Raw genomic sequence first — 144,179 nt, 5'->3', positions numbered from 1 at the left:
TATGCTTCACACTTAAAAAAATGAATTCATCTCATGCCTAATATACTTAAAAAAAACGTCACTTTTTATATAGGACATTATGTTAGTTTAATTCATTTAGGAAGACCATTATGCCCTTCTATCGCGTTTCCTATACGAGCACCGATTTAATTCTAATTTCTTGCTCAATCTTACTCACATTACACTTATTTTGATCTCTAGATTCCATATAAATTATTTTCCAATGGAAATTCCTAATATTTCTCGGCAAATTCGTCGAAAAACCCTAATCGACGACTTTTCTCAAAAACGTACTAAAACTCATTAAAACTCAATTCTTTGCTCACATATCCTTTCTAACACTTATTTAAGACTTATATTTCAGTATTCCATGATTTATTGAATTATCAAAATTTATTTTGTTATTTATTTCGAATTATTCGCCGAAAACCCTAATTTCGGCGATTTACTGCACCAAAAATTAACTTTTCCGTCTAAGGTGGATTTTGGGGCATTACAATATTTGTCCAAGATCAACACAATATGATTTATTTGGTATAACATTTAATTGTACGTTTTACTTTGAATACCGTTTATGGAAATTACAATATACTAAATCGTGAAGACTGAAGAATTGTGTAAGAAATACTCTTGTAATTGTGACGCTTACATATATATTGGATTCAATCGGGAGTCATCCTTCACAATCTAATTAGGAGTTCATATCTCTCATCTTTTTTCCATTAATCGATTTTATTTGGGATCACTTATTGAGCCAAAGGCGGAGGTGGTGAAGAACACCAATTCACGGCGGAGCTCGTCATCGGAAACCACCATGGGCAGCCGCAGGAGCAGCTCCGTTTATCGTGACATTGTGTCTCTCATTATTTTTTCTCTTCTCATGGCCAGCAATGCTGAAGATCATAATGGTGAAGTTGGTAAGTTATCAAATTCTTATTATGAAATGTAAATTGTAGAGTATCATGATATCAATCACTCATCTGTTTATTTTAAAACTCATTAGTAAATCCATAAATAATATAAGACGATGAACACGAATTTACGTATATGAAGAATTCCTCAAAGGGACCAGAACACTGGGGAAGTCTCAAAGAAGAATGGAAATTGTGTTAAGTTGGAAAGTTCCAATCCCCAATCAATATTGTTGAGGAAAAAGTTTTGGTTTCGTCTAAAATCGGGACATTGAGAAGAAACTATAAACCGGCCCACGCTGTATTAAGGAATAGGGGACATGACATTATGGTATGACAACGTTCAATTTGCGTTGTGTGTAGGTTGTGGGTCGACAAACATTTTAAATATGATTTTATTTGATATTTCTACGGTAAGGTTGAACGAAATGGAGACACTAAGGGCACGAACCTCACTTACAATCTGCTACAATGTCACTGGCACATGCCCTCCGAACATACAATTAATGGAAGGAGGTTTGTATCTCTATTGTATCAATTCGTATTTGTATTAGTACTATTCCATCACAATATTATACCTTCATTGTAGGTATGACTTGGAACTGCATATGGTCCATAGGAACTCTGTTAAGAGTCTCCTACTCCTAACGTGAAGATTCTGTCCAACTCACCAAAGTAACACACAATTCCGGCGCCTTCGTCGATGAAGGTCGGCGGCTAACTTTCGTTCTGGCGCGAAGATCGTTCTTCGTCGGGAGAGATTTGGGTTTCAAGAGTATTACGCAAGATAGTTGGGCAAATAATTCTTCATTGATTAAAAAGACGGAACAATGAATAGTTCTATTTATAATCTATGGACCCTAGGGTTGGTTCGACCTATCCTAAACCACATCGGGAAAGAACCAACAAAGAAAACCCGACGGAAATAATAGAAAATAAATAAATTCCATAATGACTAAAAAAACTACAAAAATAATTAAATAACAAAAAAAGACTCTAATTAACTAAGGAGTCGGTTGGGAGGCTTCAACCGATCCCTCAGCCTCAGCTTCCTGTCCGTCGTTGCTGCCGTCGCCGGAGCCGGTGTGTCTGCCTCCGTGTCTTCCTCAGCCTCTGCTGTCGTGTCTGCCTCCGTGTCTTCCTCAGCCTCTGTTGTTGCTGCTGTTGTTTGATCGGCAGCCACCCCCTCTACTACGTTCTCCATCGACGACGGGGCTGGCGCATTCGTAACAACCCCCTCCCCTTTGCTACGCCCTTGTCCTCAAGGGGAAGATCTGGAAATCGCTTGCGAACTGCCATCAATGGTTCCCACGAGGGTGAGTCCGTGCCGTCCGACCAATGCACCAATACGTGCTCTACCGTCTCCCCGTCATGCCACATTGTCTGTGACTCCAAAATGCTCACCGGGTGAGCAATGGGTCTGCTTCCGCTGAAACCGGTCGGGAGGGGTACCACCTCGTCCCCTTGCACGAATGCCCACAATAAACTGACATGAAAAACGTTATGCACGCGACTGCCCTCAGGAAGACGCAGCTTGTATGCTACTGGACCTATCCTTTCCAAAATCTCAAAAGGTCCGTAAAATCGCTTGGCCAATTTAGCAGAAATCGGTTTTGCGACCGAGTACTGTCGATAAGGCTGCAGCTTCAACCACACAAAGTCCCCCACCTCGAATTCAATGTGACGGCGGTGTTTATTCGCCGTAGCGCTCATTTGCTGTTGTGCCTTCCGAAGATTGCGGCGGAGCTCCACCAAGAGCGCGCCACGCTCCCTAATCAAATCTGCTACGTTGGGAGGGGTCCTGGCTGACGGCGGCGCTGCTACCAAAGTTGGAGGTTCCCAGCCATACAAGGCACGAAATGGTGATGTCCTGAGACCCGCATGGTGAAAACAATTCAATGCTAATTCCGCCCACGACAGAAAGTTAGACCAAATAGACGGTCGGTCTGCCGTGAAGGCCCGGAGGTACTGCTCTAATCCCTTATTCCGAATCTCCGTCTGCCCGTCAGACTGCGGGTGATAGGCCATGGAAACATTTAGCTTCGTGCCACTAAGGCGCAAGATCTCCTCCCATACGGCATTCAAGAAAACCGGGTCACGATCCGAAACCAATGTCTTAGGAAACCCGTGATGGCGGACCACAATATTGACGAAGAGGTGCGCCACGCGCAATGCGTCGAAACGGGTGGGTAAGGCTGCAAAATGTGCGTATTTGGACAATCTATCCACGACTACCATGATAGTAGTATACCCGCGGGACTGTGGCAACCCCGTGATGAAGTCCATCGAGACGTCTTCCCAAACCTGAGCTGGAACGGGCAGAGGTTGAAGGAGACCGGCCGGTTTCTGTGTCAAGTACTTAGTAGATTGACATACGACACAAGCATCCACGAAGTCCCGCACTTCCTTCCGTATTTTGGGCCAATAAAATCCTGCTGCTAACAAACGGAATGTGCGCTCGTGGCCGGGATGACCGGCTAGCGGCGTGCAATGATGTTCCTCCAAAAGTAGCTTCTTCATGGTCGACGATGGGCTGACAAGCACTCTCCGGTCAAAATAAATCAGGCCATCCGCCCAAGATAGGTGCGCCGGAGCCGCCCCGGACCTGATCTTCACGGTCAGCTCCACCAATTTGGGAAACATCGCTGCCTCCGTGCGCAGGACATCCAGTAGGCGCGGGAGTGGGTGAGCCACTGCTGCCAACAAAGCCACCCCGGAGGTGGCCTCGTCCACTGCCGAAGACGTCTCGTCAGCTGATAACGAGTCAGGTTCCTCACGATGTGAAAGGGCGTCAGCTGCTTTATTCGATATCCCCTTCTTGTACTCAATTCTGAACTTGTACCCCATTAACTTTCGGACGTACATTTGCTGATCCGGGGTATGAAAAATCTGTTGGAACAATTCCTTTAAGCTCTTTTGATCTGAACGAATCACAAACTCCCTTCCCAACAAGTATTGGCGCCACTTTTGAACTGCCTCCACAATGGCAAACAATTCCTTATGATAGGTGGACGCGGCCTTCCGACGGGGACCCAATTTCTTGCTAAAGAACGCGATGGGGTGTGCGTTCTGAATGAGCACTGCCCCGATGCCAACGTCCGAAGCATCCGTCTCAATGCAAAACGGTTTAGAGAAGTCTGGAAGGCTTAAAACCGGTGCCGAGGTCATCGCCATTTTGAGGGCGGCGAAGGCGTCCCCTGCTGTGTCATCCCACTCAAAGGAATCCTTCTTAAGTAAATCAGTAAGAGGAGCTGCAATCATAGCGTAGTTAGCGACGAAGCGGCGATAATACCCGGTCAGCCCCAAAAATCCCCTTAACTGCTTCACTGTCCGCGGTGTAGGCCAAGCTATCATAGCTTCTATCTTTGTCGGATCTGCTTTCAAAGGGTCATCCGTAATGAGATGGCCTAAGTATTTGACTGTGGTGCTGCAGAATGAGCACTTCGTCAACTTCACAAAAAACTGGTGGGACTATAATATTGTCAAAACCTCCGTCAAGTGCTCGCAATGGGCCTCGAGGGAAGGACTATACACCAAAATATCATCGAAGAACACGATGACAAATTTTTGAAGTAGGGGTTGAAATATTCCGTTCATTGCTGCCTGGAATGTGGATGGCTCGTTAGTCAGACCGAAAGGCATGACCAGAAATTCAAAATGACCATCATGAGTGCGGAATGCGGTGTTAAAAATATCCTCCCCGTGCATCCGAATTTGGTGATATCCCGAACGTAAGTCCAACTTGGTAAAGAACTTGGCCGCACCTAGCTCATCGAATAGTTCATCCGCGGTTGGGATCGGAAAGTGGTCCGGGACAGTCGCCAAATTTAGTGCATGATAATCTATGCAAAACCTGAAGGATCCATCCTTCTTCCGAATCAACAGTACTGGAGATGAGAAAGGGCACTGGCTGCGCTGTATTATCCCTTGTTCCAACATTTCTTGCACCTGGCGCTCGATCTCGTTCTTCTGAAAGTAAGGGTAACGATATGGCCGCACGTTAATTGGTTTGGTGTTCGGGAGCAAATGGATTTTATGATCGAAAGCTCGCTTAGGCGGCATCCCTACTGGCAATGCGAACACCTGCTGATGAGCCTCCAACACTTCCCTGATCTGCGGCGGCAGTTCAGATGGAAAACATGGCTCGACGGATAATAACTCTCCCGGCTCCGGTAATGATTCTAAAGGCACAATTTCATAGAATTCGTGTGACGGAGAGTGAGCTGCCAGCAGCATCAACGAGCTTAAGGAAAGCTGCTGCGGTCCCGGCATATCCCCCTTCAACACGATCGATTTCTCTCCCTGCCGGAACTCCAAGGTTTTCCCCACAAAATCCGCCGAGATCTTGCCAAGTGATTCTAGCCAGTCCATCCCCAAAATCACCTCCGCCCCATGCACTTCTAGAATGTGCAAATCCACCAGAAACTGAACACCCTGCATAGTTAACTTCGTGCGACAAGACACGTGTGCGCATAATAACGAGGCCCCGTTTCCGACATAAACCCGAAAGGGTCGAATAGGCGTCAAAGCGAGCTGGAGGCGCTCCGCAATCCGTGGGTGTAGGAAGTCGTGGGTGCTCCCTGTATCAATAAGGACGCCCACCTCCGTGGCCCCAATTTTTCCCGTCACCCGAAACGGCCTAGACCGGATGTTCCCGTTCAAAGAATGCAGTTGAGATAGGTCCGCCGTGATAACATGATCATCCTGCAATTGACACTCGGCCTCTGGTTGTGTATCCTCCTCGTCATCCTCGTTCATATTTGACATTTTCGCAAATAAAGACTCGTTATATTTTATGTAGATTTGACACACATTATTTCAGCATGATTTAAATCTAGGAAATGTCTTTTCCTTTTTCCCTTATTTTAGCTTTCTCCTCCATTCCTCATTTCTTCTTTGTGATAACAAATCATTAGGTGATAAGAAATTTTTTCTCAACAAATGTTGCTTAAAAAAGATAGTTTCTAGTTTTAATAAAGTGTGAATAAATATATTTTTTAGATGTATTTAGAAAACCTCAAAACAAAAAATTGCGAGCAAAAATTCCAATATACAAATATGAAGGTCAAAAGACCGACAAAGAAAACAAAAAGCAAAATACAAAACTAAGCTAACATCCAAAGATTGACGAGCTTAAGGCCGCACAAAACCTATCAAGTAGATGGCCTCAAGAACCACCAAATCAGCACCGAAACAACAAAATATCCCAAGTAAACTCACATTTGGACTTCACCAAGCGACATGGAGTATGAGTTACATTTTTAGTGTGCATTCCAACCTTCTGATAACCCTCAAAACTTCTGTTTATGAGGTGACTGAGAGTGGAAATCTGGGGCACAAACTTCTAATCTACGAATAAAGGCGCAAAATTAACATTTTCTTCTCCAAGTCCCAATTTCATTCTAACCGTTACAAGACCATTTTATTTTGCTAATCGACCATGGTATAACACAAAACAAAGAGGTCTTCAGCTCCTCGCAGCAAAAAATGCACTAATCATCTCCAATACCGGAAACGCCAAATCTGTGTAGTATGTCTGTTCGTTGTCTTGAACCTCCCTTGCATAACGAACCAAACATGCAACTGTGCCCTTGGAGCCAGTCCAAACAACGAGTTTAGACTTTAGATGGAATGAACGTATGTAGTTCATTTTTACTTTATTTACCAAAATGGGCTTTAGATTTGTAGTAGAAATTTTTCTAACCCGCATTTTGACTTCCAGTATAGGGACCAAGATGTCTTTGAAAACCCTTTAGTCGGGTGAAAGACTTCATTCGGATTTGGTCCATTCATTTATCTCATTCTCATTATTCTTCTAGGGTTTTCTCTCTCTGTCCTCTTTTTCTTCTTCTTAGTCTTCTTTCTCAGAAAAAGACTGTGTGTTGTGAGTAAAGGTCCTTGTGGTGATAACCGAAAGGTTAATGGAACAACTTTGAATATGAATTCACCTTTGACGATTGTTTTTAAGTGAACTTGTTTGGGTTGTTATAGTGGTGGTAATAGTGTTCCAACGAAGGCTAGTCTTTTATGTTCTCATTTTGAAATTCTCTATAAAACTAGTGCTCTTGATAGATACATGGTTATGTTGCTTTGAACTTATCTATATTATGTTGTATATTTGTAGATCTAAACGATTCTTACTAATACTCTCTCCGTCCCATAAGAGATGTCACACTTTCCTTTTTAGTTTGTCCCACGAAAGATATCACATTTCTTTTTTAGAAAAAGTTATCTCTCACATTAATATAAATATATTATTTTCTCTCTCCACTTAACACACAAAACAACATCTCCTAATATCTTGTACCATTTTCCGAGTATGTCATCTATTAGGGACGGAGGGAGTATTATTTTAGATTATTATATTCATTTATTGTTGTGATCAACCTTTTGATCGTGTGGCTGATCAACTCACACTGAATTAAAAAAGGTCTCGGTCAGACTGTGAACCCCAACAAATTTGATCTTTAGCGATATCAAAGCTATGAGTTCCACTATCCATTACACAAATTCAACATTTTTTTCTCATTTTCTTTTACTTTACCCATTACACATTAAAATTCGTGTCAATCCTGATCTATTTATACGGGAGAGGAAGCATGAAACGTGAATTATAACACAGGATTTATTTATACGGGAGAGGAAGCATGAAACGTGAATTATAACAGTGTTTTACAATATTCCGACTATGCCCTTATTAAAAGTGTCGAATAATTACATTTTTATTAGGGATAAAAAATTTCCTGATGCAGAGTGGAGATTAAGAAGAAGATAGAAAAAGGCTCATTGTAGCGAGGCGCGCACGTTAACCGACCCCCATCCCACCGGCTCATTTTAGCAAGGACCAATGCACAACTCCACCAATGTCCCCGCTTCCTCTCTTCTTCTCCTTATCTTTCTCCTCCGTTACTCTCCCCCCTCTCTCTCTAGGGTTAGGGTTTGTCTCGCGCCTTCTCCATCTCCTCTTCCACTCCCGCCCCCAGCCACGAAGCTTCTTCTTCTCGTAATTTTCTCCGCCAATGCTCGTCGCCGGATTCTGGTTTCTTCGCCATAAATTCAGTAGCAGAGCTCATGGACTCCAAGAGGAAGTATACATACGGAAATCTCTTCAATCTTGAGGTAATTTTGGAGGAGTCACTGCTCTATAAAATTAGGTTTTCTATCTCGTTACAATCTTTTGCTTGTGAATTTTGTTGTGGCGATTTGATTTTGATAGAAAAAGGGGGAATTTGTGAATAATTATGTGAAATTTTTTCTATTTTGGGTTTTCTATTGCTATGATGCGTGGTTAGTGTAATTTGCTTGGGTTCATAGGCACGTTAGTGTGGCTTTTTGGTTTTTGAATAAATTGAATCGTTATGCTCTATATTAATTTTTTTCCCAATTTTTTTAGCCTTTGATGAACTTTCAACTGCCGAAACAAGATGAAGATTTTGATTATTATGGGAATAGTAGTCAGGATGAGAGCAGAGGTAGCCAAGGTAGGCAATTCGGTTTTGTCAGAAAATCTGTATATGTATATTTCTTGTTTTTGTTGTGTTTTTTTCTTTCTGGGTTGAATTTGAACATGGAAATCAGATTAATAGCAAGTTTTCTCTCGGTTATTATTATTTTTACCATTGCATGTATGGCGTGCAGTTGAATAAGTTGATGCGTTCTGGAGTTGTTTTAGGCTCTATTCGTAAATTTGAGAGCTAGTTGTTTTTTTGTTGACTAGGGGGAGCGTTAGGCGACATGAATGGAACAATGTCGGAGAGGGGATCAAAAATGAAGAGGCGGAGTGCTTATAGTAGTGACGAGGAAGGAACAGGCAGTTACAGTTCATATATTTCAGAGGAGCGATATCGTGCAATGCTTGGAGATCATATTCAGAAGTACAAAAGGAGGCTCAACTATGCCCCCCAAAATCCAGGACAGACAAGAACTGGGACTATGGCAATCAAAAGTAATGTGGCCCTTAAAGATCAGAAACCAATGAATGATAACAGGGGGGGATTTCCCAAGTTTGAATCGACTTCGGATTTTCTAAACAGTAGTAGTTCTCAAAAACTAGGAAATTATCCTGAATCAGATTTTGGGCAGCAATACGGTGCTTCCAGGTTTGCCTCTTGCCTCATGTATTACACGTGATGGATTGTTCTTGTTATTAGTGTAAACTAATTGTTTTAGGGAAATTTTTAGTTTTGACTTAAATAGTAGCAGTACTCTGGATACTAGAATATCTCGTTTTCGGAGATTGTAACTTGTAAGGTTATTTCATACGTCCTTGAAAAATATGAACTTTTGAAGGGACACGGGGTTTAATGGATAATTGGTAAAGTAAGAGAGAGATAGAAAGAAAAAGTGATTGGGGTTGAGATTATGAAAACTTTTAGAAATAATATAAGCCTGAAATGACTCTCCATCTATGTCAAGTACTCCCTCCGTCCACCAATACAAGGCCAATTTGACCGGGCACGGGTTTTAAGAAATGTAGCAGAATGTGAGTAAAAAATGTTAGTGGAAGGTGGTCCTACTTTTATATACTCTGTATTAGTTTTATAGTGAAATGTGAGTGAAATAAAATTAGTGAAATGTGGGGTCCATTACCAAAAGTAGTAAAAATCCAAATGAGACATTTATTGGTGGACGGAGGGAGTATATTTTTCTGGATACTTTGCTATTATTCACAGACCAGATAAGGTTAGCTTGTTGGGCACTAGCACAGCAGTCACTAAAATCAGATGAAATATATCATTTGTAAAAAGCAAATACATCCACTAGACCACTACAATGGTTATGTGAGCCAATTACCATAGATATCAGGACTTTTGCCAAGCTTTTTATTATCAAGATTCTGGAAGGAGAGACCAAGGAGTTAACCTTTCTATTTAGTTGGTTTCTGTTCAATTTTGAAGTATCATACAAGTAATTTATGAGAGGTATCACTACGTGTTTGCTCTGTTGTAACCGATATAACAGAATCTTTGATTAATTTTGGCTAATCCTTGGTGCATCGTTTCAAAATTTCAGACCAAATCTTGAACCAGCTTTTCTGGATATAGGGGATGCCATTACATATAGGATTCCTCTTCCCTTTGAAAAGCTGTCATCGTCACTAAGTTTGCCAAGTATGTCAGATATCCAAGTGGAGGAATTTTACCTAAAGGGCACCCTTGACTTGGGTTCATTAGCTGCAATGATGGCTTCTGATAACAAGTTTCAGCATGGAAGCAGGGCAGGGATGGGTGACCAACGGCCTCAGTACGAATCACTTCAGGCTAGATTGAGAGCCCAGCAGACCAATAATTATGCTGAGAATTTCTGTCTAAGCATCAGTGAAACAGCATTGGGAAGTGATGGCATTCCCGAAGGGGCAGCTGGAAGGATTAGGCGATCTATATTGTCAGAAGGTGGTATATTGCAGGTGTATTATGTAAAAGTTTTGGAGAAGGGGGATACTTATGAGGTTAGGAAAATTTCTTGCTCGACCTTTATTTTGTTTTTGTAATTTTATGTATCTGATTATCAGTCATGTTATTAATTGAGATGGTGCAGATCATTGAACGTGGTTTACCCAAGAAGGCAAAGGTGAAGAAAGACCCTTCTGCAATTGAGAGGGAAGAAATGGAAAAGTTCAGTAAATATTGGGTTAATATAGCAAGAAAAGAAATTCCAAAACATCACAGGATTTTCACTAATTTCCACAGAAAGCAAATTATTGATGCTAAGAGAGTTTCTGAAACCTGTCAAAGAGAGGTTTGTGCTACTGTGACATATGTTGTTTTCCCATAATAATCCATCATGATCAACTCAACACCCTTATCCAGTATTCTGTCTTAAACCGATCTTGATTCTTTTCCAGGTGAAAATGAAAGTCAGCAGGTCTCTCAAATTGATGAGGGGTGCTGGAATCAGGACAAGGAAACTGGCTAGAGACATGCTAGTGTTTTGGAAGAGAGTTGACAAGGAGATGGTACTTTCTTACTATTAATTCTATTTTCAGCAAGAAGAAACCTTCTTAAACACATCACATAGTTACATAATTGAAAGACTGTCAAATAAAATACTATAGCACTATTATAAAAGTTGCTCAAAAGCTTAAGAATTATGATGTTTTTGATAGAGCTTGATTCGATATGGTTCATACTTTGGTGACAAATTTACATAAAGCCAGTGATACGGAGTTTCTACTTTCTAATCTATGAAATCATTCACTTGAAGGCGGAAGTGAGGAAAAGAGAAGAAAAAGAAGCTGCTGAAGCTCTGAAGCGTGAACAAGAACTTCGTGAAGCTAAGAGGCAGCAGCAGAGGCTCAATTTTCTGTTGTCACAGACAGAACTTTACAGTCACTTCATGCAGAATAAGGCCTCAGAACCCTCGGGAGCATTAGCAGTGGGTGATGAAAAATCTGATGACCAAGAAATTCTTTCAGATCAGCTGCCGGAGGAAGAGGATCCTGAAGCTGCTGAATTAAGAAGGGAAGCTCTCAGAGCAGCTCATGATGCAGTTTCAAAGCAGAAGAAAATGACAAGTGCATTTGATAACGAATGCTTAAAGCTACGTCTAGCTGGAGAAGCTGAGGTCCCTCTCCAAGATGGCTTGGTCACCGAGTCTAGCAATATTGATTTGCTGCACCCGTGGGTTTCTTTTTTACTTCTGACATTACTTCCTAATCCCCACTCTCGATTTTCAGTTGATAAAAGTATTCCATCCTTGATCATTAATGTACTAGTAAGTAATTGTTTATGGTTCTCTCAGGTCAACCATGCCTGTAGGATCAACAGTTCAGACGCCTGTGATGTTCAAGGGTTCCCTTAAAGAATATCAACTGAAAGGCCTTCAGTGGCTTGTAAATTGTTACGAGCAGGTAACTAGTGTCTGCTCCCACTTTAGAAGGCTGCCCCGGTGGATCTGACTCACATCTTTTCTTACCAGGGATTAAATGGTATTCTCGCTGATGAAATGGGTCTGGGAAAGACAATTCAAGCTATGGCATTCTTGGCTCATTTGGCCGAGGTAATTAATTATTCTATCAAGTTTCTGGCTGGAAGTCATTCTGTCTAACTGGTTCTGATGCATAGGAAAAAAATATATGGGGGCCTTTTCTGGTGGTTGCACCTGCTTCTGTCTTGAACAATTGGGCTGATGAAATCAGCCGTTTCTGTCCTGACTTGAAGACTCTTCCATATTGGGGTGGTCTTCAGGAGCGTACAGTGCTTAGGAAGAACATCAACCCAAAGCATCTTTATCGAAGGTGAGTCACCAGTTCTAACCTCCATGTGCTTCTTTTAGCTGCTTGTTCCATGAAGAATACACTGATACTTCTGTTATATCTCATTTATATGTTACCATAGTCAGTGTTATTAAATATCGGCTATGGCGCCGCCGTGGCGCCATTGCATGGCGGGTTTCAAGAAAAACCCCATAGCGTTACGCTGCCATGAAACTTTTTAATGGCAACTGCCATTTGCCGCCACGAATGAGGCGCCATGGCAGGTATGGCGTCAGTTTTGATTGGGCTGCCCCCAATCCTCAGCCCAATTAGCAAATAAGACGGTCCAAATTTATTTTACCCTCAAACCCGGCCCAAACCCGACCCAATTAATAAATTTTGTTTTGTTTTTAGAATCAGATTCTCTCCCAAATAAACCCTAGCTGCGCCAACCTCCAAAAAAAACCCTAGCTACACCAAACGACGCCGGTCAGTGGCCCCCGCTCGCCAGTCAGCGCCTGCCCCCCGTCGCCAGTCAAATATAACCAAAAATTGTATGAGAGGTACGAACAAAGAAATGAACTCGATCCTCTTTCAGTCGATTACCTTGATCACAGTAACGAGTGGTTGGTTGGAGAGTACGACGGTGGTGAAGGTGAAGGCAATGATATGGTTTTTGATGGAGATTCGCTTGATTGGGATACCGTGTACGAGGCGTCGGGCATTGGAGAGCCTATCACTTATACTAGGTGTTGGTCTAAGAAAAGAAAAGAAACTTCTACCTCATCAAGTTCTAGGAAAGCCTCAAGAACCACATCCATATCTAGAAAAGGGAAGGGCCAAATAGGGAAAGGGAAAGGGAAAGGGAAAGGCAGATTGGAGACAGTGGTTGAAGAAAGAGAGCTTGTGGATGAAGAATCGGAAGATGAAGAAGTTGGTGATGAAGAAGAAGGATCTACTTCTTTGGAGCCGGAGGACCCGGAGGACGATGATATTGATGAGGATGAGGATGGCTATGTTGGGGAGGATGATGATTGAGGATGGTTTTAATTTAGATTTTATATATATTATAATGATGACTTTATATTTTAATGGTTGAACTAAGACTTATTATTATAGGCATAATATATAATTGCTTATGACTTTACGCTTTATTAACTGTTTTAGTAGTTGATATTTACATGTTTTTATTATTTTTTTAATTTTTTGAATTTATCTATACATATATTACTAATATTTTATTAATTAATTCATCGACCGCCATATCCCTGTGGCGGTTTTTTGGCTTACTGCCGTAAGCCGCCATACGCCATCCATAACATTGTACTATAGCGAGTGGTCTGATTCTTTGCATATATGTTGTTAGGTGTAACTGATATAAAACTCTGCTGTTATGGTAATATGTCATCTGAATGAGAATTAGATGATATGTAAATTCTGGGAAATTACACAACTCTAGGCTAGGTTGTTAAGACATTGTTTTCTTGGAATTGAAATAAGCCTAGTAATGATAAATCAAATTTTCAACAAAGCAGCTTTAACATTTTATGTGCAGTAAAGTATCATGAATGGTTGAGCAATGGGGACACTAATAGCAATAATATGCATTTTTTATTAGTTAACTGCTTGAGAAGAGGCACTACATTATGCATAATTTACTAGTGCCCATATGTATACAGCGCAACCATTTCCATGCATATATTATCGATATAGTGAAGGTTGCTTAAATTCAAGAGTGAATGTGAGAGGCTGAAATTAGGAATGAAGATGCCATTGACTGTGTTATTGCTTGCTTCACATGGAAATTGGGAAATGGGTATTGAAAGTGTCACACTTCCGTTGCTGGAGCTTTTGTGGAAGCACAAATAGATACCATGCTTTGGCTTTTTTTCTCTTTTCATTGTGCATTGGACTAATTAGCTCTTGATTTGTTTGGCTCTCTTTGACTTTTTTACTTTTCTGAAAATTTCAAGTTTATTCTTTTGTTTCACTGAGTCAAGCCTGCCCAATTTGTCAGGGAGGCTGGATTTCACATTCTCATCACCAGTTACCAGCTGCTGGTTTCTGACGAGAAGTACTTTCGCCGTGTGAAATGGCAATACATGGTGTTGGATGAAGCCCAGGCAATCAAAAGTTCCAACAGGTCCGAGTCTTCGACAGTCATCTTACTCCAATTATGTATGCTACATAATTGCAATTTTCTGTATATACATATCTGCATTTATGTGTTCTAGACCCAGCATAGACACAAATATGCCAAAAAAGCTCTTCAAAACTAGCTTTTTACCCAACTTTTGTTTCCCCTTTAATGTGTGTACACAATCCCTCCGCGTTCACTTCTAGGATTCACATTTTTACTCTGTAGTTAAACTACTTGCAGTTCGCAGTTTTATCTATTTCTCAAATTATTTAGTCACACACACATGTGATATATAGGTAAATATCTTATATATGCTACTATTGACAATGTTGAATGTTGGAATGGCAGTATAAGATGGAAAACACTGCTCAGCTTTAATTGCCGAAACCGCTTGCTTCTGACTGGAACTCCTATTCAAAATAACATGGCTGAACTGTGGGCACTCTTACATTTTATTATGCCAACTTTATTTGATAGCCATGAACAATTCAATGAATGGTTTTCAAAAGGGTATGTTTCTTCTCTACACTGTTGGTTACCGTCATCTATATGAGCTAAAAGTTTTTTTTCCTTATTCTCCTTAACTTTATCAGAATTGAGAGTCATGCAGAACATGGTGGGACATTAAACGAGCACCAGCTTAATCGATTGGTAAGCATCACATTCATTACTTTAGAGCTCAAAGCATGGTTTTAATGTGTTGGTGTTAGTTTGAGTTGGTAGCAAATCATATGTTCTAGGTCAAAGAGTATGATCTTGTTTAAATGTACATCAGATGATCAGACTTTATAGTTGCTTGTGTGGCTGGAATTCTGTCTGGGTATGCCCCGGCTGATCAATGATGTTGATGCCAAATAATTGCTTTAAAGCTTTAGTTTATCATAAAAAAGTTGTCCTATGATATGCTGGATTCTGTTGCTTATGTTTTGGATCTATGATTCATTATATTTTGCTTCTCACTCTCTTTCTCAAACTCACTGATAACAGCATGCCATTCTGAAACCTTTCATGCTGAGGAGAGTTAAGAAGGATGTGGTCTCTGAGTTGACAGGAAAAACCGAAGTTACCGTACACTGTAAATTAAGTTCTCGGCAGCAAGCTTTTTACCAAGCTATAAAGAACAAGATATCCCTTGCAGAGTTGTTTGACGGAAACCGTGGACATCTTAGTGAGAAAAAGATTCTGAACCTGATGAACATTGTCATCCAGCTCAGAAAGGTAGAATTTCGCTTGATTAGTGGGATTCTATAGATTTATCCAGTTGTGATGAACTACAACTACATTTTATGTTTCAAATTTACCATGAACAATTTCTGAGAAGATATTATCAAGTCACATGATGTAATTGAACAAAGCATACTTAGAATTTTTAATTCACTTGTAAAGGGTGGGTAACTTGTAGGCTTCCCCATCTTTTGATTCCTAGATTGATATAATCGTGGGTTCCCCTCTGCAATCCAGGTATGCAATCATCCAGAATTGTTTGAGAGAAACGAAGGAAGCACGTATTTTCATTTTGGAGATGTTCCGAATTCTCTTCCCCCTCCCCCCTTCGGCGAGCTGGAAGATGTCTTTTACTCTGGTGGCAGAAGCCCTATTACTTACGAGGTAATTGGAATGGCTAATCCCCCTACCCGCCACCCCTAACAGCACATACTTTTTTCCTTATGGTGACTTCCCTATTTATTCAGTGTATGTAGCTTCTTTATGTTAATTGTTGAATGTCAATATATTAGCCAAACACTTGGTGATGTAATCTTCACAGTTTGGAAACTGAATAGCTTCTGTTAGCTCACTTGACTTTGTCGAGGTTTCATGTCCTTGAAGAATTTCTGTAAAGCTATCAAGCAAGAAATTTTTGGAATAAATACATCCCTATACATATATTTATTTTTTATGCCTCGCCCACCATTTTCTCTACCTGTGCTTCAATCGTAAGGAAATTATGTAATGTTGTTAGACTAAATAATCTAACTGTCCAATATAAGGCAATGTCTCTTCTAGATTATTATTCTGATGATCTTGTTTACTACCTGATTAATGATTTTTCTTATGCAGTCCACTTCACTTAATAATTTTTCTTTGAATTTTACTCTGATAGATACCAAAACTAGTCTACCAAGAGACTGTTGGTGGTTTCAAGGCTCACAACTCAGAAGCTGGTCAGTGTTTAAGCAGGGAGTCAATTCAGAAGTTATTTAACACATTCTCACCAGAAAATATCTCCAGTTCTTCACTCCAAAAGGATTGTGGACGAAGTGGAACATTTGAATTCTCCCGCTTTATTGATCTATCACCAGCAGAATTGTCATTCTTGGCAACTGGTTCTTTTATGGAGAGGTTATTATTCTCCATTATGAGATCAGATCGGCAATATTTAGATGAAATTTTGGACCTGTTGATGGAAAGTGATAATGGCGATGTCCATGATATCCAGCATGCTCATATTGGCAAGGAAAAAGCGAGAGCTGTCATGCGAATGTTGCTACTGCCTAGTAGGTCGGAAAAAAGTGTTCTTAGAAGAAAGCTTGCAACAGGTCCTTTGGATGCTCCATTCGAGGCTCTAATCATTCCTTACCAGGACAGACTTCTATCTGATATCAAGCTTGTGCATTCAGTATACTCGTTCATCCCTAGAACTAGAGCACCTCCAGTAAGTAGTGAAGAAATTTTTTCTTATACATAGATGCACGCACACACACAAATATATGTGGTTTTGATGACTTGTTCCTCAACTGAGATCTTATGGCCATGCTTTTGGCTCCAGATAAATGTCCGCTGTTCTGATAGAAACTTTGCATACAAGATGGTTCAAGAGTGGCACGACCCCTGGTTAAAGAGGTTGTTAACTGGATTTGCACGAACATCTGATTATAATGGCCCAAGGAAACCAATTGGCACTCACCCTTTAATACAAGAGATTGATGCTGAATTACCAATCACTCAACCTGCACTTCAGCTTACTTACAAGATCTTCGGGTCCTGTCCACCCATGCAACCATTTGACCCTGCAAAAATGTTGACAGTACGCCCTTCCTCCCTTCTCCCATGTACTTCTTACTGGCCACATGTATCAAGTGGATTTTCATTATGATACCTTGTACTTATTCCAGGATTCTGGCAAGCTTCAAACGCTTGATATGCTTTTAAAGCGTCTACGGGCTCAAAATCATCGTGTTCTTCTTTTTGCACAAATGACAAAAATGCTGAATATCCTTGAGGTAAATCTAACTCATTTTTGGTGATCATGGTATTTCCTCTAGACCATAGATCATTAGGACATGGTCGCATCTTTGTTTTGCTTTTCTAAACTGATCATTATAGATGGCTTACAGCACCGTATGTCCTACCGTAAGTAGCTCCACTTGATATATGGGTATTTTGTGCTCAGTTGTTGAAGGGACTAGAGTTCATTCCATGTGAGAACCATTAATTAAGGTCCTGCGTGTTTGACTTAATATGTCTGTTTATTTGAGGAGATATTAATATGTTGGAGATGGTAGATGCTCCGTGTACTGCTATAATTTCCCCACGATATTATTTAAACTGTGTGCAAGATTGAGTTCAAATTATTGCTGTAGGAGAGTGGTTTCTAAGGTTGACACAATGGCTTTTCAGGATTATATGAACTATAGAAAATACCGGTATTTGAGGCTTGATGGTTCATCCACAATAATGGATCGCCGTGACATGGTGAAAGATTTCCAGCACCGGTATATGCTTTGCTGACTCTCTCTCTCTCTCTCTCTCTCTCTCTCTCTCTCTCTCTCTCCCTCTCCCTCTCCCTCTCATGAATATATCTGAGCTTCATACCAATTATTTTTAGGAGTGATATCTTTGTGTTCTTGCTGAGCACAAGAGCTGGTGGGCTTGGAATCAACTTGACAGCTGCTGACACTGTCATATTTTATGAAAGTGACTGGAATCCAACATTGGATCTGCAGGCAATGGATCGGGCTCATCGTCTGGGTCAAACTAAGGATGTTAGTATCTTTATCTCCATCTATTTTTTATCTGAAATATTTGCTTAATAGTTCTGGTGCCAGTCTCTTTATGTCCTTTTTCTTTGCTATAAATCTTAAAAATTGCACAATATTGGAAGCTCTAGTGCTTTCGGACTTACATATTTGCAAGTTTAAGTCTTGTGTTCTCTTCTAAGCAGTGTAGCACATTTTAGTTTAATGATCAACAGCTTATGCACTTTGACTTGGAATTTTTTCCCTGCATTCCTACTGCAACAGATGAACAGGGCCCTAAATTGGAAGTTTGGTATTGTTATTAGATTAATTTTTCTAGTCGACATTAGATATTGCTTACTTTTTTCACTGTAAGGACGTCTGCATGTGGTTTTTCTTTCAATGATTTATCTATGCATCTTTGGTCTTGATATTTGATGGCTTTGAGTTCTGATATTAATAATCGTCTCGCTAAAACATGTCCTTTTCATTGCCAGGTAACTGTTTACCGCTTAATCTGTAAAGAGACGGTAGAGGAAAAAATTCTTCAGAGAGCGAGTCAGAAAAACACAGTCCAGCAGCTTGTGATGACGGGTGGTCATGTCCAAGGAGACCTTTTGGCTCCTGAAGACGTCGTATCATTATTGATCGATGATGCTCAACTGGAGCATAAACTAAAAGAAGTTTCACAACAGGTGTGCTTTTTCTTTCATACACTGAATCATCATTATAATACCCTTTTCAAGATATTGAAAAAAAAAGAGTTCTGCTCCGGTAACAGGCAAAAGATAGGCAGAAGAAGAAAAGTGGTGCTAAGGGCATCAGAATCGATGCAGAAGGAGCTGTGTCTTTAGAGGATTTTGCTAACGCGGAGTTACAGGACAATGACTTTGAACCTCCAGATCCCGAAAAAACAAAATCCAGCAGCAAAAAGGTGATAATCTACATGGCTCCCTACCTCCGTCCACTACCGATAGTCTTGGACCGCATGGGTTTTAATGAAAAATTGGTAAAGTAGGGGGGGGGGAGAGAGAGAGAGGGAGTTGAAGTATGGTTAGTGGAGAATGTGGTCCACTCTATTAGAGAGAGAAACTTGCCAAAACTAGGTGGCTAATTTTTGTGGACGGCCCAAAGTAGAAAAACATACTATTGGCTGTGGAAGAACTCAGTATTATATTTATATGGATTGATAACTGGATTTTATAATTGCCTTTAGGAGTTCATCGTTTTGGAGTAGGTTAGTAATGTATTTGTTGCCTTTGCAGAGGAAACCTGCCGGGGACAAGCAAACACAGCCGAAAGCAAGGGCTCAGAAGAGCTCAAAACAGGTGGATTCATCATCACCAAATCAAACAATAGCAGACTACGAACATGAGGATCCCTCGCTGCTTGCTGACTCCAGACAGCAAAGACCAAAGAGATTGAAAAGGCCAACAAAGAGTGTGAATGAGAACATTGAACCTGCGTTCACAGCTATCCAACACCAGAGCTCAGAACTGTAGGCCTGTAGCTGCTGAAGAAACGGTGCTGTTGAATGGGATGATGCCGTCATCTTTGCTAGGTGTTTGGGCATTGTTGGATCTGCTGATCTTCCCTAGGGTGTAAGCAGTGGCTGTGCTGCTGCTGAGGAGTCGTGTCATTTCCAGCATTGGAGGATGGGACAAACTCGTGGGAATGAGTGAAAGGTAGGAAAACTCGTATAGTAGTATTGTACAGATAAATCTTTTTAGGGTGGAGCTTGGCAGCTTCTATTGTTTACTGTACGAGAAATTTAGTGGGTAATGTATAGTCAGGATTATAGTTCCCATTTACCAAAGAACTTTATGTTTTAGAATTCGTATTAAGTTAAAATATCTGCAGCCGAAATATGTGAAAGTCTCTTGAAAAACACAGGCTCAATTTGTAATGTGGAATAGGGATTTATTAATAGAAAGGAACTACAGGTAGAAGAATACTTATATAGATCAACGCAGACAGGAGAGAGAGAGATTATGAGAGATCTAAACATTGTGGCAGCCAGCAAATGAAGTGGAATCCCCAAAAACAGCAAACAATTCACAACACTTGAGCTGTCTCATGATTCAAGCATTCTCGGGGCCGCTGGGGAGCCTCTCATAACCGTCGGTTCTTGCACTATCACGCTTCCCTTTAACCGGAATGCACTTCAATACAACAGCAATGGGCATGCTCAAGGCTCCCAACAATGCGCTGAGCAACCATAGTTGCCAATTTAATGGCACAGTGCTCGCGAATGTTCCCAAGAACTCAACTATTATTACTTGGAATACAACCGTGGAGACTATGATTCCTGAGAATATCCAATTCCCAGGTATGCCTCTAAAGATGTTTTTCTTCTCGATGTCACGGCTGTTTATCTCATTGAAGACCTGGATCAAGACAGGGAAATAAGAAGTTTTCAAGAAAATGTTGTGTAGTTGAAGATTTGATGAAAACATAGTGAGTTACCTGGCAAAACACAAATACGTTGAATATCAAAGTGTTGAGCACAACAGTTGCGTCAGGGCCATTGAGTCCCAGGATTTGCTTCCCAGCAAAATTGAGGACTAGCAAAAGAGTGAGTTGGTATATGCTCTGACCAATGATGTTCCTCCACATGGCCATGGTGATGAGGCTCTCCGACCTCCCCACAGGTGGCTGCTTCATCAGGCCTTGGTGCGGTGGTTCGGTGGCAAGAGCAAGTGCTCCGAGAGTGTCCATGATTAGGTTCACCCACAGCAACTGCACAGCGGTGAGGGGCGTAGATCCTAGAGTTTCAGAAACAAACGAAACGAGTCACATCTGCAACTCATTGATTTCAAGAGATTTATGTCTCTCCCCTTATAATAATGATGAGAAAAGAAACACTCAAGTACCTGAGGCACAAGCAGATATGAAGTTGATCATGAGAGCAACAATGTTAACAGTCAACTGAAATTGCACAAATTTCTGTATGTTGATGTACACTGCACGCCCCCATTTTGCAACAGTCACAATTGTTGAGAAATTGTCATCCATCACAATCACGTCAGCGCTTTCTTTTGCAACCTGAATTTATTTCAAACTGTTTTTGAGAACATAATACAAATGAACTACTTAACTTTGCATAAAAGAAGGCTGCTAACCAACCTCTGTCCCAGCGATGCCCATAGCTAGTCCAATATCTGCCTCATGCAAAGCCGGTGCATCATTAGTCCCGTCACCAGTAACTGCAGCAACCTCTCTAAGCAAACCTCTGCAGGTCTTCACCAAGACATGTTTGTCAGTGGGCGATGCGCGAGCCATTACCTGCACATTCAAGAACTCAGCACTCTAAACAGACATTAAGATCATTAGTGTGCGCCTGTATATTTATCGATCACCTTAATTCTTGGTATGTCTAGGCTCATCTCGTGGGGCGTCTTGTGACGAAAAGCTGGACCTTCAACTGCAAGATCGTCATCTTTGAGAATCCCACATTCTCTAGCTATTGCCTTCGCTGTATTGATGTTATCACCTGTGACCATGCGTACGGTGATACTTGCTTCTAGACAAATCTGAACTGCTTCCTTCACCCCTGGTCGAACGGGGTCCTTGATTCCGACTACAGCAATAAGCGTATATCCATGACCAGGGATGCTGTTTCCATCATTAATGTCCTTGAAAGCTAAGCAGAGAGTTCGTAGAGCTTCATTGGCAAAACCATTGATCACATCCAACACATTTCTCTCTTGTGCTTCCCCCAATGGAACAACTTCCCCTTCGGCATTGATGCTCTTGTCACACATCTTGAGTACAATCTCAGACGCGCCTTTGCAGAAAGCTCGGAGCTTGCCATCTGGCAGAGCCACTAGAGCGGACATCTTCTTCTTCTCCGAGTTGAAAGGCTCCAGTTTCAGCAGCTTGCACATGCGGCGCTGCTCATCAAAATCACCACCAAGGTTCAGTCCCAACTCTAGTATTGCAGCCTCTGTAGGTGTGCCTAAAATGGAAACTTTCCCATCTTTGTTCTTCACCACCTCAGACCCTGTATTGTTGAATATTGCCTGCAACAGAATTTTCAACACAGCTCCTGATATACTAGAATTCAATGCACCGATGCTGCTACTGGCATCTACTTCTTTGATTTCTCCACAAATCCATGTCTTACTCACTACCATGTGGTTCGTTGTCAACGTTCCTGTTTTATCAGTACAAATGCATGTAGCAGAACCCATCGTCTCACAGGCATCGAGATGCCTAACCAGTGCGCTCTCGCTCATCAGCTTCTTCATTGCAAAAGCAAGACTCAGTGTCACTGCAAGAGGCAGCCCCTCTGGCACTGCGACCACAATTATAGTCACTGCAGTTGCGAAGTAGTTCAAAAGTGTCACAGCATCACTCGAGCCCCATATACTAAGCTTGTGATTTAGCCATTTCTTGACAAGAAACCTTGCTGTCAAGACGAGGAAGGTTAAAGAAGCAAAAGCCAGCCCGATTTTCCCAATGATGGTTGCTACACCATTCAGCTTCACCTGCAGCGGGGTCTCATCATCTCCTCCCTCGCTGAGAGTTTCCATCAGCTTCCCCCATTCAGTTCTCATGCCAACAGTAGTCACCAACATCTTGGCTGTTCCATCTTGTACCTTGGTTCCTGCCAAAAGAAAAGGCCGTTTCTCATATATATTTACTGGAACACTTTCTCCTGTGAGACTTGACTGATCAATGAGCAAATTGTATCCTTCTACAAAAATCCCATCTGCTGGAACTTGATCTCCAATTGATAGATGAACAATGTCTCCAACCACCAATTCATATATTGAGATCTTCTGTCTACTTCCATCTCTTGTGACTTGGATAAATATCTTCTTCTTCTCCTTGTCCAACTCCTTGAACTGCAATGACTGCCTGTAGTCACTAACTGCAGTGACCATAACGACCAAGAGTATGCTCAGTATGATCCCAAGCCCATCATACATCCCCTTCGGCCACCCTTCAGTGGCGAGGCCGACTCCAACAGAGACAAGGGCGCAGACTATAAGTACCACGAGTGTCACGTCGTGAAAAGCCTCCCATAGAAACATCCAGAAGCTCTTGGATGGTTTCTCAGTGTACAGATTGGGACCAAAAACACTTTTTCTCGTGGGCACATCCTCGGACTTAACTCCTTCATCTACAGATACATTCAATCTCTCAGCAAGCCCTTCAGTTCCTTTGAGTTTAGTTAATGTCCTGATATCATAGGAAGATACTATAGTTGCAAGTTTATCTGGATCAATCCGAAATCCTGCAAATCTAGCCTCTTCTTGTAGCCCATTCACCAACTCCAATTCAATATCTTGCTCACTGGATTTGCTGGAGCCACTGTCTACTTCTGAGGGAAGTTTGATGCCTTGTCCAGCTATTAGACAAAGGCGAAATGCACAAGATGGATCAGACATGCTCTTACATTAATAACCGAGTATATAAGCATTAAGCATGACTAGAATATACCTTCTATAAACCTGAGTGCTGCAGTGTAAGCAACAAAAGATACTCGAATGTTTTCCTGGTAAACGGAAGGAATATGATCAGATTCCGGAAAAAATAAAATGGTGACAGCTGCATAATTCTGAATGAAAAGATTTGAGATAAAGTAAGCACATTTCTCACATCAAGAACTCGAAATTGCAGCAAATCAGTTCTAAAAACAGAACCAAATCAAGAGGGGCAGATGTTTCTCTCTTGATGAACCACTGCTTGTGGAATGAAATTGCTTTTAACAATCAAATTAATTACTATGTGTCGGATGTTTCATAGTTAATTACAAATACAAACTTTTGGAAATGCTACTTGTGGCCTCCCCAGTTTGGCTGCTAAAGTAAAGACTCCATTCCATAATTTCAGCAGGTAGATTGCTTTCATGATTGAAATGAAAGAGTTTTACAGGTAGATTGTGATTTAAAAAGAAGTGATAATTCACATTCCATGCTGAGGTAAAACAACATCAGCAAAGAAATTGACTGAAATAAATTACTCCTCATTTTGTGGCTTACTTAATGTTCATGGACTTGTATTGGCCAGTCACAATAATCAAGAATTTCATTTTTCTTTATTGATTGGGAAAAACAACTTTACCTAACTCCCCCTTCCCCTCCCCAACCGAATTTAGCATATTTATTGGCACTTCGCTAAACATTGGAATCTCATATACCATAGTACTTTCATTATGTATCAATTTGTCGAAACCAAGTTTATCCTTCAGACGCGCAACACTCAAGATGGCCGTAAGTTTCTGGGAAATTTCCTCTTATTAATTGCCCACTAAAAATAGCCAAAATGTCCATCTCACACTATCTTTAATATTGTTTGTATTATTTTGTACTTGCATGTCCTTTTAGTAAGGCTATTTACATATCAAGATGGTCGTAAGTTTCTGGGAAATTTCCTCGATTGCCTTTTCTAAGAAGCTACAGCTACAAGTCAGAAAAGTAGCAATCTTTAATTATAGTAGTATCTCGTTTGCTGATTATCAACCACATGATAGACTCTAGCAATTCTGATCAAGCCCCATAGAGACAATATTCCTTTTCCTTTGTTTCAACTTTTTTTTATTCAAAATGAAAAACAAATCAACTTTTTATCAAGTTAATGAGAAAAGAAGAGACAGAGAATAGGATTCGCAAGTCCTTTTTAGATTTTACTTTCAAAATGCCTAATTATGGTGGTTTAGATTAACTTACAATTAAAATTTGGATCCTAGACTGAGAAAAATTTCTAAGAATTCAATATAAGTACAAAACAAATATAGAATAATTTCATTATGGAGGCAGTAAAGGTTGATTCCATAAATTTTGTTTTTGTTCCCAACTTTAAACGAAAAATGTACTCAAAACTTACGTTCTCTTTAAAATTTTGGAAGAAAAAACTTAAAATTAGGGCATAGCACATTTGGAAAATTTTATGCTACCTTGATATTAAATACGAACCACCCTAATTATCATATGTGTAGTGTCCAACAACTACCTATAACCTATATCACATTTAGCCTTAATTGAGAGCTCAAATGTATGAACAAGATTTTTTTAACGGTTCCAATCAACATAGATTAATTTCCTGTATCATTATCAAACCACATTGTAAATGGTCCTACTTACGACGAAAAGGCTCATGATTTCACTAAAATTCATATAAGAAAGTTATTGTAAATTAGAAGGTCAATAATTATATTTGATGAAAGTTGTGGCTGATATGGCTTTCATAGTCAACATTTATGCAATTATAGTTTACCGTCCCATAGAAAATGTCAACTGCAGATATTTGTAGGAAATGTTTTAAAAATCGGACCGGACCGGCCGGTCAGACCGGAAACCGGTTTTCTATTTTTTTTCAAAATTTTTTAAAATTTGTTGTTGGTAGAAGTTAAACTCATGACCTATCTTCTAGTTAACAAGACCTCTACCACTCCACCACATGGGCTCATTGAATAATTTGAACATTAAATATTTCTATACATTAACCATTAATTTTATCTACAAAAACTAATAACTCATTTTAATTTTATTATTCTTTAATATAATTGTTAATTATAATATATATAATTATCATCCTTTATATTTTAATGATGCTCTACTTACCACCTATATTATTATTAGTACCATATAAGATTCATTATTTACTATAAATAAATTTTTTATATTACATACTTAATTTATATACCCTAGCTATTGACATTAATGAATAATCTTATCTAAACTAATTAATAAGTATTTAATTCGTATTTAATTATATATTATTTTACGAAATAATTTTTCTTAAATTAATATAAACATTATCTATTTTAATACATGAAATATTAAATTTTTTATCTAGACTAACTAATATTATATATATATCTGAATATATTTACTAAATTTTAATATTATTTATATTTATACATCACTAATTATCTATAAGGTTTAATGTTTTGTAATATATTATTAATTGTAAATCATTTACTAAATTTAATATATTTTTATATATATTTGCAACAGTAAAACGGTTAGACCGGTGGTTCGACCGGTTGTACTAGTTGAACCGTGAACCTGTAACGTCGCCGGTTCGCTTGCCGGTCCGGTTTTTAAAACATTAAATTGTAGGTATATATTGTTGTAGAATCATACTTTACCACCTTAATCATACTTTCAAAGAAATAACTATGTAACAACAGATTAGATCAAAAATCGCGCTTCTCTTTAAAATCTAAAGTTTTAGATGAAATCATTTTTATACCTTTAATTTATTGCTATTTTTGGTCTTAAAATGAGCAAGGAGAATGGAATGAAATGAAAAAGGAAGAAATCACAAATGATTTGAATTTTCAAGTAAGATTCACGATTATTGCTAAACAGAAGTGATAATCTACGTGATTACAAGCGTAATTAGGATTCAGTGTCAAAATGAACAAGAGATTGATTGGGAGGAAAATTTAAAAATGTCAATAATTTTGAATTTTTAAGTATGACACAATTACTGCAAAATAAAAGTGAAAATGGAAACTCACGAACATCGCGTGTATTATAACTATACGATCATAAAAAACACAAGAGAGCGAGAGAGAGAGAGAGAGAAAGTTAATCGGAGACGAAAGTAGTATGCTTACCCTTAGTCTTCTCAGCTGCTCCTTCGCTTCTGAGCGTTTCTCGAGATCGGCGGCATACCGGAAGCGGCGGCGGCGATTCTTCACTAGTTTCCCCACGGCGTTGCGCCACCTCTTCTGCGCCTCCTCCGAGTTGCAGCCTTTGTGGTTTAAGTCGAATTCCGGCGGAATGAACCGTTCCATTTGTTTTGCTACCGTAGGGTCACTCCGCGTCCATTTTAGAGTGCAAAATGGAAAGTGATTTGCTTCGGTAACGAGAGAGAAGTGAAAACCTTTTATACAAGCTGTTCTGCTGTACGGTTATATCGTACACGCTGCGGCAGTGGAACGAGGCTCCACGCGCTTCTCATTTATGGCCACGAATTTTCTTAGTTACTTCTGCGTGACATCACACGGTATTGTGAGTTAAGTTTAGGGTGTCCACTATAAGGCGGACACCCCCAATAGCTCCGCCCCAGTTTTTATCTATAGCCCCAGTTTTTTATCTATAACCCAAAATTTTGTTTATGCCACTATGGTGGACACTTCCAATAGCCCCAAATTTTATAATCAATTTTCATTTTAGTTTCAATCAAGTATAATTAAATTTATCGCAATATAAATAATTAGAAAACGAGGTAATTGGACCCGAATATTCGTTGTATTGCAAAAGAGAAAAATTATACAATGAATATTTAAAATAAAATACAACTAGATCAAAGTAATATCTCGGGTGGATAACGGAGGTTATCCACAAAGTAATCAGCCATTAGACGCTGGTGCGCACCGACGTGGTCTCGTGGGATGGTCCGCCGATGAGTAATCGCACGAGGGATCGCAGCCTCCGCCTTCTCCGCCAAGCGCGCCGCATCCTCCTGGGCGGCCTGGTGTTGCACCTGTTGAATCAGAGCATTACACGTGTCTCTCCACAAATTGTCCATTTCTGACCACAAATTCTAGTGAGAGAAATTTTGAGTGATGAAGAGTTGGAATTGTGTGAAAATAATGAATGGAATTGGGTGTATTTATAGGTGAATTAAATTGAATAATAAAAAAAAATTGGGGTTATAGCCGAGCCGGACACCGCGCTACTATAGGAGCCCCGCCTATCCGCCGCGTCCGCCCCGGAGTCAGCTCGTCCTCGTCCCGGAGTCGCCGCATGCCCGTCCGCCGCCTACCGCGCCCACACTCCTCATCCGCCCCGGGGGCGGACGTCACCTCCACTATAACCGCCCCGAGATCGCCCCGACGGGGGCTATAGCCGCGCCTCAACCATAGTGGATACTCTTATACTCAGTCCTCGTATATTTATTTAATAAGTAAAACTTTTGGTCCATATTAGTTTTTTTTAAATAATATGTTATGGTTCATGTTTATCAAATTTGTAAAAAATTACAATTTTATCATATTTTAAAGTTCAAAATTGGTTTCATATATTTTTGGTCATAGACAATATAGTTTGATACTTCCTTCGTCTTTGAAGAATACTTCATCCGTCCTAATAAATATGAAGCATTTGATTTCCGGCACGACATTTTATGTATGAGTTAATGAAGAGAGAAAGAGATGAAAATGTATAGATAGTGTTGTTTCCATTTTAGGAAACATTTCATTTTTAATGAGACAACAAAAAAGGAAAATCTTTAATTTTTAATGAGATAGAGGGAGTAGAAACTATTGAAACGATATAAATTTTAATGCACAATTGGTAAAATAAGAGAAATTAATTGGTAATGTAAAAGAGAGTGAGAGAAAATTGAATAAAGTAAGAGAGGGTGAAAGAAAATATAGTAAAAGTACTGTTAGTGGATCATGTGATCCACTCCCTAAAATAGAAAGTTTTCATTTTTGAAAAAATGAAAACCGAACCAAAATAAAAATAATTTCTACTCCCTTCGTCCCACTTTAGGAGTCCCGGTCACTTTTGCACACCCGTTTTGTAAAAATCATAATAAATAGTTAAAGTGGAGAAATGGTAAAGTAAGAAAGAAAATAATATAGCGAAGAGTCTTGTCTACATTATTATCTCTCTTACTTTACCATTTCTCCACTACTATTTATTATGATTATTACAAAATGGGTGTGCAAAAGTGATCGGGACTCCTAACGTGGGACGGAGTGAGTATATTTTAAGGAGATACTCCCTCCGTCCCACAAGAATATACACTATTTCCTTTTTAGCCCGTCTCACAAGAATATATACTTTCCAATTTAAGAAACTCTTTTATCTCTAATGAGGTGAGACTCATTCTCCACTAACAATACTTTAATAATGTTGAGTGGGAATCATGATCGAACAAGAACTAAGCTAAGGCTTTTTGAGTTTGAAGAATGTACACTAGAATTACCGAAGGTAAAGAGAGAGATCTTATTGATGATCAAGAGTATTGTTACAAATCTTAACTAATCACAAAGCTACTCAAGAACTATATATCAAGCTAAGATGAGTGAATGATGATTCACCTCATCGGTTGTAACCGAAAGAGAAACTGCCACAAACAGCTAGTTTCCTAACTAACATTCAAACTCTCTCTTATCCACTGCATGCATCCTCACCATACGCTTGCATGTGCTCCATGCTCATTGCTATGCTCAACCATGTATCCTCAACAATCTCCACCTTGGCTAATATAGCAAAGACTAAAAATTTATCACATGCAAACCCACAAGTCTGCAGCAGTACTCGAACTTTTCCTTGCTTAATGGTTTAGTGAGCATGTCAGCCGAGTTGTGTGCAGTGTCAATCTTCACTACCTTAACCCTGCCACTCTCCACCTCGTCTCTTATAAAATGTAGTCTGACATCTATATGTTTGCAGCGTTCGTGAAACATTTGATGTCTTGCCAAACACAATGCTCCATTTTTTTATCACAGTGGACTATTACTGCACCTTGCTAGATTCCAAACTCTGAGATCAAACCCATCAGCCACTTGCTTTCCTTCACAGCCAATGTCAGAGCAATGTACTCTGCTTCTGTTGTTGAAAGTGCTACCACATCTTGCAAATTTGACTTCCAACACACAGCTGAACCAAACAAAGTGAACACATATCCAGTTTGAGACCTTCTTGTATCTAGATTGACCGCATAATCTGAGTCACAGAAACCAATCAGTGGTTCTTGCTCATCTCCACCTTTATCAGTGAATAAAATAGCCTGTTTACTAGCCCCTTTCATATACCCCATGGTCCATTTCAGTGTATTCCAGTGCTGCTTTCCAAAATCTGGCATATACCTACTTGTTGTACTTATAGCATGAGCTATATCTGGCCTAGTACATATCATGAGGTACATTATACTCCCAACTATATTAGAATAAGGGATTAGCTCCATCTCATTTCTTTTTATCTAATTTTCTGCCTTCTGCTCCTTTGACAACTTAAAATACACTGCCAATGGTATTGTTGTACTCATTATGTTTTCAACCTTGAATTTCTTCAAAATCTTCTGAATGTAGTCAGTTTGAAATAACCATAATTTTTTCTGGCTTCTATCTCTAACTATATTCATCTCACGTATCCTCTTTGCAACTCCAAGATTCTTCATTTCAAAAGCTGCCATTAACTGAGTCTTCACTTTGTTGATATCAGTAGCATCTGATGCTGATATTAGCATATCATCCACATAAAGCAGTAGATATACATGAGCCTTGTTCCCTTGTCTCTTTATGAACACACAGCTGTCATAAAGTGATCTACAGAATCCCAGCTTAGCTAGACTTTCACCAAATTTCAAGTAACATTGCCTGCTACTTTGTTTGAGGCCATAGATGCTCTTCTTGAGCATACAAACTTTCTGCTCTGAGCCAGGGACTTCAAAGCCTTGAGGTTGAGTCATATATATAGTTTCTTCCAAATCTCCATTTAAAAATGTTGTCTTTACATCCAGTTGATCCAACTCCCAATATTTCTTTGCAGCCACTGCCAACAAGACTCTAATGGAATTGTGCTTCACTACTGGAGAAAAAAAACCTCGTTGAAATCTATTCCCTCTTCTCGGTTAAAACCTTTTTCCACAAGCCTTGCCTTAAATCTTATATTCTGAGCCTGAGTGGATTCAATTTTTTTCTTGAAAACCCATTTACAACCATAATCTTTCTGGACTCATCCTTTTTTACCAGAATTCATGTTTTGTTGCTAATCAGTGACTCCAATTCCTCTTTCATTGCTTGAATTCACTATTCCCTCTCTGGACTCCCCATAGCTTCCTCATAAGACATAGGTTTAGAAAATTCCAGCTGCTCAGCTATGTGCAGAGCATAAAAAAGCATATGATAATAACATAATCTTGCTGGAGGCTGCACATTCTGTCTCATTGGTCTGTCTCTTGCCAACCGATAGCTTTGAGGTGTTGACGGCCCTTGCTCAATGTTAATTTCTGGCTGCTGACTCTCCTCAACTTCAATAAGATCACCATCAGTCTCCACCTCAAACTGAGCTTCAACTGCTCTATCTGTAGAACTGTTCCCAGCTTCAGCTTCTTTATGAAGAAGAGGCATTTCATCTTCCATAAAGACTACATCTCTGCTCAGAATTATTTTTTTATTATTAGGCTCTATGCACCAAAGCCTATAACCTTTAACACCTCTGGGGTAGCCAAGCATTATGCACTTTACAGCTCTTGCACTGAGTTTTCCCTGCTTCTTGTGTGCACATGCTTTACACCCAAAGGGCTTCAAATTCACATATTCTGGCTTCCCTCCGTACCACCTCTCATCTGGAATGTCACCACCTATCCCTGAGGCCGGGCATTTGTTTATCAAATAAGCTACAGTAGTTACACCCTCAACCCAGAAATGCTTCTCCACCCCAGATGAAGACAACATGCAACTAACCCTCTCCATAAGTGTCCTATTCATTCTCTCTGCCACTCCATTCTGTTATGGATAGGCAGAGACTGTCTTGAGCCTCTTGATTCCCTTCTCATGACAGAAATGATCAAAATCCTTTGACAAATATTCAAGGTCATTATCAGTTTTCAAAGTCTTTGGAGAAATACCTTTCTCAGTTTCCATTTCTTTGCACCAAATCTTGAAAGTATTAAATTCATCAGACTTTTCTTTCAGCACATAGACCCATACTTTTATAGAATAGTCATATATAATCGACATGTAATACTTTCCACCTCACATACTCTTCACTGATGCAGGCCCCCAAAGATCTGAGTGTATAATCAAGAGGTGAGTTTGAGGTATGTTTACCTGTAGGAAATGAGAGCTTCTTGGTTTTCCCTAGCAAGCAATCCTCACATGGCTGGAGTTTTTCATCTAAATTTGCATCAATGGCCCCTCTCTTTATGAGTGCCTTCAATGTTCCCTCAGCTGCATGGCCTAACCTCAGATACCAGCTTCTGAGATCAGAGCTAACTGCAACATTAGACTCTCCAGTTATCACAATTGCTTGAAGATAGTAGAGGCTTCCCATTCTATGAGCAAGCATCTTCACCTCTGAGCCTTTACAAACTTTCATTTCCCCATTTTCCGAAGTGAACAAATAACCCTTCATCTCAAGAGTTCCAAGTGAGATTAAATTCTTTTTCACATCTGGAATAAATCTGACCCCTGACAAAATCCTCACCGAACCATCAAACATCCTCATCTTGATGCTGCCGATTCCTTTGATGTTACAAGAGATATTATTACCAAGAAGAACAGATCCATCGCAGCTCCTCAGATCCTGAAACCAATCTGCATTCGGGCACATATGAAAAGAGCAACCAGAATCCATAATCCAAGAAACTCCTTCCCTTTTATCCATAACATTCATCACCTCAGAGGGTTCATCACCATCACTGCTAATAACGTTGTTGTTTAGCTGACTTTCTACAGCCTGCTTTCGCTTCCACGCGAGGCAATCCCTCTTCAAGTGTCCTAGATTTTTACACCAGTGACATGAGCATTTTTCCTTGGCTCCATTTGCATCAGTCTTCGGCTCATCAAACTTTTTCTTGAACTTTTTCTTGTTGAACTTCTTTATGTTGAGAGACTCAGCCTTTGAATCTGGGCGCCTAACTGCTCCCTTCTGCAACTCCTTAGCCATAAGAGCGGCATGAACTTCGGCCAGCGTGATGGACTTGTCTCGGCCATAGAGGATCGCATCCCTCATTTGATTGTACGAACTCGGCAATGCATTGAGAACCAGAATTGCCTTATCTTCGTCGCTGATCTTGACATCAATTGCCTCAAGATCATTAATGGATTTACTAAAATCCTCCATCTGCTCAACAATAGACTTATCTTCGGCAAAACAATAGGAATAAAGCCTCATTTTCATGTAGAGACGATTGGCTAAAGATTTGGCCATATAAACTTCATCAAGTTTATTCAAGATCGCAGCGCGGTCTTCTCACCCTGTACTTCACGCAGTACCTTATCTCCAAGGCACAGAATCACAGCGCTGTGAGCTTTCAGCTGCATCTCCTCGAGCTTCGCATGCGCCTTCTCATCAAGCGCATGTCCCTTCCCATTTTCCTCTGCTTCTGCCTAGATAGAACCGCAGCCAAACCTTGCTGCACTAGCACCGCTCTCATCTTCATCTTCCACAAGCCTAATCATTCTTCCCCGTGAATTTTTCTGCCTCTAGACGTGCTGCCATCACAGCAATGAATGATCAATAACACAATTCCCACCGGACGACACCAATTGTTGATTGTGAATCAAGATCGAACAAGAACTAAGCTAAGGCTTTTTGAGTTTGAAGAATGTACACTAGAATTACCGAAGGTAAATAGAGAGATCTTATTGATGATCAAGAGTATTGTTACAAATCTTAACTAATCACAAAGCTACTCAAGAACTATATATCAAGCTAAGATGAGTGAATGATGATTCACCTCATCGCTTGTAACCGAAAGAGAAACTGCCCCAAACGGCTAGTTTCCTAACTAACATTCAAACTCTCTCTTATCCACTGCATGCATCCTCACCATACGCTTGCATGTGCTCCATGCTCGTTGCTATGCTCAGCCATGTATCCTCAATAAATAACATTTTCTCTCTACCTCTCTTTTACTTTACCAATTTTGTATTAAAACTCATGCCGAACTTAAAGTGCATATTCTTTGGGATGGAGGGAGTATTAATTTAACTCTTCGATCAAATCAAAATACGGTTGTCCCTTATTTTTTGCAAAACTATTGAATAGAGTACCATTATATATGGATATATGGATGTATGGATGTGAATCCTTATTTTTATAATTATGCCCATATGTTCTGATCATCAAAAAGTGGTTTTAAAGTAGCCTAAAGGTTGTTAAGATGAAACTTATATATGTCGTCCCCTGTTAATTGTCAATTTTTGCTATTATTTTATGTCTACCATTAATAGTTCATTTTCACATTTTTATCATAAATGCTAATTAGGTCTCACATTCCACACACATTTTATTATAAAATTAATATATAAAAGTGGAACTCATGTTCCATTAACTTTTTAAACTCACTTTATTTTATATTTCTTAATATTCGTACCTGAATTAAAATGAATTATTAGGGGAGGGAGGGAGCATGTCTTTTAAGGTGTGATAGTGCTGAAATGAAAAAAGTAATCGCGACGATTGGAAAACGAGGTAGAGCTTTTCTTATTGTGCATTTTGAATGCTTGATAAAAAAATGGTCAACCTGGCTAAAGTGAGGGGTCAATTGTAGAAATTTAGTTTTTGTTTGGTGGGAGTATTTAATAAAATATGAGTGAAATGTGAGGCTCACTTATCACTTATGGTAAAATTGATATATAAAAGTAGGACTCATATTCTACTAACTTTTTCCAATCACTTTCCACTACATTTCTTAAACTCGTATCACGTCAAACGGTGCCGATTAATGGGGGACGGAGTGAGTAATTAATAATAATGTGCTGAAGTGAAAAAAGTTATCGCGTCGATTGGAAAACGAAGTTAAAGCTTTTCTTATTGTGCATTGTGAATGCTTGATAAAAAAATGGTCAACCTGGCTAAAGTGAGGGGTCAATTGTAGAAATTTAGTTTTTGTTTGGTGGGAGTATTTAATAAAATATGAGTGAAATGTGAGGCTCACTTATCATTTATGGTAAAATTGATATATAAAAGTAGGACTCACATTCTACTAACTTTTTCCACCCACTTTCCACTACATTTCTTAAACTCGTATCACGTCAAACGGTGCCGATTAATGGGGGACGGAGTGAGTAATTAACAATAATGTGCTTTGTTTACTATCGATATAGACAATCAAATTGACATTTTTATAGATTAGTATAGTTTGGGGTGTGATCAATTGCTAACCTTTTAAGTTGCTAACTCTGCTAACTCATCAACGCAGTGTATTAAAAGTATTAAAAATGTCAACACGATGACATTAAAACGTCAACACATAATGTTGTTGACATTTCAATATAAAGTGTTAACATTATGTGTTGACATTTTAATATCACCGTATTGACATTTTTAATACACCGCATTGATAAGTTAGCAGAGTTAGTAATTTTAAAAAGTTAACAATATGACGCACCCCAGTATAGTATTATACTATCTGTTGAATGGGATAAATTGAATAATTTCAGAACAGGCTTCAAGGGTGTACGAACACTAGCATGTAGTACTCTATGTGAAACCAAATAATACCGTATAGTCCAGACATGCACAAACCGAATCGAACCGGCGCGGCGGTTCGAACCACTGGACGATTTGGTTGAGGTTTAAGAATTTGAGAAACCGGAACCGCCGGTTCAAGTGTTCAAGTAGGTTTTCCGGCTAGGTCCTAGGCTTTTTAGGTGTAGTGTTGCAGAAAAGTGGTAAGAAACATCTGGTTTTTCGTATGAAACCGGCAGTTTTGGTTAGAAACCGTGGGCTAAACAGCTGACAAAGCCTTAAACCACCAATTCAGGCGGTAAACCTACTGAAATTTCAAATTTCATTTTTTTTTTAAATCTGATTTTTCTCAATTTTTCTCCTATAAAACCCCTCCTCCCCATCATTTTTACTCACCTCATTCTTGTGTTGACAAGGATTTCTCTTTAAATCTCATTCTTATGCTTCAATTTAAATGTGTCTTCTTGTGATGAGAACATGCATTCCCCCTCTTCCACCCGTACCTAAAGCAGTAAAAAAGTCTAAGTTATCATCAACTATGTCTATATTTGTTTAACATTATAAGAAGGTCCCAATAGTGTCTAGTAGTGCTAATCCACTATCTCAAGAGATGACTATGTTGTAAATACTGCAACAAAGTCTACAAATTTAATGGGTGATTTCGTACTCTCATCCGTCACATGAAGACAATTTATCCGATCAAATATGGGCATGCCTCTACCGCCAACTAAGTAAGTTAGGTAAAAGAACTACGTGAGCTTTGATTCTTCAATGCCAATTGAGCATTGAGGATACATAGGCACTTCAACTTAAATTTTAAATTTAAGTTGAGCTCAAGTCCTTTTTCCTTTTTTTTCATTTAATTAAAATTTAAAAATATGCAAATATAATTAAATAATTGTATTTGTATATACTATAGTCGGTGAAGGAGACTTCTCTACAAGACTAAATCCGGGAAACTTTTGACAATTCTACCTGATTGTGGATTGTTAGACTAAACTCAACATTTAAGGTTGAATTGCTAAAGATGTTCTCAATTTAGTTATGTAGAAACATCTCCTTCGCCGAACAAGAGTATATACTTATAAATTTATTGTTCAAAACTTGAAGTCTTTTTTGTAATTTTAAATAGTTTCATTGTAGTCTTGTTGAAATTTACAAGTATTTCCATTTATTGTTTAAGACTTCAATGCTTTTGTTAAATTGTAACTGTTGTAACTCGTAGTCTCGTTTAAATTTATACCAATAAAATTGCAATTTTCATCCTTATTGTTTGAATTTTATTTAGGCACATTTCATAGATAAATAAAGACTAAAAGGACCAAAAAAATGAAATGCCGAACCGGTTCGGAACCGGCGATTTTTTGAATCGGAACCGGAAACGCCAAAAACTATTTAGGCTGGTTCAGGTTCAAGGAATTTCTAAACCGTGAACCGCCGGTTCCAAACCGGAACCGGCAGCTTTTGAACCGTATGCATCTCTATTGTCCTCCTATGATTTACTTCTAGGTTTCATTGATGGGCCTTGCATGCTCAAGGATTGGTGTGTACCTTCAAATAAAAGCGACGACTCTTCAAAGCTAGATTTTTTGTACGTCCACTTTAACCAAAACCACTACTATAATTTTCTATGAGCGGATCTTCTACAATTCTTTCCTGCCTTTTTCGTTAAGCAAGCACTCTTCTACGCTTTAATACTATGGCTTTTTGTACGCCCAGTCGCCCACGCTAAACCCTAAACCCTCATAAAGTCATTATTCGTCCGTCCCAAGTAACCCATTTTCAAACATCATTAGTCCGTCCCCAACAATGTTTTGAAAACCGGACCAAACCGAACCGGCCGGTCGGTCAACCATAGACCTCATGTATGCAAGTCCAATTCCATTACCACTCCATCACTTCAATTGTTGTGATATAATAATAACTTTATTTATTCTTATAATCAATGAATAAATTTTCATTCATTCTATGATTAATTATTATTTTTATAGATTGATTAATTAATTATGATTAATTGTAAATAAAATATATTATTTATATTTGTTATCTAATAAACTCTAATAGTAATTTAACACACTAAATTTGAATATTGTCGTATATACATTTAATTAAATATAAGTTTTAGTATTTTAGGTATATATTTATATAATTATATTTATATTTCACTAAAATTTAATTATACTTATCCTCAATTAAGTTTAATAAGATTGTATTATTCACTAAATTTGATCAAAACTACATTTTATTATATGAATTTGATCAAAACTACATTTTATTATATATAATATATTTGATGTATTTATATAAAATATATTTATTATATATGCTACAGTAAAACGGCTTGTCCAGTGGTCGGACCGGCCGGACCAGTTGAACCGTGAACCAGTAGTTTCGCCGGTTCGCTTTCCGGTCCGATTTTTAAAACATTGGTCCCAGTAACTATTCAACCCTAAACCCTCACAAGTATCTATTCAAGTTACTCACTTTTCATTTTCGTTTATCCCATAAAAATATGGACATTTCCATTTATGGAAAATTATCCCAGTTTATTACCCATATACATCAAGTTAGTACAACTTATACCACCATCAAAACATTAATAATAATCTGGGCTCCACTATCCATTAACAATACTTTAACTACCCTTCCTATCTTCTCTTTTACTTTATCAATTTTGTCTTAATTCTCGTGTCATATCATATACCCATTGCAGCATATTTTTATGGGACGGAGGGAGTATATAATTTCCATAGTGTATATCCTCTAAAAATATTATGCAGAATAGCAAATGTTGAGTGTTTATTTGAGTTCTAATGACATACTGTCTGTATACTCTTTTAGGCACGTTGGCTTCTTATATTCATGTTACTACATGTAGCTTGGATGTAGTACTGCCGAATAAATAGTTTATTATGGAGTTTTTTTCATTTTAAAATTAATTATATCATATTTTTCATGTATCACAGTTTCCACTTTCCGGCTTTCACAGTTTCCACTTTTCGGTTTTCTTTCTCCTCTGTATTTTTTAAATATATAATCACTAAGACGTAAAAATCGAGACACGTAAAAAAGTAACAATTTAAGACGTAAAAGAAAGCATTTCTAAATTAAGGACAAAATAACTTTTTTTTGTTGTATTGGATGTTTATTTATTATGTTCATCCGTTTACACTTTTAACTTCTCCCTGGTAAAGACCACATTTGAAGATATATTTCCTGCAGAGGCAACAACAGTTGAAGAGTATATCCAACAGGTAATTTCATACGAAGTCATAAGAACAATTTATTGCTTCAAAAAGACAAACAAGAAGGGAAGAGGCAAGATATTAGTGGACATTCAGCATGGTATTTGCTGAAATTCAGGTCCATGAAATATCAATTCTCTCAGCTGTTGAGGAAGATCAGAAGGATAATCTTTCAAGTTTCAATGGTTATATATATGATGTATGTATTGCAGGTATCTCAATCAGCATTGGCTTTATGTTTGAGGATTCTTGATGAATCCATTTGTTGAATATCTTGAAATCAATAAAGTTGTCATTTCAGGAGGACTGGCAGATGACAAAAGAGATTTTCTTATAATACCTATGACTTCAACTTAGGATAGGCAAAAAGGAATTTTTTTTTTTAAATTCCCCAATATAAAAATTTATAAAAAGATGATTAATATTGAGCCCAAAAAGAGATATAAATGTAAAAATGGAGGAACATATTCTTTGCTTTATTATGGTGTCTAGTGCAAGAAATAATATAATGGGAATGTAGTTTTGGCATCGTGTGAAATGGAATGTGAATCTGTAGCGGTTCAAATTAGTGGATGGCTAATCATAAAAGGGGTAATGAGTTTAATCAATATTACAGTATCTTATGTTATTTTCTTTAGTGAATGATTAATCATGCAAGAAAATGAAAAGCCATATTAATATTTCCTTTATGTTACATTATTTGATATTTACTCCCTCGTGGAAAAGTACTACATTTTGCTATGCTAGGATGTTTGAGATTTAAAGTCTCATTTACATTTTTTTTTATTTTAAGTAAGTGCACTCATGGGCGAATCTAGCCTATTAGGTGGTGGGGCAAATGCCCCTCCTCAATTCTTGTTTGCCTTTATAAATTTGTTATAAATTTTTAAATATATGTTAAAAACTGCTTATTGCCCCTGCTCAAATATAAAATTTTTTCATATATATCATTTTGCCGCTCTTAAAATAAAATCCTGGGTACGTGCACCTCATCATTACATTATCATTCGATTATAAATTAATATATAAAAATAGGGTTTACATTTCACCAACTTATTTTTCTTTTTTTTTTTTATAAAGTTAAATTTTTTTTAAATACATGTATCTGTCAAAATAGATCTGGCAGATCGATGGAGTAATTTATAGTACTAGTATTATATATTAGAACAATATCATGCAGTATTTATGTTATTACTTCCAAAACTCATTTTTTTATATATGTACATAGTACCAAAATATGGAAGATCACATTGACAAAAATGGACACTTAATGATGAATGGAAGGATAATTATTAATCAGGGGTCCCTCTCATGTTTTAAAATTGAACATATCGATATTTAGAAATATTCATACATGCACTTGGATTCTTTTACATTTTCCACATGCCATGCATCATCTGTGCATGACCCAGTTTACACAGAAGAAACTTCTTTAAATGAGAAAATCAACTAGTAATCTTGATAACCAAGTACTACTACTATTAAACATTTTTTTTATGAAAGAATATAGGTCCTCTTCGCCGCCTTAATTAAACAATCTCACCAATCACTATTCATCTACTTTCTTAGTTGTTTCAAGTTTCCACACTAACCTTCTAAATCTAATAATCCCACTTTCACATTTACACACTAACCATATATATATATATACTCATCCCCTGCATGGTTACCTCTATCACTCAAACATTCTTACACACATTAATTCTTCAAAAAAAACACGATCAATATTGTGTATGCTCTAATAAAAAAGTCAACGTGATTAAGGTGAGAAGGGTCAATTGTAGAAATTCAGTTTTTATATTTGCTGCTTGGTGTGAAATTTCGGATAACATGGATATCCATGTTTTCTAATAATCAGTCCCAGAAAAATATATGGACTTTCTATTTTGCCATAAAAATATGAGCATTTTTATTTATGGAAAGTTATCCTAATTTATTATCATATACATCAAGTTATTTATAACTTATAGCACCACTAAAATACTAATAATAATTTGGGTCTTAATATTAACTAACATTATTTTAACTATCCTTCTCCTTATCTTTTAAATTTTACCAATTTTATTAATTCACATGCTATATCATATGCCTATATTTTTATATGATGGAGAAAGTACTATATTTTTATTTCTAGAAGGAGTAATTGATAATAATGTGTTAAGATGGCATTTTTTAAATATTTTATATTCTTGATTGGGGTAAATCGAACCAGTATGGATCAGGTTTACGAATACGTCCGATTAGTTTTTATGTAAGCAATTACTAACTACATATAGGCCTCCTATGAACTAGGTGTCAGGCAAGGATTGGTGTATACCAGCAAATAAAATCGATGACTCTTCAACGACATCCTAATCAATCTGAGCTGTGGCCAGGTATTTTAAGAAATTATTTAATTTTATAAAAGAAAGTGATAGAAAAGGTGGATCCTATTTTTTTATATTAATTTTATAATAAAATGTAAGTGAATTGAATTAATAGAATATGAAGTTCATTCGCTAAAAATGGTAAAAGTGAATGAACTTTTATTGATGAACGAATGAAAAAGGAAAAATGAAATATTTAATGGCGGACTGCGGGAGTATAATTTTCTCTGAGCGGATCTTCTACAATTCTTTCTTGACTTTTCCGCTAAGTAAGTACCCTTCTAGGCTTCAATTTGACTTGATGCATCGTCCATCAAAACTAGTTACTACTATCAATTTATGATAAAAAAATTTCTGACATAATATCAATATATGTCAATAGGATTGTGATCAATATCAAACCAGTCTTCAACTTTAAACGCTGAACAACATCATTATTAGATAGGAGTTCATAATAGTGAACTAATAACAAACTTATAATGAACTCCGGATTTTTAAATTACGTCAGATTACGTCATTGTTTTTAAATCTCTGAATTCCATATAATGACCTACATGACCTATGCGTTATTTTATAATGATATATGTGTTTGGCGTTTAGCGTTTAAAACTAGTTTGGTATATAATACAACTCTCGCTATGTCGGTATATCACATGCATAATATTGGTCTATATCGCACACAATATTAATATACGTCATAACAATTATCTGTGTTAGAGAACATATTCATGAGTAATATCAGTCTATGTCATACACAAATTAATATCCGTATTGACATTTTTATTTTAAAGGTAATTATTTGAAATGGCATTATATGTCTACCAAGTTTTCTTGCCTGAGTGGAATCCTCCTCTATGCATAAACGCACAACAGCTCCTACTATGGCAATATAGTGTCATTTTTGAGCAACTGCAAACGTAAGAAACTGCAGTTTATATATGTTTCGTGTCGACTTTGTTTGCTTCTGCAAATTTGATCGTTATTTCAATGATAAAACTACTTATTTTTGCAGCAACCTTTAATCGGAACTGGCCTCGTGATTTGTCTTATTTTCCAAAATAGGACAATGATCATTTACTATGCTCTATATTCTACTACGAGGGAAAAGCATACTTGTTACTAGGATATGAAACTGTTTATTAACACGTTTGTAATTTTTGGAGCGCGAATTGTAATTCTTAAGCAATTCACTATTAATCTATTATATAATTAATGTCACACTCGAGCAATGCACGACCTAGTAGTTTTTGTTATTCACACAAATTCAAAATTGTAAATTTATATTTATGAAATAAGAAACAATATTATTATACTGAATTCTAAAATTACAATATAGTATAATCAAATACATTTTGAAACTAATAATTGCACACAAAGCACACGTAAACTGTAACACTTTCGATCTCTACTATAAAAAGATCAATTTACAAACATTTGTCAATAATAATAATAATAATGTATGAATATATATTACTCCTAAAAGATATAAAAAAATATCAAAATCGCCAACAACAGCAAATACAGTAACATAATAATATAAAATAAAGAGCGCATAAGTGATGGATAATTATAGGTGATGGTTGAATTTAGTGTAGCAAAAATACATGTTGATATATCAAAGAAGAAGAGAAGAATTCATAATCACCCAACAGTTAATAGAGCGAATTGAGGTTGCAAAAACAAACATTTATTACTACATAAACACAAAAAAGAATCATGAAATGAAAAACGACTTCATGTTACAACTATATTGATGAAGAGTCGGGAGAATATCTAAAACTGAGTCGAATTTTTGCATAAAATTCAGCGAAAAAGGTAATGAAAAAAACAAGAATATGTAGATTAATTACAAGCTATCAAATGTCATTTATAGTCCAAAAAAAAAAGAATTATGAGATTCTTCCAAAATCTTTCACCTTCTCCACGTAGGATAAGCAAAAAAGGAATTTTTTATTTTTTTTAAAATTCTCCAATATCAAAATCTTTAATAAAATATGATTAATATCGAGCCAAAACGAAATATAATTGTAAAAAGTCAAGAACACTTTATTTGCTTTATTAATTATGGTGTTTTAGTGCAAGAAATAATGGGAATGTAGTTTTGGCATCGTGTGAACTGGAATGTGAATTTTATAGCGGTTCGAAGTTAAAGGATGACTTATTATAAAAGTGGTCATGAATGTAATCAATATTACATACCTTATGTTATTTTCTTTAGTGGATGATTAATCATGCAAAAAATGAAGAGTCGTATCTATATTTCTTTTCGTCGCACAAAAATTATCACATTTTGTCATTTCGGTCCGTCCCACAATAAGAGTCTCACATCCCACTAACTCACTTTCATCCACATTCTATTATAAAACCAATATAAAAAATGGACACCATATTCCACTAACTTTTCAATCCATTATTCTTTACATTTCTAAAAGTTCACGCACACACCAAATGTGACTCCTAGTGTGGGACGGATGAAGTACATTATTTGATATTATACTCTCTCCATACATGAAAAAATATCACATTTTGCTATTTTAGGATGTTTGCAAATTAAAGTCTCATTTTTTATTTTTATTTTTTGAAGTAAGTGGACCTCATCATTCAACTAAATCATTACATTGACATTCTATTATAAAACGATAGGATTTTCATTTGATTAACTTATTTTTTCATTTTTTCTTCACAAAGTCAAACAATTTTTTAATATTTGTACTGGTCAAAATAGATTTATAAATGGCAGACCGATAGAGTAATTTATAGTACTAATATATCAGAAAAATCATTTTAAATTCTCCAAAAGTATTTATATTATTATTTTCAAAATTCATTTTTTTATATATGTATAAATATAGGAGTACCAAAATATGGAACAGATCAAAATAACAAAAGTTGATATTTAATGGAGAATTGAGTAATAATATCGGAATAATATCAGTTGGTGCCTGGGTCCTTAATTCTGAGTTAATTTACTGTAATGTTTTTAAATTGAACATATTGATAGGGTAATAGTACTAATTTACAGATTATGTGTATTAAAATTAACACCACAAAGACATAATAATATCAATACAACATGTAAATTTAAATATCAACACAAAGATATAAGTATAACATAAGAAAATTGAAAAATTTATGTCTTTGTGTTGATATTTTTAACATACAAAATTATAATTAGTTATTAGTTATTACTGTAAATTAGTTATTATTTGATCATACATACACTAGGATTCTTTTACATTTTCCACATGCCATCATTTGTGCATCACCCAGTTCACAGAAGAAACATCTTTAAATGAGAAAAATCAACTATTTATCTTGATAATTAAGTACTACTACTATTAAACACTTTTTTTATGAAAGAATATAGGTCCTCTTCGCCGCCTTAATAAAACAATCTCATCCATCACTATTAATCTACTTTCTTAGTTGTTTCAAGTTTCCACACTAACCTTCTAATAATCCCACTTTCACATTTACACACTAACCCTATATATAGACCTGCCCAAGGTTTATCGAACCGGCGGTTAAAACCGAAATCGTAAACCGTCAATTTTTGAACCGTGATTCGGTTCAGGTTCAAAAACCGCCGGAAAACTGTGAAACCAAGCCGGAACCGCAAAAAACCGACGGTTTGGAACCGTGAAAAACCGTAAAAAACCACAGGAAAACCGTCGGTTCGGAACCGAAACCGGCGGTTTTGGAACCGGAACCGTAACCGCGAAACATCCTCGCGGTTCGGTTCCGGTTCGACAATTTTCAAACCCGGAACCGGCGGTTCCAGAACCGTGGGCACCTCTACCTATATATATACTCATCCCATGCATGCTTACCTCCATCACTCAAACATTTCCAAACACATTAATTCTTCAAAAAAAACACACGATCAATCCATGGGCCATCACCACCACCCCACCACCGCCACTAACCAAGCTCCGGTAGCCGTGGTGGCCGTGCCATTGCCGGCTCAAGGCCACCTCAACCAGATGCTGCACCTCTCCTCACTCATCTCCTCCTACGGCCTCCCCGTCTACTACGCCGGCTCCGCCCTCCACAACCGCCAAGCCCGATCCCGCTTCAATGCCTCAAACGACACCGTCTCCCAAATCCACTTCCACGACTTCCCCACCCCTCCCTTCCTCTCCCCTCCCCCAAACCCAAACTCCACAATCAAATTCCCCACGCAGCTCCTCCCCGCGCTGGAGGCCTCCCTCACCCTCCGCCCCCTCTTCGCCGCCTTCCTCCAGGAATTGGCGGGAAAATTCAAAAGAGTCGTCGTCGTCCACGACACGTGGATGTCGTACGTGGTTCAAGACGTTGCAGGAATCCACAACGCCGAATCTTACGAGCTCGTCTGCATCTCTGCCTTCTCCTCCATCTCCTTCATCTCCGGATATCTAGGGCTTCCTTTCCCTCTCCCTCATCCCAAGGAATTGCCCCCTTTCGAAGATTGGACGTCGGATGAGACAAACAGCTTCGCTGTTCTCCAATCAGAAGCGTCCGATTTCAGATCTGGATGTATCTTCAACACCTCCAGATTGATCGAAGCACCTTATCTCGAGGTTTTAGAGAGAGACGAGAGGAACAAGAGCGGGCCTATTTGGGGGCTAGGGCCAATGTTTCCTAAATCAATACCAATTTTACAAAATCAGCACGAATGCTTTAGTTGGCTCGATAAGCAGGATCCGAAATCCGTGATCTACGTCTCGTTTGGGACGACGGTCTCGTTGCCAGACGATCAGATCAAGGAGATCTCCGAGGGGCTAGCGCAGAGCGGGGTGAAGTTCCTTTGGGTACTGAGAGATGCCGATAAAGGCGACGTGTTCGATGGGGACGTGAGGAGGGCCGAGCTGCCGGAAGGGTTTGGGGAGGGAGAGGGGATGGTGGTGAGAGAATGGGCGCCGCAGCCGCAGATACTGGCGCATCCGGCAGTGGGGGGGTTCATGAGCCACTGCGGGTGGAATTCGTGCGTGGAGAGCATGACGGCGGGGGTGGCGATCGCGGCGTGGCCTATGCATTCCGACCAGCCGAGCAACGCCGCGCTGGTTGCGGATATTTTGAAGACGGGGATTGTGGTGAGGGAGTGGAAGGATAGGGCGGGAGTGGTGAAGGCATCGTTGATTGAGAGTGTCGTGAGGAGATTGATGGCATCGGAAGAAGGGGATCGGATTAAGGAGACGGCGGAGAAGCTGGGTGCCGCCGTGAGGGAGGCGACGGAGGCGGGTGGCGTTTCGAGGATTGAGTTGGATTCGTTCATTGCTCATGTCACTAGATAGGATGCATGCCCCATTATATGTCTACGTTATCGTATTCTACTACTAGTATTTATTTTATGAAATATAAATTGTTACTATACTAGTACTATAATATTATGAGGTTTATTTTGATTTCATCTATGAGTCCCTTATATATAAATGTAAAAACTTTGATTATTGAGTTGACGGTTTATTATAATGATGCAATACACACTGGTTTTGTCGAAAGTGGTAACCAATATATATAGTCCTAATAATTTAATATATGTGTTTGAGAAAGACGACTCAATCTTTGAAAGTTCATTTTTTTTTAAGAATGAAAGAGCCATAGCCTTTTTGTGCAAGTAACATGGCTGCCACGTATACGTCGAAAAATAACAAATTATAGCATTCTAACTATATTTTATTTATGTTGTTATTTTGTCAAAGCGTTTGGATTCAAATACATCAAATCATTTGCATAAATATAGTACTCCATCCGTTCCAGAGACGGACTAAATAGAAAAGAATTTATATTTTTCAGGAACGAAGGGAGTACTTGATTTGCCACCTCCTAGTCGCTATTGGATTATACTCCCTTCGTTTTTTAAAAATAGCAACTATTTTCATTTTGGGTCGTTCCTTAAAAATAAAAACTTTAGAATTTTTCTATTTTAGGGCATGGACCCCACAATCCACTAACTCTACTTCCACTACTTTTTCTCTTTTTTTTCACTACTTTTTCTCTTCTTCTCTCTTATTTTACTCATTTTTCTTTTCCTCTATCTTACTTTACCAATTTTTCTCACTTATTTTACCAATTGTGCATTAAAACCCGTGCAGTTTCATATGTTTCTATTTTTTTAATACGAAGGGAGTATTTATGTGCAATGTTGAGGGATTAATCCTCTTTTAAAAATCTTTGTACATTTGCTTACGAAAACTACTCCATCCGTCCCAACTAAGTTGATACTTAACTTTTGGGCACGAAGATTAAGAAATTGTGTTGAAAAGTAGGAGAGAGGAATAAAGTAGGAAAGATATAAAATAGAGTAAAGTATGTAGTGGAATAAAGTAAGACTGATTGGATGTTTTATTTTTTGTTAAAAAAAATTGACTCAACTTAGTTGGGACATCCTAAAGAGAAATACGACTCAACTCAGTTGAGACATGACTCTACACTAATATAATAATATTATTACTTTAATTGCTTCTTAATAAATTCAAAGAAAGTCACTAATAGCAACTTAATTTTGTTAAATTTTATATGTATGAATCACGATATAGCATTGCAATAAATTATTTATCTATTTCCTAATTTTTTTTAGAGTTAAACCCTTTTGTAATTACATTGAAAATATTAATTTTAATTGTTTTTAATTTTGAATATAATTGCTACTTTTGTTGGAGTACTTTATTGTATTTTTTTAGAAATTTTCCTATATAAATAGAGACTGGATATAATAAAAATAATTTTTGGATCATCTGAATATAATTAGCTATCTTCATATTTTAAAATAACGTATAATTAACTACCTAATTATTTAATATATAAAGTATCACTCTATTTTATAAATAAAAACAATTACTATCAGTTCAAACTTAATTAAACATTATGTGGAGTGTGAAAGCTTATATTGTGTGTGTATATTAAATATAGGAACTCTAAAATTATTATTCCCTCCTTAAATAAGTTGAGTCATATTTCATTTTAGAATATCTCAATTAAATTGAGTTATTTTTTTATTGATAAAAAGAAATTAACATTTAATCACTTTTACTCTTCCATCATCTACATTATTCTCTTATATCTCCCTAATTTATTCAGCTTTCATATTTATTTATTTTTGTATAATTCATTCAACAAATATTTTAATATCCGTGTCCAAAAATTTTGCCACAACATATTGGGACAGGGGTACCATATTCTTCCCCTTTTCAAAAAAGTGCAGTGCAATTCCGAGAGATTAATTTGAGTGTTAATCCAATTCCACTTGTTAAATTTATATTGATTTGAGTATACCATGTCATACTGCATGCCTTAACTAAGGAATATTTTTTTACGTTAATCCAACGCCTCACGATATGCCTTAACTAAGGAATATTCTTTTTTTAAGTTAATCCAACGCCTCAAATTAAATCCTGTCAACCCATTCTTGATATGAGGTTCTAGTTTATTGTGGAACAAAAATTAAAGAAATATTACACCCCTTTATAAAAAGAGGGTACTTCGATTGTGCGCTTAAGCTTATAAATAAACTCAATAATAGTAGTAGATGACTTAGAAGTAACATTCAACTCGATTCAGTTGCGCACTAAAATTTCCTACTATTCATTACTCCAGAAATAACACTAGTGTGAAAACTAAATTTCATTTTTTAAAATCATGTGGTCAATAGTAAAATACACAAATTTGAAAATAAAGTAAAGATTTTGAAGACCAAGTACTAAAAGAAAAGGATCGAAATCCATCAAGCTAAGTAGTAGTAGTAAAGAATAGAAAGATAATATACTACTTGTACGAGTTTTCCGTTTCTTTTAATCTACCATCATATTAGATCAGTAATTATGATAATAAGGGATACGTAAATCAAATTTTGTAAAACGAGAATGTATGTGTGTGCATTGATAATAGGGGGAAACAACAAGAGTCAACACTGCATCAACTATCAACACAGCCAAGCAACCTCATAAATGGGAAGTTTGCGACTGTCACAGCAGGAAAAGAAAGAAAAATCCGTATAACCTGTTTTCCCTTTTACGCTTTTTCCCTGTTTTCTCGGATCAAAGCGTTTGTCATTTACGATTTAGGGCTCGAAAGATTCTTCAGGTCCCTTTCCTTTGAATACCATTCAGGTACGATCTTGGTGGCATGGGGATATAGATCCTTGTACGCATTCTTGATCGTACCTTCTGCCACGGTAGTCGCAAGTGAGATATCTGCAAGCACACCATTTTGAAGTTTCAGTGCAAGAAATTGGTTATAAAATCTTGATAGTGTGAAATCCAAATGATTAAACCACCATAAGGATTATGCAATTGTAGCCATTGCAATGCAAAAAATCACAATACAACAGAACCTCTTACCTCTTAGGGGTTTCTTGGATTCAGATAGCTGAGTTATCATAAAAATGATGGCTGCAGCAATAGATATTGGACTCCTCCTGCAATACAACAACGATAATATAGGTCAGGCATGGGGTTAGCCATAGTCGCAAGTTGCAAATACATTTCTGTGGAACTACTGCCAGCTAGGCAGCACGTCAAGTGTAACATACTGCTGGCAGTACAGAACTTCTCAACCAGGTACAATAACCAAGCACTTAATGCATATGAACTAAAATGTATTAGGCTATCATATATGTTGTACATAACCTATTTGCTCAGCAACATGAATATCAACACAGCTAATGAAGTTCTTACTTTTCTCTCTTCCTCCTTCAAGCTAAATAGGTTTTCACTTTCAAGAACAAAAATTCTAGAAAACCTTCCACACCATTCAATTTCTCTTTACATCGGAAGATTCAGCCTTGGGAGCAAAATGTCAGACCAACATCTTTAAACATATAAACTTCTTTATGCATATCAGATATCTAAGTTCCCAGTTTTCTAAATGACTAAATCAGTGACCATTACTACAGCAAACGTCCACACTTATTATATGATCTATAGTCACATATCACTTTCTTATGCACACAAATTTTTGTTTGCAACAGGGCAGGGTGGGTTTCAAATTCAAAATAGAACTACAATAAGATGACAAGGCCAGGCAATAGTAATGAAATAATATGAAAAATGGCTAGAAATAAACAAGAATATCGTAGTACCTAATATCAAAGTTCCCTGCCTTCTGCACAGTTTCCTGTACTGCTTTTACCTCCTCATTACTCATCCCAAGATTAGAACAAAAACGCCTCTGTATGGCAGAAAAGACGACCATCATATAATAAACTAATACAAGACTTGTAAGTGAAAGTTAACAGGCTTAAAAAATGACAGTATCCACATTAGCAGCTTCTCGTAACCTTCTTAATTCCCTGACCACACTCACCAGATAATCCCCTGCATGAATCGTGCCCATCTCCATTGATGTGCCCATCTCAACCTTCAACTGCTTCACAATAAATTCTTTTGCCCGGCCAATTTCTTTCTTTGTCGCTCCAGCAACAATTGAGCATATTTCTAGTTGATACTCAGATGGTTTAGAGGACTTCATACATGGGGCAAACTTAAGTGATAGTTAAGAACATGGTTCAAGTAGGGCACCTTTTACTGTGCGTGGCTTGCTTTCCTGCCTACAAGCAATATAAATGCAGCCAGCCACTAGGGCCTCCATGTTTCTACCCCTTGTACACTTCTGATCTTCCAACCTTTTATATATTTCACTTGCACGATCCTTAAATAGAGCATGAACAATGGAAAAAGTTAACCTTTATGGCCCCGGGCTGGTTAGCAAAAATACACAAACAAATTTGAACATTATAAAATCATATTCCAAACTTTTCTTGCATATTAACATATAAAAATCGATCAAGCAGATAACATACCTTAATGGTTGTTACAAGACTTAACCTGAAAACAAGAAGAGTGCATAATGTTAGACAAGCTCCTGCCTAACAGGTAGAGATACTGAACTCAAGATCAAACGCACAGAAACCAAAACTCCAAATGTACAAAACTCATGAATGTCATGGACTTTGTTGAATGATGCTCAATTCAGAAAACAAGAACCAGCACATCAATAACACTTAATTTCCATCAATCAACTACTTAATCTTTTCATCCTTTCCAACTGCAAGACTAGAACTTTCCAGCTTTTAGCTCAATCAACACAACCTCTCCTACCAATAATTCAAAATCGACCTAAGATTCACAGCCATTACAGCTGTGATTGACGACCCCCATTGATTAATCATACTAACACATTAGAATCAAAACAGCCTAATCGATGATTGGTCTCAATTTCACCCTAACATCTCATCAAAACCCTAAACTACTCAACCAGCAGCCACCTCAAAAACCCCCAATATCAAAACCACCGTAGAAAAATTAAATCAAACCAAAAGCAAAACACCAATCACGGACCTATCGGCCATGCTAGAAATCGTCTTAAACGCCAAGACCAGAGCCCGGTCCGGATCCCCGCCCCGATTCTGCAGGCGGGTGAGAGACATATCCACATTCGCCCCATTAGTGGCCCGCGAGATGACCGTGGAGAGCGCCGCATCCCCTAGAAGCGGGTTAACGGGTCCTCCGACACGATTCGGATCGTGGTCGCCGGAATCATCGGCGAAAGTCCGCCACTCAGACGTCTCGTCGATGGAGCGGGCTTCCAGAACGAGGCCACACTCCGAGCAGACGGTGTCTCCCGCAGCGTGATCGCACACCACCTCCGTGTTCTTCTTGCAGTCCGGACAATATGTGTCAGACATCATAGTGTATGTATAGATATACAATCGAATTTTACCCAATTCCGATTAGGTCAACAATTGAAAATTGATCTGGCCTGGGTGGATTTACGAAGGTTCCGATCACACTCTTTCTCTCTCTTAAACGCTCTGCTCGGAGACAATGTGAGATTGAGAGAGATAGGGATACGAGAGGCGGTATATATAGACACAGAGAGGGGGGAGTCGGTAATGGAGCGGTCAGTCTTGTCGGGTCGGGTCAGGTTTACAACTTGCAAATTGGAGGATTCATGATTGAGACACGTGGCTTCTGCCAGATATTTGGCACCTCCATATCTCCATTTTTATACTAACTAGTATCACACCCGTGCTATGCACGGTCCATTTTATTTTCTTCCAAATATGAAATATTTTGTTTAAATTATAAACAACTGTGAAATTAACTTTATAAATTTTAAATAAATATGATGAACTACTAATTATAGTTAATGTGAATGAAAATTTATTTAATTATTGAGAATCAAGAAGTGGAAAAAATAAAAATGAAACATTCAAACAACATAATTAATCTCATTAATTAATTAGTAATGAGAATGTAGAAAATTCAAAATATATTTATGTATGGTGCATATTAAACACTATTTACTATAATTATTTGTGATAATAAACCTGAAATTAAATTAAAGTGTGCATATCAATTTTAGAAAGATTATAATTATACTAAAAATAAATAAATTATTAGTATTAAATAATATTCACGTATACATACAAAAGTGAGTTTATGAATATAATAATTTTTCATTGATAGAAGATAGAAAATATAAATTATAGTTAAATTAATTATCTATTTCACTATAATAGTATACTGAGATTATCAAATAGATAATTTTATAGTATTAAAATAAATCTTTAAAATTAGATTATTGCCACTATAATATTGATTATACTTTTTTAACTACCCTCAATCATCTTTCAAAACATTCATTTCATTGCAATATAGTGACCCTATACACTAAAAACTAAAACCTTGAAACCTAAATCCTAAACCCTTAACTTTAAAATATACTTATCATGACCAACAAATGAGCCAAATATCAATAAAATTCTTCCTCCATCCAAGTTCAATTTTACTTTGTTGATCACTTATTCTATTTCGGGGGTTTTGGATCTGTATTCGATATCTTATATTGGATCGGCCTACTTGATAATCCTTACTGATAGTGAGGGCTATAGCTAATGTTGTGATTGGGATCTCTATTAGTGAAAGGCTTTCTAAATGTCAGGTTTTTTGAAAATTAGAAGAAAAAATATATAAGTAGTATTGAAATGTACAAATCATACCTAGTAAATAGAATTTCATTCTAGCGTCAAGAGAAATGAGTTTTGCAGCGGCGCTGCTTCATCCCCCTTTATTCCCCTTTATTCTCCACCACCATTCGTCCGTTCCTTTTCAATTTTTAGGTTGAGAATGTGTATGTATGGGCTCGTTTATATATTGTTGGATGGTGATATGAATGTGTGTCTCTTGGATTCAAATGTGCAAGACGCTTGTCATTCCATTCATAATTAAGAGTCTCTTGAATTCAAATATACAAACTCTTCCTATTGTCATAATTAAAAATGACATTACGTGTTCCACGTAAATCCCTTTCACATAGCGTTTTTAACTTTTTAGTTAGAATGAGAACAATCTCATTTCTTGATTAATGCATTCAAGTATGAAACTGCCGATTAAAATTTAGTGCATGGAAAAAAATTATTTTTTTTAAATATCATCAAATGTATTGTAATGTTACTTGAACTATGTATATGAAAACTGACGGCATTTAAATGTACAAATTCATTAATAGATTTAGTTCTAATTAAATTATATTTTTAATTTAAATGGCATATTTTCTATGCATAATTGAATTATATCGCATAATTGAATTTATTGAATTTTTTATTTGCTTTCTTATCTATTATTTCTTGATTAATACTTTATTGTTAATTGATTTTCAATTAATGAAATTATTAAATGGTAATTGGATTTAGCTTTGAAAGTCTAATCTACAATCTCATACTATAATATAATATTGTTAATTACCACTTTCAATAATATATGATGTCAATGGGGTAAATTTACGTCCCAATTGAAAGATTTATTTCATTCCATCGCCAAGGTTATTCAAATATTGGATGTATAATAAAATATATATTATGCGAATTTTTTTTTTCAATCAGCACAATGTATTAAAGTGGGATTGCCTTTTTTAAACTGGTAATCAAGTAATTGATGAAAAGTGAGATTGCCTTTTGTAAATTGATTAATAAATTTAGAAACAATATCATTATGTCAAAATTATAAACAAAATAACTATGAAATTATACAACTAAAACATACCAGAAATTTAAAATAATTAATAACAAGTTATAAAAATTTGGAGACCTCTGATTCACAATACATGAATGGGAACATTTGAAACATCATCTAATTAAGCTCTAAGAAGAAAAAAATGACTCCAGTTAAATGAATGGCTACAGTTACATTTTATAATTTCACTAACTTTTACATAGTCTTATAAATATTGAAATTCATCCCATAGCTTATAAAAATTTCAAAATAAGACCATAACTCGCTATGCTCATGAAGCTCTTCCCCACAGCCCACCGGCCTCCATCATCTTCTCCGCTCATCGTCTCCAACACTTTTATCATCCTGTATCGACGCCATTTCCTCCATCAGGACAGTTTGTTCCCATCTGTAGGTAAGAACTTCAAACAAAAATCAACTATAGACCCTATATTGCAATTCTGAGAAATGTTTGCTTTCAGTAACGGTGCAAACATAACTTTGCGTTTGCACTATTAAAAGTCGCAATCCGTAAGAGTTCATGGCTATAAAATTTCACAAAATACTCACCTATTTCAAAACAAATTCTGCTAGGTGAATGCTACCATGATTTCAACTGATTGATGCTTCCATGATTTCAACTGATGGATGACATTATGGTATATTGTAGATTATTGAGGAAGGTGAATTCCATTTCCATGGTTTGAACTTTCTTTCTTCAGGAAAAACACAAACAACAAATATTAGTACAATATAATAAGAATCATACAAAAAAGTGTTTAAAGCAATAATTCAATAATGCAATAGGAGAAAGTGGTGAATGTGTTACAAGCCAGCAAATGACATATATTTATAGCCGCCGATTTAAATTGTATCCATTAATTCTCAATTTGTAACGGCACTAATATTAAATGGTGCAACAAAACAAATCAATTATTAGGAAAATAAAAATAATTAGTAATTAAATAAAATTGACATCATGAAATTAGCACCGTTCTATATAAAAATAATCATGATTACAATAAAAATAAACCAAATAATGTTGTATAGTAGTTAATCATTATTACATCTAGTTATAAAAATAAACTAAATGATTTTCTAACTGAATGAGTTAATTGGAAATATTAATTCAGTTTATAACAAAAAGTTTAAGATTCACTATTTATGCATAATTGATGATTTATATTAATGTTTGTTACACGTTTATTAACAATTGTCTACAAATTAAGTCCATTTAATTATTTTCCCAACCATTGGCGGTTACATCAATTGTGGCCATGGAATCCGTTACATGATTTAGGAGTACTTGATAGATATAGAGTAAATTAATAATTTTGATTAATAAGACTAATAATTTGGAGTTTCAAAGGTGGTGTCCGAATATATCTAGGGGATACATATATATTTGTTAATATAGGGAACACATATATATTGGCTAATTGATGATTTGTGAATATAGGCAATACATATATATTGGCTAATTGATTGAATGACACATCTCAAATACTCAAAACTCATAAATATTTGTAATTACTATTTATAATCTAAATTCATTAGGCAAATGCTATTTATAGACTAAGTTTTTTCATGACATTTATTACACATAAATATTCATTCTAGTTACTACAAATATCTAAATTTGCCCCAAAGTTTTAAATATTGAAATTTATACCCAAAACTCATAAATATTCAAAATTATGCTCAAAACTCACCTTTTATATTAGTATAGATTTTTTAACATGCTTCAAAATTAAGATTAAAAAAATAGGAGTAGTACTCCTAAATACACCGATTAAGATTTTTTCGTCTTGAACTTAAAAATTAGAGATTTGAGTTAGTTAATTTAATTGGGTGATTATAATTAAAAAGTACTAGTATCAAATTTTATGTTTTATGATTATGAGTGGTAACAACCATCAGAGATAGAGATCAGTTTCACATCGTCACTAGTAGTAACTTAATGATTAATTTATGGCCAAATAGGCATTAAATACACTAATTATATGCTCATTTAAGTCTTTATCATCAAATTTAAATATATTGAAACGCATATCAATTTCCCTAAAAATCGAATTTTGCCTAAATTGAATTTTGCTTTTGACCATGAGATAGACATTTTACTACATCTATATTTCTTATATGATTTCATTTTTTTGCTTTGATTTTCCGAACAAAAGTGTTGGGCAAAATATGTGCTGTACTCCCTTCCCTTTTTGCCCTCTTTATAGCATTAATCTTTCAACTAAGATATCATATTTCCATGTTTGGAATAAAGTGTATCTATTGATCTATTCCATCCCCTCATTACAATACTCCTATCAATTAGTACCATTCTCTCTCTATTTTATTATAATAAATAGGGTGATGATTTAGAGACATAATGTCTCCAAGACATAATACCCTTATGTCAATTTGACATAAGCCAAATTATTATGTAGACTAATATACCCTTATTTTGAATTAAATAATAATTAAATAAATAAATATATATCAATTAATCATAAATGGAAAGGCCATTCATATCAAATTACTATCTTTTATCTAAATATACATCAATCAAATTATTATCAAAAGTCAACTTATATCAAATTACATTCTTTAACTAATAAACTAAATCACAAATTAAGATATACAACCCCCCTATCTTCACTCCTCCATCCGTCGACCTCCACCGTCTCCGTCGACCAGCCTCCACCGTCCGGCCCTCTGCGTCGTAGGTTGCGGCATCTTCAGGCTTGTTCACCCAAATCATTGGTGGCACGATATAAGAAAACATCAAAGGTACCACCCCTTTGCTCTTATTTATATGTGTTTTAGGCTTCGTATTCATGTTCATGGTCAAGCATTTCTCCTCACATCAATGTGTTCAATCACTTATCCTCTTGAAAACTTGTTTTCACTACGTACAGTCATTTAGCACCAGAATATCCTAAGGGTTTTTCATATAGAAAGATCATCTTGAGAGATCAGAGAAGGACGATTCATATAGTAGGCCTCCTTTGTGAGGATTTGTGTTTATCTTTGTTCTTTCCCATTCAGTTATCAATAATGCCGAGAGTATTCTTCCCCAAGTTATTTGCATTTCATTGTGGCATTTTATCAAACATTTGGTGTATGGGTGTTTGAGGTGTTATTTCGTCGAGCATAACTCGTAGGAATAATTTGATAGTTTGATACTAATAATCAGGATCCATTAATTAATTTTGTATTGTTAAACAAGGAAAAGCGTGTAGAATTTTTCCTATCAAATATTAGCTAGATTAACTCGTAGGAATAATTTGATAGTTTGATACGAATAATTAGGGAATAGTTTAACTCACAATAATCCTCCAGGAATAGATTGATGCAATTAGGGAATAGTTTGATACTAAAAAATGAGTATCAAATATTACTCGACTAATTCGTAGCAATATTTTGATAGTTTGATACTAATAATTAGGGAATAGGTTAACTCACAATAATCCTCCAGGAATAGTTTGATACTAAAAAATGAGTATCAAATATTACTCGACTAATTCGTAGGAATAATTTGATAGTTAGATACTAATAATTAGGGAATAGTTTAACTCACAATAATCCTCCCGGAATAGATTGATGCAATTAGGGAATAGTTTGATACTAAAAAATGAGTATCAAATATTACTCGACTAATTCGTAGCAATATTTTGATAGTTTGATACTAATAATTAGGGAATAGTTTAACTCACAATAATCCTCCAGGAATAGATTGATGCAATTAGGGAATAGTTTGATACTAAAAAATTGAGTATCAAATATTAGCTAGAATAACTCGTTTGATGGTTTAATAGTAGTACTTACTAGTTTTAATAGTAGTACTTACTAGTTTTATTGCTTAGTAGGAGCACATAATACTACTGATTTTCATTTCCAGAACACTTGTTCAAGCATTTCTCCTCACATCATGTTCAATCACTTATCCTCTTGTGTTCAGGCATGATGAACGAGATATATGAGAAAATTTTTGGCGACAATCATGAGTTATCGGAAGAGGATAACAACAACGGTGAAGAAGAATATGATGTGACAGTGGAAGAGGAAGGTAACAACAATGACGAAGAAGAAGATGATGTGATAGAAGAAGGAGATGATGTGATAGAAGAAGATGACGCAAATAACAACAGAGAAGAAGAAGCTACTGTGATCCTAGATTCTAATGGTGTAGACGGCGACAATGATGATGATTTTTCGGGTGAAGATCTTATAGCCAATATGGCTCCAGTGAAGGGAATGGAATATGATTCAAAAGATCTTATAGCCAATATAGCCAATATACCTCTTTTTTTAGGTCATTTGTTTCGACCCTCTCACTGAGGTATAGAGATTCTAATTTATTTTTAGAAGGGGAATGCATCCCCAAGGATAGCCTTCGCCTCAGTGGCTGGTTTTTCGACTGTGGGGTAGGAGTGGTGGTGCTAGACATGGGAGACTTCGGAGACATAATGTGTTTGGCTATTATGTGAAAAAATGAAATGTCAAAGTGTCATTTATATAGTAGTTAAAAGTTTTTTAATAAGGAAAATTCATTTAAAGTTACTCAAATTTATGTGCTATTACAGTAAAGATTTAAAAAGGTCTATGATTTTATTCACCATTTTCGGATGGTAAGATTTAAACTTTTCAAACTAATGCATTTGCCAAATTAATTCACTAGTATTGTAAAGATATGAATATTTCAAATCAATGCTCTAATTTTGCAATTGTATATATTTTCTGATTCTAAGCGCTAGCCTATAATTTAGTAAGATACTCCATATCAAAAATTGACTTTCTACAAAATTTGAATTATATAAAAACATTTGAATTCAATCATCTAAAACGTGGAGTTTGATTTTCTTTCTATTTTTTATACTTTTTATATACCACTAGTTAGTTTATATTTTAATTGTAACGTTCTAAAAATAAAAAAATTTAAACAAATTTAAATTTTAGAATCATAAACAGTTACTAAAATTCTGAATCGTAAAAATGATGGCATGCATATACATACTTATTTTCTTAGTGTCATCGTTCAACGAAATAGTAATAGTCACTCACATCAACTTTTTCTTCTTCTTGTTCTTCTTCTTCTTCTTTTATAATAATGTTTAAAATTCTAAATTGTAAAATAGTACTCCACTAGTGTACATATTTCATATACTTAATTTCTATTTGTACCATCTAATGAAAGGATAATAGTCATTTGCGTCAAATTATTTTATTAGTATTAAATAGTTACTAAAATTTTGAATCATAAAAATGATGGCATGCATATACATACTTAATTTCTCAGTGTCATCGTTCAACGAAATAGTAATAGTCACTCACGTCAACCTTTTTTCTTCTTCTATAATAATGTTTAAAATTCTAAATTGTAAAATAGTACTCCACTAGTGTACATATTTCATATACTTAATTTCTACTTGTACCATCTAATGAAAGGATAATAGCCATTTGCGTCAAATTATTTTATTAGTATCAAATAGTTACTAAAATTCTGAATCGTAAAAATGATGGCATGCATATACATACTTATTTTCTTAGTGTCATCGTTCACTCACATCAACTTTTTCTTCTTCTTGTTCTTCTTCTTCTTCTTCTTTTATAATAATGTTTAAAATTCTAAATTGTAAAATAGTACTCCACTAGTGTACATATTTCATATACTTAATTTCTATTTGTACCATCTAATGAAAGGATAATAGTCATTTGCGTCAAATTATTTTATTAGTATTAAATAGTTACTAAAATTTTGAATCATAAAAATGATGGCATGCATATACATACTTAATTTCTCAGTGGCATCGTTCAACGAAATAGTAATAGTCACTCACGTCAACCTTTTTTCTTCTTCTATAATAATGTTTAAAATTCTAAATTGTAAAATAGTACTCCACTAGTGTACATATTTCATATACTTAATTTCTACTTGTACCATCTAATGAAAGGATAATAGTCATTTGCGTCAAATTATTTTATTAGTATTGCTTGAGAAACAAAGTTCGATAAAAGTAACACTTATATAGTTTTACTCTCTTCGATCGTCTCATTAGAACATGCCTACATTTCGAGACATGAATATTAAGAAGTGAAAAGTTTATAATAAAATATGAAAGCGAATTACAAAATAATTATACTATGTTTATTTTGTATAAACGTTTCTAGAAGTTGATGCATATTAATCATAGATTCACAATTACATGGTAATGAAACTAAAGGCTGATATAATCTAATCTTGTGAGGTTTGCGTAATTTGATTTAGTTAATTAAGTACTATGATTAGAGTATAGAGTATAAAAAGTAAAAAATTAAAACGATTACTTTTACTTTTGGGCTCCTTAACATTTAACATTTTTTATTAAGGATTACTTTTTGATTAAGTATATGTAAATTACATAGTGTACGTATATGTGACACTATACTTTTTGCTTAATCTAATCATCAATGTTGATAGTAAAATGTAAAAAATAAAAAGGTCAACCGAATCAAATTCAGAGAAGCCCCAAAATTAAAGGATCACTTTTTACTATGATTAGAGTATAGATTTGCTTAAATTATGTCATCCATATAAATGCACACAACTTTCCTAAGCAAGTAATTCTTAAATATAAAAAAATATTTTTATATGCACAAGGGTAGTATGGTATATGTATAAAGCATTTATTTAAATAAAAATATAAAACAATATAAAATGACTATTTTAACCTCATTATGTCTTAGACATTATGTCTCCAAAACATTTTCCTAATAAATAATAGGAGTGCCACCCAAAATCTTGAGTTATTGAAGAAAATAGTTGAACCTGCCACATCACCTCTATGTCAATTTTAAATTGTTACTGGACACACACACCATTTGAGATTAATTTGGGAATTAATAGTAGATTGTGTTAAACTGGGTGTACCGTACATCTCTTACTAATTCTTAACTTTGTAATGAAGCCTAATTTATCAGTATTTGGGCTTTGTTTGGTCTTTAATTATAACATTTAATTAAGACGACTATGTAAGACCTCATGACTAGAATTTCGGCCCAGTTCTGAAAAAATTGCTTTTCCTTTGTACACTAATTTAATTATCGGGTATTTATTTTTGCCACCTCGAGATTTCTTAGTACTTATGTCACTTATTTTTTTACGATACTTTATATTCAGAACTAAATTTAATTAAAAATTTTCATACACTAATAGCAATTACGTTTGAAATCATGAAAGTCTAGATCTTCTTAATTATCATCAATTAATGTGTTTGTTTTGACCGAATAACTTAATACTAATGCATAGATCGTCTCAAAGAATATACACATCGGTTACTAAATCAAATTAAAACTAAAACATGTCTTTTATCAATCATGGTCATCTATAAATTAAGACTGTAAGAAAATAAATTTTAATTTTATCTCACTGTGGATGCAAATGAATGACAGTAAACACTTATATGGAAATTATTATATACAGTAATAAAAGTATGTTGGCCTTTTTATCTAATTTAACTTTTACCTTATTATTTTGACTGCATGTTAATTGGTTTTCATTAAAATATTGCATACCAAGTTAAGATTTTCACCCCCCAATCAGCATTGACATGCACCCTTCTCAATTATATTATATATTTTATATAATTGTAGTTATTGTACTAAGATATGACTGAACAATCTGTCACTTTTATGTACCATACATTAAACAAGTAGTAAAATTTTTCAAGATATTTACAAAAGGTTAATGTTGTTTTTGTGGTAATTTAAGAGGACACGTGGATACAATTACGTCTTATACATAATGGTCATCAAAACTGGCAACCAATAGCCCTAATTAGGATAATGTTTGGAACCGACCCAAATATAATTTCATATAGTAATACTACATGTCAATGAACCTAATCAACTGGAAGAAAATTCATTATTAATGCAGAAGATTGATTATTGAATTTTAATTGACTTTTTTAAGCATGCTCGTAATCGGGTGTATTTTATACGTATTTATTTAGGTACATCTTACTCATATTTCCAAAAGAAGATTAACATTTTGTGATGTTAACCCACACAAAATCAATAGCAATTTTGAAAATAATATAATATTCATATTCGACGAAATTTTGAAAATAATATAATTACAAAAGCTTCTTTTTATTTTTAAAATTAACATCACAAAATCTTTACAAACACTACGTTTTATTAATGCTGGAAAAATAGAAATAGCGGGGTTGCAAAATTAAAAATTTACAAATAGATAATATACTTATTGATCTATATTTTTAATCAATCACGTTAGTCTCGTAGCATTGTTATTAAATGACATTTTCTTCATGATGTAAAAGAGTCCAGTACTTGTTTTAATTTATGAGAGCGACATAAAATTTACTAATTTTCTGGACTTAAATAATGATTAAAAAAAACTCTGTATTTCTATAGACAAACATATAATGACGAAAATGTTATTTTTTGTTTTTGCAGAAACGAAATACTCCCTCCGTCCCTTAAAAATAGGAATTCTTTCTTTTTTGGTCCGTCCCCAAAAAATAAAAACTTTCTTTTAAAGAATTTTTTTTCTATCTAATGAGGTGGGACTCATTTTCCACTAACAGACTTTTCTTTCTATCTCGCTCTTACTTTATCAATTTTACATTAAAACTCGTACCATTTTAAATGTATGTATTTTTAGGGTACGGAGGGAGTATTTGTTAAATACAAGTAAGTATAGTCCACATGTACTTATATGGAGTAGTACAAGTACAAAAATAAGATTATGCATTAATTACTAGTAATAAACAAATTAAGATTAGTTGCTCGAATGTAATATTTCATTCGTCTCATAAAAAAGAAACTACAAATGACACGAGTTCGAATGATATGATTTTTTGTCGCTTGTTTGAAGAACGGCTAAGAATCTAAGAAAGAACGAGACAGATGGACTTGTAACTGTGGATTAATGACGCCACAAACGGTTATGAAGGAACCGTTGATAAGTCGTGATATGAAGTGAATGAATCCACAAGTGATAGTAAAAAGTCGTTTACTAGGCCGGATAAAAGGATTCAATGAATCCAAAAATTCGAGAGAACTCGAGAGATATAAAACTTATGATTCAAAAAACAGTTTATATTTTTAGTCTAATAATAATAAATCATAAAAGTGGATTAATTTTGAGGTACAGGCAAAATAACAAAAATAAATTAAGCATTTTTAAGGACGAAGAGAGTATATTGGTAGGCATTTGATATGTTACTTATTTGAAATATGGGAATATATGAAAATGCCATGTGTGGCTTTAGGGTCATTTAGTACAAAAAAAATTATGCAAATATGTGCAAAATGCAAATTTTGAGGATTTTTCATAAATTATTTTCCATTGTAAACAACAAAATTTCGGTACTAGTTGACTCTTATTTCTATAGTATATCGATGAACAACTAAACCAACGAAGGTAGCCTCTTTGAAATGCCCCATTCGGCAAAATGATTGACTTATCATTTCACTCATACTCCCTCCGTCCCACTTTAAGAGTTTTAAGAAATATAAAGGAAAGTTAGAAAAAAAATAATGGAATGTAAGTCCTACATTTTTATATTAGTTTTATAATAAAATATTAGTGGAAAAAAGTTAGTAAAATGTGGGGTCTAATATCATTTATGAAATATTTTAACTGAAATTCCTAAAGTGGGATACCCAAAAATAGTAAATCGGGACTCCTAAAGTGGGTCGGAGGATACTATGTTTTATGTTGATTGATCGATCTATTATATTTTCACCTCTTATTTTAAGTTGACTCTATTTGCGAGGCTGCATGGTTTTCTGCTCGTGTAGCCTTGATAGCGCCTTGTTTGGCCTTATCTAATCATATGTCACAAATAAGACCTCCTATTTAAATATTATGACATGATAACTCACATCCAAACGATCCACCACATTTTCCCTCTATATATATGCCCAAAACAAACACAATTATCACCCCTTTTAGCTCGTCTCCCACTCCTCTCTCTCTATATCTTTGATCAATTCAAATATTCATACATACATTAATTTCAATTAATTTCACAAACAACAAACATTGCCGCCATGAGATATTTGGAAATTCCGGCGAATATTTCCCGAGCAAGCAGCTGCGAGAGCACTCAAAGCACCACCAACATCATCCCCTCATCCTTCGCCCGCTCCACCTCCTACGTCGACATCTCCGACCTAGACTACGCGGAGGAGCTCTACCACCGCACCGTCGTCCACGGCGGCGACACTCCGAGCGCCGCCGCCGCCACCGCCGCCTTCCGCCGCCTGGACAGAATCCGCGGCGGCCGCAGCGCCGTCGCCTCCTTCCTCCGATCCCTCCTCTCCATAATCACATTCCCCTCCCTCCTCCCCTCCTGCCGCCGCCCGATCACCTCCCCCGGCATCACCCCCTCCCTCGGCCGGAAGGTCACCGGAACCCTATTCGGCCGGCGCCGCGGCAACGTCAGCTTCGCCGTCCAGTACGATCCGAGATCCGTCCCAGTTTTCCTGGTAGAATTCGCCGTCTCCACCGCCGCGCTGGTGAAGGAGATGTCGGCGGGGATGCTGAGGATCGCGCTGGAGTGCGAGAAGCCTCCGGAAGAATCGCGGCGGCGGAGATCGGAGTCGCGGCTGTTCGGGGAGCCGGTGTGGAAGATGTACTGCAACGGGAGGCAGTGCGGGCACGCGCAGGTGCGCGAGTGCAATGAGTCGGATTGGCACGTGCTGAGCACGGTGCAGAGGGTTTCGGTGGGGGCAGGGGTGATCCCGGTGGGGGAGGATTGGGGGAAAGCGGCGGAGAAGGGCGAGCTGGTTTATATGCGGGGGCGGTTCGAGCGGGTGGTGGGGAACCGGGACTCGGAGGCGTTTTATATGTTGAACCCGGATGGGAATAGCGGACCGGAGCTCGGGATTTTCTTGCTTAGGATTTGATGTAATTAATTAAGCTAAATGAGTTATTAATTATATTTAGTGTTTTTCTTGGATGACGGAGTAGGAAATGCAGTTGGGTTGTGTGTGGTTTAGATAAGTTTTTTCGCCCGTTCTGCCGACTTAGCCATCCAGAGACAGAGTTGGCAGTTTTGTTCTTCAATCTTCATAGTGTGTTAACTTATGGCCTTTGTACTTTCTTACTACTTCAATACATGTTCACTTTGCTACTACTATTTGGTAGCAAGTAGTAAACTTTTGGGTGAATTCTGTTATTTTTCACAACCTTTGAATTTGAACTTAAAACATTAAATTTTTTGGAAAATGTGCAATTTTGCCAAACACACCAAAATATAAAATTTTCGATAGATTTTGATCATATGCAGGTAGCTATGAAATTACACGTTCAATGCATTAAGTTATTAATAAACACCACATAAGAGTTGAAGAAATAATTGGGAGAAGTTTATTGTATTCACTTGTATGTTTTTACAATGATTTACACGCCATTATTTTATATAGGCGGCAACATCTCAAATATGGTAAACCTAATTACAGAGAGTTAATGAACAGAGAGTAAAGTAAGAGAGAAGAAAAAGTAGAGATAGTGTTGTTTCCATTTTAGGAAACGTTTCATTTTTATTGGGACAACTCAAAAAGGAAAACGTTTCATTTCTAATGGGACAGAGGGAGTATAAAAAATTAAGACCCACATTCCACTATCTTTTTTCACCAACTTTCATTTACATTTCTTAAAACTCGTTTCAAACTCAACCGGGACTCCTAAAGTGGGTCGGAGGAGTATAACAATCAAACAGTAAGAACATCCGCATCGGCGTCTCGATGCGGGCTCGGTCTCGTCCCGGCGAGACAAAACCGCATCGAGACGCTGAAGCGGGTGTTCCGTCTCGTCTCGTAGCTCGGGGGGAGGGGTGGTTGGCGGGCTGTCTCGCGCACGCGCGTCGGCCATGTGGCGAGCAGCGGTTAGAGATGCCCAAGGTTTTCGGTTCGGGCGGTTAACCGCGGAACCGTAACCTGCGGTTCCGGTTCCGAACCGGAACCGTGAGATTTAAATCGAACCGAAACCGTCACTTTTGGAACCGTGGTTCGGTTCTGGTTCCAAAATTTCAGAACTGAAATCGCAAAAAACCGCCGAAAAACCGTGAATCGTGCTGAAACCGCCGGAAACCAGCGGTTCGGAACCGTGAAAAACCGTAAAAAAACTGCCAAAAAACCGGCGGTTCCGAACCGTAACCGTAACCGCCGGTTTTGGAACCGGAACCGTAACCGCGAAACACACTCGCGGTTCGGTTCCGGTTCAATAATTTCCAAAATCGGAACCGGCGGTTTCGAACTGTAACCGCGGGCATCTCAAGCAGCGGTTAGGGCATGACGCCCACTCGCCAGCTCTGCGAGTGGGCGTCGGTTTTAGGCTATTTTTAATTTTTTTAAATCTAAAATAATAATAATAATAATAATAATAATAAAATTGACCTTTTTTCAGCCGTTTTTTTACACCGTTTTTTTGCAGATTTTTTTTGTTTTTTTTCCACATTCATCTATAAATAACCCTATTCCCCCACCATTTTTTCCACACACAAACACTACACTCTCACAAACACTATCATAACATCTCTCTTTCCTCTCCAATTTCTGCAAAAATGTCCGGTGACGGAAACTCCGACGACGGCTAGGACTTGAACGCATTTGTCGATTGGGGGGCATGTACAATGTTTTGGGTGCTTCCGGTTCCGGTTCGTCGCCGTCCATCCAAGGCTCGTCCAAACACCATCTTTTCCGGTTGATGCATACTATCATCCCACCGGTCCGAGGAACACGCAAACGCAGAGATTATCCCAAATTAGGGAGGATATTCCGGAGGAACACACTTTGGAGGCGGTGGAGAGCGGTGAGGACGGCAGCCGTCATCCATGCACATTAGCGGAGACGATGGTTCTCTTCGACACTTGGATTAGCCGTCGAACGATCCCATCCTCGGGAATCAACAAACCCGCAAGTGTTTTTGGGATAAGGTCACCCAAGTATACAACGCAAAAAAGCTGAAGGGGGCCTTCAGCCGCAACCTGAAGATGCTTCGCGCTCATTTTGAGCAAGCCGACAGAGATGTCAAAAGATTTTGTAGGATCTACAATAGGGAAGCGGAGCAATACCAAAGCGGAGCTAGTGGAACCGACATTCTGAGAGCGGCTTTGCGAGTCTTTAAATCTGAAACCAAAAAAGATTTCAAATTTTCCGTGCTCGATTCCAGTACTGGCTCGAGCTCGAAACGCACAAAGCATACGGCGGGTGGCCAATACTCGTCTAGTGATGGCGGGGAAGGCAACGCCTCACAAGAGGTTGAGTTCCCGACATCCGATGCAGGGGTCTCCTCCGGTACACGACGTCGGCTGCAAGGGAACAAGGAAGCGAAGGCGGCTAGAGGGAGGGAGATGGGGAGGTAGGGGTGGCACAGTACGGTATATCGCACCGAGAATGTCATACCGCATACCGTACCGCAAATTGCGGTATGAGAAAATGTCATACCTATACCTTACCAAATTTTTCGGTATACCGCAATGCGGTATACCAAAAATTCGGTATGATTATTTCTGATATCGTTACCATACTGTCTATGCGGTATACCGTACTTTTACATTATACCTAAATAAAGTATGGCATACTGAGTACGGTATACCAAAATAAGGTATGACATACCGTTTGACCTGTGTTTCATACCAAAAAAAATTCTATTATAGCCAAATATTTAAAATAAAATTTCACCTATTTAAATAATGTCCAAAATATTAAAACTACACCATAATCAAATCTATATAGTGGACTTGATTTGCATCTCTACGTGAGTGTGTTTAGGGTTGGGGGCGGCTGACTAAAATATGGAAGTAGGGTTAGGGATTTTAACATATTAACTATATTTTATATAAATTTTAAATACAACATATATATCGAAATTTTGGCAAATATCGTAAATGCGGTATATTGCAGTATACCGCGGTATAAGAAAATATATACCTTTACTGTATCGAAATCTATCGGTAAGGTATCATACCGTACCGCAACTTGCGGTATACCGCAAATTCGGTATTTCTGGTATTTTTTTATACGATAAGTGCGGTATTTCGATATTTTCAGTATATATAGCCAACACTAGGGGGAGGGGCCGAGGCGAATCAAGCCAAGCGGGCTCCCAAGGGTCGCCGTCCTCCCTAATGTCCATGTACTTCATCGCCACGATGGTTGACACTTCCCGCATGACGTCTGCCCAATATCAAGCCCATCTTACCAGCTTTGAGTATCTGGCAAGTCAACTTGGTATTCCGCCTCCATCTAGCTTGGGTGCAATGCGTTCGCCGGCGAAGTAGTTTTTATAATTTAAGTGTGCAATTTTAAATTTCTAGTATTTTAGGCTATTTTTTATTTTGTTTTTTTAAGATTTTAATTATGTGTTTTTTTATTTTTTTAGGATTTTAAATTATAATTTTCTTTTATTTAATGAATTGTGTTTTTATTAATTGAATTTGTTGGAAATAAAAATAAAAAATGAAATTGAATAAATAGTTAATGGATGAGATGGTTAAAAGATGGGGGATGCATGTGTTGTCTCTTAATTAAGAGATGGAGTAAAAAGTGCAGTGGGGTCCATTAATAGTGAAAGGATGATACGGTATTGAGACATGAATGCGGATGATATATCTATGTGTTCTTCATGTATTAATTTAATCAGCACTTTTAATTGTTACAGGAACAAAAGTTAAAATTTGTAAGTTATGTGCGTTATCCTCGATTCCTGGACCACTGACTGACAGAGTATCTAACTAATTTAACTTGTTAAAGTTAAAACTAATTAATGTTATCTAATTCCTGTTTGATGCTTACTTACCTTTTCATTTGTTTTTAGCAATAATATATTTTAGTGATTTTCGAAAATAATATTTATGATATGTGGTCGAAGTGCCACAAAACTGCTACGCGTACAGTTTTCACTGTGAAATTAATAAATTATTTAGTATAATCTATTTGGTAAATATTACGTATCAACCAAAGAGTGATTAATCACTTTAAAATTTATTGAAACAAAAAGTACTAGCACTACCTAACTTTGTTCTGATATATGTTGCCTTAGATCTTATTGATGAGTCATGATATGTTATATATATGCAAATATGCGAAGAAAAAACAATTCAATTAAGTTTGACAATTGGCAAATACTTTATAGTAGTACTATTAAAAAAATGTACTAATAAGTTAGAGATACGAAAATGCAAAATCAGAGTTTGGATCATTATTTTTGTTAAATATGTATTCCAGTTAAGTACACGTTACAAGTTGCGTTTTTGAAGTTTAATCAATTTTATTGTATAAACTGAAGTTGAAATTTTGTTAACAACGCTCTAGCTGCAACAACAAAACGTATAAGCATACCAGGAATGATCGAAGTATAGCTAATCTTTAATGCACAACTAGAGAACACAAATTTCGTTCACTACAAGAATAATTTTTATTCACTATAAGAGCGATTTAGTTTACTAAAATTTAAAGATAAGTATTTACTCGGTGAAATATTTAGTTCACTATAATAGCGTTTTGGTTCACTCCGTGTTTTCAAATTCGTGTTGTTAATTAAAACGTACTTATAGTGAACTAACTCACTCTTTTAGTGAATTAAATTCGTGTTCTCTAATTATACATTTAAGTAGTGGTTGTCCTGTGTCATAACCTTTTGATTGTGCTTTGGATCTCACATTCTCACCACTCTTTTATGATTTGAGATTGTTGGTATAACCAAAAAGGGCTTCGAAACAGTATGTTATTCATAGATTATTTTTTTGATACAAAAGAAATGGTCAAGGTTATTTTATAGACTATTGCAACTCAATCTAATGTAGCCAGGGTATACTAAAAATTGAGATTATAAATTATAAAATAAGATTTGTGCAATTGAGCAAAAGAGAACTAAACACCAACAAACTTGTGAACCACTTCAATCCATTTTCCTTTTTTCTCTTACCATAAAATTAGATGCAGTTTTGTACACAAAGATGCATATAATTTCATCAATATTTAATTGCATGATGGACCTAGCTAGCTAGGAATCAATTCTGACATAATACTCTCCTTATTTGTAGTTTAAGCATACAAGTGTTGCAAAAAGTACCCATTTCACCATACAAATTCACCCCATGTTAATTTTATAATTTAGAAATAGTCATAATTTAAGCACAATTAACATGATTATTCTCATTTTTCCGACCAAAATATTCTGCTATTCTCAGTGCTTATGTATGCAAAGGCGACAGATATTATCTCCAGACGATTCAATTCGCCCACTCCAAGATATTTACAAATATCTGCATATCTGTTGGAAGATATTTCTCAAAATATCTTGGGACAAACTATAGTATCTCTCTGATCAAGTCATTGTGATATTTATTTATAGTTTAATAATCAACCTGCAACTTAATTATTTTTTATTTTCATGGTAATATATTTTAGTAATGCGCAAGGCTGTAAAGCACCAATTAAAAAGTTTCCGGTGTCTCCGCTGTGTTAATTGACTTAGTCTACATAAATATTGATTTTGGAGGAAGATTAAATAAAAGCCCTTCTAAATAGAAACCAATCAAGTTCGTTATTCTTGATTGATGTCAAAATTGATTTTTAAGCCACATTAATTGTCTTGATTGATAGATATAGTCAAGATTACTTGTTATGAGGCATTATTTTTGTGCCCAAATTAATATTTTTTCGACGATTATGCTATTTATAGAAATAAATACTAGTAGTAATATTTTCTCGATGATTATGTAACTACGTTTATAGTTAGATTTGGTTTTTGTTCACAGAATAGAGTTAGCTTTTTCTGGATCTGGAGCTTTTAAAATGTGCAATTTATAAAATGCAAAAAAAATAAAGCGTTGGATCATTGGATGACCATGATAATATATGACTTGGTTATAGCTAGCTCGAGAAATTATCACTGTAGTATTTGTTGGCAAAATGAAAGAAAATAAATATAACAATATTTCAAATTGGTGTAGAGAGAGTACTAAAATAATTATACTGTTATTTAAGTATATAAAGAGAACTGAACTCACTTGTATAAGTCTAATGTGTCGCTCCATCTATCGCTAATTGATTTTATGATTGAATCTTATAGTGATAAAGCAAGTTGCCAACTGTACAATGATTGACCCAGCAATATATATGAACTTTAAATTTAGACAAGTTTGATAGAGGATTGGTCCAACTCAATCAAAAAAGTTCAATCCCTCCAAGATTCACCTTGAACAGTTTGAGGGAGATTGTTGGCAAAGAGAGAAAAACAATTTTAACAATATCTAACGAAATAGTAACTGAAACCACTATATAAGTGTAAGAAAGAATTAAAATCACTATATAAGCTATATTACTCATGTCACTAATTAATTTTAGGATGAACCATGTGAATTCGAGTTTGATCGAAATATTTGAAATTGATTTGAATTGGGTCAATACACTATCAAAAGTCACACGAAAATTATCTAGTTCTGATTTAATTGGGTCAATAATTTTTTAAAAAGGTATCGCAAAAGATCAAGCTTAATCCAAAAAGATAGGAGACCATTAGCAAGTTCCCATGTGGTGGGTAACGAGTAATGAGCCATGACGATTTTTGGTTTCACGAAGCTTGCACATGGAAATTAGTCCCTAATTTGGCTTAAAAACAAAATAAACTTAGATCTACAACTCCCAAGTAAGATTCTTTCAAATTAAAATGCAGTAAAATTGAATAATGCATAAACGTGTCGAATGTATATGGTCGGGTAGTATATTTTTTAATGTTGATAATAATTAATATGTGTGGATGATAATTGATCAAATTATCTTTATTTTATTATTTGAGTCGGCTAATATTTTTTTACTATTAACCACAAATATGTATACGAATGTTTAGCAAGTTGGTTGAGTTTTGATACCTACTTTTAGGTGTAGGTAATCTTCTTGTTAGTACTATTATAAATTGGTAGACATTGTGATTTCAAGATTTTATTCTCAAAATTAGTGGCAATACTATATACACCTGATAAAGATTTTGTGCCTTTTTGTGTTTGTTGGCAGTCAATATATGATTGCATCATTGCATGAATCAAGTTTAAATTAAATTACTTATCTTGATCGATCTGAATTTTATAAATTAAAAACCAATTTGTTGAAAGCATGCAACTTTGCAAGCATTCTGCTGAGTCTACAACGCTCTGGCACGTTGTATTGTACTGAGTTCTACCAAACTAGGAGTATATCACAGATTCACAATAACAAATAGCATTATGATTTTGAACATGATCGATACAAATTAGCCATTAAATATAAACAATTTCAAATTACCAATACGCATATAATAAATAAATTTATTTAATCTGTATATCTACACACTTCATATTGAAGCATGAATTACGCTGCCAGACATGATTGTATAATTTATGTGTTCAGGCACTCCAATTTATTGTTGTCCCATGCATTTTACTCTTACATCAAATCTCACTTTCATTATTCAATAAAAATATACTACTAATTACATGAAATTAAATAGTAATGTATGTATAATAAAAATAAAAAAATGATAATATTACAAGTAGTATTATAAATATTAAATTGTTATAATATAATGAATAAATTATTTAACTTATTTTTAATTTTTATATTTTCATTTTTAAAAATTACACTAATCACATGAATTATTTTTAAACTAAAAACATGAAAATAAATATTGATTGAATTTTAAGAAAAATAAAAATAATATTACAAGTAATATTATAAAAATAAAATCGTTTTAATAAACTCCTAAACAATAATTTTAAATATAAAATGAAAATAAAATTGAATTAAAGAAATAATTAAAAATAAAACGGGAAAAAAAGAAAACAAAAATCGTACTTGGAAAAATATATAAAATAAGCAAACAAAACTAAAAATAGGAAAGAAAAAGATAACACTAAAACAAGAAGGAAAAAAAAAGGAAATACAATAATACAAGCAATAGAAACGGCAGTGAGATTGGAATTGTTACTACTTACAATAGATAATTTTGCTATCCTAACAAAAAAGTGTTACCTTGTGCCTCAGGTGCTACTGCAAAAATATGGTAGTAGTATATCTTTATTTGCTAACTTATATAGGAGAGGCCCACTACAAAATCTCACGATTTACCAACGAAAATTAATACTAGCACATATAGTTTGTCGCTATTATTAGTGGATTGGCGGTAGAATGTCCACCGGTAATTTTACCAACGGAATTTGTAGCGAATTTATAATGAATTTTGGTACCTTGATATAAACAACGTATATAGCAGCGGTTTGAGATTCACTAGAAAGTAGCAATGGACAAATGTTGCTGGCAAAAAATTACCAACAAAGTTGCAATAGAATGATACTGATAAGTAGCAACAGACAAATGTCATTGGTAATAATTTACCAGCAGAATTACAACAGATTGATAATCACTGCCTCACTGGTAAGTAGCAACGGACAAATGCCGCCGATAATAAATTTTCAAGGGAGAATAGTCTGCAGATAATTATCAACGGACAAATGAATAAAAATAATAATGTAGTTTTGCACATCTATAATTCATAGTGGCCAATATATCTTGTAATAGAATGACTAATGAGAAAAGAAAGTCGTTGGTATAAAGAAAGTTTAGGCAAGAATATATCTCGTTAATATAAATTTATGTATATAGTACTACTGTATAACTTTTTTTTTCAAGTAGTATATCTCCTACTCCAACGTATCTGACATAAATGTAAATTAAAACAACTTTTAATATACAAAATTTTCTCTTATTTTTTTTACAAAAATAAATTATAGTTGTAATTTAAATTTCAGGACTATCCTTAGAATTACCTTATCATAATATGGACCACTTGAAAAGGGCCATCTTGTCTGTAGGGCAATTTTTTAAAACCTACGAAACAAGCCCAATTGTAATTTGGTTTGGTTGTTTGGACCCTTTAATATACTATTAAAGCTTAATTACAATTTAATTAGGTCATTATCTCACTATATATAGGTCTGAAACAGCATACGATTCTTCATTACGGAATTTTAATCAATCCCGCTGCCGCCCCTTCCCCTCCGCCGCCGCCGCCTCTCCTCTCACCGCTTTCCGCTTCCCGCCGACCTCCTGGTCCTTCCTCACACAGTTTTCTCTCTCTTTAGTTTTACTTCTGATTTTGCTAAAGCATTACATATATTAATATGGTTGTGAATTTTGATTGCTTTATATTTTTTGCTTGTTATTTTTTTTATATTTTTTGAGACAAAAACTGATAGTAAAAATTGTTCAACATAAACAAATTTGAACATAAGACTTTGAACTTAATTAACCGTGTTGTGTTCAATTCTTAATTTTTAATAATCGTTTTTAGTTAATTCTAACTTCATTTCACAGAATAAGGCCATGTGGTACATGAGTGAATATGGTCATAGATTATTGTGAGGTTGGGAAATATAGTGTGAATAAATTTTGGACAGCCAAATTGTGAGTCTTGTGACAGTGAGAACAAATTTAACAGTAATAAGTTGGAGACTGTAAAGTATCCCAAAAAAAAACATCACGTAAGGTAGATGAAAAAGTGCATATTTTTACTATATTTGCGCAAATTATATATGTGCATGAATCTTTTAACATTGAACTAAATGTATGTACAAGCTTAAGAGTATGCATCGTTGTAGTGGTGGTCATACTTATACTATTGAATCCTCTTGTGTGGAATCAGTTGAACTAGATATGCATATGGTATCCGATGGAAGGAAGCACTTTCAAAGGGATACATATACTGGATTTTTTATATTGGTTATTGATTAGGCTTGATTTTATAATAAATTAGCTGATATTTAAATGTTATAGAAAATTAATGACCCATTGTTAAATGTTGTCAAAAGAGATTACCACGACATTCAAGCGCATTTCCAATGTAACGCCTTTTAGTTGGGCTTCTACCCCAAACGATACTTAGGTTTTTCTTATAATAATATTCTAATATTTCATTTTTTAAAGAAATCATTTTTTTGGTTTAATTCCTGGTAGCATGATGCATGGATACTTTGGAAGAAGAGAGTCAGAATTAGATTCTCTTCCTTCATTATCTACCTAAAGAAAATGAATGATAAGAAACGAGGGAGGTTGGGTTACATGCTAGAAGAGATTTGGAATGAATTACTTGATTAGGGGAAGAAATATGACGTTATAGCAAAGTCGAATATCGCAAGGAAGGCCGGATACTCTGATCCAAATGGACCTGGCACTGGACCGATGAGCCTTCATAATTCCTTTTATATCCAGTGTCAAGTCCATCTGACTCGGAATATCTGGCCTTCCTTGCGATATTTGACCTTGCTATAACCTTAGGTTACTTCAAGTAATCCAGTAATCCATTCCACATCTCTTCTAGCAAGAAACCCGACCTTCCTCGCTTCTTGTCATTCATCTTCTTTAAGTAGGTAATGAAGGAAGAGAATACAAATTCCAGCTCTCTTCTCCCAAATTGTTTGCATATCATGCTTCTAGGAATCAGACCAAAAATATGCTATCCATAGAAAAATGAAATGTTATGATATGGAGTATTATTTTTAGAAAACCCTATGTAATGAAAATAATGTTTACTTAGAATTTATCAAAATAAGCCTCTTTAATCTCAAAATGTTATGATATGGAATGCACTTTCTTGACATTGAACAATGGATCATTAAATTCTTAGCATAACATTTAAATACTACTCCCTTCGTCCCGATTATCATTTTTGGGTGTCCCACTTCAGGAGTTCTGATTGGAATATTTCATAAATGGTACTCCCTCCGTCCCCTATTAATTGTCCACTTTTATCATTTTCGTCCGTCCCCTATTAATTGTCCACTTTCACTTTTACCATAAATGGTAAGTAGGCCACACATTCAACTTACATTTTATTATAAAAGTGAGATACAAAGTGGACAATTATTAGGGGATGGATGGAGTAATAGATCTCACATTTCATTAACTTTTTTCCGCTCACATTTTATTATAAAACTGATATATACATAAAAGTAGGACTCAAATTTCACTGTCTTTATTCACTAATTTTCCTTTATATTTTATTAAAACATGGGACTCCTAAAGTGGGATAGAAGGAGTATAAAATTGAACTTGATTAGTAACCAGTATAAAAACCAAGAATGTGTATCTCTTTGTAAATTCTTTCTCCTATCGGACAATATTAGCTCCATCGTCACCGGTTGTGAGATGACATCCTCAGATGAGATGCAGCATATATATCTTGTTCAACTGTTCCCACGCCGGAGGGTTCGGTATAAGTCTGACCACCACCACGATGTATATCTAAAACACCTACAAAATATAGGAAAGTGAACTTCATAAGCTCTACAAACAAAAATGTTCATTTATTTCAAGCATAGTGGTAAAAAAAACACAGGGCAACCCTTATCTGCGAGGGGGAAAGGACTTGAGCCATGCACAAGTAACCATCGCAACATGCTTCAACAATATTGCTAAACATTTAAAACAAATTTCAAATATACGTGTAAATACACTACAAAACAAATAAATAAAATTTCCCCCACCTTTGTTACAAGAATGGAGACAATGAAACGCCTCTTTTCGTGAGAAATACTACTATATCCAATGTAAACAACTATTCAACAAATCTATATAATTATATAAAGCAATCAAAATTCACAACCACGTATAAATATGTAACGCTTTAGAGCATCTCTAACTGTGCTGCAAAACGCAAATTCGACATAGAATCTCCTCCAATGGTATGCTAAAATGCAACACAAATCTTTAACTTTTTGCATTTTTGAATAGTAACAATCCGTCTTTGGGTATGTATTGTTCATCGACTAAAAAATTTAGAAATATTGAATAGTAACAACCCGTCTTTAACTTCATTTTCGACCTTTGACTCAGCGCAACTCTGCCTCCGACCCCACGGCAGGTTCAACTCCTCGTCTCCACCTGAAATTTTTTGCCTTTTTTCAAAAAAATAAGAGGAGAGAGGAGAGGTATAGGGGTTGCAGAAAACTGATGTTGGAAGGATGAAGGAGACGATCATATCTTCTTTTGCTTTAACTAGATTAATGATTGAAATACTTTGGGTCTATTTTATTGGGCCATCTAAAATGTTAGTGGACAATTAATTAAATAAATATGTTGGCTCATTGTGGATTTATTTAGCATAATTATTTTTTATAATTTTTGTTTTAAGTTTCATTATATTTATATTTTATTTACTAATTTTTTAAAACTATTATTAAAATATTTGGTGCTAAGAATTTTAAATCGCTATTGTATATACGGATATTCTGAAAAATTAATTATCTCTCAAACAATACGACTATTTAAAATATAATGATTTTTAAATAATTATTTAAATTTGTTTTTTCTATATCCAACCTCTCGGGCTTCAACTTCTGGATCCGCCATTGATACCACAGACATATTATAGACTTGTAAGCTTATAAACTAAAAATGGGAATAAAACAGTAATAATTTTCGTTACTAAAGCCTGGTTAGCATTTCTCAACAAATCTGTTTTTCTATTTTCATTTGCATGCCTTCTATAATTCTATTCAAACTCATCGTCATGACTCATGAGTTGTGAATTTAGCCGTGAAGCGAATTTTTATCCTACTTTAGTCAGATCAAGTTATTTTGTTAAGTCGTATTAACACACGATTATTTTTAATCTTTCTCATTTGATAAAAAAAAAGTTAGTTGTATTGGATTTCAATTCGACAAAATTTACATTCAATTGCTAAGAAAGTGATGCAATTGATAATATTCGGCAAATAAAGATTAGGATATCGGTGTTTCTTTTTCTCTCTTTACAAGTGTAAGTAAATTTCAATGTGGTAAAGAATTCCACAAATGGGGTGACTTTGGCATTGACTTAATCTAATCCTCATAATTATATTCTCTTGATAATCATAATTTTAGAACGAATATAGCACCAAATTACGATTTAAAAATCAACACTAATTAGTTGAACAATTGCACAACTATAATTATCTACACTATAAATAATAAAATTATTCATTAGGTATACAACGAATGTACTTGCACTTGCGCATGCTTTTCAACGAGACATATTTTCCAAGACCAAAAAAGGAATTAAAAGAAAGAAATAGGGAAGAAAAAGTCAATTAAAATCGCTTTCCAGCAATAAGGTGAGAAAACATAGTTGGAGGATACATCACGTTGTTGGAAGTTCTAAACAAATATTGAAGAATATTGTGGATATAATATTCAAACCTACAGAAGAATTAAATACTATCAATTTGTCATTAACAAATTCAAAGAAAACTCCAAAAATCATGTAATTATCCTCATTTTAGTCCACTTCGGATGGCTTCATTCTATATAATTTCCATGTAAATGCATATACTATAAGTCAAGCCCGCAATATTATTTGTTTTTCGCAATGGGTCCCACTCCGCAGGCCGGTGCAAAAGTGTTAAAACCCATACTCTAAAACTTAATCCAAATTAAGATCACAAATTCAAATTTAGCTAAGACCGCGTTACGGAGGACTCGAATTTGAGACATTTGGGCTCAGGTATTACATCTCTATTGCTAGTCCAACTCACATACATAGTTATTTAGTTTTATGTTTGAGTGTTTGGTGTATTATATAAATAGAACATATACTATATATTGATCAAAGGAGAGAAGTGAAAATTTTGATGGCAATAAGATAATTTGAGTTAGTTATTATGATTGGATTTTCAATGTAGATTAATTAACACACTTATTTAGTGGTTTATTTAACACATCAAAATAAGAAAAAAAACAAGGTGGGTCAAAAAAATAACACGGATCAAAAGCTAATTTAACGCCCATAACAAACAAACAACATAATACTATAAGTTAGGATAAATATAATTTTCATAGAGGCATTGCTATCAAATGGACTCTTATACATAGTAAATAATGGTTGTTGGTTCTAAATTGAGTTACATTGATTACATTACTTATATGCATAACGCTATATATTCTCTAATAGCATGCTATTCCAACACTAAAAATGCTCGTTAACAATTTGAAATTTCAAATCATTATTAGAGATTAGAATTTTAGATGATTCACCCATAATTAGGATATTCAGAAAACAGAACTATTTCAATTTGAGTGTTGACCATAATAAATTGATACTACAATAGAGTGACATGTCTGATGTGTATACAGGTCCTGCTATATGTATGTAGACTAATTAATTCAGTTTCAGACGCATTTATAAAATTAAATGATTGTCTCATCATCCAAACATTTCGTACTACTATATAGACATCCTCCTATTAGTATTAATTTAACTCTGAACCCTGTGTTATTAACGACTAAATTAAAAGATACTACTATAACTCTTGAACTTCAAAAACTTTATTTTTAATCTCCTACCAAATACCAATAGTACTTTATATATGGAATTCTACCTAATAAACAATTTGAAAAAGTAAAATATAAATAAACCATTTAAAACGAATTAAACGGGGCGAAACAATACAATATATAGTATGGCTCAACTTAACAACCAGGAGTATAAATTATTGGATAATTATTTGTCAACAATAAGTGTCCAAATTAGTTTCTCTTTCCAACTTTCGAGTCGTAGTTTGTGTTTTTGCATACATACTACTATATGAAGCATTAAAATGTGTAGAACATTAGCATTAATTAATGGCGTTTCCTTTTGACCAACTCTAAAATGAAACTACCACGAAACACAATTTTGGTATTTAAATATAAATAGTTGAAGAAAAACAAATATAGGAGTAGTAGTCTTCAAGAGATAGTGAGAAAGAGAGGAAGGAAATTGTGATGAATTGTGGAATAGTGAGTGGTTTCTATTGCTGGGGCTGGGAGTTCCTAACGGCGCTTCTTCTCTTCTCCGGCGTCGCCGCTATCTGACTTATTTCAATTCTGTCTTTAGAAAAAATCCTTAGATAGATAGATATAATATATATATATATATATATATATATATATATATATATATAGATGTGTGAGAGCGAGAGGGTGTTGGTGGAGTACGTGAGGAAGGCGTCGCCGCCGCCGTTCTTGTTGAAGACATATATGATGGTGGAGGATCGGGCGAGCGACGCGGTGATATCTTGGAACGACGATGGCACGGCGTTTGTGGTGTGGCAGCCGGCGGAGTTCGCCAGAGACTTGCTGCCTACGCTCTTTAAGCACAGCAATTTTTCCAGCTTTGTCCGACAACTCAATACTTATGTATGTTTGCCTCTCTTTCTTCATCCAATTTGTAATAAGATTCTATTATGGTAAAGATCTGTTTTACGATTAAAAATATTGAATTTTATGACATATTGGAGAATCTAACTGGTTATACTTATGTATCTTATTTCATTAGACTGAAATACTTACAAGACTGCCTTAGAGAACGATAGACCACATTAATTTCTTCTAATAATCGACCGACCGTACATTAGGCCAAATCTATACGAATTTATTTTTGGGTCACTCCCAAAAGTGCTTAAATAGAATGAGTTTGCGACCCAACAAATTATTGATGTGTTAAATCTCATATTTGACAAAATAGGGATTCCACAAAGTTGCGACGAACCGATGGGAGTTCAGCAACGAGAGGTTCCGAAAGGGCGAGAGGGACCAGCTCTGTGAGATACGGCGTCGGAAGGCACCATCCAGTGTGAGTAAGCAACAACCAAATGCACAAGCAGCAACAAGTGATCATTCGGACAATGAACAGCAACGGTCGCTGTCAACATCATCGTCCGAAATCACGAGCCTTGTCGACGAGAACAGGCGGCTGAAGCGGGAAAACGACGCTCTGAGCTCGGAGCTCGCGGTGGTGAAGAGGAAATGTCAGAAACTAGTTGATATGGTAGCTGTAGAGAGAGAGAAACGGCCGACTGAAGACGGCGGCCGCGGTTTGAAACTGTTTGGAGTGAGAATGGAAGTTGGGAGGGAGAGAGATCTAGAGGACATGAAAAGGGTGCTTGTCTCTCAGTCTTGCAAAATAATATAATTTCTCAATCATTTGATCATTTTTCTCTAACTGTTTATTGCCCTGAGATCATGATCAATGACTTTGTTTCCTTTTTTTTGTTAGTTGTTGCCTGGAGATTATGATTTTAAAATGTGAGATGAGATTTTGAAATTTGAAACTATTGGGATAATCCTGCAAGTCAATGAAGATATCAAAATTTTATACTCCACTTCAATTAAACAAGAAAGGCAAAAATAAGTAGCATCAGATCCAAGATTTTTTATTTGGATTACAATTGTGTTTGTACCATATTCAAATCTTGTGAAAGGACTCATCTGAATGTATTTAATCCATGCATATACGCTCACAAATTGCAATTATGCTACAATGAATCATAAAACCATCGAACCAAATGCAATTTGAATACAAAAATCACAATTTAATCTCATAAAAATCCATCCTTCATTCAAGACATTATACATAGGACAATGTTCACAAAAGAGTTATTGTCTAAAAAAACCTAAACCAATGCAAACTAGAGCAATTCATGAAAACAATGCTTAATTCGATCAACATTGTTCATTGAAAAAAATAATCAGAAAATTTCAAAATTCGTGTACTTAGATTCGAAAAATATTGGAGAAAATGTCGAAAATTCGTACAGTTACATGCAAATAACTTGTTATGTTGCTTTGTCATGTTACACTTACATCACATACACGGTAATATATCATGTGTAATTTATATCATCATTACTTTAATCAAAATTATTCGTTGGTGGAAATTTTTTTTGAAAAACTTAAAATTTGTACATTAAGATAAAAAGCAGTACTAGTATGAAAAAAAATTAAAAAATCATATATTTATATGCAAATAATCTTTAAAATAGAGAGATCGTTAGTGTATTTCAATATTTGACCTCTATGACCAGGCTAATTCAATGACACGATTAATGCATTTCTAGGTTTACATAAGAGACCGTCTCGTTTAAAATAATTTGGTGCTAGTTTGGAGCTTAATTTAACCATGGACAAGTCGAGCTCGAACGGATAATTTTATTGAGCCGGGCTCGAGTTTGGTGATGCTCGGTTTGTTGGGTTAGTGAACATGTTCGGATTCATTTGTTCACAAACATGTTCTCAAGTTTGTTAATCGAGCATGTTCATAAACATTCGATTGAGCTTGAACAGCAAGAGTAACGAAGAATACATCTTGAGGTCGAGTTCGAATACCATTATACGAACATCAAGCGAACCGACCACAAGTTCAAATGAATTCAGTATCACACTAGCCATCAGCCGAGCTCAGTAGTTAGATGGTGCACGGAGTGGAGCTCGAACACAAGACTGAAAGCTCAAACCGGCTAGTATTAAGCTCGGCTCGCTTATTAAGTGGCAATACAATTGACATACGGTTGATATAAATCATTTATTCTGCAGGGAATTGAGATCTTCCTTGAATATTCAACCTTCCATGAATCACAACATATCAATAATACTAGCAAAGATCATACAACTCATGAAGCAATTCCATCTCTTCTAATCGCATAAAAAGTGTAATATACACCCTTTCAATCAAACAACATAAGTAAATAGTCAAAGATAAAGTTGATGAAAAAGGATGCAGAAAAAATGAAAATTAAGTTGAGTAGCCATCAACTAGAAGCTGCCAAAATCCAAGAATGCAGAGAAAAGTTGGAAGTAGAGGAAAGAACCGAAGCCAATGCTGACAATTTGCATCAATGGTGAGAAAAATCTTTTAAGTATGTTGGTAGTCCTAGTGAGAGATAACATGTAGTCGAAATATGAGATGAAACACGAAGACCTGAGTTGAAATGAGCGTTTTCTAGAATAGCTCGGCTTTCTTTTTGAGAAGGTCTTGCTTCCATTTCGGGTTCTGGTAGAAAGCTTCTTTGCTCATCTCAAACACTGTCTGGAAGTCTTCTTCAGAAAGATAGGCCTAATAATCAATGCATCAAAGAGGGTTAGTATCGCTGTGATGATTTTTGTAAGAGATGAACGTGATCAAAGATCATGTAAGTAACCTCTCGTCGTTTGTAATCAATCCCTGGGACGGACTTGGATTTGAGCTGCTCGTAATCATATGTGCCCTGAACAGCTTCAGAGGAGTCTTGTTCGTTTTCCTCCTCATTAGTCTCTTCAGTAGGCTCAGCTGGCTCCGAATCTTTCCCTTCAAAATTTTCTTTGGCTTCTTCTGCAAAGGCAGACGCATCTTCCCTCCTCCTTGGAGTTCGAGCTGTAGAATAACATTTTGCCACAAGGTTAATTTAAAGTGCACTTACATTCAAATGAACTTCCAGTTAGAGAAAGCAAGGATACCAGTAGGGCTAGATTCTGCATGCGGACTTCTTAGCCTTCGACCTGGAGATGAATCAGGTGATAGTTTCTCAGTGGTCAAAACAGAAGATAGAGCAGCCACCGCAGCAGCTCTCTGCGAGCCTTGGCCTGCTCCAGCTCTAGGGGCTATGACAGGCTTTGGAGATGAAGTCGAACTGAATGCAGTGTTCAAAGCTGCCAAAGCTGACGCCCTTTGAGTTGGTCCCCCGTCATTCGAAGCATTGGACTTATCCTGAATTGCACACAGCTTAGATCAAGTAAATATAGTTCAAGAAAAATGCTGAAACATATACAATTTAACAGATTGAGCAAAATTAATCATCAAATACAATACTGCAAAATGCAAATTCACCTCATTGCCGTCACCAAATAGTTGCAAAACCTTCTTTTGGAATGAGTTCCCATATAGCTGTTTAAGTGAAAGAAGAAAACTAAGTGTTCGTGTTTGAGAAAACTTTAGAATTTTAAGCACTTTGTTATCTCCTGTAGTACTAGGAATCACAAAAATGTGTGTAACATACACTTGCTTTTGCAGGATCCCATGAAAAATATGTGGTGAAGAAGCATGGCTCATTTCCTTCAGTGACTTTGTAAAGTGGAACATTTGGGGCCAACCCGTCGAGTGAGCCAGCCATCTCCACGTATTTCTGTGATCAGTATCAGCAGTCAATAGTCTTTGAAAGAACAACTTCAGCAATCAAAAACATTTAAGACGACGATCACTAGTATTACCTGTCCAACCTCAAAAGCAGATTTTTTCTCTTTTGTATCCACTAATTGGCCAACCCAAACAATCACTTCAGCATATGTATCGAGTATCAACATATCCTCCGTTAACAGATCATCTTGAGAGAATCTGTATATTTCTTCAACCTGTCGTGTAAGACACACTTTGTTTAGTACTGGAACTGCTACTTTATGACCAAATATTCATTTAATCTCGTACCTCAAATTTTTCTGGATTCAATACGCCAGTATGTCATCAAAAGAAAACAAGTTAGAACAAGCAAAACATTGTTACTTCCAAGATATCTAGAGAGGAGGGAAAGTTTGCATCAGAAATGTTGCTACCTTTATTAAAGGAGTAAGAAAACAAGTGAGGATCCCTGGGAGACTCGGGTGTGGTCTTCTTACTGGTGTAAGGCATTTTTCCTCCGATAGCACCCCAGAAGATCGAGCTCTCGGTTCCTTCTTTAGTGTGCTTGATTGGTGATCCAGGCTGGGTTCACGCAGAAAGTGTATCAAGATTGTCAGATGCAAAACGAGATGTACCAACCATTATACAAATTTAATATTCAAATGAAAAGAAATTCTGCTTGATCTTATGTATGATTATTCACAATTATATACTGTACTTTTAGTGTATGCATACCTTGAGAAATTCTGCAACCTTGGCACCTAATTTCTGCTGTTCAACACAGCTTTTATTTCCTATCCAACAGAATACTGTTGTTCCAGATTGAAGCACAAAACAGTGATTTGAGTTCAATGATGTGGCCACCTACAAAGACAACAGAGTTGTGATATGAACAAATTAGATAAAGTTGATCCAATCATATGACGAAACCAATGTTATATCATTTTGGGCTCATATATATCATATCAAATAGAAATGGTATCCAATTTAATATTCAAATGGGATCTTCAAATATGTCTTGCAATTCCTTTCCAGCCAAGTTTCCAGCTAGTAATTAAGATATGGGAGATGTAAACATGGTTTATTGCAACTTCATAGGTCTCTCTCCCTTGATTCAAAGATTGGTAACCAAGAGGGATTAGATAGTATTTATTTTCCTGGGGAAATCTTACTTAGTTAGTGGTTGGTGCATCATTGAGTGAGAAATATAACAGCATTCATGGATTCTTTTTAAGTAACATTCCGAAATTCAGGTTATTGAGAAACCAGGTAAAATTATTTTGAAATAACCGTCACATTAAGCATACCGCATCAACTTGAAGAGCTTTATTATTATGCAGAGAAGTTCCAGATACGCGGAATAATGCAACGCCCTCTCCAGTGTAAGTCTCATCATTTCCGCCGTTTATATGGTCCCTGTAACCGGAGCTCATTCCTCCCTAACAACGATTTAAGGTTGTCAAAGAAATTTTTGACACTCCACTTTATTTGTTCATAAAGATCACACACATTTCTCTCCAACGACAAGTAGTGAAAGGCACCTTTAGGGTCACCATAGGCTGGAATATGGCTATAAATTGAGGTGGCTCTTTCCCTTGATATATCCGGCCCTGACAAAAGATTCATCAAGTTGTAACTTTGTAATTATGCAAGTATCTAATTTTAGTGAATCGAGGCAAAATGCTACCTGCACCGGCCTCCCTTTAAGTGTGTTATACATTGTATTACATAATGTAGTAGCTGTCTCTACTTCTTCCTGAGGATTAGAAAAGTTGTTTGGTAAATAAGATTAATAAAAGATTATTTTCCAATGAATGTAGATTGTTTACATAATGTGTAAGCAGCAATGTACCTGAACGCTGTCTTTTCCAATCCAACTACACAAATAGAAATCTTCCTTTCTTTCATGCTGATTGTATGTGTAGAGCACGACGTAGCAATCCCCACTGTAAAATTTTCCAATATCTTCTGCAGGAACTGCAGTTTTCTCGTTGCCATTGATTCGCCAAACCTGGTAATATCACACAAAAGTTCAAACATCTTCAGCTAAGAAAATACATTATACCACACACACATGAAAGGAAATCAAACCTCTAGTTTTCCACCTCCTTCAAGCAATGGAGGAACGATGTCCTCGATAACTGGAGCCTTTTTAGTAGCTGCCTTCACGCCTCCACCTTGCTGTTTCAGTAAAGCTGAATTTTTTTTGCAGAAAATACACACCTCAGCAAACATGCCAATAAATATCTACGTGGTTCAGCAGTAAAGCGCACCTGCTACTTTCCCCCTTCCCTCCTCAACAACAGGAGTAGTTGATGCTGTTGGCCAGGAGTCAAATTTGGACTTGAAAGCATGATTCTCATGACCTTGGATAAGCCAGATTATTTGTGTTGATTTTGGTCTATTTTGTCTAGTAACAAACTCCTGAAATTGTCACTAGGAGTTGAGAAATCAAATAATGCATATTATAGTATAAAATGGGAGGTTAGATTTCCACCTCTGCAGCTTGAGTGGCAGCTTTTCTCTCGTCGACTTGAGTTACCCGTCCTACCCAAAGAAATATCTCATTGCCACAATCCAACAGATAACATCTGTTATTTTCAAGAAGTGACTTGGAGAGCTCTCCTTCTACGGCATTAGCATTGCCACCTTTTATGCTGCCAAGAAGCAATTCAACAAGATCAGTTCTTCCCGTAAATAATTGGGAAAATCACTTTGTACCTCAACTAATACATTGAGGAAGATGCGAAGGTTTTAAGAAAAGAGCAAAAGACTCAACATGGATTCTATCACTTGTTACACATTTTTATGCCATTTAATGGTAGACATACTACTTAGGAAACATTTTCTAATAGAGAACTGCGACAGAATTGCAAAACAACCACCTGTAAAGTTGTGGAGAAATCTTCTCCGCAACAATATCATCGTCGGTAATAACTTTTTTACCAATCGGAGCAAAGCCTCCAAAGAGAACCCAAAATTCACCGGAATCTGATTCAGCTTTTAATTTTCCATCATCTGTAAACAAGGAGTACAAACAATTAACGGAGATTCATCACCACATACACATAGATAAAGACGCGAGAATTGAAGGATAGAAGATCGATTCCTACCAACGATTGCAACATCACAAGTCCCTTCATGGTACTTGTCTTTCAGAAACTGAACTACTTCTAATGCTTTTCCTCTTTCTTGAATGTTTGAGTTTGCACCATTAAATTGATATATCTTGTTTTTAGTGTCAAGAATAAAAATATCATCGTGATTCAATGATGACCGGGAGAACGGAACCTGCATAACACAGAGGACAAGTTACTATCCACAACCAAACACATCGAATATTGAAACCTCAGTTAATGAATGCTTCCTACCTGCTTCATCCTTACAACTCGTTTTCCTTTACAGGTGTATAATCGAGTTTCAAACTCTTCTTCTTCAACCGTCTTGAATCCGGATGCAAAACCACCTTCTAGTGGTATGATACAAGGTTTAAAGTATGACAAGAATTTGTCGGACTCGTGCCCTTGCAATTCTCTGTACTGAACAGCACGGCCGCCAAGAACTGCATCAAGTTCGACCGTTTTGATGGCTGCAGTCCCTGCTTCGTCCTAAGAATATGTAGAACATCATTGTAATAAAATAAAGCGCAACAAGAGTGCTTCTAACAGGAATACAAATGAACAGAACTATACTTGGCTAGTTTCCTTTCCGAGCCAGAAGTGAACATCATAATGATAACCGCCTCCTCTTCCAGCGATCGTCTGCACAGAAAAGCATTGAAATAAGTCTAGAATGCATATTTCTTTCTCCCTATATGAAATACAAACATTACTCTAATCGAACCAACCTGTAGAACAATATATGAATCTCCAGTGTGGAATTTACCATAATCAGGTTTTGGCAAGGGAACTGGTTGGAAGTTCTCAATTCTCCATATCTCAAGCCCGTCACATCATTAAGTTTTAACAAGATATGCATTGTTCACAACGAATAAATGATAAAACAACGATGCACAAACCATTAAATATGTAGTACAAAATATGATTATAAATAACAAGCATTGTCTCTCTAATTGAGGATACGCTTTCTGACCAACTCCCTGAAAAGCAGGTTCCAAAGATTTTGCTGTGTTAGACATTAGGTTATACCGTTCTTGGTTCTGAAACGGGAACTGGATTTTTCAAGTAACTAGTGATTGAACTAGCGTCAGTGGAGCAACAGCTGAAGCAAAGCAACAAAAAAAGTTTCCGCATTTACTAGTACCCCTACCACGCAAAATTAACATCCCAACATAACCTATAACGCAAACGAGTTTCTTGTGATTGATCATACTAACAAAGGAAATGAAGAGGAAAATCAACAACAGCCTTGCCAACTAAGTACCTATATATGAGAAATGTGGTACTAAGTAGAGCCAGATACAACGATCAATAAAATCCACATTTAGGATCAAACACATGCTATAGTTTCCACAAACCTAGTAAACCAGTTTATAGGGCTAAACAATTCACAATGATGGTTTATCAAAACACTAAGAGCATCCGCAGCGGTGGCGAAAGACGCCACCGCCGTCCGCGCCGTTGGCAAGGCGCAGGACCGCCGCCGCTGCAGCCGCGCCGCTGGCACGGCGCTGCTCGATGTATCGAGCACGTCCGTGCCAGCGGACGCACACGTGGCGCGCTCCCATTCGTCAACGGCATAGCCGTTGTGTTTAAACTTTTTTTTATTTTTTTTTTAAAAATCGGTATTTAATTATAAATAATGCTAAAAAATAAAAAAAAATATTTTCCAAATCCCAAAAATATGGCCGTTTTTTTCCCGTTTTTTCTGAATTTTTTTGATTTTTTTTTATTTTTTTTTTCCCCAAAATCATCTATAAATACACACATTCATCATCCATTTATCACATCAAATCATCTCTCATTCATCTCTCATTCATAATTCTCATACAAACTATCAACACATTCATCCCCCACTCAAATTCTCAAATGGATTTCACCCATATTATGGCGGAAGCGGAACGCGAAGAACAAGAATACTACGAACAACATCGTGCCGCTTACGAAGCATATGTCGCGGCGAATACCCCTGCTCCTCCTCCTCAACGAACCAGATCAAATCGACGGTACATCCATCGTGACCGGGAGGGAGCCCACGAAAGGCTCGTTGCCGACTACTTTGCCGACCAGCCGCGGTTTCCGGCAGATTACTTCAGGCGCCGTTTTCGCATGTCAAAGCGCTTGTTCATGCGAATTGTCAACACATTGTCCGCACGTGTTGAATACTTTCAAACAGGTGTAGATGCAGCCGGCCGGCAAAGTATCACGGCGTTGCAGAAGTGTACGTGTGCCATCCGACAACTCGCTACTGGGCAAACGGCCGACATGTTCGACGAGTATTTGCATATCGGTGAGTCCACTGGAATCCTATGTTTAAAGAATTTTTGCGAGGGCGTTCGTTCTGCTTTTGGGGATGAATTCCTTCGAGCACCCACCACTGATGATTGCCAACGGTTGCTTCGTCTTCACGAATCAGTCCATGGCTTTCCCGGAATGCTTGGCAGCATTGACTGCATGCATTGGAGGTGGAAGAATTGTCCGACTGCTTGGAGGGGGCAACACTTGAGCGGTCACAAAGGCGGCGGCCCAACGCTTATCCTTGAGGCGGTCGCCGACTACCGCCTATGGATTTGGCATGCATATTTCGGCGTTGCTGGATCCAACAACGACTTGAATGTGCTATATTCGTCACCACTCTTCAATGATGTGATGAATGGTGTAGCACCGGCGATCGACTTCACCATCAACGGAAATATATACCGCATGGGTTACTATCTCGCCGATGGTATCTACCCAAGGTGGTCGACGTTCGTGAAGACGCTCCACAACCCGCACGACCCGAGACGGGTTCTTTTTGCGCAGCGTCAAGAGTCAGCGCGGAAAGATGTCGAAAGAGCCTTCGGGGTCCTTCAAGCTCGATTCAACATTGTGAAGGCCCCGGCTCGGCTGTGGTACGTGAATAATATCGCCGACATCATGTTCACGTGTATTATATTACACAACATGATTATAGCCGACGAAGGGCCGAGGGCGGCTAGCTTCTACGACGAGGACGAAGCCGGAAGCTCAACAGCGAGGTCTCCCCTACGCCGAGGCGAGCATACGACGGTTGGCCAGAGGATCGAGACAAGACACACAATGCGCGATACTCGAATCCACAATCAACTACAAGAAGACCTAATCAACCACATGTGGGCGAAATTCGGCAACGAGTAGTGTCATTTTAATTTTTAGGATTTTAATTATGTAATTTTTAATTTTTAGGATTTTAATTATGTAATTTTTAATTTTTAGGATTTTAATTATGCAATGTTTAATTTTATTTGTCATTTGTAATATTTATTGTGGGTTTTAAATGAATTTTAATATTATGGAAATGTTTTTGTGTAATTGAATTTTATATTAATTGTGCTCGTCCTTGCGGAAGAGCACAGTTGTGGGTGTTGTGCTCTTGCCAGAGAGCAGGCATGAATAGTACCGCCCGGGCCCACAACCGTGCCGCTGGCAAGAGCACGGTTGTGGATGCTCTAAGCCACAAATCGAATATGCATACATTCTAGCATTCTACTCTAGGCTGACAAATCGAAATCAAAGATGTACTAATCAACAAAAATCACCATACTCTTCACTCTTCAGCACTGTTTCACTAAATGATCATATCGATTACATCTATTCCAGAAGATCAAGTCACCTCTCATAACAAAAATTCATAGAAAATTCCATCTCACAATCAAACGATCATACCACCGATCAGCAACATACAGAAACAAAAAATGCAATCACAGTCGTTACAAATAAAAACTGGATGAAAACATAACGGAATCCCTAAAAAGCCACAAATAGGAAAATTCAATCACAAAACCTTTCGGAAACTCCAATTATTTCTACTTTCAGAATGTAAAAAGCAATGCGAAAAAGAGAGAAGGCAAAGGAGCTGGCAAAAATGACGCGACAAAGCAAAAAAAAATTATATGCATTGAGAAAAGATAAATGAATCATTACTGCATGTAATCTAGACCGATGAAATCAGCGTTTCTTCCGTTGCAACTCTGTTTTTGATCACGCGATTCCTAAAATTCGACGATGATTCAGAATTTGTTTAGGAGTATAATACAATGCCGTTTTTTTGAGGCAGCGTTTGGGCAACAATGGAGTAGGATAGAGAAACGAGAAAATAGAAAGAAATGGTAAATATAGAGAGAGAAAGAATGTGGATGAGCATTACAGAGCAAAGATCCGGTGATGGTGGCAGCACCAGCCATGTTGCCTTTTCTTCTTTTTATGGGCCTCCTTTTTCGGTTTTTCATTTTTCTCTCAATTCATTCTTATACTAACTTTTTCTATTATTTTTATTTTATATTATTTTCATTTATTATTTATTTTCATTTATTATTACTTGCTTTGATAATTCTTTTTCTTCTTTTATTTCTTTTTTCTTTTTTCTTTTTTCTTATCACTATAATGAATTGTCCAATTGTACATATAGGGTCGCACCGGCACTAAACTGAGAATGACATTTCTATCAAAAATAAAATCTATTAATATTCCAGTATAGACAGCTTAGAATTAATATTTGTGATACCATTATACATATTGTTCGATATCATTTTAAAGTGGTGTTCGGTTTCCAAGATAAAATAATATCAAGATACAATTTAGGATTGAGTTGTGAGATTATTTTAGTCATATGGGTTTAGCGGTAACTAATTATCTCATGATTATCCATCTAGGATTGAATTGTGAGGTTGAATCTCATGAAGCAAAATTTAATCCCGGATACAATCTTGCAAACCGAACACCAAGGAAAATAGCTGACTATTACAAATTGATGCACGTTTGAGATTTGGGAGGTGTGATTTCCACAATATGCCTTCTCCCGATTTTAATCATATTTGTTTATTATTGTGATTTTTAATTAATTATAATCTGATAATGCATATCCAATATAAAGCAATATGTGTATTATTAAAATACATAATATTACTGATGAGGAAGCGAATTTTTGATGGTGATTAATGCACGTAAAAATAAATTACGACACAGAGATTTTACGTGGTTCGATTTACTGAGGTAAATCTACGTCCACGGGAAGAAAAGAGGGCAGAGTTGTATTGCTTGATCTGTTTTCTACAGCTAACAATACAGACTTGCTATTTGCTATTTTCTCTCTAGAGAGCTTTACAGAAGTTAACCCAAAGACTATCTATCTGACCTAGGTTCTATTTATACAGTGAACCAAGATCGTGGCATGCAGCATTTATTAGGTAGTGGATGTCGTGGAGATCGTGGCGACCTTGCATGGGTCCACTATCCTGCATGAGTTAATGACTGCTTGACACCACTAAATAGATCGTCGGTGTAGTGGAGATGGAAATCTTGCATGAGTCCACTATCTCCTAGTTCGGTCGAATACTGAGACCGAACTGCTGAATTATTGCCGAGCAGCTTTTGCCGATCTGAGAGTAGAGCTTGATGCCGACCTGAGAGCAGAGCTTGATGAGTTGGCTTTCACCGAGCTGTAGGCTGGGGCCGAACTCTTTGGTTGTGCCGAACTGAACTCTTTAGTAATGCCGGACTGATACTCTTTAGTCATGCCGAACTGATACTCTGTCTTGGGCTTGTTTAGTACGTACTCCATCACTACCCCCCCCGAAAAGCGAAGTGAATCACTTCGGCATTCTGGATAAAAGTATGGGGTAAGTTGATGTTTGTCCACGGTCTCATGAAGTGAACTCTTCTTTGACCGGACTTGGTTTGTGTCCTAATTTGGCGAGTTCTATCGCTCGGATCGGACTTTCCGTTGTCCTAATTTCGGGATCGGACTTTCCCTTGTCCTAATTTGGGGATCGGACTTTCCCTTGTCCTAATTTGGGGATCGGACTTTCCCTTGTCCTAATTCGGCGAGTTTTATCGCGTGGATCGGACTTTCCCTAGTCCTAATTCAGGCAAGTTTTATCGCGAGAATTGGACTTTTGTTGCAGTTCGTTTCAGACGAAGTGCTTGTTTAAGCTGAATTGTGGTCTTGTATCCTCTTTAGAAGCTTTGACGCACAATCGTGGGCTTGTTGCAGCTCGTTTCGGACGAACTGCTTGTTTAAGCTGAATTGTGGTCTTGTATCTTCTGTAGAAGCTTTGACTTACAATCGTTGGCTTGTTGCAGCTCGTTTCGGACGAACTGCTTGTTTAAGCTGAATTGTGGTCTTGTATCTTCTGTAGAAGCTTTGACTTACAATCGTTGGCTTGTTGCAGCTCGTTTCGGACGAACTGCTTGTTTAAGCTGAATTGTAGTCTTGTATCTTCTGTAGAAGCTTTGACTCACAATCGTTTAGCTTGTATATGTTCTAAGAAGGGGATCAGCCTTCGAAGAACAAGATGCCTCAGTAACATTTGTAAGAGACGACATGCACATAGACAAACAAAACGCATATAGACAAATAAAAAGCACATAGAGACAAACAAAGACCAAGCAAACCAAATAAAGCACATTGACCGAACAGGACTCAAGACTGACTGACCGGACTGTCTCTTACAAATGGAACTTTTTGAGGTTGGAAATGTGCCATGATCGGGGTACCTGTTCTCCTGACATGTGAGCCAATTTGTAAGACCCTTTGCCGAGGACTTCTGACACCCGATACGGACCTTCCCATGTGGGTTCGAGCTTGCCCAGCTTTTCTGCTCGGCTTACTTCGTTGTTTCTCAAGACGAGATCTCCCACTTGGAATTGCAGCTTCTTCACCCTTTGGTTGTAATACCGGGCTACTTGCTCCTTGTACTTGGCTGCTTTTATGCATGCCAATTCCCTTCTTTCTTCGGCAAGATCTAGCTCGGCTCTCAGTCCGTCGTCATTCATTTCTGAGGAGAAATTTAGAGTTCGAGGACTGGGTACGCCGATCTCCACCGGAATTACGGCTTCAGTGCCGTACACCAGACTGTACGGAGTTTCACCGTTGGAGGTTGTGGGTGTAGTTCGGTAGGACCATAGGACTTGAGGGAGATTTTCTACCCATTGTCCTTTGGCTTGTTCTAACCGAGCTTTTAACCCTTTCACCAGGATGCGATTTGTTACCTCCGTTTGTCCGTTTGCTTGTGGATGAGAGACCGAAGTGAACCGCTGTTGAATATTCAGCTCTTGGCACCAACTCTTGAACGTCTTGTCGGTGAACTGAGTCCCGTTATCCGAGATGAGGATGTGGGGTATGCCAAATCGGCACACTATGTTCTTCCAGACGAAATCCAATGCCTTCGAGCTCGTTATCGTAGCTAATGGTTCAGCTTCCACCCACTTTGTAAAGTAGTCCACGGCAACGATAAGGAATTTCATTTGCCGAGGAGCTTGAGGAAGTGGTCCCACTATGTCTATACCCCATTGCATAAAAGGCCAAGGGCTTTGCATAGTGGATAGATTGGTCTGCGGCATCTTTGGGATATTTGCATGGATTTGGCACTTCGGGCATGTCTTGACGAGCTGCACTGCTTCTTGTACCAAGGTTGGCCAATAATATCCCCATCTTAGAACTTTTTTAGCTAAAGCTCTAGCTCCGATGTGGCTACCGCACGATCCTTCATGAACTTCTCTGAGGATGTAGTCCGTCTCTTCTGGTCCTACGCACCGCAATAACGGCTGGAGGTAAGACTTTCTAAAGAGGACTCCTTCATGAAGTTCGTACCGAAGTGCTCGGCACGTGATCTTCCGAGCTTCTCTCTTATCCTCGGGCAATTGTCCTTGATCCAGATACTGCAAGATCGGCGTCATCCAGTTCGGCGAGCTGGATACTGAGTGTACCTCGGCTTCATCAATGCTTCGATGCATTAATTCTTCCGCCTTTGAACTCGGATCTGAGGCCAACTTACTTAAGGTATCTGCTCGGCTATTTTCCGCTCTGGGAATGCGAATTATCCGAAAATAGGAGAAACTTCGGCTGATGCTTTGCGCTTTGTCCAAATACTTCTTCATTCTCTCGTCACGGGCTTCACTTGTACCCAACATGTGATTTACTATGACTTGTGAATCACAATGGACTTTGAGAGATTTGACGAGCAGACTTTGCGCTAACTGGAGTCCGGCCAGGAGGGCTTCGTACTCGGCTTCATTATTAGTAGTGGGGAATAGGAAACGAAGTGAATAGGTTACCTCGTGTCCATCAGGAGCGATAAGCAGAATACCAGCTCCACTTCCCGTTTTATTCGAAGCTCCATCTACGAATCCGCTCCAGCAGTCCGGAGGCTCTACTTCGGATTCCAAAGGCTGTGCTAGTTCGGCATTGGCAGAATTCTTCTGTTCGGCAACAACAGGGATTGCTTGATCGAACTTGGCTTCTGCAAGAAAGTCTGCCAAGGCTTGTCCCTTGATGGCTTTCCGAGGTAGGTACTCGATTGAGTGTTCTCCCAGCTCTATGGCCCATTTGGCGATTCTGCCTGATGCTTCTGGCTTGGTCAAAACTTGCCGAAGAGGCAGATCGGTTAAGACGCATACCTTGTGAGCATAGAAGTAGGGCCGCAGTCTCCTTGCTGCATTTACTAACGCCAGAGCAATTTTTTCCAGAGGTTGATACCTTGTTTCTGGCCCTCTTAATGCTCGGCTTGTAAAGTAGATGGGAAACTGCTTTAGGCCTTCTTCTCGTACAAGCACCGCGCTGATGGTTTGATCTGATGCCGCTAAGTATAAGAATATTACTTCGGCTTCGGTTGGAGCAGATAGAATAGGAAGCTCGGCTAGATAACTTTTGAGCTCGTCAAAGGCCTTTTTTTGCTCGGCTCCCCACTCGAACTTTGGTGCTTTTTTCAACACTTTGAAGAACGGCAGTTGCTTTTCGGCTGCTTGGGAAAGGAATCGATTCAGTGCGGCTAGACATCCGGTTAGCCTTTGCACGTCATGTATGGACTTCGGCATTGCCATGTTTTGAACGACTTGAACTTTTAAAGGGTTTGCCTTGAGTCCGTCCTTTGAAACCCAACAACCCAGAAATTTTCCTGAATCTACCAAAAAGGTACATTTTTGGGGGTTGAGTTTGAGGTTGGCTTTTCGGAGCACGTCGAGAGTGGATTTGAGGTTGTCTTCGTACTCCGAAGTGCTTTTGCTTTTGACAACTATGTCGTCGACATACACTTCAACCTGTTTCCCGATTAGGTGCCGAAAAAGCTTGTCTACCATCCTTTGATAAGTGGCTCCGGCATTCTTTAAACCGAATGGCATCTTTTTATAAGCGAAAATGCCGAAATCGGTAATGAAAGCTGTTTTCGGAGCGTCACTCTCATCCATCAACACTTGGTGATATCCTTTGTATAAATCAAGAAAACAGAAAATTTCGAAGCCGATCAAAGCTTCTACTTTTTTATCTATATTCGGAAGGGGATAGCAATCTTTAGGACAGTGCTTGTTTAGATCGGTAAAATCTATGCACATCCGCCATCCTCCTTCTTTTTTCTTGATCATCACAGGATTGGCCACCCAAGAAGGATATTTCACCTCGAATAGTACATCCGCTTTGAGTAATTGGCGGACTTCGTCATGGATGACTTGGCTTCTTTCTGCCGCAAAGAGTCTTTGCTTCTGTTTTACTGGCCGGATTGAAGGATCAATATTTAACCGATGAGTGATTACCTCGGGGGGCACTCCGGTCATGTCCAACGGAGACCATGCAAAGACATCTTTGTACTCCTTGAGGAGCTGAATGGTCTTTTCCCGGAGTAGAGGCGTTCCTGTGAAGCCGATCTTGACCACTCTGGATGGATCATCTTCGTATAACTGAACGGTCATTGAGTTCGGCTCTGAAGTGACTTCGGTCATCTCGCTTGCCTCTGACTCCGGTTGCTGTGATTGCTATGCTTGATGGTGCCGAACTGGTTGCTCGGCACTTTTAAGCGCAATCTGCAGACATTCTTTGGCTCTCTTTTGATCACCTCGGATGACCGCTATCCCACCTTTAGTGGGGATCTTGATGGTGAGGTGATAAGTAGAGCAAACGGCCCGAACTGTGTTGAGCCAGTCCCTCCCCAGGATGATGTTGTACGGAGACCGAGCTTTCACCACAAAGAACTCGATCATCGTATTGGAGCTTGTAGGCGCTTTTCCCACCGTGATCGGAAGGCTGATAATACCTTCAGGGCGGGTGTCCTCCTGGGCGAAACTTTTCAGAGGAAGTGGAGCCGGACTGAGCCGAGCTGGATCCACTTCCATTTTATCGAAACATTCTTTAAAAAGAATGCTGACTGACGCTCCTGTATCCACAAATACTCTGTGGACCAGTTTGTTTGCCACCCCGGCTTGAATGACAATAGCGTCTTGGTGAGGAGAGATGGCTGGGACGGGATCGGCATCCGAAAATGTAATCACTTCGTCTTTCTTCAGCCTTTTATGTGTTGGTTCCTCTTGATTGGAACCTCTGCGTTCTGCTTTTAGGGACGACTTAGTCTTCCCGGCTGGGAGAGCATCAATAGTCAGGATTACTCCATCGTATTGCGGCTCGTCGTCGTCTTCGGGATCCTCATGCCTTTTCGGATCCTGAGGATTGCAGTTCGCACTTCTCTGCCTTTTGTTCTTTTTCGGCTGCTTGCTTTGGTATTTTTTTAACGTTCCTGTTTTCACAAGAACATCAATACCTGCAGCCAAATCTCGGCACTCCTCGGTATCGTGACCGTGGGTTTGATGGAAGGAGCAATATTGATCCTGAAGTCGCCGTGCGGCTGATTTCGTCATCCGCTTTGGTTTTTCGAACATATCGGAATGTAGTTCGAAAATTTCCGCTCTTGACTTGTTTAATGGTACGAACTGAGCGGGCGGCTTCTCAGGATTGAGACGTGGCCCCAATCTGCCTTGTACTGGTGCCCTTTGAATTCTTTCAAAAGGAGTTCGGCGAGGAAGCACCTGGTCGCTTTGATCGGGTTTCCTTTTGTCTCCTTGGGATGAGCTGTCTAACGACCGTTTTCGACGGTCTGCCTCATCCGCACGAGAAAACTGATCCGCAATGTCCCACATTTCTTGAGCTGTTTGCGGACCGCACTCCACGAGCTTTCTGTAGAGAGCTCCGGGCAGGATTCCATTTTGGAATGCCGAGATGACAAGTAGATCATTGAGATTATCTACTTGTAGGCATTCCTTATGGAATCTCGTCAGGAAGTCGCTGATCTTTTCGTCGCGACCTTGACGTATAGAAAGCAGCTGAGCCGAAGTGATTCGGGCTTCCGCTTTCTGAAAGAACCTCCTGTGGAAAGCATCCATGAGATCTCGGTAGGATCTGATGCTGCCTTGAGGAAGGCTGTCGAACCACCTTCTGGCGTTCCCGATGAGCAGCTCGGGGAACAGCTTGCACATGTGGACCTCATTGAGACCCTGGTTCGCCATATTATATTGATAGCGTCCCAGGAAGTCATGAGGATCCTCCAGCCCGTCATAAGTCATTGACGGTGTCCGGTAGTTCCGCGGCAAAGGAGTTCGGGTGATATCGTCCGAGAACGGAGTTTTTAATGCTCCGTACATGGTGAACCCGACATCTCTTCGGTACGGAGGAGATGGAGTTCTCCTGTGGTTCCGGTACCGAGGAGGAGCAGGAGCATGTTGAGGTTGAGGATTCTTTCTCCTGGAAGACACGTCACTACTGCGGTAGTGACTTTCATGTCTGGATGAGGAGGGAGAATCCGCCGTTGTCTTCTCCGACTGTTGGCTCTTCTGCAGGAAGGTTAAGAACTCCTCCTGCTTCTCGGCCAAGAACAGCTTGACAGCCTCGTTCAAATCAGGCTGCTGGGAAGACTCGGTGTGTGGATCTTTTGAGCGGCTTGCTCCTTCTCCGTGAGAACTGGAAGTAGATTTTTCACGAGGCTGCTTTCCAGGCCTATGGGCTGCTGGATTAGCTTCCTCATGGTTATCACGGACAGAGGCACGGGTGTTATGTGATCTGGAATGCATTTTGTTTTGGTGGGGGAGGATCAAAAACTCGCTTTATCACAAATTTGGTTCTTCGTTTCCCACAGACGGCGCCAGTGATGAGGAAGCGAATTTTTGATGGTGATTAATGCACGTAAAAATAAATTACGACACAGAGATTTTACGTGGTTCGATTTACTGAGGTAAATCTACGTCCACGGGAAGAAAAGAGGGCAGAGTTGTATTGCTTGATCTGTTTTCTACAGCTAACAATACAGACTTGCTATTTGCTATTTTCTCTCTAGAGAGCTTTACAGAAGTTAACCCAAAGACTATCTATCTGACCTAGGTTCTATTTATACAGTGAACCAAGATCGTGGCATGCAGCATTTATTAGGTAGTGGATGTCGTGGAGATCGTGGCGACCTTGCATGGGTCCACTATCCTGCATGAGTTAATGACTGCTTGACACCACTAAATAGATCGTCGGTGTAGTGGAGATGGAAATCTTGCATGAGTCCACTATCTCCTAGTTCGGTCGAATACTGAGACCGAACTGCTGAATTATTGCCGAGCAGCTTTTGCCGATCTGAGAGTAGAGCTTGATGCCGACCTGAGAGCAGAGCTTGATGAGTTGGCTTTCACCGAGCTGTAGGCTGGGGCCGAACTCTTTGGTTGTGCCGAACTGAACTCTTTAGTAATGCCGGACTGATACTCTTTAGTCATGCCGAACTGATACTCTGTCTTGGGCTTGTTTAGTACGTACTCCATCAATTACATCATCATATGATTATCAAAATATCATCACAGTAATATGTCAATATTTTTTTGGGAGCGTAATTTTCAAGGTAACACGATATCATTGTAATATAATACCTGAAATTATTATATGGTCATCAGAATATAAATATATTATATCGTGTAATATGGTAACTATTAGTACTGCAAATTAAAAAGAGTTAGAGATTTGAGATGGTGATTTTCGCGACACATGTGCTTACCCATTAAAAACCCTTTCATTTTGTGACGATATTGTTCGATAATTTGATGATATTGTTGTGAATTCCGATCAAATGTGACATATGGAATATCATTATATAGCAGTATGTGTGTCATTCTAACATAACACAATATCATCACAATAAATATATCAGCATTAAAAATAAAAACTAAACACATATTATTAAAAAAAATTGAATCTTAATTAAGGAATAAATAAACGGCACACTTAAATGTCCTTTTAATAGAGAATTAATGAGAAAATATTGGCACGTCATAAATAAAACTGTTAAATCAAAAGGTGGATATTGGTTCTTTATTCTTGATCACAATACTATATTCATAATCAATACTCCTACATCTTTTATCGACTAAGACCAAAGAGGAATTAAAATATGGAACAAATAAGGGTCTAGGATTAACGACATATGACAATCAAATTTGATTAGTTATTATCACTAAAGGTAATTATACCAATTAATATAACGATCAATTAAGATACATTCTTGATTCTTGCGAGATTTGGCGTGGTTTGCTCAATTAAACTTAAAATGTTACAATGACGTATGAACTCATCAACGTCCTGGATAAAAAATTTCAGTGCTCCAAGCATATCACGCATACCACGGTGGACAGCTGATGTAGTATGCCCTACCAATAAGTTTTTGACAACTAGATATATACATGGACCACACCTCCCCCTATAAACACACATGGCCGCACATATATAGAAATTTTGCATGTCCACAAATATCCATATATACACGCATTAATTCCCCTATATTCAATGCATTTTAAACTATTCACATCAAATAAGATTGTGGAGTAAAATTTACACAAGTATATATACATCACAAATTTAAATGGCGGGAAGTATTTTTTATTGATAATATATACTCCCTCCGTCCCATAGTAGATGGCACACTTGGAGAATGACACGAGATTTTAGGAAATTTTGTTTTGTGTGTTAGATGGAGAGAAAAAATAGTATAATTATATTAATGTGAGAGGGAGTTTTTTCCATAAAAGGAAATGTGACATTTTTTGTGGGACAAACTAAAAAGGAAAGTGTGACATCTACTATGGGACAGAGGGAGTAATATTTTCATAAATAAATAAATTAATTAATTAAAAATAGTTCAAATTTAGAGTCATCACAAAACTCTTGAAACTATTTTATTTATGAAAATCTTTTATGTACAAACTATCGAATAATGTTGATATGATTAAACTTTATGTTGGTGATTTTGAGTATAATAATTTTATTTATTTTTATTTTAAATTTAATTCCTATTTATTATGACAATCGTTCACTCTATTTTGTTTGTAGTGATATTTTATGGTATACGAACGAATATTTAATATAATTAAAATAGTTTTTGGTCAGTTTAATTTTATTAATTATCTTTATATTTTAGCATAGAATATAAATATTACCAAATTAACGTGCCATGGAAAAATAAAATAAGAATTATACTGTATAATCATACATTATATAGATAATTTATTGTGAAAAATGCAAGCAATAAGAAAAAAACAATGCCATTAAATATTACTCTTATATGCAATGCTAGCAATAAAAAATATACTTCCCCCACAATGTAAATTGGTGATAACTACGTATATAAATTTTTCTGTAAATTTTTCTCCACAGTCAATATTTAATGTGAAAGATTTAAGTGCATTAAACATAACGTAATTTAATGTGTGTATATAGAGGTATATGTGTTATATAAAGGGACATGCAAAATTTCTACATAGTAGCCATGTGTGTTTATAGGTAGAGATGTGGTCCATGTATATATCTAGTTGTCAAAATTTTATTGGTAGGGCATATCATATTAGCTGTCCACCGTGGTATGCTATAGATTTCTTATAGAGTTGCAGTGATATATATACCTACGCATCAAGGTTCTAATGCTATAGATTTCTTACAGAGTTATAGTGACGTACAATACGCATCAAGTATAGATTTGATGCGTAAATCTACTCTTAATAATAATATAGATATTTAAATCTATAAAATTAATTTAGCAAATAAGTCACCCGAACATTGAAATATGATAAAGCCACCCACACTGTTTGTTTAGTTTAAAATAGTGCTTATCTAGTGTTTATAAATAAAAAAATACAATACTAGAAATATGATAAAACTAATTTAACAAATAAGTCATCCAAACAATTCGAACTCAATTTAATAAATTCTTCAACACATACTGGGTGATGATCAAACTCAAAACTTTTGGCTTTTGGAGGTTAAGTTAAACTTGTTATGTGTATTTTTCTTAATATAACATGATAGTTTGTTTTTGTTGTATTTGAAGTTATTATAATTTCATACAATCGGCAACGACTATTTTAATTGATAGGTGAATAATAAATTTAATACTTGACTCAAACTTTAATTATAATAAAAATATGTACATATTTAATTTTCTTGCATATATATTTTAAAAAATGGTTTTGTTTTAAAAATTAACTAGTAGTAGTACTCCTCGTATTTAAAAATATTTCACGATCACATTAAAGTGCTTTAATAATTACTAAAAAAACTCAACAGTAAATATTCATTCAGAGTGTTCAAATCATGGCGGCAACGAGCTCAATTTTACCGTGAATACGCACGGCAAATCGGGCATGAAGAGCACGAAATCAGCCACCTCTCTATGCACTGCACATGGAAGCCATGGCTGCACTTCTCCAGAATCCTAATTCTCTCCCCAATTGCGAACTCCGACAAGCAAATCGCGCACTCCTCCGCCGCCGCGAGCTGCATCCCCTCCGAGTAAATCAAAGACGGAACCTGGATCACCTTCTCCGTATCCGCGCTCACAGTCTCCGGCGACTGGATTCGGCGCTGCCGCTTGCACATGTGTTTGATGGCGAAGTTGATCGCCAAACCGCAGATTAGGGTGCAGAAGAGGAAGACGATGACTAAGGCCGTGTTTGCCTTGAAATCTCCGGAATTGGAGTACGGCTGCCATTGGCAATTCTGGACACCGCATTTAGTTGGCGGCGGTGGCGATAGGTGGATGCGGAATTCTGCCGTCGCCGTCGCGGCGGCTACCGGCGACTGAGATGGTAACGATCTAATCTTCTCTCTCGATTTGGCTTCTGAGTTGGATCTTCTAGCTGAACTGCTATTTACTCTCTTTTCCGTACTATGCTGTTTTATGCGAAGGAAGTATCTGAATTTTGGGGGATTGAGTGATTGTGAAATTTGTGATGAATTATAGAGATGCTGTTTTATTATACTTATCCTCTTATCACGAAGAAAATGATTGATTTGATCCCTTAGTGTCACGTATTCTGATGATTTAGCGAATTTTTGATGGGAATAAATGCAAGTAATAAATGAAGATCACAACACTGAGAATTACGTGGTTCGATTTACTGAGGTAAATCTACGTCCACGGGAAGAATAGAGGGCAAATTTGTATTGCTTGATCTCGCTTACAGATTACAATACTGATTTTGCTATATGAGATTCAGGATCTAGAGAACTTAACCTTGGTCTATCTGATCTAAGTTTTATTTATACATTCGAACTAAGATCGTGGTTTGCAGCCCTGGTAGGGGGGTTGATAACTGCTTAATACCACTAAATAGATCGTGGGTGTAATGGAGGTCGTGGAGATCCTGCATGGGTCCACTATCTCCTTGTTCGGTCGAATACTGAGACCGAACTGCTGAACTTTGCCGATCAGCTTTTGCCGATCTGAGAGTTGAGCTCGATTGGTCGGCTTTTACCGAGCTATAGGCTGTGACCGAACTCTTTGGTTGTGCCGAACTGATACTCTTCCTTGGGTTTTGGGCTGATGGGCCGTCACTGCTATTGGGCTCGCAATTATTGTTTAGTTGTTTAGTTCGTATCCCATCACCACCCCCCCCCGAAAAGCGAAGTGAATCACTTCGGCATTTTGGATAAGTGTAAGGGGGAGGCTGACGTCAGGGGACGTGCTCTGCACGTGTCTGCATTAAATGTGACAGCAAATCCGGCCAGAGAATCCAGAAAAAGTGGGATTTGAAACGGTGCGACGAATTTGAAAAATATTTCCTTTCTTCATCATTGGAATACTTTTGCGATTATTTCTTCTGCATTCTCTCTCTCTTTTTCGTAAAATTTTCTTCCGCTTCTTCAAGAATTTCTTCAGAGACTTTCGACCATCAAAGAGTAAGAATCATGTCTTCTTCTTCTGAAACTGTTTCTGAATCAGGTAGTGGTAGGAAGGGGGGTAAGGGATCTTCTGGCCGGAAAAAGTCCGGGGAGAAGACGGTAGAATATTTTCACAGCATTTTGAGTAAGGATACTGTGATATCCTTACACAGAAAATATTTTCTTCCTGGGGGGTTAGTGGTGATTCCCGACGACACTCATAGGGCTAACTCGCCGCCGGAGGGTTATGCCACCGTTTACGAAGCCTGCTTAGAATGCGGGCTTCGTTTCCCTCTTCCCCCGCCTTTGTAGAGCTTCTTGATTTTTTCCAACTTCCTTTAGGTCAGGTGACTCCAAATTCTTGGAGGCACTTATCGGCCTTTGCTGCCGAGCTGCGTAGACTAGAAAAGGATCTGTCTCTGAGGGCAATCCTTAATTTCTTTCAGTTTAAGAGAAAGGGATCCTGGTTTTACTTGATCCCTTTACAGCCCTTTAGAGCCTTCTGTAAAACCAAATGGCCGATGTGGAAAAATCGCTTCTTTTTTTACAATAGGACAGCGGCTCCGGACTTTTCCTGGAGAGGGCCGAAGTCCGTAATTCCTCATCCTCAGGTAGAACCGTTGGACGAGCTCGAGGGCGGGCTCAATAAGATTCCCATGATTAGGAAACAGTATTTGGAATCTGAGCTCGTCAAGGGTGACTTCGTGTTCGACTCCTCGTCTTCGGACGAAGAGACTGAGGGTGAGGATTTCTTTTTTATGCTTTACTGCTTTAGCGGCGAAAACTAACTTTGTTTTCTTGCTTTTTGGCAGTGAACATGCTAAGCAGGCTTGGTCGCAAATCCTCCGAATCAAAGGAGCCGGAGAAACAGAAAAACACCAGCTCGGCGTCTGATGCCGAGAAGAATCCGAAGAGGCAGAAGACCTCTTCGAGTCAGTCTTCGGATCCAAAAAAGCCGGGATCGACCTCGGCAAGGGGGAAGGCGAAGACTCAGAAACCCCCAAAAGCGCCAGAGAGAGACATTGTCCAGGGGGGTTATGGATCAGGAGTGGTTACGGCCACTTCGGAACATATCTCTGAGCCCTTTTTATGGCCAAAGGACTTTGTAGAGGTGAATTTTCTTCTTGATTTTCTGGCTTTGCTTCTTTCCTATATTTTTTTGTGGCCCCTCTGTTGACTTTTTCCTTTTTTCCATTTTCAGAGGAACAATATGCTCTGCAAACTCGTCACAGTTGAACTCTCTAAAGCGTCCAGCGATTATGATGAGATGCAGAGGAATTTGAATGCTGCTCGTCACCAGGCCGAACAGGCTCGGGCAGACTTTGAGAGGGCAAGGGCCGCTATGATCTCGGCTCAGGATGAAGCCCAGCGTGCCAAAGACCAGCTCATCATCCAGGGAGAGCGGTCGAAACAGAAGGAGGCGGCTGCCGTGGTTGCTCAGGGGGAGGCTCTCCGTGTTTACACGGAGAAACTCTTTTTGAGCAATCAATTTTCGGCCCTTATCGGTGATCTGCTGAAATTGATGACCGATAATGTTGAGCAGGAACCCGAAGTCGTCTTGCCGCTGTATGGCCGAGAGATTGCAGCGCGTCTCCAGAGTCTGCCGCTCCTTGAGGAGCTTGCGTCTTCATCGGTCCTGCTTTCTGCTGAACGAGTCCGTAATTGCCGTGCTGACCGTGACGAGAACATGGAGGCCATCTTTGCCTCCTTGGGGCCTGTTTCACCCGCTTCAATTTTCAAAGAAGAGGGTGAGCAGGAAAATGAGGCCGGCAAGGAGACCGAGCAGAAGGATCAGCAGACCGGCGACGGGCACGCCGAGCAAGAGGTGCAGCAGATCGGCGATGGGGGCGCCGAGCAGGAGGGAGGGAGGAGGGAGGCCGAGGCTGAGACCGAGGTCGACAAGGAGAAAGAAGCTGAAACCCACAGAGAAGCCGGAGACGAAACTGGCGGAGTATGATTTCGTCTCCCTTCTCTTAGTTTAGTTTCTTTCTTTCTATTTGTAAAATGGCCTTGAAGCCCTCCTTGTGTAAATTTTCTTTGTGAATGAAAAAAAATCTTCTTTCTACACTCGTGTCTTCCTTATAGCTCTTCTTAATCTCTTTTACTCCTATTGTGGTTTACTGCCTGCTCGGTAAACTGAAATGCCGAACTGACATAGCTGCTTCGTATTCTTAACTCTAAGGAGCTGGAGGTACTTCACTGGAAGCGGCTATACTCTTTGGCTTTAAATGAAGCTGAGAAAAAAGCTATAGATGACCAGATGAAGTATGATGAACTCTTGGCTCGTTTAGTGGAGCTGGAGTCCAACAATAAGGACTTAGAGTCCATAAAGAAAGATCTGGAGGCCGAGCTGAATACTGTCATCGCTGAGAGGACTGCATATGAAGATTTCATCTGCGGGCGCGGGGGAATGACTATATCTGAAGTTCAGAATCAAGTTGATGAACTGTGGGAGAAGCTTCATGTACTCCGGAAGAACAATGTGCTGGAGAGCTCGGCTTGCCAACAAGTTGTGAAATCATTGCGGCGCTTGGCTTCTCTGTACGACATCATTCTTTCCCGGCGTCCCTCAATCGAGAGATTCCTTAGCCGTTTCCCGCTAACAGATGCTCACACTCCAACTCAAACCTCTAATCCACTTACTCAAAATTCTACTCCAAATCAACAACGGACTCAGGAGCAACCGGAAACGTCAAGACAAGAACGCCCTGAAGTTCGTAGAGGAGTTGTGAATATGAGTGAGCAAGATCAGCGAATGCTTAGTGAAGAGACTCTTCGCCGCCGAGGTGCTAGAACTTCCCGGACTCAGGGAAGAGGCGGTAGGTCGATCAGAGCATCTCGTCCACCTACTTATTCTTCAACTGCTCGGAACGCCCGAACTCAGCATCATGAGGATTTTTCGGATAGGTGGCTCAACTTTAGCAATCGTAGACAGTAGAATAGTCCTTTGTAATGGTGTAACGCATTCTCGTAGGGCAGCGGAATTGTATGCCCAACAAGACTTAGTAAATGAAATTTTTTCATTTCGCTTCTATCACTGCGTATTTACAGTTCAGCGATTTTTTATTTCATTTATTGTACTCGTCCTCGGTCTTATGAAGTAAACTCTTCTTTGACCGGACTTAGTTAGTGTCCTTATTTGGCGAGTTTTATCGCTTGGATTGGACTTTCCCTAGTTAACCGAAGTGGTTTTCGGCTTATTGCAGTTCGTTTCAGACGAATTGCTTGTTTCTTAAGCTGAATTGTGGAATCTTGTATCTTCCTTAGAAGCTTGGACCCACAATTGTCTTTACTCGTCCTCGGTCTTATGAAGTAAACTCTTCTTTGACCGGACTTAGTTAGTGTCCTTATTTGGCGAGTTTTATCGCTTGGATTGGACTTTCCGTAGTTAACCGGAGTGGTTTTCGGCTTATTGCAGTTCGTTTCAGACGAATTGCTTGTTTCTTAAGCTGAATTGTGGAATCTTGTATCTTCCTTAGAAGCTTGGACTCACAATTGTCTTTAATACATGCTCTAAAAAAAGGGGATCAGCCTTTAAGGAGCAATATACCTCAGTAACTTTTATAAGAGACAAAACGCACATAGAGAGACAAATAAAAAGGACGAAAAAGATTTTAATCTTTTAAAAAACGAACAATAACCCTAGGACCGAACTAGACACAATAAAAATATGAAAGCACATAACCCTAGGACCGAACTAGACACAAGACTGACCGGACCTTGTCTCTTACAAATAGAACTTCTTGAGGTTGGAAATATGCCATGTTCGGGGTACTTGTTCTCCTGACATGTGAGTTAATTTATAAGACCCTTTTCCCAGGACTTCTGACACCCGATACGGACCTTCCCATGTGGGTTCAAGTTTGCCCAGCTTTTCTGCTCGGCTTACTTCATTGTTTCTCAATACGAGATCTCCCACTTGAAACTGCAGCTTTTTCACCCTTTGGTTATAATACCGGGTTACTTGCTCCTTGTACTTGGCTTCTTTTATGAAGGCCAATTCTCTTCTTTCTTCGGCAAGATCTAGTTCGGCTCTCAGTCCGTCGCCATTCAGTTCTGTTGAGAAATTAAGAGTTCGGGGGCTGGGTATGCCGATCTCAACCGGAATTACGGCTTCAGTGCCGTACACTAGACTGTACGGAGTTTCACCGTTGGAAGTTTTTGGTGTAGTTCGGTAAGACCATAGGACTTGAGGAAGATTTTCTACCCATTGTCCTTTGGCTCGTTCTAACCGAGTTTTTAACCCTTTCACCAAAGTACGGTTTGTTACTTTCGTTTGTCCGTTTGCTTGTGGGTGAGAGACTGAAGTGAACCGCTGTTGAATATTCAACTCTTGGCACCAATTCTTGAATGTTTTGTCAGTAAACTGAGTCCCATTATCTGAAATGAGGATATGGGGTATGCCAAATCGGCAAACTATGTTCTTCCAGACAAAATCTAATGCCTTTGAGCTTGTTATCGTAGCTAATGGTTCAGCCTCCACCCACTTTGTGAAGTAATCCACGGCAACGATCAAGAATTTCATTTGCCGGGGAGCTTGTGGTAGTGGTCCTACTATGTCTATGCCCCATTGCATAAAAGGCCAAGGGCTTTGCATAGCACATAGATCAGTCTGCGGCGTCCTTGGGATATTTGCATGGATTTGGCATTTCGTACATTTCTTAACTAGCTGTACTGCTTCTTGTACCAAAGTTGGCCAATAATATCCCCATCTCAGAACTTTTTTAGCTAATGCTCTAGCTCCGATGTGGCTACCGCAAGATCCTTCATGAACTTCTCTAAGGATGTAATCCGTCTCTTCTGGTCCTACACATCGCAATAACGGTTGAAGGTAGGACTTTCTATATAAGACTCCTTCATGAAGTTCATACCGACGTGCTCGGCATGTGATTTTCCTTGCTTCTCTCTTATCCTCGGGCAGTTGTCCTTGATCTAGATACTTTAATATTGGCGTCATCCAGTTTGGTGAACTGGTTACTGAGTGTACTTCAGCTTCATCAATGCTTCTGTGCGGTAATTCCTCCACCTTTGAGCTCGGATATGAGGCCAACTTACTTAAAGTATCTGCTCGGCTATTTCCCGCTCTGGGAATGCGGATTATCCGAAAATAAGAGAAATTTCGGCTAATACTTTGCGCTTTGTCCAAGTATTTTTTCATCCTTTCACCACGGGCTTCACTTGTACCCAGCATGTGATTCACTATGACTTGTGAATCACAATGGATTTTGAGAGATTTGACAAGTAGACGTTGCGCTAACTGAAGTCCGGCAAGAAGGGCTTCGTATTCGGCTTCGTTATTAGTGGTTGGGAATAAGAACCGAAGTGAATAAGTTACTTCGTGTCCGTCGGGAGCGATAAGTAGAATACCAGCTCCACTTCCTGTCTTATTCGAAGCTCCATCTACGAATCCAATCCAAAAGTCCGGAGGCTCTACTTCGGGTTTCTGGGGCTGTGTTAGTTCATCATTGGTAGGATTTTTCTGTTCGGCAATAATAGGGATTGCCTGATCGAACTTTGCCTCTACAAGAAAATCTTCCAAGGCTTGTCCCTTGATGGCTTTCCGAGGTAGATATTCTATTGAATGTTCTCCCAACTCTATGGCCCACTTGGCAATTCTGCCTGATGCTTCTGGCTTAGTCAAAACTTGCCGAAGTGGAAGATCGGTTAAGACGCATACTTTGTGAGCATAGAAATATGGCCGCAGTCTCCTTGCTGCATTTACTAATGCCAGAGCAATTTTTTCCAGAGGTTGATACCTTGTTTCGGGACCTCTTAATGCTCGGCTTGTAAAGTAGATAGGACGCTGTTTTAGGCCTTCTTCTCGTACAAGCACCGCGCTAATGGTTTGATCTGATGCTGCTAAATATAAGAATATCACTTCGGCATCTGTTGGAGCAGAGAGAGTAGGCAGTTCGGTTAAATAACTTTTGAGTTCGTCAAAAGCCTTTTTCTGTTCGGCTCCCCACTCAAACTTTGGTGCCTTCTTCAAAACATTGAAGAACGGCATTTGCTTTTCGGCTGCTTGGGAAAGGAATCTATTCAGTGCGGCTAGACATCCAGTTAGCCTTTGCACATCATGGATGGACTTCGGCATTGCCATGTTCTGAACAACTTGAACCTTTAGGGGATTTGCCTTGAGTCCTTCCTTTGAAACCCAACAACCCAGAAATTTTCCCGAATCTACCAAAAAGGTACATTTTTGGGGATTGAGTTTGAGGTTGGCTTTTTTGAGCACGTCGAGAGTGGATTTGAGATTGTTTTCGTACTCCGAAGTGCTTCTGCTTTTAACAACTATGTCGTCAACATATACTTCAACCTCTTTTCCGATCAGGTGCCGAAATAGCTTATCTACCATCCTTTGATATGTGGCTCCGGCATTCTTTAAACCAAATGGCATATTTTTATAAGCAAAAATACCGAAGTCAGTAATGAAAGCCGTTTTTGAAGCATCATTCTCATCCATTAAAACTTGGTGGTATCCTTTATACAAATCAAGAAAACAGAAAATTTCGAAGCCTATCAGAGCTTCTACTTTTTTATCTATGTTGGGAAGGGGGGTAGCAATCTTTAGGACAGTGCTTATTTAGATCCGTAAAATCTATGCACATCCGCCATCCTCCTTCTTTTTTCTTGATCATCACAGGATTGGCCACCCAAGAAGAATATTTTACTTCAAATAATACATCCGCTTTCAGTAATTGGCGGACTTCGTCATGGATGACTTGATTTCTTTCTGCCGCAAAGAGTCTTTGCTTCTGTTTTATAGGCCGGACTGAAGGATCAATATTTAACCGATGTGTAATTACCTCGGGAGACACTCCAGTCATGTCCAACGGAGACCACGCAAAGACATCTTTGTACTCTTTGAGGAGCTGGATGGTCTTTTCCCGGAGTAGAGGTGTTCCCGCGAAACCGATCTTGACCGTTCTGGATGGATCATCTTCGTATAACTGAACTTTCATCGAGTTCGGCTCCGGTGTGACTTCGTTCATTTCGCCTGCCTCTGACTCCGGCTGCTGTGATTGCTATGCTTGATGGTGCCGATCTGATTGTTCGGCACTTTTAAGCGCAATCTGCAAACATTCTTTTGCTCTCTTTTGATCACCTCGGATGACTGCTATCCCTTCTTTAGTGGGGATCTTGATTGTGAGGTGATAAGTAGAGCAAATGGCCCGAACTGTGTTGAGCCAGTCTCTTCCCAGTATAATGTTATACGGGGATCGAGCTTTTACCACAAAAAACTCGATCATCGTACTGGAGCTAGTAGGCGCTCTTCCTACCGTAATCGGAAGGCTGATAATACCTTCAGGGCGGGTGTCCTCCTGGGCGAAACTTTTCAGAGGAAGTGGGGCCGGACTGAGCCGAGCTGGATCCACTTCCAGTTTATCAAAACATTCTTTAAAAAGAATGCTAACCGACGCTCCTGTATCCACAAACACTCTGTGGATCAGTTTGTTTGCCACTCCAGCTTGAATGACAATAGCGTCTTGATGAGGAGAAATGGCCGGGACGGGATCTGCATCTGAAAATGTAATTACTTCCTCCTTCTTCAGCCTTTTATGTGTTGGCTCCTCTCGATTGAAGCCTCTGCGCTCTGATTTTAGAGACGATTTAGTCTTCCCGGCTGGGAGAGCGTCAATAGTCTGGATTACTCCATCATATTGCGGCTCGTCATCGTCTTCGGGATCCTGTTGCATTTTAGGATCCTGAGGAGCGCAGTTCGCACTTCTCTGTTTCTTATTCTTTTTCGGCGGCTTGCTTTGGAATTTTTTTAACGTCCCTGCTTTCACAAGAACATCAATATCTGCTGCCAAATTTCGGCACTCCTCGGTATCGTGACCGTGGTCTTGATGGAAGGAGCAATATTTATCCTGACTTCGGCGCGTGGCCGATTTCGTCATCGGCTTTGGTTTTTCGAACATATCAGAATGCAGTTCGAAAATTTCCGCTCTCGGCTTGTTCAATGGTACGAACTGAGCGGGTGGTTTCTCAGGATTGAGACGTGGTCCCAATCTGTCTTGTACCGGTGCCCTTTGAATTCTTTCAAAAGGAGTTCGGCGAGGATGTCCCTGATCGCTATGATCGGGCTTCCTCTTGTCTCCTCTGGAAGAGCTGTCTAAAGACCGTTTTCGACGGTCTGCCTCATCAGCACGAGAAAACTGGTCCGCAATGTCCCACATCTCTTGAGCTGTTTGCGGACTGCATTCAACGAGCTTTCTGTAGAGAGCTCCTGGCAGAATTCCATTTTGGAATGCCGAAATGACAAGTAGATCATTGAGATCATCTACTTGTAGGCATTCCTTGTGGAATCTTGTCATGAAGTCGCTAATCTTTTCATCGCGACCTTGACGTATAGAAAGCAGCTGAGCCGAAGTGATTCGGGTTTTAGCTTTCTGGAAGAACCTCCTATGAAAAGCATCCATTAGATCTCTGTAAGATCTAATGCTGCCTTGAGGGAGGCTATCAAACCACCTTCTTGCGTTCCCGATGAGCAGCTCGGGAAACAGCTTACACATATGAACCTCATTGAGACCTTGGTTCGCCATATTATACTGATAGCGTCCCAGGAAATCATGAGGATCCACTAACCCGTCATAAGTCACTGACGGAGTTCGGTAATTCTGTGGCAACGGAGTTCTGGTGATATCATCCGAAAATGGAGTCTTCAGCGCTCCATACATAGCGAATCCGACATCTCTACGGTATGGTGGAGATGGAGTTCTCCTGTGATTTCGGTAACAATGAGGAGAAGGAACATATCGGTGGTGAGGATTCTTTCTCCTGGAAGATACGACACTACTGCGGTAGTGACTTTCATGTCTGGAGGGGGAGGGAGAATCCGCCGTTTTCTTCTCCGGCTTCTGGCTCTTTTGCAGGAATGTTAAGAACTCATCCTGCTTCTCAGCCAAGAACAACTTGACAGCCTCATTCAACTCGAGCTGCTGGGGAGGCTCGGTGCGATGACTTTTTGAGTGGTTTGTTCTTTCACCGTGAGAACTGGAGGCAGATTTCTCCCGAGGCTGTTTTCCAGACCTACGGGCTGGACTAGCTTCCTCACGTTCATCACGGACGGAAGTATGGGTATTATGTGATCTGGTACGCATTTTTTGGTGGAAGAGGATCAAAAACTCGCTTTTATCACAGTTTTGGTTCTCTGTTTCCCACAGACGGCGCCAGTGATGATTTAGCGAATTTTTGATGGGAATAAATGCAAGTAATAAATGAAGATCACAACACTGAGAATTACGTGGTTCGATTTACTGAGGTAAATCTACGTCCACGGGAAGAATAGAGGGCAAATTTGTATTGCTTGATCTCGCTTACAGATTACAATACTGATTTTGCTATATGAGATTCAGGATCTAGAGAACTTAACCTTGGTCTATCTGATCTAAGTTCTATTTATACATTCGAACTAAGATCGTGGTTTGCAGCCCTGGTAGGGGGGTTGATAACTGCTTAATACCACTAAATAGATCGTGGGTGTAATGGAGGTCGTGGAGATCCTGCATGGGTCCACTATCTCCTTGTTCGGTCGAATACTGAGACCGAACTGCTGAACTTTGCCGATCAGCTTTTGCTGATCTGAGAGTTGAGCTCGATTGGTCGGCTTTTACCGAGCTATAGGCTGTGACCGAACTCTTTGGTTGTGCCGAACTGATACTCTTCCTTGGGTTACTATCTCCTTGTTCGGTCGAATACTGAGACCGAACTGCTGAACTTTGCCGATCAGCTTTTGCCGATCTGAGAGTTGAGCTCGATTGGTCGGCTTTTACCGAGCTATAGGCTGTGACCGAACTCTTTGGTTGTGCCGAACTGATACTCTTCCTTGGGTTTTGGGCTGATGGGCCGTCACTGCTATTGGGCTCGCAATTATTGTTTAGTTGTTTAGTTCGTATCCCATCATATTCGTATTTGAATTTATCTTGAAAGAGAAGAGAATTATTATGCATATACCGATCTTCTCTATAATGTGTATTTAGCTTATCTAATATTCTATGGAGAATATGACGATAATTAATTAATCATTGCTTGAAATAAGAAGAGTACTAACTCACAAGATTTTTAACACTATAAATCTCTGTAGTAGTACTTTTTTTAGGTGATTTTTTCTAGTTTTACAAATAATTTGAACATCAAGTAGAGGGGTCAATAGGCTCATATTATCTTTTCATCTGATCAATATTTAGTGGGGGTCTATCTTCATAATTTCAAAAGGAGTCATCATCATGTTTAGGAAAATTCTTTGACCCTTACTTTAACATAAAAGAAACACCATTTATAACAGACAGATCCTCCTCATCTTCCTCCCAATGATGATTGCCGCGATAGAGGAGACCATTCGATTGAGAAAAGTTGATTGATTTGATTTAGAAGATTGCCGCGATAGAGGAGACCATTCGATTGAGAAAAGTTGATTGATTTGATTTAATTGGTTTATATCTGGATAGCTTGTTATTTTAATCCCAGAGATTGATTGATATGTTTGCCAACCTATCTTCAGTTTGCCCAAAAATCATGAGATTGAATCATTTAGGGTTGATGCGGGTACATGGTGTATGTTCAAACAAGAAGTGCGCTGTGTTGGGAAATAAACACAGGCAATCACGAATATGAAAGAGAATGAAAACAAGAAGTTGTTTACCCAGTTCGATACAATGTGTATCTACGTCTGGGGGCGATGCCAAGCCAGGGATTTCACTATATAATTTCAGGATGATTTAACAATCAGGGAGCACCTCTATTTATAAGTAACTAGAGAGCCCTAATTCTAGTCAAACTAGGAAACATATTCCATAAGGAAATATCTTTTAAGGAATAAATCTATCACAAGGAAATATACTTCAAGGAAACAAATCCTAAACATGGTAGGAGATATTTTAGGCTCCATAATTAACAATCTCCCACTTGGAGACTAACAACTCCTAAACAACCATTTCCTCGTGATCTCATCCCTTCATCCGCTTAGCATCGCCTAACCTTCTCTTCAAGTTCCAAGGCCAATTGAAGCTATGCATAGCTTCAATTTCTCTAAGGTCACCACCTTAGTAAACATGTCTGCAGGATTCTCACTTCCAAGTATCTTCACAAGTTGCAGGATTTTCATCTCCATTAGGTGTCGGATGTAATGATACTTCAACTCCACATGCTTTGTCCTAGAATGAAACGCTGGATTCTTCGCCAAGAAAATAGCACTCTGACTATCACTGTAGAGTATGCTACTCTTGTTCTCCTTCCCAAGTTCATCTAAGAAACTCTGTAACCACACCATCTCCTTGCTTGCCTCTGTCGCAGCTACATATTCAGCCTCCGTAGTAGACAAAGCAACAGTCTTCTGCAACTTAGAAGTCCATGAAATAGCAGTACCACCATAAGTAAATACATACCCGGTTGTGCTTCTTCTTCCATCAAGATCATTGGACGCCAAGTCTGCATCCACATAACCTGTCAGCTCGACATTCTTGCCATTGAAACATAAGACGTTTTATGTAGTACCTCTCAAGTATCGAAGGATCCATTTAACTGCTTCCCAATGTTGCTTGCCCGGATCACCCATGAACCGGCTCACTACTCCCACTGCTTGTGCAATATCAGGCCTCGTACACACCATTGCATACATAATACTGCCAATTGCTGAAGCATAAGGAATTTTCTTCATTTCAGCACGTTCTTCTTTTGTACTCGGCGACTCCTTCTTCGACAGCTTAAAGTGACTGCCCAAAGGCACACTTACTGGCTTCGAATTATCCATGTTGAATCTTTCCAAAACCTTACCAATGTAAGCAGCTTGCAAAAAATACAATTTTCCTGCCGCCTTGTCACACTCGATTCTCATGCCCAAAATTTGATTAGCCTCTCCAAGATCTTTCATGGAGAATCGTTCAGACAATTGCCTTTTCAACTTATCCATCTCCTTTTGATCACCTCCTGCGATCAACATATCATCAACATATAATAACAGAATAAGATAGCTCTTGTCAAACCTCTTGTAGTAACAACAATGGTCAGCGTAGCATCTTTTATAGCCAATCTCCATCATGAATCCATCAAACTTCTTGTACCACTGCTTTGGAGCTTGCTTTAAACCATACAAGCTCTTCTTCAACTTGCATACAAGGTTTTCCATTCCTTTTACTATGAATCCTTCAGGCTGTGTCATGTACAACTCATCCTCCAAATCACCATGAAGGAATGCCTTCTTTACATCCATCTGATGTAACAATAGATTTTCTGCAACTACCATACTCAACACTAAACGAATAGTAGTTAGTTTCACAACAGGAGTGAACACATCTGTATAATCAATACCGTATCGTTGCTCAAATCCCTTGACAACCAGCCTAGCCTTGTAGCGCTTGCTACCATCAGCTTCACCTTTGATTCGATAGACCCACTTGCAATGCAATGCCTTTTTCCCTTTAGGAAGTTCCACAAGCTCCCATGTGCCATTTAGGAGAAGAGAGGCAAACTCGTCATCCATGGCAATTTTCCACCTTCGTTTATCAGGGCCTTCTCCTGCCTCTGCATAACACTCGGGCTCACCACCATCAGTAAGTAACAAATAGAAATTAGAGTACCTATCAGGTGCACGTCGCTCTCTAGTCGATTTAGGCAGCGGAATAGTCGGTGGTGGAGTGTTTGGTTCTTCTTCAAGCACCTTTTCAGCATTCTGACTCTCCTTGCTCCCACTCGAGTTTGAGATGTCTAGCTCGACCACTTGTGGCTCAGAACTGCTGGGACTTGACGCCTCCAATCTATCCTTGTACAATACCTGTTCATTGAAGATGACATCTCTACTGCGAATAACCTTATGGTTCTGCTCATCCCAGAGTCTATAACCGAACTCATCGCCTCCATAACCAGTGAACGTACACTTAATAGATTTAGCATCCAACTTACTTCTCTCAACGGAACTAACATGAGCATAAGCAACACAACCAAAGATGCGTAGGAAAGATAGATTTACCTCTTTTCCTGTCCAAACCTCCTCGGGTATCCGAAACTCCAAGGGAACTGATGGACCTCTATTAATTAGGAATGCAACTGTGTTGACTGCATCTGCCCAAAAACTCTTTGGCAATCCACTTTTCAACCTCATGCATCTTGCTCGCTCATTCAACGTTCTGTTCATGCACTCTGCGATTCCATTCTGCTGTGGAGTTCCTTTCACAGTTTTCTCCATGCGGATTCCATTCTCGGCGCAGAATTCCTTGAACTTTGCAAGTTCATATTCTCCTCCATTATCGGATCTTAGACACTTCACCTTCATCCTGGTTTCAGTTTCAACAAGGGCTTTCCATTTCCTGAAAGCGTCAAACGCATCGGATAAACACAGGCAATCACGAATATGAAAGAGAATGAACACAAGAAGTTGTTTACCCAGTTCGATACAATGTGTATCTACGTCTGGGGGCGATGCCAAGCCAGGGATTTCACTATATAATTTCAGGATTTACTCTTCAGAAAATAAACTCATAGCTTTCGAGTAGAGTCGTCGATGAAAGTCATATAATATTCAGAGCCTCCTAGGGACTTCACAGGTGCTGGTCCCCATAGATCAGTGTGGACCATCTCCAACTTTTGTGTCTTCAATTTTCTGCCTCCTCTTGAGAAACTCACCCTTTTCTGTTTCCCAAACACGCAATCCTCGCACAGGCCGACTTCAACAGTTTTCAAGCCAGGCAGTAAACCTCTTGAGCACATTATCTTCATCCCTTTCTCGCTCATGTGGCCAAGACGACAGTGCCACAAATCTGCATTATTTGCCTCACTTGCAGTATCAATGCAATCTTTGGAGTTAGTTGTGGTATACAACGTACCCTCCTTCTTACCTCGAGCTACTATCATAGCTCCCTTGGTAATCTTCCAATTGTTGCAGCCAAACGTCACGGTGTACCCTTCTGCATCAAGCTGCCCAATCGAAATCAAACTTCTCTGCAATCCAGGAATGTGTCTGACTCCATTCAGTTTTATTATGGATCCATTGGACGTCACTACCTTCACGTTTCCCTTTCCCACGATATCTAAGGGCTCGTCATCAGCCAGATGTACCTTCCCAAAATCACCAGAAACGTAGTCTTCCATTATCTCCACATTGCTGCAGGAGTGAAACGACGCCCCAGAATCCAATACCTACGATTCCATCGGACTACTGACGCTCAAGACCAACGCCTCGCCATCGTCATCAGACATGGTAGCGTTTGCTGTCTTCTTGTCCTTCTGATCCTTATTCTTATACTTCTTCGGTGCCTCACATTGATTTCTAAAATGCCCAAACTCATCACAATTCCAGCATTTAACTTTATCCAAATCCTTCTTGGATTAACTCCTTCCTCTGGAATTTGATCTTCCACGATTTTGCTTTCCCTTCGATCTGCCTCTCTGTTCTGTATTCAGTGCTGATCCCGAAGTAGAAGATCCTGATTCTCTCCGGTGAACTTCCTCACCAATCATCAGATCTCTTACTCTGTCAACTGTTAGTTTTGTCTCTGCAGCAGTAACTGCTGTCACTGTGCCAGCCCAACTCTCAGGCAGAGACGATAGCAAAATCAGGGCACGAATTTCATCATCGAATTTTATATTAACCGAGTTCAGTTGCGAAGTAATCATGTTGAACTCGTTGAGATGTTGTTGTACCAGCTTTCCCTCTTGCATTCTAAAAGTAAACAATCGTCTAATCAGATGTACCTTGTTTGCCGTTGATGGTTTCTGATACATGTCCTCCAAGATCTTTATCATCTCCTTTGTCGACTTTGCTGCAGTCGTGTGATAAGCCACATCCTTGGACAACGATAGCCTAATCGCGCTCATCGCTTTTCTGTCCAGCAGCTCCCACTCCTCATGTTCCATCTTTTCGGGTTTGGTTTTTAAAGGCTTCCAAAGATCTTTACCGTACAGGTAATCCTCAATCTGCATCTTCCAAAATCCGAAATCAGATCCATCGAACTTCTCTACAGCAATTTTCTCGTCGATCCCCATCGTGATTTCTGCCTCTTAAACCCTAGGCTCTTGATACCAGTTGTTGGGAAATAAACACAGGCAATCACGAATATGAAAGAGAATGAACACAAGAAGTTGTTTACCCAGTTCGATACAATGTGTATCTACGTCTGGGGGCGATGCCAAGCCAGGGATTTCACTATATAATTTCAGGATAATTTAACAATGAGGGAGCACCTCTATTTATAAGTAACTAGAGAGCCCTAATTCTAGTCAAACTAGGAAACATATTCCATAAGGAAATATCTTTTAAGGAATAAATCTATCACAAGGAAATATACTTCAAGGAAACAAATCCTAAACATGGTAAGAGATATTTTAGGCTCCATAATTAACACGCTGGACATAAGGCAACTGATTAGAGCAATGCTGCAAGTCTTCAAAATTAGGTGGGTAGGATGGTGACTCTAGTAATTTGTCGTATCAGCTCATCTATTATCGTTTTGAAAGAGTTTTTCTTTGGCTTTATTAGTGCCCATGTGTATATCTTGGTTTAATTTTAAGTGTTAGCTACTATATAACACGGATACTTCACTTTGTTGCCGTATCGCGTATCGGATACGTATCCGATACCGATACGCGACGGATACGCGACGGATACGTATCCTGGGCGTATCCGCGGGATGGGCCGTATTGGGCCGGGAAACCTCAGATTCGATACGTATCTCGGTGGATACGGCCCAGTTTAAAGCCCATCTAAAGGAGCCGGCCCGATAGAATTAACGGGCTGGACCAAAAAGCCCATTTGTGATGTAGCCCATTGCAGCTGGATGAACAAATCTAGCTCTATAAATAATGATGCTCTATACAATATAAGATTCCACACAATTGAGAAAGCCGCAGCTAGGTCAAAAACTCCCCGCCTCCATAGATTCGGTATGTTATAATTCAGTTTTATGTATCTATTTTTGCCATCGCTTTTCTATGTTATAATTCAGTTTTTTGCTCCCCCAATTCAATTCAATTATAATTTCAGCAGTATGGCATCTCCAAATCTGAGTGCTACTGCTGCTAGTTCTAGTGCTAGTTCTGCTGCTAGTTCTAGTGTTGGATCTGGGTCCAGACAAATAACTGATATCAGGGCTCCATTGTGGGATCATGTCACCATTCTAGAGAAGCCTAAACCTGGTGGAGGAAATATATTATGGAGATGCAACTATTGTCCATTTTCAAAAAGCACTAGCTATACAAGAGTTGAAGCTCATTTGCTGCAAAAATTAAGACAGGGGATTAAGACATGTCCAAATGTTTCATTTGAAATGCTGAGTGACATGAGGAGGGAAGTGGAAAAGTGTAAGGAGCTATTGGAAAGATCAAAGGCATGCACTGTTTCTTTGCCTGTAGCTCCTTCAGACAACAGCAAATATCACAAATGAGGATGACTTGCTTCAAGAAATTCTTTCGCATACCGCAAGAGTTGGCTGCAGTGAAGGAAGAATATGCAAGGTTTTCTAGTTGTTCAGAAGAATTCAATGACCCTGATTCTATACATGATAGATGGGCTGTTTCCCCAATGACATGGTGGACAAATCATGGACAATCTATCCCTCTTTTGATGAGTTTGGCCATGAAACTGCTCAGCCAACCGGCCTCTTCTTCTTGCTGTGAAAGAAATTGGAGCACATATAGCTTCATCCATAGTGTCAAGAGAAATGCCTTAACTCCTGAGCGGGCTGAAGATTTGGTCTTTGTGCACTCAAATCTGAGACATTTGTCAAGAAGAACTGATGCATACAAGAAAGGAGAGACAAGGATGTGGGATGTTGGGGGAGATTCTTTTGATTCCCTTAGTGGTGTTGGTCTTCTTGAAGTTGCTGACCTCTCCATTGATGAACCTGAGTTGCAGGCTGTATCATTTGGATTGGGTGATGCCGAGGATGAAGGTGTGGAGCTGGAGGAGACGGGGAATGAGGAAGAAGCTTGATGTTGATGGCTTGATGCTAGTTTGCTACTACCTTTTAATTATTTCCTAATTTAGAACCTGCTGCTATCATGTTATTTTGAGTGTAATATACCTTTAATGTCTCTATGTTGAATTAGAATATCTATTTTGTAATTTATTTTGCACTATTATTATTTATTAAAAAAAATAGTTAAAACGTATCCGCGTATCGGGTTGTTTGGGAAAGAGCCGTATCCGCGTATCCGTATCCTTCGGATACCGATACGCGTATCCGTATCGGTGCCGCATAGGTTAGCTATAAATAAGGTACTGTATGATAGGACTGTAGGTCGTTTAAAGTGATAAACTGAATAGTAGTTTCGTGTTGGATAAAGGATAGTACATTGAAGTTCAATATTGGACTGTATCATAACCCAAAATAATAAACAAAGAACTTACTTGCATAAAATTCAAGTCTTTAATAATCTCATCAATTTTTGTACACCTTATGGAACTCAGAATATAAAATCACTGCTGTTTTGGGTAGTTTGTCACTCTTGTGACCCTTGCTAAGCTAAGCGATTGGAACAACTTTCACATTTTCAAAAAAGGGGCCACCGGCCACACATATGACCAAAAACACCATCTTACTATCGTAGTATGATCAAATGGATTCCAAAATCAAACTGAACATTCACACTTTTCTTGCCTTGAGAGAGCTTCCACGGTCATCATCCCGTGGCATCTGTTCTTAGCGTCTCTAACTGTGAAACTGAGGCAGTATCCGTACCATTTCTTTTCAACCGTGCTAATAAATTGTGCTATTGCTGTTTCTCTGCCTCCGTTCTTAGTTCTTGACTGCACAAGCTCAGATTAGCTATCTGGTGTTAATTTTAGGGGAAGCCTGTCCCTCTTTATAGAGATGGATTGAGGAGAGAGCCACAGGTTGGGTCTTCTTGTATCCTGGGAATGGGATTGTGGAATGTGACCTTCACAGTGCTGATTCTTGATGGAAGGCTGAGCACTAATATATCATTTTCTTGTAGGAAAGAAATGCTTGCAGCCTTGAATGCAGCTCTGCCCTGCACAGATAGCATGCCTGAGAAACGGCATAAGATGAAGAATGTTGTCGAGATGCTTCAAGAGATCGAGCAAGATTAGAGCCCAATTCTCTCTTTGATGTCAAGAACACAGTGTGCAAGAACAATCCCCTTTCTTAGATTGATGGATTTTAGGGATTGGCATCAAGAAATTTCATTGAATTGGAGCTGTGATGTTTTATAGCTAGATGGGGAGGGGTTATTAGGAAGATACAGATGCAGCATACTGTATTCCAGAATTTACCATTGTTAGTGTATTTTTTATGAAAATGCTGGCTGCATGTCTGTATGGGCAGTTGCATTTGAAGTCAGAATAATAATTCCCTTGATCCCATAAAAATAAAAATAGACATCCTTTCCATATTGGTATGTCATAAAATAGTCCACTTCTATTTTTAGTAATAATAATAATTTTTTCTCTTGAGATTCATTCTCCACCAGCAATATTTCAGTAACCTTTCCTTTCTAGTGTTTGTTACTTTACCAAATGTGCCTCTACGTCATTCCAAAAGTTTTTTTTATGATACAAATGAAGCATATAGAAAATTCATTACAAAATTCTCCTTTTTGGTAAATGATTGAACAAATAACTCTTTGGTAAAATATAATGGGCAAATCAAACTTTACAAATAACACATTTTACATCGATATAGATTTGCTTGTGCAAGTTTGCAAATAATAGTCGTACCTCAAGCATGATCAATGATCAAATTATCATAATCAACTCCTTCAATGATGAGACAAATTCGAAAAAACATGTCAAGCATACAAAACTTATTTGAAAAAACTCAGCAGTATAAAGTGGAGAGATCTACAGTCAACCAATCAGCAGAATTCCAACAGAAAAGATTCACTCTGCGAATTGTATTATGCCATGTTTAAGCACAAGAGGTTTAAATCATGGGTGCACGGAGAAAGGACTGCATTTACTCGTTGAGGGTGGCTTTGACGATGAAGTTCTGGTTGCTGATGGGGTTCATCACCACTGGGGGACCGGCAGTTCGCGGCCACGCTCTAAACTTTTTTTCAGTCGCCAGCTCCCATTCTTTGTTCAAAACTGTTGAAGGGGTACTACCTAAGGTCGAAACGCCGTTCGTTAATGAACGGCCAGAGACAGTTACGAAGAACTGAATTAAAACTGAAGTACATACCTCCAAAAATCTTCTTGTCAGAAATCAAATAGTCGCACACATATGCAATACCAATGGATCCAACAAAAGCAGAAAAGATAGCTTTGCCTGACATTTTCAACTCCCAAAGCTGCAAGTTACATTATGTAAGAAGATGTATAATTTATACTAAAATGAATATACAGTTGAAGCAATATGAAGATTGACATAAATGAATTGAAGGGAGAATTTCAACTGCGTGCATTCTAGATGAACATGAACTCAAAATCATCAAAGTTGATGTTACAAATCTAAAAACCTAAATGGCTTACATAATAAAACAAATATGTAACGAGAGATTAGACGCTCATTTCTGAAGCAACCAACCCACATAAAGCCTCAGACAAGAACGCGGATAGAAGATTTGAGTTGGAAACCAATTTATGTTTTCTAGATGGCCTGAATTTTTTATAGGGCCATAGACCTTCTCGGTAAAACAGACTTACACATGACCATAAACCAGTGAACAGAAATACTTCTTTGAATTATTGTGTTTTGAATTGAAACTCGACCAAGCTTACAAGATACATGCTGTCAAATCAATAAGACACTAATTCAAAGTCCAAAGTATCTAGTACGAAGTTGAAGAAATTATAGAGAAACGTGTATACTGCGTAATATTCACAGTGGACGTGTAGGGAAAACATGCGTCTAAACGACGACATAGCTACCCATCCATGAGGCATGAACTCTAGAAACTCTCCATGCTGTTGGAAAGTAGGAACATTTCAATGGTTTTCCATCTTCATAAGTTGAATCAGAGCATACAAATATTCCCAATTCTTCAAAATTAGCAAATCTAATGGGAAATTCGAATTGAAACACATCAGACACAGTCTTTTTCTTCACACAAAATGGCCATATTATTAGCAGCTATTTCCCTAAAGCCAATAACCCGTCCCTAGTATTACCATACAATACGAGAAAACAATAGCGATAACCCCAATCCAGCACACAAAACCCTAATCTCAATCAAAATTATCATAAACCAGCTCTAAGTTCATAAATCTTACTAAAACATTCTACAAAATAAACAAAAATGAAGCAAGATACGAACACCGAAATCTGAGTAACAAAAAAAAGTTCATTAAAAACCTAATTTGTAGATCAAGATTATTCACAAAAAAAGAAATGAACGACCGCGCCCACAGGAGAGAGAGATCTTACGCGAGAAACTCGGCAGATTTGCGGAGACGTAAATCTTTGAGGTGGGATTGGAAATAGAGGAACCGATTTTAGACTTGGATCATTCCATGTATAGATCCCTAGAGGAATTAGGAAACCCAAACGACAACGTTTCATGATGTATTAGAATTTAGAAATGACCTATTACAGGAGTATTATTATTTTGGAGACTTGCTAACTCAATACTTTATTGTTGACTACAATTAAATAATAGCTATTAGATATTCAAATCAGATCAAATGTCAATATGCAAAAAAGTATTAAGATCAATTTACAATAAATTAGTTGTAATTAACTTTTAAAAAATATCTCATAATTTTAAAACGTATATAACTTTCTCGATTTAAATTATTTTTTCTCACAACATATATCAAATTAAAGATAATTTCATAAGGATTCTAACGAGATCTCACTTGCAAATGTTTCGATGTCAAAATTTGAAAAAAAAAATCGAAAATATTCATAAATTTAGTTAACAGCTTTATATCAATACACGACACATAATATGTCAATACAATGCTTGTACAATGTCAATATGAAATTGTATTGACATTGTAATGTCTTTGCGTTGATGTATTTCATATACTGTATTGATAATATTGTGTTTCTAAACCCTAAATTTGATAGTTTCTATTATCTTTTTAATAATAAAAATGAAAAACAAAATTACACATGGCAAATTATAGACTACAAAATTTCTAAAATTTTATGTTCTTAAATTAGTTGTAGTTTGCATGAGTTAGCAATTCATCACTTCCCTATTATTATAAGATAATCATAAAACAAGGAGTACGAAGTATTTTATATAATTAAACATAGTACTACTATTTTATTCTCTCTCTTTTGTAAATTATACTACAATTATTGATGGTCTTATGACCCCAATACTAAATTTACTTTTACAAGTTTCAAATTTACAAACCATTTCACATATTTTGTGAAAATAGATTTTTCTCATGCAACAAAATAATAAGCTTGAGATATCTAATTCATACATGTATGCAATGGAAGGTAAATTACACCAAACATATTGCAGCACTTTTTTCTTCTTCACATTTGCACTAGTTATAATCACAATGTATAAAAAAATATGAATAGATATACAGAAAAAAATAGTAGTGAAAGATTCTATAGGAAAAAATGAGCTTTGATTTTGTACATGAGAAGGGTCTAAACTATAGGACAAAAAACTAATAAAGCCTCACACATCACATGATCTTGCTAAATATCCACACTTTTGTGAGAAAGAGGCCATCGATCTTCACACTCCTTGTGCCACCACTATGCCGATCTCCGGTCAAGCCGGCCATAGTCGTCTCATTGAAAGCAATGTGATCGAAGATACGTTGCTGCATCGCGTGTTTCACTAAGCCTGTTTTGGTCATAGAACCCTAAGTTTGTTTCTGGCTTATCAACATCCTGCTGCTTTCAAGAAGTTGTCGTAAGGGCTCGAAGATGGTAGCCGGAACGAGACGGGATTGTTCTGATACTCAGTCGCGCAGAGCACCGGAGGTCCGCCCGATATCTTGTTACCATTTTCACCCTGCAAATTTCCAGTAAAGACGATATCAGAAGGGAAGACAGACCGGTGAAAGGCTAATGTGTTTTCGAGCAATCAACCGCTACTCACTCGACTTGACTCACTAACGCCACTAATTGGGGTAATATGGACATGTTTCCGTTAGGGTATGGCGTAGTAGTAGACGAGATGTACCTTGGCGACACCGGCGTGTGATTTGTCTCCTCCGGTAGCAGCTGCAGCATTTTTCGAAGCTATGGTCAACAAAGTCATCTTCTGTTGCTTTCCCTGCTGAAGAGACTCGCAATGCTTAGCCACGTCTCTGTATGATGTCTCAGAACCCGTGCTCACGGACATTCTTCCCACATGGTGCGCTGTCTCCAAAATCTGCAAAGCAACTGGCACGAATCAAAATGCATCCATGGTTTCTAATGAGACACATGGCTCAGCAGCCAGCAAACTTACGGATTGCAGAAGTTGATCGACACTGAGAAGATTGGGTAACTCAACGGTCAGCTTCGAATTGGGTGGAGCGTTGCTTTCGTTGGGATCATGATGACCATCGTCGTCCGTACCAAAATCCGAGATGCCCTGCGCATAGGAGGGAGGTTAGCTGCCAGAGACAACGAAAAAGGTGAGAATTCTGACAGCAGTAGTTTTACCTTAACGTTGCTCTCACGTCCATGTTCCGCATTGTCATTGTACATTTGGCCACTGCCAAGCGAACACATTTCATCCGGCACGAAATTCTGGACCAACTGCTCCGTTATGGCAGCCTCCTCGTACTGCACGCAAACAGTATCAGAGATGAAAACATCAAGAACGACAAAGCCCTTTCACAAGCAGACAACAAGGTTACCTCGAGTACGTTCTCTAGATTTCTAACAATAACAGAAACCAGGGATTGTTTAGTTAGCTCGCCACTGATCTTGATTTCTGAAAGATGCCTTACAGCAGCGGTGTTGTCTTCTTTCGATCCATAGACATTTTGTTTTTCTAATCCGGCATCACTTATCTGCAGCTTTGAATCTTCAACTAAACACAAAAATGGATCAACCTGATACAAAATGCAAAAAAGATCGAATTTGAATGCTGACTTTTACAGTATAGACACAACATAAGAAAACTCTGTTAATGAGATTTGGAGACGATTGCCGTACCACTTTATCGGAGATTGCAGCCTTGACAACTGGGATGAGAGGAAGAATGTTATAGACCTTTGCTGAGAAGATAATCATGGAAGACGACAGCACATAGAGTGATCTCCGACGTGATGCTGGCAGAGTGCCTGAAAATTGAATAAATTTATTTTGAACTGGCCTTTGCTAAAAGTAGTGGAATGATAATCGATTGCAAATAGAGACTCAACCGATAGTAACGCGTAAGGATAAAAAACGCTAATCAAAAGAATTCGGATAAATAGTCATTATGAAAAATAAACATTCGCGAGCAATATTTGTAAATTTCATGTCTGAAAATTTGAATCTGAACATTGCCTAGTAGGAGACTAGGAGTACCTCCTTGAAGAGAAACGGCCCTCAATGTAAAAGCAAGTTGGAAACTATGAATTAGAGCATCACGATAGGAAGTCTGTGACGAAACATAAAGACATTAGTCATTAACACACCAATCATGCAGAAGGAGTTGTTAATCTTATGGAACAGGAAACTCAATATTATTGTGATAAAAATATGTATTCATTGTGATTATTTGGCACAAATACATACTTTACCCTTGTAATGATAATATTCTACCTTAGTCAAAGCACCAAAATACAATAGTAATGTGTCCATCAAGAAATACGATAAAAGTACTTACCTTAGCTCTAGAAAACAACAAAATCAAGCAGTATGTGTGAGCAATAGCTTCATAGTTTTCAGGCATGTTTTCAGGAGATATAGATTGTGCCCAAATTGATGAAAGCAGGAGTGTTATTTGGTGGCTACTCAGTCTAAGACGAACCGCATCCTGAAACAGAAAACGAGATAAACATGTAGGCGATAACTGTATAGAATCAGAATTAAAGAATTAATTGATGACAGTCCAAACCTAGACATTTAGGAGCGATACTAAATAACAAAATGGAAGACCTACCGCTTCTTTAGTCGAGTTGTTTCCATTATCTCCATCTTGTGCCGGTGAACTTCTCAAGCTATATACCCGACTATAAGTCGATTTAATTCTATCCATTACTCCACCTTGCTCACTTCCGTTCAATTCTGTGTAATTCTCCCTGGAAGGAGTCATTTGGTTTCGCAACTTCTGGAACAATGCGGCTGACGAAGAAAACACGGAGACAGTTCTCGATAGCGACCTCGAGAGGTCGACCATAGAGGAATCAGAAGATGGCTGAGGACAGACAGAAGACGGCACAAGTACAACAGCGAAGACCTGATGAGCTCCAACTCGCGTCTGATGATCGGGATGGAGCATAGCTGGAAGCAGCTGATGAAACAAAGTCTCTGGGAAAGCCTAATGATAGAAAAATGGTCAAATAAAAGCTTTCGAGGGAGGGAGAGAGAGAGAGAGATTCTACAGGGCCTTGCCTTGTTTTTGTACAATACATTTGGTAAAGAAGCTATAATCTGAGCGGTTCGGTAGACAGCAGAAATAGTCGTTCTCGCTATTACAGTAATGCTCGAGATGTTCTCTAGCATAGAAGCCATTACATCGAGGATTTGACCCGCATCTCCAACCTATTAACAAGTGCAACCATAAGTATAATTCTTCATTTTTATTTCTATTCCAAATCCACGACAAAGGTAGGATAGTCAAACCTTTGATGTCAATTCGGTGAGACATTCATCAACGACTTGATGAAATCTCCGGTTCCACTTGATAACTTTATCTCCGAGATTTGCATCATCGAGTGAATAATGTATACTCTTCCGTAAATGCCTCATGATGTCACTTACAGCACTGACTATAGGTACAGATGACTGCATCTTCGTCAGTCGAGCAAGAGCGGTGACAACCTCAACTACGTCGAGCTGCATATCGGGCTGCTTGAGGACGTTTTTATGGTCAAGATGCTTGACTAATATCGATAGCAAAAGATGTGTGCTCCCTGCACGAGCAAAGGAATAGGATAATAAGTCCGAGCATTGTAATCAGTTTAATCAAGCAGACAAAACGAAATCAGATATCCGTAGGGAGAAAAGTTCCCTATAAACCTGACCAGAATCATCCATCAGAAGCTGCATGTCTTTGAGAACAGGAAAAGCGATCCCACCTTGGACGGGCCACAGATTTCCACCATCAAAATAGCGAAACAAAGACTCTAGAACACAACGCATGGTGGTTGCTTCTTTCCCGAGATTGGCCATATTTTGAAGGCACACCCTAGACCAAAACTGCGGGCTTTTGGCAACCTCTCTGTGTAAATCAAGATACAGTTTACACACATGCTCAGCTGCTAGTAATAATAAGCAAACAAAAAGAAAGAACAAAAGAAAATGATCCAAGAGATTACGCAGCCACGTTAAGTAGTCCTTTTTCATTTATAATGATTCTCCAAGAAGGAACCTTTGCTGAAGCTTCAGAAGGAGAGACATATCCCTCAGCTTTATTGACTTCTTGCACCCGACCATTTTGCTCAGAACCACTGCACTCCTTACTTTGACCTTTGTAATTCTCCAAGACTACTGAAACAATCTGAAGAATTGGACAGTTAAAAACTTAAAAGTGATACGCTTCAGCCAAGAGTAGAATGCTACAGTGGCAGATGTAATATGAAATATTCATAATATCAGCATCAAATGAGGGGATACGGATAAGCTTACATTGTCAAATTCAACTGAAATATGTGAGTTTTCGCCCATGAACCAAACCTGTAGAAGACAAATGCAAAAGTAGATGAGCCGGATAAATCCAATTGAAAATATAGGAGAAACAATAAAGACCTGATAAAATCCCTGAGAAATACATATAAGAAATTTAAACTGGCCATCATTATGCTTTCAAGAAACAATCAATGGATGCAGCAAAGTTAAAAAGAATGATAGTATAAAAAACTAGAAATTATAGGACCATACAGGTTCACGTCAAATTCAACTCAAATACATCCGACAAGTAATGAATTCCAAACACAAACCATTGCAGATAGAGCTTGCAGCCCAGATGCTCGTAAATGTTCTGTCCCCTCGTCATCTCCCACTTCTTGAGCTACGTGGCAGAGCTTTGGAATTAGTCCTTCGAGATTAAACATATATGTTCCATCTTTCTGGAAAGCACGCAAGAGTAAGTAGAGTCAGCCTTATTCAATAAATGAAACAAAATTCAAGAAGTTATGCAGAGGCTTATGCAAAAACTAAAAACCAAACAACGGTACCAACCTGGTTGTTTACAAAATCAAAGAGAGATTCACATCCAATAATTAAGACTCCATCTTGGCTTGTCTGATCCATCAAGGCGAACATGACACTCAATAGACTATTTGCAAACAAAGGCCTGCCACAAAAATGGGTGTTTTTTTATTGATAGAGGTTCCCCAAAATGGACGAAGTCTAGAAAATACCCGAGGTAGACATAAAAAACTAAATATTACCAACAAGAAAACTACAAAGGGAAAGCAATAAAATGCAGTGGGCATACATTTGGTCCTTGCAAGATAACAATAACTTCCGGTAGATCAGCATAACAATCTTCACAAATCGGTAGTTTTCATTCCTTAATTCCTTGTAGAATTTCTGTTCGAGGGAGTCCGCTATCTATCATTTCAAGATAAACAAAACCATTGATAGAGCTTCGACGCAAACTATATCTATATGTAAGTTAGCTTCAGCACGAGACTAGAAAGTATTCCATTAGCAAACTCCACATACTATAACTTTCAAAAAATACAAGATAAGATTCCCATATCAGTATACTACAGTGACAGCAACTTACATAACCAAATCAATACCTTGGGAATGCGTAAAGGATTTTTTGAAGCATAGTCACATAATTTCCCAATCTTCCTCTCATTCACTTCTTCATCCTATAAAGCAAACCGAAGAAAAGGTTCCAGAGTTACGGCATTTTAGAAGAAGCGATGATCAAATCCACATATCATATCCATTAGTTACAGATACAATCCTTCTTCACGAACCAAATTTTCATCTCAAGTTTTCTTTTGAAAACCAATTCGAATCCAATCATGATCATGAAATCACTTGATCAATCATATCTATACGATACCATTGCATCCCAAAATTGATTCATGCACATCATATGATTCACAAAACTCACCTGAGAGCGGGGGAAAATATCCGATATCAAGTGCTTGTACCTCTTGACCGGCTGCCTGGACCTCGTACGCAATGCGGGGCAGAAGAAGCAAAGGTTGTCACAAGCTGGCAACACTTGCCTTGAGATAACCCCGGAAACAACAGTCATTTTGCTTTCACCAACACACAAAAAAAAAAGGAGTCTAATCCCTTTCTCTTTCTCCCTCAAATTAACGCTCTCCTTCCCTTCTCTACCTCAAAAAAAATATAGAAGGGAAAGGAAAGCCGGAGGTATCAAAATCGATCAGGCAATTCCTGCATTCAAATTTACGCCCAACTCAAATACCAACAGAAAAATCCCAATCAGCCCATTTCAAAATGCAGAGGAATCAATTGCTCGAGAAAATGGGAATAATTCAGCAATTGCTGATGGAATACTAAATAAATATAATTATATGAAAAAGTAGCAAAAAAAGATGGGAATATTTTGAACATCCCTTTATTCGTATCAGTTGTTGATAGGAATAAAAGGAAGTTTTCGTAACTTTACCTTGGGAAGAATTTCTGTAAAGAGCAGTCCAGAAGGCTGGTGATCCATCAAAGATTGCCAACAATGTAGCGAATTTCAAGCATTTTCCAGTAAATTATGCCACCCAACCTCTCTCTCTCTCTCTATCTCTATGTATACTAAAATAATTGCAAATTTTGGCGATTGAGAACGTGGATTCATGACATGGGAAATATGAATATTTTGTAATCTCTCACTTCGCTGCCCAACAGCTTCAATAGTTTTTATTTAAAATGGAAAATAATAATTAATGATTGATGCGAATTTGTAATTCCGTTACTCGCACTACTTGCATTATTGCAATTTTGTGTCTCTGTGCTTGGCCGGTACTTATGTTTGAAATTCGGTGAGTCTATTAGAACTCAAATCTATATAGTAGCAATACTCTCTACATTTCATGTTAATAGAGTCATTTTTCTATTTTGAATTGAGTCATTTTTACTTTTAGCAAAAAGTAATTCTGTTTTTTACTTTATTCTCTCTTCATCTCTCTTACTTTACCCTCTCTTACTTTTTTCACCATATATTTAACACATTATTCTTAAACCTCGTGCCAAAAAGAAATGTCTCTATTACTAAGGAACGGAGGGAGTAGTATTTAATAAAATATTTAACATTTATTAATAGATAATATTTGAATCTTAGCCTATGCCTAACATTTGTATTTTGTACAGTGACGGGAATATAATTTTGAAAAGGGCTGATCAAAATATAAAATACACTCCCACCGTATGCAATAAGGGGTTCTGTTTTGTCCTAAATAGCATTTCACTCATATTTTATAAAAAAATATATATAATACTATAAAAATGAAACTTACATTTTCCTATTTTTTCCGCCTAACATTTTTTATATTTCTAAAAACTCATGTAGAACTCAACTGGAACTCCCTAACCATTGCACATACTTGGCTCAGTCTCAAGCTGGAAATTCCAAGTCCGGAAAGTGTATATTGTTTATTAGTATTTGAATAACATGTCCATATAAACTCTTTTTTATTCGAAATGTCGGAATTTTTTAGGTAGATTCATCAAAAAAGCTCGAAAAATAAGATGGATGAAGCATCAAATTCTAAACTTGCCTAAATTCGAAATATTTTGCTAAACACATCACATGTAAAATGCACGATCTCATTTGTTTATCGATTAATATTTTCAAGAGAGGAAATTACATCGCAAATAACTATTGCTACAATCATGCAAAAGTAACAGCAATGTGAAGGGGAACAAAGAGGGAAAACTGAAAAGTGATTGTGGGCACAACGGCATTGTTGTTCAAAGCTTCTTTTCTGCTGCAGAAATGCTAAAAATGATTGCAGTTGGGTTTCTCTCACAGAACTAAAACACGCACAAGCACAACTCAATCTTCTTGCACCTCAATGTCAAGACAATCATTTGTCTACTTTTATCAAAGTCTCTGCTGTCTGATTCTAGTTTTCCTCTCAAACAAAACTACAACGGCGGCAACAGAATCCGGCCACTCTGCTCCCCGTTCGATCGAGACACTGGTGGTAGTGTTGGCAGTGATCACCATCATTGCAGTTGTCGCTAGAATCATCGCTCGTCTCTGCGGAGGCCATCATTCCGGCGGGGAGCATGATGTGGAGGGATGGGTGGAGAGCAAATGCCGAAGCTGCATTGACGGAGGGATACCAGCAGCAGCCAAGATAGAGGAGCCAAAGCCACCAGGAAATGAAGAAGAAAAGAAGTGAGAATTAAAAGAGCTGAGTAGTGGATTGTTCGTTACTGTTTTCCTCTTCTTTCCGTTTTTTGGGTTCGAGATATTTTGCATTTTTGTGTGAAGTTTTTTAAAATATCTAACCGATTCTTTAAGCAGAGGCTTAATTATATGAGGTACAGGTTAACATGTACTAGTATTTTTATTTCAAGTTCAAATGAAAAAGATACATACATAAGCTCACGCCAGAAACAATTCCTATATTCAAATTCGAAAATAAAAATGATATACAAACTCAAATCAGAAGCTCCTAGCTAAATGGGCATAATATTCCAAAATGGAGTATATTTATCGTGTCACATACACTGCTATATGTAACTACTGTACATCTTACATATACAAAATATACCTCTAATTATAGATTTGTTAATTTGAGAATTGACATGATGGGTAATCGCCTCCCTCGTTCCTATCAAGGTCTGATTCACTGGGTGGAACGATCCTCTTCCGCATCAGTGTCTCGATAACTGGATAACTCCTTTTCCGGCCACCTCTTGGCCTCGACCGGAATTGCTCATCAGATGCCTCAAAATCACCCCCCTTAAAATACAAGACATATGTCAGACATGATTCACATGATGCTGCAGATATGTTGCCATTCACACGCAACAAGGCTGAGTAGTTGATCAGAGAGTTAAAAGACACTCACTGGAGTATAGACGTGGCACCCAGATTTTTCATGATTGTCTCTCACATGTTTAAATGCAAATCTCTTGTTACAGCCAGGCATGCCGCAAGCAAATGGTTTGAGTTCCAAGTGTACAGCCTTCATATGCTTGTTGAGATTTGATGTCTGTAAACATGTCAAATAAGTAACTCTCTGACAAGTTGGATGAATGGATAGTTGTGACATCAAAGTTCCAAACTTACAGTCGAAAATGTTAGTGAGCATCCTTCAACACTACAGTTTATCCTTTCTGTAGAACTTAGTTCTGATTTATGCATGCGCATGTGACGCTTAATGTTTTTCTTCAGCTGTCTCGTGCCACATTCATCACACATAACGTATTGATGGCACAACTGTATGTGCTCCTTGAGGCACCTCTCATTTGAGAAATATTTCATACAGCCTGGTTCAGCACAGTAAGCCTCCGAAGAATCCAACATGACTGCATTATGCCAAAAATATTGGCAGTGATTAATAATGATAGTGAAAGGATAAAACCAAATAAACAACTAAAATGCAACTTACCATGAGAATCCTCGTGTTTACACAATTTGGAGGCATATCTAAACACTTTTCCACAACGAGGCTCAGGACAGACATGTTCCATAGGATGTTTGACATCAGCAAAAGCAGATTCTCCATGGAACTCTTTCACATGCCATGCCATGTGACCCTCAGATTTAAAAGTCCGCTTACAGTCCTTAACAGGACATTCAAGCAATTTCTCTTGAGACTCCTCATATTCATCGGACTTTGCAGAGTCAGGTCCCTTAGGTTGCTCAATGTCTGTAGGAGCAGATTCATAATGGTAGTCTTTCACATGACGTCATATTACCCTGTAGAGTAAACGTCCGTTTACAGCTCTCAACCGGACACTCAAACAATTTCCCTTGATGTTGAAGCATGTGTCTGTTCAAGTGGTCCTTCCTTCTGTAACTAGAGTCGCAGTCATCCACCGAACATATGAATGGCCTCTGTAAAAGCACACTTATCAGTAAAAAAATTGAGCACAATCTGTTTTACAGCAACTATGTGTGCTTTATCCCATCACATGAACTAGAGAATCCTCAAACCTCAAGGAATAGCAAGCGTGACTGAGGCACACACTTGATGGAGCTTCCCAGGCAGTCACCCGCCTGGTACTGATCCAATCAAGGTTCGTTGCCTCTCGCATTTTGGAGTTCTTTTTTTGGGATCCAATGCTTCACACCCGGCAATGTAACATGGCATTTTTCTGCCTTATTTCAATCTGCAAAATACTGTGCGTTTATATTCCAAGAAAAAAGCAAATGAATCAGAGAAAAACACCCCAAGATTCCATTCAAACAACATAATACTCTAATATTAATTACAATAACTAAAACATATTTCATATATATAGATCCATTCTCAATACTAAATAAGTTTAGATACCAATTTTTTAGTAACAAGTGGAGATATTTAGAAAAGCAAGGTAAAATTCACCTCGAGCGAATGGCTTTGCATATGCTGCTTAAGATGAGCAGGTTTTGAGAAATTCAAACCGCATTCTTCACACTTGTTTAATTTCTCTCCGTTATCAGTTTCTTCATTCAGCTCCTTCTCCTTTAATTCCTCCTGCAATACCCAAAAACACAACAAAATTACAAACTAGAGCTACACAAAATAATTGCAGAAGTTTCAGTTTCAATCACCCACAAAATTTTCAAATCTTAAAATATTAAAAACAATAAACTACACGTACCGCGTGTTGAGATTGGATGTGAGCGGCGATTAGGGTTTTTTTGGATCGACAAATCCCGCAGTACTCACAATAGTATCGACGGATGTCTCTGAAAATCGGATCCCGTGATTTAACCCCTTCGTCCACCATTTCTGTATACTGTCAATATGCGTACGTCGAAGATAGTTGTTGAAATTGGAGGGAGGCGCAGAAACCCTAATTGTGACGGCGCTGAGAGTGAATGGCAACAGCGATATGAGGGGATTTAGGGTTGCTTTTCACTATTCGTGGATCTCACCTTACTTTTCATCTCATCTATTAATTAAGAGACAACATCTGCAACCCTCCATCTCTTAACGGTCTCTTAATCATTTCATCCCTTAACTATTCATTCAATTTCATTTTTTATTTTATTTCTAACAAATTTAATTAATAAAAACACACTTCATTAAATAAAATAAAATTACAATTTAAAATTCTAAAAAAATAAAAACCCACACTTATAAAATCTAAAAATTATAAAAAATTGTTGTCTAATGGCTATCATGTGCGTCTACTGGTTGCCAAATTTTACCGAAAAAAGAAAAAAATTAAAATTTCAACGGTAATAAAACTTTAATATTACCATTTTTCATTTTTTTATTTTATTTTTTTATTAAAATCGAATTTTTAAAAAAATGATTTATTTCGTCAGCGTGACGACGCCCACTCGCGGGCCGGCGAGCCGGCGTCACGCCTAGTCCTGGCGCGTGGCGAGCTGTCGCGCGAGCCGTTCTTCCGGGACGAGACGAGACGAGACCGGGACGGAAGGCTGCAACGCCGTCTCTTATGACGAGACCGAGACGGTTAAGAGATGCGTTGAGATGCCCACTACTCCCTCTGTCCCCCACTTTAAGAATCTCATTTGAGTTCGGCACGGATTTTAAAAAATGTAAAGGAAAATTGGTGAAAAAAAATAGTGGAATGTGGTCCTACTTTTTTATTTAGTTTTATAATAAAATGTGAGTGAAAAAAATTAGTGGAATATGTGGCCTAATACTATTTATAGAATATTCCAATCGGGACTCCTAAAGTGGGACACCAAAAAATGGTAAACTATGACTCCTAAAATGGGATGGATGGAGTATTTTCACTAACTAGTTGCATTTATTCTTTTTATTTGCAACTACTCAGTAATTACATTTGAATGTTCCAAATAAATACTCCATTCGCTCCATTCGAAGTGGAATACTCTCTTCATCTAAAAAAAGGCAATATTTAATATGACATATATTTTAATATATAATTGATAAAGGACAAGAGAGATAGAAAAAATAAGTGATTGGAGTATTATTAGTGGAGAATGAAACTCACTTCATTATAGAAAAAAAAATCAAAATAAAATTGATCTATTTTTAATGGATATCCTAAAATGATACTCTCTCCGTTTCCAAAGAATATGAACTTTGGATTCGGCACGAATTTTAATGTAAAATTGGTAAAGTAAATAAAGTATTGTTAGTGGAGAATGATTTCCACCTCATTAGATAGAAAAGACTTTCCAAAATTAGAATGTGCATATTCTTGTGGGACGGACTAAAAAATAAAAAGTGCATATTCTTGTGGGATGGAGAGAATAATTGTGACGGAGAGTATATATTTTTAAGGGAAGGACAAAGTATTCATTTAATTTAATAATTACTATATTTTAGAATGTAGATAGACTCATAGAACACAAATCAAAGCCTTTTATGGAATAAATGTTACAAATCTTTGAATAAATGAATGGAATAACGGAATGAACAATTATTTTACAACGGCTATGGATCTTCCAGACAATCAGAAACATTCTTCACAATAGTCTGCAGGGAGAATACAGAGATATCGAATCGTTCTTACGACGTCTGGAGACCATAACCTAGCTTATATTTATAATCCCTCCGTCCCACTTTAAGCGACATATTTTTTTTTGGATGTCTCACTCTAAATGACACATTTCTAAATACAAAAACGTCACTCTCTCTACTTTTTCCTTGTCTCTTACTTTATTCTCTCCAATTTACTTACAAAGCAACATTTCATAAAATCTTGTGCCGAATTATAAATGATCCGTTTAGAGTGGGACGAATGGAGTGCAAAATATAACACATTTTATTTTTTATTTGGTCCCTCAACAAATTGAAAAACCTCTTATGATATCTACACTTATTTACATAGCAAATTAAATACACTTTAGCCCAAACTTAGTCTTTAATGGACCACTTTAATTAGGTAGCCGAAAGATAGTCATACGCATTAAATTAGTCACGTGGAAGCTCAAATTTTCAACAATCTCCAACTTGGGCAACACATATGACACCAAACAAATGTGTACAAACCAAATGAGCATTCAAATATACTAGTATCACGCAATGTATTACCGAACAATCTTATTATTAACCATATCGACAAAGGACTAATGAGACAATCACCACATTTTTCGTGATTACATCTATCAGTAATCACATATGTAAATATAATCAACAACAAATAAATCATGGAGTTTAGCATGAAAATTTAATGCAAAGTGATCATACATGCATATTCCAATTGGTCTTTCCAAATCCTTAGTCGATTAAAGCAAAACCAAATAGTAACAAGTCATGGACAAACATAAGTGCTTAATATATGCAGAGTATAACATGAGTTTTATAACTACATGTTCAAAACATAATATAAAGCAATAACTACAACTACTTAAAGTAAATAAATCACATATCAATTACATCACCATCATCCAAAGACTATAGTTACAAAATCCATCATTTATTAGCTTATTTACAAAATATTCAAAATCGGTTCCATATTGATTATCATAAACAATTTCATATTCATATGCATATTGTCTCTTTATTCAAATTATTATTCTGTGACAAATCAAGCTTGGTATCTGTCCGGGATTCCTCTATGACCCGAAGGTCCCTTTGTATTTGGACTCATAGGTCCCTCTGTATTTGACCCGAAGGTCCATCTGTAATTGGACTCATAGGACCCTCTGCATTTGACTCATAGGTCCCTCTAAAATTTCAGATCCAAATCAAGATCATCACAAATCCTATTTAATCACATGATTTATATAATTTCAATGTCATATATAAAATACATGTCATATATAAAATACATCCATTGTATCAGTAGCATACTCCTATCACGTCCACCATGAATATCAAATAAATAAGTATATCAGAGTAACATCACATAATCCAAAATACTCTCTCCAACTCAAACACATGACAAAGTAATCCATGTAAAATAAAAAATATGATTGCTACACCTGATTACAAAATTAAAATCAAGCTAAGTTCTTGGTTCTGCTTTACGATATACAGTACGATTCATGATTCTTTCTCTTCTTTTTCTTTTTCTTTTTCTTTTCTTTTCTTTTCTTTTCTTTTCTTTTCTTTTCTTTTCTTTTCTTTTCTTCTCGTTTTCTATTCTTTTAATTTCTCCATATTGAAACTAAACTTTCTATTTTCTTGTCCTCCTTCCTTTCCCACTGTTTACTAACTCGACATATATATGAATTGAAAAGCGGTTAATATTAAATTAAAGATATTGATATGAATTATAAATAACTTAGATAAATGGCAACATGCATGTCTGGTAGTTTATTTCGTTGACATTTGTCTCGTCAGATTAGTGGCATTATTATATGGTGACCACGTGCATGCACCAAATTTATTCTTTAAGTTATACTTACAATTATTTATATAATAGTACTCAGAAATATCATTATATATATTTTTCCATGCACAAATTACTTCCTGTCATTCATGCGCGCGCACACACACACGCGCGACGGTATATATACACAAACATATATATAAATTTTAATCTAATTAGTTAAATCGTTATTTTGATACTAATGTACTAATTTTTTGTAATATAAACTACAATAGAATATACAATAAAATATTAAACTTTGATACAATTGGGTTAGGGATGTCACACTACTCCCACTAAACGGGAGTATCCTTAAATAACACACACTCATTTAAGGTCCATGAAAGACCTTGGGTGACAGTCCCTTTAATGAGCAAATTTGCTATCACCAAATTTGATCCCTTAGTAATTTATACCTTATAGTAATTTATATGTATTTGTTCATACCAAACCTTTTATTTCACACCCAAAAAGCTATGGCTTAATAGAGCTTCCTTGTTTTTTTAGGAAGAAGCGTAAAATTATAATTTCATATTCTTAATTTTATTTGCAGAATGTAGTTATCATAAAATGAAATACTCCATTTGTCTCACAATAAGATTCATATTTTTGTCATTTCAGTTTGTCTCATAATAAGAGTTTCATTTCACTTTTACTATAAATGATAAGTAGATCTCACATTCCACCAACTTATTTCACTCACATTTTATTATAAAATTAATATATATATATATATATATAGGGTAGTGTTAATCTCCTTTTCCTCTCTTAGATTTAAGTTTCTTCTTAATTGGAACCGTTAGATTTGAGGAATGGACGATCCGGATGAGAAGCTTACTAATGATCCCGTCGTTGCATTATTAAGGCCTTTTTGTGCATTATATGGGTAAATTGGTAAATGCACAGTACCAAAACCGCCCAAAAACGGAATGTGCGAATTATAAGAGGGATTTTGCTATCAGCTTCATCTACTCCCTCAATTCATCACTGCAAATTGTCTTCTCACATTCCCACCACTTTCTAAACCCTAGCCGCCACCTGAAGCAACCGGAAATCTACAGAGAGAGCGCGATTTTTGTACGTTTCGCCGTCCAAACATTATTCCCGTAGTGCGCGACCATCTCTGTTTTCAAACTCAGCTTGGTCTCGATTTGCTGAAATCATAAATTCGTTTTACTTTTTTGTTAGGGTTGTGCCTATTATTGGGTGTGAAATTATTTTCTAGTTTGCCATGCTTTAGTTGCAGATTTTGTCGACGAAATCTTAGCGGTTTTTTATATTTGTTTCGTCTCGCAGATACATTATGATGAAGAGAGGCCGACCTTCAAGATCTCAACCAACGCTGCTGAAGGTGAGGGATCTATTTCATTTGCGTGTAGAATTTCTGGTATTGATGTACATCATTTAGTATTCCATGGTCCATTCGTCGGCGGTTTTTTTGGTAAAAGGGTGGTAGGTGAATGTAATTTCTTGTGCATTAATTGATTGATTGGGTACATTATTAGTCACTGTTTACACATTATTCGTCAAGTATTATCCATTATTTGACTGCTTCTGTATACGGGTGATTGGATGAATGAATATTCCTATGTGCATTATTTGATTGAATCTATACATTATTTAACTATTATTATTCATTATTTATCAATTTATAGGTATTATTTGACTGCTTATGCACATGGGTGAATGGGTGAATGCAATATTCCTGTGTGCTTTATTTTATTGAATCTGTACATTATTTAGCTAATAGTTTACATTATTTATCAAGTATTGGGTATTACGTGACCGCTTGTTTATATGGGTGAATAGGTGAATGTCATATTCCTTTGTGCATTATTTGATTGCATGTGTACATTATTTATCTATTTTTATACATTATTTATAAAGTATTATGCATTATTTGACTGCTTGTGTATATGAACCTAGTTGATGCAATGTAATATTCTGTTGTGCATTATCTGATTGCTTCTGTACATTATTTAGCAAGTATTATACATTATTTATCAAGTACTATACATTCAATTACTGCTTGTGTACATGAGTGAATGGTGCATTAGCTAATGTAAATGCAATATTGATAGTTTCCGTTATAATCATGTTCTGATGTTGTATGTTGGATAGCAGTGAAGCAGCTTAGATTGGACATCGACGAAGTGGTCGATGATGTAATTCCAGATGGAATTGTCCAGAAATTATGGAAGAGATTAGCAGAGACCGGGACAAGTACGGCTCAGGAAGAGCCTGAGCATAGGAAACCAGGGTGGTGGAAGGTCGACCATCTATACAGCCTCAGATATGGCCCCTGATAGGGAAGTGCTGAGCAAACTAAAATGTTGTATACAATCATAACAAAAACATATCAGGAAAAATTACATTACAGTACATATATTGTACATCACTGATTAAATAGATTACATTTTACAATATTATTTGTACATTACATTTATCGATTGATACTACCCCCTAGCCGATATGATAAATAAACCCCGGAGTAAGGACTGATACTCGTGGACTTAGTTACGGTTGCGTTGCTTAAACCATACTACACCCTATCCCCATGGATTGCTAAACCATTGGGGAATAATTGAAACGTGCCCCAAACAAGCAACCAGTGCCAATCGTAAACTATTCGTAAAATTTTATAACATAAACAAACAAAATGGTTCAGAAAACATATACATTGCAGTTCACAAGTCGTCCATTATATAGTCAATAACATGCATTACCTAGTACAATTTGGTGCATTATGTGTATCGGCTTAAACTACCACCCTAGCGACGTTGATAACTAAACCATAGAAGAATGACTGATACTCGTGGACTGTAGTTACGGTTGCGTTGCTTAAACCATACTACACCCTAGCCCCAAGTTTTGCTAAACCCTTGGGGAATGATTGAAACGTGCACCAAACAAGCAACGAATGCCAATCTTAAACTATTCATGAAATTTATAACATAAACAAACAAAACGGTTCAGAAAACATATACATTGCAGTTCACAAATCGTCCATTATATAGTCAATAACATGCATTACCTAGTACAATTTGGTGCATTATGTGTTTCGGCTTAAACTACTACCCTAGCGACGCTGATAACTAAACCATACATGACGGACTGATACTCGTGGACTTTAGTTACGGTTGTGTTGCTTAAACCATACTACACCCTAGCCCCAAGGATTGCTAAACCCTTGGGAATGAGTGAAACGTGCACCAAACAAGCAACGAATGCCAATCTTAAACTATTCATGAAATTGTATAACAGAAACAAACAAAACGGATCAGAAAACATATACATTGCAGTTCACAAATCGTCCATTTTGTAGTCAATAACATGCATTACCTAGTACAATTTGATGCATTATGTGTATCGGTTTAAACTACCACCTTAGCGACGCTGATAACTAAACCATAGAGGAAGGGCTAATACTCGTGGACTTTAGTTACGGTTGTTTAGCTTAAACCATACTACACCCTAGCCCCAATAATTGTTAAACCTTTGGGGAATGATTGAAATGTGCCTCAAACAAGCAAACAGTGCCAATCTTAAACTACTCATGAAATTGAATAACATAAACAAACAAAACGGCTCAGAAAACTTATACATTACGGTTCAAACATCGTGCATTATATAGTCAATAACATGCATTATCTAGTACAATTTGGTGCATTATGTGTATCTGCTTACTCTATGGTGCACTAAATAATTTAACTCAACAATATGGTTTCATTGCAACGTGGAATAGGGAGAGAGAAAGAGTTCGGCGATGGATTAGGGGGAGAAACACGTTTGGTGGGTGTGATTTTAGAAGATAACCGCCAAGATCTTCAAAGGAGAAAATCATGGAAGTTACCATAACAAACAATTTAGTAATTCCCTCTTTTATTCTTTTCGGTTTTTTATTGTATTTAATTTAATTGTAAAAGCCAATAATTTAGGCCCTAGGATCTTGGAAATAAATGGTGGAGATTAAGAAGGAGATTGGATTAAATAGGTGAAAAGGATTTGAATACAATCCTATATATATATATATATATATATAAAAGTGAAACTCATATTTCATTAACTTATTCAACTCATTTTCTTTACATTTCTTAAACCTCATACTATAACTAAATAGGACTCATATTTTAGGACGGACGGAGTATGAAATTAAAATTAATAGGCATATTACCTTTTAAATAAGTAGAAAAGAATAATAATATAAAATGATTTCATAATTAAATTATAAGATGATTAATTTCTATATTATTTTTAAAAAATAGTTATATTTTCAAAATATCATTTGATGAGTAGTCACCCTCCATTATTTCAAAAATATGAGCATATAATATAGCGCGAAAATTAAGATAAAATTGATAAAATAAGATATAGGAGGAGAATAGTAGTTAAAGTAGTGTTAGTGAATGGTGAGACCTCATTATTATTTAGTATTTTAATAGTGATATAAGTTGTAAATAACTTGATGTATAAGGTTAATAAATTGGAATAACTTTCCATAAATGGAAATGCCCATATTTTTATGGTACAAACAACATATAATTATGGGACGGATGAAGTTTTATTTTTCGGAAAGTTTTTTATTGGTGAGAAATAACAAACTCATATAAAGTTCGTAATATTATTTAACAAGTTGAAAGTTCGTGGAAAATCCAACTTTTTGGATGTTATGTGATATTAGGATCAATATCCCTTTTTTTTAAATTAAAAATTCAATTGACACTAATTTACACTTTAAATCCATTACTTGACAAGTATTAATCCATAAACGACAAACACTATTTCTCCCATAAAATTAACAAATCATAAACTTAACACTATTTCTCCCATTAAATTAATAAACCATAAACTTCAAACATTTCA

General features: G+C 37.5%; 12 protein-coding genes across 17 annotated transcripts; 5 read left to right on the top strand and 7 right to left on the bottom strand.

Moving 5' to 3' along the window:
* The first annotated feature begins 7,667 nt into the window (after positions 1-7,667).
* On the top strand, positions 7,668-20,089 carry LOC121747771 (chromatin-remodeling ATPase INO80-like). 2 transcript variants are annotated; one of them, XM_042141881.1, is made up of 23 exons: positions 7,668-8,030; positions 8,305-8,392; positions 8,629-9,010; positions 9,924-10,359; positions 10,449-10,649; positions 10,756-10,866; positions 11,115-11,530; positions 11,652-11,760; positions 11,829-11,909; positions 11,975-12,147; positions 14,123-14,248; positions 14,594-14,755; positions 14,839-14,896; positions 15,233-15,463; positions 15,707-15,853; positions 16,347-16,898; positions 17,013-17,270; positions 17,359-17,466; positions 17,864-17,958; positions 18,072-18,228; positions 18,699-18,896; positions 18,983-19,135; positions 19,467-20,089. In XM_042141881.1, exons 1-23 carry the CDS (start codon positions 7,983-7,985, stop codon positions 19,701-19,703), a joined length of 4,527 nt encoding a protein of 1,508 aa, XP_041997815.1. In that variant the 5' UTR covers positions 7,668-7,982; the 3' UTR covers positions 19,704-20,089. The 2 variants fall into 2 exon arrangements, with proteins under 2 accessions (XP_041997815.1, XP_041997816.1); XM_042141882.1 differs by lacking the exon at positions 8,305-8,392.
* An 11-nt stretch (positions 20,090-20,100) lies between these two features.
* LOC121747772 (putative calcium-transporting ATPase 11, plasma membrane-type) lies at positions 20,101-27,043 on the bottom strand. The gene is made up of 7 exons (XM_042141884.1): positions 26,777-27,043; positions 23,650-23,704; positions 21,561-23,557; positions 21,328-21,486; positions 21,075-21,246; positions 20,668-20,966; positions 20,101-20,588 (listed from the first exon to the last, which is right to left on the bottom strand). The coding sequence occupies exons 1-7, from the start codon at positions 26,954-26,956 to the stop codon at positions 20,283-20,285; spliced, it is 3,168 nt and encodes a 1,055-aa protein (XP_041997818.1). The 5' UTR covers positions 26,957-27,043; the 3' UTR covers positions 20,101-20,282.
* A 17,743-nt stretch (positions 27,044-44,786) lies between these two features.
* Positions 44,787-46,324, top strand: LOC121747565 (zeatin O-xylosyltransferase-like). Its single transcript, XM_042141618.1, has one exon. The coding sequence runs from the start codon at positions 44,820-44,822 to the stop codon at positions 46,200-46,202; it is 1,383 nt and encodes a 460-aa protein (XP_041997552.1). The 5' UTR covers positions 44,787-44,819; the 3' UTR covers positions 46,203-46,324.
* Positions 46,325-48,755: 2,431 nt separating this feature from the next.
* LOC121748968 (transcription initiation factor IIB-2-like) lies at positions 48,756-51,722 on the bottom strand. The gene is made up of 7 exons (XM_042143564.1): positions 51,246-51,722; positions 50,708-50,732; positions 50,427-50,556; positions 50,212-50,342; positions 49,988-50,076; positions 49,248-49,324; positions 48,756-49,100 (listed from the first exon to the last, which is right to left on the bottom strand). Exons 1-7 carry the CDS (start codon positions 51,593-51,595, stop codon positions 48,961-48,963), a joined length of 942 nt encoding a protein of 313 aa, XP_041999498.1. The 5' UTR covers positions 51,596-51,722; the 3' UTR covers positions 48,756-48,960.
* A 12,228-nt stretch (positions 51,723-63,950) lies between these two features.
* Positions 63,951-64,808, top strand: LOC121749245 (protein MIZU-KUSSEI 1-like). Its single transcript, XM_042143832.1, has one exon. It carries the CDS (start codon positions 63,951-63,953, stop codon positions 64,806-64,808), a length of 858 nt encoding a protein of 285 aa, XP_041999766.1.
* Positions 64,809-79,647: 14,839 nt separating this feature from the next.
* LOC121747162 (heat stress transcription factor B-3-like) lies at positions 79,648-81,053 on the top strand. Its single transcript, XM_042141157.1, has 2 exons — positions 79,648-80,093; positions 80,422-81,053. Exons 1-2 carry the CDS (start codon positions 79,860-79,862, stop codon positions 80,866-80,868), a joined length of 681 nt encoding a protein of 226 aa, XP_041997091.1. The 5' UTR covers positions 79,648-79,859; the 3' UTR covers positions 80,869-81,053.
* Positions 81,054-82,348: 1,295 nt separating this feature from the next.
* LOC121749029 (villin-2-like) lies at positions 82,349-91,116 on the bottom strand. Of its 4 annotated transcripts, XM_042143643.1 has the most exons (24): positions 90,885-91,116; positions 87,906-88,044; positions 87,671-87,767; positions 87,516-87,584; positions 87,195-87,431; positions 86,937-87,114; positions 86,709-86,841; positions 86,321-86,480; positions 86,097-86,247; positions 85,915-86,018; positions 85,676-85,834; positions 85,511-85,579; positions 85,365-85,433; positions 85,131-85,262; positions 84,559-84,687; positions 84,258-84,405; positions 84,133-84,143; positions 83,919-84,059; positions 83,708-83,833; positions 83,539-83,595; positions 83,169-83,418; positions 82,874-83,085; positions 82,654-82,788; positions 82,349-82,554 (listed from the first exon to the last, which is right to left on the bottom strand). In XM_042143643.1, the coding sequence occupies exons 2-23, from the start codon at positions 87,959-87,961 to the stop codon at positions 82,675-82,677; spliced, it is 2,802 nt and encodes a 933-aa protein (XP_041999577.1). In that variant the 5' UTR covers positions 87,962-88,044; positions 90,885-91,116; the 3' UTR covers positions 82,349-82,554; positions 82,654-82,674. The 4 variants fall into 4 exon arrangements, with proteins under 4 accessions (XP_041999577.1, XP_041999575.1, XP_041999578.1 ...); XM_042143641.1 differs by having other exon boundaries at positions 82,349-82,788; XM_042143644.1 differs by having other exon boundaries at positions 82,349-82,788; positions 87,906-87,994.
* An 11,127-nt stretch (positions 91,117-102,243) lies between these two features.
* On the bottom strand, positions 102,244-118,092 carry LOC121749244 (RING-H2 finger protein ATL79-like). Its single transcript, XM_042143831.1, has 2 exons — positions 118,057-118,092; positions 102,244-102,984 (listed from the first exon to the last, which is right to left on the bottom strand). The coding sequence occupies exons 1-2, from the start codon at positions 118,090-118,092 to the stop codon at positions 102,352-102,354; spliced, it is 669 nt and encodes a 222-aa protein (XP_041999765.1). The 3' UTR covers positions 102,244-102,351.
* A 1,326-nt stretch (positions 118,093-119,418) lies between these two features.
* LOC121748783 lies at positions 119,419-121,002 on the top strand. Of its 2 annotated transcripts, none has more exons than XM_042143301.1 (2): positions 119,419-119,775; positions 119,879-121,002. In XM_042143301.1, the coding sequence occupies exon 2, from the start codon at positions 120,221-120,223 to the stop codon at positions 120,821-120,823; it is 603 nt and encodes a 200-aa protein (XP_041999235.1). In that variant the 5' UTR covers positions 119,419-119,775; positions 119,879-120,220; the 3' UTR covers positions 120,824-121,002. The 2 variants fall into 2 exon arrangements, with proteins under 2 accessions (XP_041999235.1, XP_041999234.1); XM_042143300.1 differs by having other exon boundaries at positions 119,876-121,002.
* A 1,564-nt stretch (positions 121,003-122,566) lies between these two features.
* Positions 122,567-124,379, bottom strand: LOC121748784. Its single transcript, XM_042143302.1, has 3 exons — positions 124,218-124,379; positions 123,033-123,141; positions 122,567-122,956 (listed from the first exon to the last, which is right to left on the bottom strand). The coding sequence occupies exons 1-3, from the start codon at positions 124,350-124,352 to the stop codon at positions 122,808-122,810; spliced, it is 393 nt and encodes a 130-aa protein (XP_041999236.1). The 5' UTR covers positions 124,353-124,379; the 3' UTR covers positions 122,567-122,807.
* An 884-nt stretch (positions 124,380-125,263) lies between these two features.
* On the bottom strand, positions 125,264-131,717 carry LOC121749808 (protein SEMI-ROLLED LEAF 2-like). Its single transcript, XM_042144454.1, has 20 exons — positions 131,512-131,717; positions 130,984-131,276; positions 130,658-130,732; positions 130,348-130,463; positions 130,089-130,203; positions 129,848-129,976; positions 129,537-129,584; positions 129,227-129,408; positions 128,933-129,129; positions 128,532-128,821; positions 128,301-128,450; positions 127,849-128,226; positions 127,573-127,722; positions 127,272-127,344; positions 126,915-127,042; positions 126,614-126,811; positions 126,417-126,539; positions 126,220-126,345; positions 125,950-126,141; positions 125,264-125,778 (listed from the first exon to the last, which is right to left on the bottom strand). Exons 2-20 carry the CDS (start codon positions 131,128-131,130, stop codon positions 125,647-125,649), a joined length of 2,949 nt encoding a protein of 982 aa, XP_042000388.1. The 5' UTR covers positions 131,131-131,276; positions 131,512-131,717; the 3' UTR covers positions 125,264-125,646.
* A 1,732-nt stretch (positions 131,718-133,449) lies between these two features.
* LOC121748738 (transcription factor IIIA-like) lies at positions 133,450-135,902 on the bottom strand. The gene is made up of 7 exons (XM_042143231.1): positions 135,657-135,902; positions 135,398-135,529; positions 134,764-134,907; positions 134,459-134,600; positions 134,137-134,375; positions 133,916-134,059; positions 133,450-133,806 (listed from the first exon to the last, which is right to left on the bottom strand). Exons 1-7 carry the CDS (start codon positions 135,783-135,785, stop codon positions 133,633-133,635), a joined length of 1,104 nt encoding a protein of 367 aa, XP_041999165.1. The 5' UTR covers positions 135,786-135,902; the 3' UTR covers positions 133,450-133,632.
* Between the last annotated feature and the right edge of the window lie 8,277 nt (positions 135,903-144,179).

This window comes from Salvia splendens, chromosome 9 (assembly GCF_004379255.2).
Source record: "Salvia splendens isolate huo1 chromosome 9, SspV2, whole genome shotgun sequence".
Classification (NCBI taxonomy): domain Eukaryota; kingdom Viridiplantae; phylum Streptophyta; class Magnoliopsida; order Lamiales; family Lamiaceae; genus Salvia; species Salvia splendens.
This window is presented reverse-complemented; position numbering and strand designations above follow the sequence as displayed.

Excerpts from the sequence above, each read along its gene's own strand:
- LOC121747771 (XM_042141881.1), top strand. The coding sequence starts at position 7,983 with ATGGACTCCAAGAGGAAGTATACATACGGAAATCTCTTCAATCTTGAG. Across the intron at positions 15,854-16,346 it reads GAAGCCCTATTACTTACGAG|ATACCAAAACTAGTCTACCA; the intron begins GTAATTGGAATG and ends TTACTCTGATAG. Across the intron at positions 18,897-18,982 it reads TAAAAGAAGTTTCACAACAG|GCAAAAGATAGGCAGAAGAA; the intron begins GTGTGCTTTTTC and ends CTCCGGTAACAG.
- LOC121747772 (XM_042141884.1), bottom strand. The coding sequence starts at position 26,956 with ATGGAACGGTTCATTCCGCCGGAATTCGACTTAAACCACAAAGGCTGC. Across the intron at positions 21,487-21,560 it reads TAGACATACCAAGAATTAAG|GTAATGGCTCGCGCATCGCC; the intron begins GTGATCGATAAA and ends TTGAATGTGCAG. Across the intron at positions 21,247-21,327 it reads TGGGCATCGCTGGGACAGAG|GTTGCAAAAGAAAGCGCTGA; the intron begins GTTGGTTAGCAG and ends AAATAAATTCAG.
- LOC121747565 (XM_042141618.1), top strand. The coding sequence starts at position 44,820 with ATGGGCCATCACCACCACCCCACCACCGCCACTAACCAAGCTCCGGTA.
- LOC121748968 (XM_042143564.1), bottom strand. The coding sequence starts at position 51,595 with ATGATGTCTGACACATATTGTCCGGACTGCAAGAAGAACACGGAGGTG. Across the intron at positions 50,557-50,707 it reads GTCTTGTAACAACCATTAAG|GATCGTGCAAGTGAAATATA; the intron begins GTATGTTATCTG and ends GCTCTATTTAAG. Across the intron at positions 49,101-49,247 it reads ATCCAAGAAACCCCTAAGAG|ATATCTCACTTGCGACTACC; the intron begins GTAAGAGGTTCT and ends GTGTGCTTGCAG.
- LOC121749245 (XM_042143832.1), top strand. The coding sequence starts at position 63,951 with ATGAGATATTTGGAAATTCCGGCGAATATTTCCCGAGCAAGCAGCTGC.
- LOC121747162 (XM_042141157.1), top strand. The coding sequence starts at position 79,860 with ATGTGTGAGAGCGAGAGGGTGTTGGTGGAGTACGTGAGGAAGGCGTCG. Across the intron at positions 80,094-80,421 it reads TCCGACAACTCAATACTTAT|GGATTCCACAAAGTTGCGAC; the intron begins GTATGTTTGCCT and ends TTGACAAAATAG.
- LOC121749029 (XM_042143641.1), bottom strand. The coding sequence starts at position 87,961 with ATGTCTAACACAGCAAAATCTTTGGAACCTGCTTTTCAGGGAGTTGGT. Across the intron at positions 86,019-86,096 it reads GGGAAGGGGGAAAGTAGCAG|CTTTACTGAAACAGCAAGGT; the intron begins GTGCGCTTTACT and ends AAAAAAATTCAG. Across the intron at positions 83,834-83,918 it reads CTGCTTTTGAGGTTGGACAG|AAATACGTGGAGATGGCTGG; the intron begins GTAATACTAGTG and ends TACTGATCACAG.
- LOC121749244 (XM_042143831.1), bottom strand. The coding sequence starts at position 118,092 with ATGTCTGATGACGATGGCGAGGCGTTGGTCTTGAGC. Across the intron at positions 102,985-118,056 it reads GCGAGGCGTTGGTCTTGAGC|CATCTCTATAATTCATCACA; the intron begins GTCAGTAGTCCG and ends ATAATAAAACAG.
- LOC121748783 (XM_042143301.1), top strand. The coding sequence starts at position 120,221 with ATGCACTGTTTCTTTGCCTGTAGCTCCTTCAGACAACAGCAAATATCA.
- LOC121748784 (XM_042143302.1), bottom strand. The coding sequence starts at position 124,352 with ATGAAACGTTGTCGTTTGGGTTTCCTAATTCCTCTAGGGATCTATACA. Across the intron at positions 123,142-124,217 it reads AAATCTGCCGAGTTTCTCGC|CTTTGGGAGTTGAAAATGTC; the intron begins GTAAGATCTCTC and ends TGTAACTTGCAG. Across the intron at positions 122,957-123,032 it reads TGACAAGAAGATTTTTGGAG|GTAGTACCCCTTCAACAGTT; the intron begins GTATGTACTTCA and ends TTTCGACCTTAG.
- LOC121749808 (XM_042144454.1), bottom strand. The coding sequence starts at position 131,130 with ATGACTGTTGTTTCCGGGGTTATCTCAAGGCAAGTGTTGCCAGCTTGT. Across the intron at positions 126,812-126,914 it reads CTGCAATCTCCGATAAAGTG|GTTGATCCATTTTTGTGTTT; the intron begins GTACGGCAATCG and ends ATTTTGTATCAG. Across the intron at positions 125,779-125,949 it reads CACACGCCGGTGTCGCCAAG|GGTGAAAATGGTAACAAGAT; the intron begins GTACATCTCGTC and ends GGAAATTTGCAG.
- LOC121748738 (XM_042143231.1), bottom strand. The coding sequence starts at position 135,785 with ATGGTGGACGAAGGGGTTAAATCACGGGATCCGATTTTCAGAGACATC. Across the intron at positions 134,601-134,763 it reads CGTTTACTCTACAGGGTAAT|ATGGCATGGCATGTGAAAGA; the intron begins ATGACGTCATGT and ends TCTGAGGGTCAC. Across the intron at positions 134,060-134,136 it reads GCTCACTAACATTTTCGACT|ACATCAAATCTCAACAAGCA; the intron begins GTAAGTTTGGAA and ends ACATGTTTACAG.